Genomic DNA, 138,352 nt, shown 5'->3' on the forward strand with positions numbered 1-138,352 from the left:
CTCTTTCCATCCTTTCTGTTTGGGCACTCGTTCTTCCAGTGCCCTGTCTCCCGGCAGTATGCACATTGGTCTCGGCCCAGGGGCATCCATGGTTGGGGTCCCCTCTTCCGGGGTGGTGCAGGGTTCTGGCTGAAGCCTGTTTTCCCCAGGGCTGCTGCAAGGAGCGCGGCTTTCTGCTTCATTCGCTGGTCTGCTTCTCGTTGGGCTTCCCGTTCTCGGTTTACAAAAACTTTGTTTGCTACTTCCAGCAGCTGTGTAGCGTTCATCCCTGCGAATCCATCCAGTTTTTGGAGTTTCCGGCGTATATCTGGGTATGATTGGGCTACGAAGGCAGCGTTGACCATCCGTTGGTTTTCTTGGGCCTCAGGATCAAAAGGAGTGTAGACTCGGAATGCTTCACACAGTCTCTCATAGAAGTCAGTGGGGGTTTCGTCTGGCCTCTGGGTCACTGTGGTTGTTTTAGACATGTTAGTTGGCTTCTTGGCTCCTGCTTTTAGCCCTTGTAGGATGGCCTCCCGGTACTCACGTAGTGCTTCTCTTCCTTCTTGAGTGTTAAAGTCCCAATCTGGTCTGGTGTCAGGGGCACGTGTCATGGCCCACGCCTCAACATCCATTGTGTCCCCAGGGGCTCGGCCCTGCAGCCATTTTCGTGCTTCAGTGAGAATGCGTCTCCTCTCCTCTGTATTGAAAAGAGTCAGAAGCAGCTGGCGGACATCTTCACAGGTGGGCCGGTGAGAATGGAAGATAGACTCTATGAGGTCAATCATAGCCTGCGGCTTTTCAGAGTAGGAAGGAGTGTGATGGCGCCAATTGAGAAGGTCTGTGGTGCTAAAGGGTTGGTAGTAGAGTACGGGGTGCCCAGGCTGAACAGTCCCGTCTTCCCCAACTTGCTGTGGCCCTTGTGTCTCCCGCAGCGGCATTTGGAGGGCCGGTGGTGCTGGCTTCACGGCTTGTGCTGAGCGGAGTCTCCTTCCTACCGGCTCAGGCTGGGGGCTGAGTTCTGCCTCTGGGTCCTCAGGTTGGGGAGGTGGTGACACAGAGGGTGGTGGTGTCTCCAATGGGACTGGAGGTGTTTGTGCCTTGGGGGCATATGGAGGGGGCAGGCATATCTCGTCTTCTGCGTCTCCCTGGAAAATCGGTTTTTTTCTGTCTGTCTTTTTGGCCTGGACTGGCTGAGCTGCTAATATCTTGCATTGTCCAGGTCCATTTGAGCAAAACCGAATCCATGGGGGTAGAGTCTGGGCGATATTCAGCCAGGAGTCAATGTAAGGGAATTGATCTGGGTGGCCTGGGGTTCCAGTGATTATTTGATAGACTGCTCGCACTGTTGCTAGGTCCAGAGTTCCTCCTGAGGGCCACCCGACTCCAAAGGCAGTCCATTCAAGCTCACACAAAGTGCGCAGCCTGCCAGGGGTCATTCGAATTCCATAGTCTCCTGAGAACCCCTTTTTGAAATTCTTAATCATGCAGTCTAGAGTGGTGGGTTTTGACTTAGAGCCTCCCATTCTTTTAGATATTTAAGGATAATAGTTCTGTTGCTTTAGATGTTTGGGAAGGTAGCCTTTATATCTTTTTCTTCTTCACTCTTCAAAACACCGGAGTTCCCAGAGAGACTGCTCTCTTGCTGGGTCTATGAGATGTTTTAAGGCTAACTTGGTCAGGGACTCTGGGTTCCAGTCTCAGCTGATGTCTCTGGATCTCAAGGCCTCAAGCAGTTTCAGGGACTTTCTTCATTAAATCCTCTCTATATTCTGAACTAACGTATCAGGGGCGTGGGACTGACGGCAGATGGCAAAACAAATGGACTAGAAAAGGGACCTCCAGGGCTGGGCAAGCCCGGTCCTGAAGGAATTCGTCTTCTAAACTTACGTCCTGGGTGTCTGGGGCTAGGCAAAAGGGGCACTACTTGGGTCAGTTCAGTAGGGGAACAATAAGTCTCGGGTGTTCTGTGACAGAGTCAGGTAGGAGACTTTCTCAAAGAAATAGCATCCTAGCCTCCAAGGGCACAGGGGCGTTGACTCATTGGCTATGTCCTTTTCCCTCCCAGTGTAGCCACCCTGTGCCGGTGTCGCAGACAAGACAAGGGAGGGTTTTCGTTGCGTCCGCCTGGCCGCTCCCCTCGCGGGGACGAAGGTGCCTCTTAGCTTTGGCGGGTCAGTATAAGCCGCTGACTCCGATCGGGACCCTGAGGGACCGATACCGCCCTGAGCCGTATGAGGTCACCACGGAACCGCAGGTTGGGACTCACTCGAACTCCGTAGCAGAATGCCGTGGAGCTACAAACTCGAGCCTGATCGCATGCTTCACAGGCCGCTCATTCACTCACACATACACACACACACAGAGGTTAACAACATTCCTCCCACCAATACCAATATCCTATTTCCTGTAGGAGGGGATCAGCCTCCTCTTCTGTCCACTGGGACAGGACCTGATTCCTGACCTGATTCCTGATTTCCCCGTCTGAGTTACCATCAGACGGAGAGCCTGTAGGAGGGGATCAGCCTCCTCTTCTGTCCAATGGGACAGGACCTGATTCCTCCCGGGGGATCCTACCTTGTCCGGACGGCCACCTGGTGAGTCTGTCCGTCCCTCCACGGAGTCTGGCTCTGGTTGTAGCCCAGCCACCCGGGGGGCCGAGTTGCCGTCACGAAAGAGAACCTGGAATACTGTCGGGTGGCGCCTCCTCGTTCGCTGCCGGAGTCCCGTCCCCCGGTCGGCCGGAGCCACCAGTCCAGCGGCTCAAGGGGCCGGCGTGGTTGTATCTCGCTGGGGCCTCCAGAAATGTTATGGAAATGACAGGCCAGCCAAGAAACAAGCACCACTCGGAGGGTTGGAGTACTCAGATTTATTACGCCGGCGGGCTCAGAGGGGCTTCTGCTCCGAAGCTCTGAGCACCTCCAAGACGTGCACATGAGGTTTTATAGGGTTAATTACAAGTATGGGGCTATTAGCCAATAAGGTTCAAACAACAAAAAGCAAGGAATCAGTACACTGGAGCTTATCAATTTGGAACAGATCACGTTACTGACACTTGTTGAGCTTGGATTTACGAGTTAGCTTGTTAGCCCAGTAAACTGACACTAAACTTTAGATTTACAAGTTAGCCCGGCAGAACTTATATCAGTAAACCGACACTTATCACACTTAGATTTGTGACTGAGCTCGTTAGCCCAATAGACTGACACTAAACTTCAGATTTATGAGTTAGCCCAGCAGAACTCAGATCAGTAATCCGACACTTGTTGCACTTAGATTTGTGACTTAGCTTGTTAGCCCAGCTGGGCTTTTCCTTCACACTTGGATAGCTTTCTGTGAATGTTAGAGTGAAGTCAGGGTCAAGCACGCAAGTTTAGCTTAAAAGCAAAAGGTGAAACAGACTCGTTTTCGAAAAGCTATTGTGTCTGGGGAGAAATCGTCCAATCCATGGGTCAAGGGAAGGAAAAAAACCTAGTGACCACGTGACTGTTTCAGGAGCTTGTAGTAAAATGACAGTTGACAATTGTGTAAATTAGATATGATCTTGATGTCCAACTGACCCAATGATCTTTAGTCCATGTGCCAAAAATATATCAAGGAATAAATACTGATCTATGTTTTGTCAGCTCTGTTGTCCCCCCTTCAAGCCTGCATTCTGATTGGGAAACTAAGATCTTCTACTGCAGGGAGGGGGATTTTCAAAAAAGGAGTGTCCCCCAAAGGAGAAAATAAAGAAAAAGTAGACATACATTGTAGAGACACAGGGAGATCTGTTGAGCCAGATGACACTTGCTTTACTGTCGATTAGTAGGAGGTGCAGCTTTTTGATGAGTTGGGTACCATGTTGCTGCCTTTCTCAAGGTATTGCCCAAGGCTCATGAGAAGGGATGAAGTGGGGTCAAGGAATTAGCCTCTGAAAGCCCTTTGCCATGGATGTTGTCTCTATTTTCCACTTTTAAGCTTTAGGTTAGACAAGTTGCTGTGTCTTGCTAAGTGAGCTACAGACAGTAAGTACATCTTGAAGCACACGGCTCTTTCCTCCTCACTGCAGCAGAGAACCTCTGCATTGAAGCTTCCAGAGATGTCATCAGTGGTCATTTTTCATGTTAGGAATCAGTAAGGATGCTATGTCCACATGGATGGGGAGGGTAAGATTTCAGTCTCTAAAGTGGTAATGATGGGTTGACCTTTTCACTTAAAGAGTCTCACATCAACAAATGCGGGTCTGTTCTGGACCAAGAAGAAACAAATGTTTGAAAAAGAATAGCTTGAAAGGTCAGTGGGACATGCCAGGCATCTTCTTCATGTCTTCAACTACGGGTATCAAACATGGGTTTCCTATCCTGAGTGATACTGACAATTTGTCATGCTCTGTGCCTCATGTATACCGAAGGCTTTCCTAAATAAAATATCTAGAAATGGTATCATTCTTGATATCTGTTAAACAGGGGAAGATGAAGGAATTAAAATTAGTCCCTAATGTGCATTGATTGTTTTAAAGACATCAATTTTATAGAAACTTTTGAAGAATTAAAGAGACAGAAAATTGCAAAGCACCTTCTCCTTCTGGTAGAAAACTGTTCTGTTTTCCTTTCTTGAAGAATGTGACATAGAATCAGTACTACTATTGTTTGTATTGTACTTAGTGTTAACAGAGTGATTCACAGATATTGTCCTATTTCTTCTGTGCAATGACCTCTGGGAGAAAAGATTTCCTACTTATGCTTTTAAATGTCTATTTCTTAACTCTTTCTAAAACCAGATTGATTGAGCTCCATTTGCTCAATTTAGAAGGCTGGACTGATTAATTGTGTCAGAACTTTCCAGGAGGAAGAGGAAAGGAAGAGACAGGGGTTCTACACGATGGAAGCCGCTCCTGAAATGATTTGACCAGCAGTGTTATCCATTTTTCCCAAGGCTGGAAACAAAACACAACCCAAGACAAGGAAAACAGGGAGCCCATGTGACTCCAGCCTTGGCACGTAGAGTCACGGCTGTCCTCCTATGCCTTGGAGAAGAGGATGTTTTGGGTCTCTGTTCTACAATCTCTGTTTTGCTTATTCTCCACAGTGTCTTGTTTTACTGGCATATGCTGAAACTTGAATTACATTTCATAGCATTAAAACAAAAATCAAGATCTCTTTATCATTTATTAACTATTTGGTAAATAGTTTTTGGTGAATTTTAACTTTATTATTAGGACTTACCGTGGCAATGTACAATACCTATTTCCCCAGATAACAGCAATGGCTTACGCATGCTAAACTTGAATTTCCCTCTTACATAAAGAAGTCAAGCAATCGGTACTGCAGGGCTGGTTGGCATGAAGGCCCCAGGGTCAGAGAACCAGATGCCTGTTGCTTTCAGCCCATCAACCTGATGGCCCAAAGTGTCTGCCTGAGGGTCAACCATCAGGTCCACATTCCAGGCAGCAGACAGGAGGGAAGAAACTGCTTCAGTTCCCTTTTGGGATGGTTCTGTGCAGTCCAAGGTAGCTTTCCTGCATTTATCTTGCTTTAGACAGAGGGCTGAGAGACAGCTTGCTATGAGGTAAGCTCAGCTCAGGACCGGCCATCCCCCTCGAGGGGAGGGGAGGGAGGGGGCGGGGAGGCAGCACTCATCCTGCACGTGGTGTAAGGCACCTCGATGAGCCGCCGGGGGCCTCCGCAGTCCGTCCGTTGCTTCGGGCTGCACTGAGCGGCTGGTAACCGTTGAGATTTTCACGTAGAGGTGCGTGTATGCTGGAACGACTGCTCGGTTCTTTTAAACTAGTGGCTACCAGAGCACGTTGGAGAACACATTTGTTCTCACCTTCTAGCCAGTGACCCTCCCGCCAGGTTTCTGTCCTGCTGTTCATTTCCACGTTATTTTCCAAGATTTCTGGAGGAAATGTAAGCAGCCTGATGCTCAAATGCTTTTCTGTGTGATTCTCCCCTTGTTCTTTGAAGGAACAACAAATTGCCTAGAGAACAGTGGACGAAATGCCAACTCCCCATTTCTTTAAAGGTCTGAGATTTGGTGTTAGAAAATAGAAGAAAATTCCAGAAACACCCTTAAGAAACATTATTTCTTTCAAATGTGATTTGGAACAACAAAGGACAATATATTTTATAGCACAACCTTTAAGACAACTGAATTGGCGGTAAGTTCACATAATGAAACATCCAACAAGTCTTTTTATTTCTCCTGGAAATTCCTTGGTTCTTGGTGTATATTTTTAATAATTAATATCAGCTTTCTATTCTTTCTCTTCCTGTAGTTGTAGAGTTAACGTGAAAATAGCTTGTTGTGTCACTGAGAAAGCCTCCTGTTCAGCCTTCTAGCTCATGTGCGTTTCGGTGGCAGGCGTGCTAAATAGTAGTTTTCAGGCACTTGAGGGATGCCCATCACACTGGCACTGCGGGAGCCTATTTCTCACCCACGACCAGGTGAGACCCTCCTTTCCTCCGCTGCCTTGCCCAGGCCCCCGCATTCTGGTTCTTTCTCACCACCCATTTTCATCAGATTCAACCCTGCACCAGCAGAGCAAATCTTGGCTTCTCAAAGACCAGGAACTTAGTTCTAGGTTTTCTGTTAAAGGACAGTGTATAAAATCAGGCAAATTGATATGACTTTTGAGGCCTCAGGATCTCTGCATTTAAAACAAGAACTTGAGTTCAATCTTACTCTCCTCCACTTTTGAAATTCTAAAGCTCCACACAATAGTTTTTTTAATTAGCTAAAATTTTTTCTAGAATATATTTTCCTAAGATTCACAAATATCTGTTAATTTATATTTAAAGATGTTATGTTTAAGAAATGGAATGATTATTTACTTTTAAAAAGGAATTTAAGTCAAGAAATACTTGATACTGAATGTTTACTATGAGTTCAAGTATGTAAGCTTAATTTTTGTGGTACTGTCGATAAACCACACAATGTGAGAGATGTGGGTTAAGGTTTATCTGGGGCAAAACGAGGACCAGAGCCCAGGTGACAGCATCGCCGAGAGCTCGGAGAAACTGCTCTGAAGGGGAGGGGGAGCTCAGCATTATATGAGATTTCAGTGAAGGGGGCTGTGCGGTCCAGTACACGTTTAGGCAGAGGCTGCTGCTTGTCGAGGAGCAGGTGTCTCTGTTAATGATTTTAGTGCTTTTCTAGATAGGAGGAGATGCAAGAATTTGGGCTCATAAGATTTCCTGAAAATGTCTAACTATCTGAAGGCTTTTCTGCCCATTTTCCAAGAGCACAAAGCACCCCATTCCTGATCTCCACCCTGAACTATTTTCAGAGGGTGTTGAAGGTCAGCAGCTGCAGTGGCTCATGACAATCAAATCAGAGGCAGATGACAAGTGCCAATTTTTAGTTGACAATATGTATATATTGTAGGAAAAAATGTTACTTTCCAACCCTACCCGTGTTCTAGTTTTAGTTAGAGATCAACGGAAAACTGTGTTAGATGACTTAGGTCAGACGTGGGGGCAAAGGAGTCGTCTCGTGAGCCGGCCAGTGTTCTGTAAGCCCCCTTGAACACATTCAAATTTCTTTCTGTTCAAACAGCATGCATCTGATTTTGTGAAGTTTGGAGCCTGTCCTGAGCACATGGGGTCTGGAGATGGCCCTGTTCCTGTGGTCTTTGTTTATTCTGTGAATTATGGTGTGAATCTTTATGTGCCCAAGCTTCATCATAATTTCAAACTTAAAGGATTTAAATATGGGAGATGGATGCCAAGTTCTGGGAATAGATTTTCAGGATAACAGCCAGGATTGGTAAAAAGTAGGGAGAATGGATACAGCCTTCAAAAAAGAAATGCAATTTTACACTTTCTGGCAGATAAATTAAAGTGCTTGTTGGGATTCTATCAGGAATGTTTAATTGGGAGACTTGCCTCCCATTTTCATGAAACAAAATAATTTTATTATTTGTTTAGTGCCTACTGTCTGGCAATGAAGTAGCCCCTTTGCATATAGTTTTATCATTTAATCTCTACAAAGAGTCCCAGGAGAACATACGTGTCACAGGTGAGGGAACCAAGATCATCCAGGGTAAGTGGCAGGAAGGAAGATGGGCTGGAGAGCTTACCTTCCTTCAGGCTGAGACAAGGACACCAAGGTTTATTGACAAGCGTGTTGCTTAAGTGGTTTATTTAATACTTTGCTTCCTTGATGAAGTGGATCTCTTGAAATTGTTTATGTCTGGCTTATCTTCCCCTGTCTCTTCTGCCTCAGGTCTTCTCCTCGTAAGTAATATGAATTCAGCCTGAACTGAGTCAGGAAAACCAGAAAATTAAAAATTAGCCCACACAAATGTCTGCTTAGTCCTTGTAATTCAGTACTTCCTAAAACTCCTAGAAAAGCAAGGAAGGTGTGTTACCTCGGGGACTGAGAGCATTTGAAGAGTGAGAAATGTAGTGTGATCTGGTAAAGGCACAGGCTCTATAGACAAAGATCCGGGTTTGGATCCTGGCTCCACCAGGTACTGAAAACATGACCACCCATAGCCTCAGTTTCTTCATGTGTTAAATGGGCTGATGGAGCTCACCTACAAGTGGTCAGGTCAAAATGAGATGGTACAGTGACTCTCAGGCAGAATGCTTGGCAAATTGCTGCTTTATAATGTCTTCTTAGGTAATTCCGTTGTCCATTGGCTTGCGAATACCTCCTCATTTGGTTTAAGAAAAATAGCATGCTTTAAGGATTTTAAAAATAAGGAATGAAGATTTACTGATTAATGCTGGGTGTATTTTTATGGGTCATTTATTAAAAAAAAGTAGGAGTTCTCTAAAGAGAATTTATTCAGTGTGCCTAGAATATGATTCAGTTAAAAATGATTTTCCTTTAAATCCTTTTCAGAAATTTTCTGTGATTTTTTATTGAATAGTAGTTGAAGTTTTCTGAGGAGATGTTATATTTTGAAAAGTTTATTCTAGTAAAAATTGATACATTAAATAAATGATTCATATCCCTGGACAGCATAAAGCCTTGTTTTTTTTTATTATATATAATTTTAGGGGTTAGTTCTATGACATTTTATTGGGTAGAAGTATTTAGCATTTCCATTTTACAGGCAGAGAAGTTGAGTCATACGATACTCATTATACAAGGGCAGCAGAGGCTGATTAATTTGGGCAGAGGAGGAAAAGTGTGTGGAGAAAAAATCCTTGATTCTCAAACTGGACAGATTCTGAGGTGCTGTGCAGCTGAAAAGGTTTTGATTTTGCTTCTGGGTTGTCCTAGGTTTCGGCGCATGTGCCTGGACAGGTCTCTCGGGCAAAGATGCTAATTTAAGAAGGTTGTCATTCTAAATGCTCTTAAGAGGATTAAGCAAATTCCACAGCAAATAAATGAACATGTTTGGAAGGTTTTCCACCCTCATGTAATTTCCAGAAAACAGACATGATTCACTTGTTATACCAAACACACAGGTATGTTAATGAGCCTGGCTCACATGACTGGACAGCTCGGAGGGAGCCTCATCTATTGGCGTGGGTTCCGCTGCAGGAACCGCACCTGGAGCTTTAATTAGAATTTATTTCCAGCGAGTGCTGCTCCCGCCTTTTTCTCCCCAAAGTACGGAAGCACCCTCCTTGCCTGGCCGTTAGTGTGCAGAGCCCTGCGGCTAACACACTCCCCTGATCATCAGGAGGGTGATGGAGCCAGTTTGCTTAAAACACTTAGCTACACTTGCAGCGGGGATCATCAGTCACTTCTGTGTGTTCACGTCCACGTGCAGGGGAGAAAATCGACTTTTGCTGCCGACAAACGCTAATTGACCACCAGTTGTTTCAGAGGGACTGTGATGTTGAAAACTGGAGTCCCTTTCATTTTTATATGTTGGATGCAGACAAAGTGCACGGCGACACCCCCACTGTCAGTACACCCACCAGGGAGGGGGTCGGAATTTGGATCTGCATGTTTTAGTATTCAGATCCTGGCACTGGTCAGCTTCCAGTGTTCTCGCTGGGTTTGAGAGACTGTTTCTGTAGTGATTTCTTTGGTTTCCAATAAATTTGCACATCCGTCTCCTTCAGTCGAGTTCTGATGAGTTCAGATGGGAGGGGCATGTGAAATTGGGGCGGGCAGAGAGGTGCAAAGAAGACTAGCCACCATCTGGTTACCTGTCATTTTTTATGGGCCAAAAAATGCTTGTCTTGTTTTCTTTTCTCCTCCATCCACCCCTTCAGGTCAGGGAGTCGTCTTCAAGAATTTCTTCTTAAAATATAAAGTAATGATGAAGGCAGTGTGTCTCTTTGGTTGATTTCATTTGATTTGGGTTCATTGTTAAAGATTTTTCCGGTGAGGTTTTTATGAGCCCTTAAAAGCTGGAAGAGCAGCACAACCAAGGAGAGAAAGTCAGAGAAACGAGTCAGCGGCCCCTGTGAGGTCTAGGGGACGAGGGCAGGAGGTGGGGCAGAGACAGCACCGTGGCCTCCCCTGCAGCCCTGAGGCCAACGTGCGCATGTAAAGCCAGCGTCTCTTGTCGCCATGTGCTCTACCAGGACTCCCACTAAAGGAATGCGTGGAGATTTGGGGAGGCCTTACCTTTTACCTTCTTGTCAAACATCTTTAATGCTGACTGTATTTATTCAAGATGACACAGAGATCACCTGCAGAGCGTGAGGGAGCGGTGCTTGCTTCCTGTCTTGCCCGCCCCAGGCTCACTCATCGGACACCTGATTCTTACAGGCACTGCAGTGCCCGTGGGGGGAGCTCTGCTCTGTGGTTGGAGCTCTGCTCCTCGGGGAGCTGGACACGGGAGTGCTCACATTGGAGCCGGTCGCACCAGCGCTGATTCCACTCCACATGGTGAGCCCTTTGTTTAAGTAGTAGAGGTGGGATCCAGAGTCTTCCTGTGTCTATGGAGTTCTCCAGTAAAGCCAACTTGGAGGAAAGAAAGAAAATGCCTACTGTTCCATGACTGTGTCCTCAGGGTTTAAAGCTCACTGGGGAGCACACGTGAGATCTCATCCAGTAAATACTCTGGGGTCTTGACTCTGACTTATCATGAATTTGGCATTCTCATAATGTTATTTCTCTTAAAATATGTCTAAGCAATCATTTTTGTGTGATGATTATGTGTACATAAGGGTTCTGAAGAAACTGTTGTGGATGAAATTGTGGGTATCACTGGTACCAGAAGGGCTGCTGGCCTTGGGGGCTGCCCGAGCTCCACACAATTTGCAACCAGCAGTCTTTCAGATTGCATCTTATTCCAGAGCTCACCGGGGCTCCCATCTCTCACTATGTGTCTTGAGAGAATATTTGTTCAGAGGGGAGCTGACAGGGTGCTTCCAAGTCTGGGTTCTGGGGTTCCCTGTCTAAAGGTGGCACTAGCACAAATCCTTTATTCATGGAGTAATGAAGGCCCCCAGCCTCGTGGCTAATTGGGCCTCCCTGTCCTTCTTCATGTGAGGAGCCGGAGGCCTTGGGTAAGGCCCCCAAACATGTTTTTGGTGAGCTTTCAGCCCTATCACACCACCTGTGTTGTCCAGTTTCACTCACATGAGTTTGATTTTTTACTGGTAGCTGTGACTCCTGGACAGTGCCTGGGACTTCCAGGTTTCTGCTACAGTAGGAACACTGAAGAAGGTTCACCCCGTAAGGTGTGTTCGGGGGCCTCGGGGGCAAGTAGGGACCCACAGACAGATGTCTGGATGGGTGGCGATCAGGCCCGAGTCTTAGAAGAACAGAGATTCCATTACTGTTGTAACAGTGAACTTAAGGGAGGAATTCGGGAAGGTCTGATGCAATTGAGATTAAAAATATTATCTGGTTTTTATTGTTTGCAGTAGTGGTTTTTAACCCTTAGACCCAGTCCCCGCTTTTTATAAGAAATTATTTGTAACCTTTCTTTTTTGGTGCCCGGAATTGAACATCATAGAAAGTGTAACCTAAGTATAAATATGATAAACAAATAGGTAGTTGGAAAGATGGAGTACCTAAGTCCTTATATTATGGGGTATTTTATATTCTATGCTAATTAGTGACCTCTCAGGACAAAAGGCGCATACAAAGGAAGTCACTTATAATAAACTATTTTTCCAAGCCTTACCTAACTGGGAAACAAGTGGCTTCAAAAGGTTAGAGCACCTTCCAGGCCCCGGGGAAACTCCTTGTCAGAGTTACACTTGCTGATGGTGTCCTGTGCTAAGTGCAAGCAAATGCTGTTCGGAAGCTGCCCGGAGGCCGACTCCGGGGATCCCTTCTCCGTCGCAGCTGTGAGGGAGTCTTGCCTTTCCTGTCCACAACCACAGAGGCTATTTTAAATCTCTGAAAGCTGCCATACCAGTGTATATCACAACCCCCCAAGATATGTTGAATAAAGTAGAAAACTTTAAGTGTCTCCTTTAGGATAGAAATAGGCTATAAAATAAATCATGATTTAAAAATTCTAGTGCCCGAATAAGTGCTACATTACACTGGCTGCATTCATACCACATATTGTAGTTAGATATATTTATGTTTTTTATCTTAAAGAAAAAAAATCATATGATGCATTCTTGTGTCAGAGGTGACGAGAAGAGAGCAAGTGTAAAACCGGGAATCGTGAAGCTGCTCAGTCTAAGATCGGCTCGGTCACCGCACAGATCCTCTTAACTCATTTTACTGCACTTTTTGGAATTATCTTCTCACTTGGAAAAACCCCTGTGTCACTTAGATTTGTTAGTAAAACAATTCTTTTTCTTACCTAGAGCATCAGTGATGTTTTCAGGATGATAAAAAAAACTTGCCCATGGCATTTAAACAGTTGCTTTTTCTCGTAATTCATGGCTCACGGTCTCGTATTTGTCACAACTGGAGAACTGTGCTTTCTGTGTGCAATCTCTCACTGCTTTGGTGACGCAGGGACACGTGTCATTACGGGATGGAGTATGATAGTAGTTGTTTGCATTCTCTCCCTAAATCTGGAGTCCTGTGTTATGTTTTCTGTTAACTTAAAAAATATGAAGCTATTTACCTAAATAGCTAACATCGCACCAGTGATGCATATCAAATTGGTCCAACTAGGAATTCCAATATTAAATGAGATAGTAATTTCACAACCCACTATTCCAAAAATTTGGATTGATGGTTCAATTATACCAGGGACATTAGCTGTTTCAATTGAATCAATCATTGCTTTCTTCAATAAAAGTTTCCATTCCTTCTGCCCTTTTGGTTTATTGTTCTTCAGAGTTTCATTTGCTTTCTTTCCCAAATATATATGATTTTGGCTTTTGTCATTGAAAATCATTGCTGGTTTTGCTACCTCATGCTGGAGAGGAAGCCTTGTGACTGTTTTATAATCACTGATTTCATGCTTGTATGTGCTTAATGCCACCTTGCAGGGGTTTGCAGACCTAATGAAGTGTGTACATAAAAGGCTTATTCTACACTGAGTGCAGGGTTAGTGTGAGCAGCCCACGTCATCAGTATCATAATTAATCCATTACAATCATCCTCTGTTAATCAGTGTTATCCTTCTAACGTCTCCAGGAGAGGAAATGTAGTATTCTCAATGCAAATTTTGCCAAAATTTAGTCAATTCAACACCTTTAAAGCTTTCCTGTCAATAGGACTGTGTGCCTGGTATCCCTACTTTTGCTTCTCCTGATCCAGGACGTGGTCTCCTCGGCTGATGATCCACGAGACACTGGATTCTTGGTCCCATGGCTCTGTGTGTTCTGGGACATCTGGGGACTTCAGCATTGTTTTAGGGGCTTTGTGTCCCACCTCTTCATAGCATTGCTGAGATGAGATCTGTGGGTTCACCCTGATTCTTGAGTGTACGGTGCATTTTTTCTAGAACCAACACAAGCCAGCGTGGCAGCACTGCTTTGACCACGTGCTGGGACAGCGTGTGCTTGTCAGTTCTTGGGTTTAAAATTTTCTGTTCTAATTTCTAAAATGGGGTATACTGACAGATACACCCTATGTAAACAGAAGCTCTGTGGGGTTTTCAGCAACTTCTAAGAGCATAAGTACTCCTGAAGCAGCTAACCTTCCTCCCAAGAAGTGAGGAGCTAGCCGGCAAGTCCTGGGTGCCTGTGGCAGCCAAGCTCTGCAGCCAAGGCTGCTCACTGAGGCGCAAGGAGAAAAACTTAAAAACCTACTTCCATGTTATGTTTCACAGAATCTCAGAACTGAACGTTTTAATATTTAAAGAGAGGTGATTATTTTTTAATAAATTATTTTATTTTTTTCCTTTCTCAGTATTATTAGGTAGAATTATTACAGTTCAACTCCACATACACATATTGCATGTAAATACATGTATAGAGTACACTGCATTTTTTAGTTTACATATATGTACTAATTATTGTTTCTAAGAACAGATTAGAGCTTTAGATTTTTAAACTTACATAGTTACCAGAGGAATAAAGCCAACTACAAAAGAATAATAAACAGAATATGGTAATCCAATCACAAAGGACAGTCAGATGTGCTTACACATATTCAAGAAATCAAAATAATAGTTCATTGGCAGTCTTATTATTATTATTAAATTTAGATTCCTCATAAATGAAATCATATGGCATTATTCTTTCTCTTTCCACCCCACTTCACTTAGAATGACAGTCTTCAGGTCCATCCATGTTGCTGCAAATGGCATCTTTTATGGCTGAGTAGTATTCCATTGTAGATATGTATCACCTCGTCTTTATCCAGTCATGTGCTGATGGACATTTGTGTTGTTTCCATGTTTCTTTTTCAATGTCCCTTCTGGCAGCAATTACTGATTTTAAATATTTTCCACCTTAAAATCCTTCCTGAAGGATATGTGGTAACAGGAATCAAAAACAGTTACAGCACAGGGTTGTGTGTGATGCGCCCTGGGGGCTTGGTAGGAAGGTTTGCCGAAAGGATTTCAGATTCTGGTCCAACGATTCCTCCTATTGTAGCCCTGCTGACCGCCTCTCTCACTGTCTGCCCTACAATTCTGACCAGTCCCTTCTGTGAATCCCACTGTATTGTGCACAAATTTTGTCCAATTGGTGTCATCCCGTAGGGACCTTCGGTGAGGCACCTAAGCTCCTGTGTAGGTTTCTTCCATCAGCCCTTAACTTCCTTGGGAGCCGGGACTGTCTCATTGCCCCAAGAATCCCTAATGCCTAGTGAGAAGCCTGATACAGCTGGTACTTAACGAGCACATGGGTCAAATGGAAAAACGTGATCAAAGAAAAGGCCCTCGTTTTTCAGACATGCCTACTTGAGTACATAGGGTAAAATGACATCTCTTCTGGGATTTGCTGTCTAATACTTCAACAAAGGACAAGGCAAAGAACAAAGGTCTGAATAAAGCAAATACGGAAAAGTCTGTGAATTCCTTAATCTGGGTGACGGGCTTATTGTTCTATTCTTATTGATGTATACTTAAGTTATTTTATAATTTTACTACCATTAGCTGAAGAGCAAGTATTAATACGTATTAACTGAAATCCTTAGAGCTGACCAAACTTACCCCACACAAAATCCTTAATGTCCAAGTAGTCTGTCTTACAGAAATCTTTTCCCACAAAGACAAGGAAAAAGGGAGACAGATCCGTGCAGTATTTCCACGTTGTCAAGAGACCCAAGACCGACACAAATTAAGAGATTCGAAAAAAGATAAAGAGGCTGAAATCAATGTCCTGAAAACCTAGCCAGGAATTCTAAATGGCCCAACTTAACTAACCTCAGCACTGCCGCATCAAGAAAGGGGCAAATAGCACCTAGTGGATTTTTTTTTAAATAAATAAATAATGATCCAGTTCCTACCACAGGCAATTATGATAAGACTGAGTATAAATTCTAACACCAAATAGTGTACAAATTATAATTTCTACTTGATTCAAACTGCTTCTTCTTTTAAATCTGAATCCTTTTATTCTTAAGAGATATTTGTGGCATATGACCTAGTGATAAAATTTTCAACCGGCTTGTATTCAAAAATTTCACCAATGTGAGAGTTTATTACATCAACTATTGCTTTTTAGGAAACCCATGTGCCTTGTCACTCTCTTTCATATGATTTCCTGTGGAAAATTCAATCCCTCATTCGGGAAAGGGCTGAGCAAACGGTCTGATGGAAAACATTCATACACTGCAACACAAGAAAATGAAAATGATGGTGAGCAGCCCGTGAAGCCGGCAGACACACACAGCGCATGGCTGTGTTCCCGCCTCGACTTTCTGTAACCAGCAGGGAAAAGGTGCATCTCAAGAAATAGTCATAAACACTTTTCAGGACCTGAGCACACAATTTCCCTTTCCGGGTTTTGTGGGCTTCCGTTTAATTCTATGAGAAGTGTTTAAAACAACAGAACAACAGCTGAGATAGGGTTTAAAGTAACTTTTATGTCTTAGTGAAAATAAAGCCAGCTGATAGTTATCATTTTTAGTTGATTTGATCTCACTCTTCTACTTTACCTCTCCAACCACCTCCACAAAATGACGGTGAACGTCCCCTCCTGGGTCAGAAGGCTAAGTAGAAAGTATCAATCACATGGAGGTGTGCTTTGTTGTTTTATTTTTCAAAAGAAACATGTTTCATTCATGTGACTTAATAATTAAGATCAAGAAACAAACTCTATTCAATAAATGTTAGCCAATACATGTCATCATAGCTGCTCATCAGGTTTGGCCCCATGTTACACACATTTACATGAACATCTGCCATGTGCTGTCATGGGACATGGTGAGTGGGGACAGGGTCTCTGCTCTCACAGGGCACACAGCCTGGTGGGGGGGAAGTGTTCAATCATTGCCGTTTTTTAATGTACTTACAAATTACGGGAAATGCTATTTAAAAAGAACAAAATGAGTCAATGAAAGAGAAAAATACAAGGACAGTATTTAGGCTGAGGGAAGACAGGGAACCTCTTTGAAGGGCTGACACTCCACTGAGACCCAAAGGACAACGCCGGTGCTGCAGGTGAAGGGCAGGGACACACTGAAAGAGGGCTGATATCCAGAATATACCCAAATCTCTTTAAACTCAACAAGAAGAATGAATAACCTGATTAAAAAATGAGCAAAATGCCTGAACACACACCTCATCATAGAAGGAATCTAGATGCCAAAGAACTCTATGGAAACATGCTCCAGAGCATCTGTCATCAAGGGGCTGCAGACTGAAACAGCGAGGTACCACTGCACACCTGTCAGAACTGCCAAAACGCAGAACACTGACAGCACCGAATGCTGGTGAGGATGTGGAGCGACAGGAATTCCCATGCATTGCTGGTGGGAATGTAAAATGGCCCAGATACTTTGGAAGATGATCTGGCAATATTTTACAAAACTAAACGTACTCCTACCATATGATCCGGCAACTGTGCCCCTTGGTGTTTACTCGACAAAATGGAAACTTATGTCCACACACAAATCTGCATACAGATGTTAATAGCAGCTTTATTCATAATCACCAGAGCTCAGAAGCAACTAAGCTGTTCTTCAGTAGGTGAATGGATAGATAAACTGTGGTCCAGCCAGAAAATGGACTAGTATTTGGTGTTAAAATGGAATGAGTAATCAAGGCATGGAAAGACATGGAGGAACCTTAAATACATATTATTAAGTGAAAGAAGCCAATCTGGGAAGGTTCTGCAACTGTCTGATTCCAACTGTATGGTGTTCTGGGAAAGGCAAAACCACAGAGACTAAAAGATCAGTGGCTGTCAGCGGCAAGAGCGGAAGGAGCAATGAATGAGGTGCAGCACGGAGCATTTTTAGGGTCACTAAGACAGACTACTCTATTTGAGGCTGTGACGGTGCATACATGTCATTGTACATCTGTCCAAACCCACAGAGTGCACACCACCAAGTGTAAATCCTAGTGTCAAGTATGGGCTCTGGGTGATGATGACGTGTAATTGTAGGTTCACCCACTGTCGCAAATGCATGCTCTGGTGCAGGCGTCAATAGTGAGGAGGCTGTGGGGACAAACTGCAGTTCATACACCCAATCCAGCCCCAGGCACCGCTGTGAATAAAGCTCTGTGGGTGTGTGGATTGTTCGGCCGCTCTGGCGTCTGAACAGCAGAGCTGAGCAGCTGCACCAGAGATCAGGAGGCTTGCAGACTCTGAAATACTTACTTCCAAGCCCTTGACAGAGAAAATTCTGCTCAGCCCTGTTCTACACGAATCAGAATTCACCCTGATGAGACAGGACAGCAGGGCCCAAACCAGGCATGGTTAATGTGACTGAAGCAATGTTTTAGTTCCAACACCTTTGCTGAAGTCCTGCAGGTCCAGTGACAGAATGTAGCCAGGAAGCGTCTGCAGGAGGAGTCGGTAGCAGGTCTTCCCGCCAGGCTCTGGGATGCCGGGGGCCGCGCGCTGCACGGGGGCCACCCGCCTGAAGAAGGCGGACTTGCAGTGGAAGCCGATCAACTCATAGAGCTCGGAGAGGATGCTGCACTGCTGAATTCGCTCCTCAGAACGCTGAAGCACAGGGAGAAAAGCAACAAGCATCTGAACGAAACATGTAAGTGAACAAAGACCCAGAATAAAAGTTTTCCCTTAAAACAGAGACCCGATGACACAGGAAGGAAGAGGAAGGCTGACTTCGTGCACTGACGGGACCGGATGCAGAAACGCAGGGAAGCAGCGCAGTGCAGATGCTCCAGACCCCCTCCGGGCCCCACCTCTCCGCGTTCAGCCTGTCCTTTTACTAGAAAGGCCTGTATTCCCTGAAACAGAGGAATCTGATAACCACACATGAGAAACAGAGAAGGGAAAGAGGAAAAGGAAGGGAAAGTAAAGGAACAACAGTTCATCTAGACCCTAGGGTTTGGACGGGACTTTCACCAAACACACAACTTCTCAAAGCACAGAGCACACAGTGAGAGGCTGACAGAGTGACTGCGACTTCTGCTCCTTAAGCAGCAGCTACCTGCCAGCACACTCTGCGCCCCTTACTGAATCATTACAATCATCTCAGAAACGATTATTACCCCGGCTCACAGGCAAGGACATCTGAAACTCGGGGAGGAATTATTATCATCCTGGAAAATGTCCCCTGACCCAGAAGTGTCAGAGCCTCCAGTAGAACCTGGACTAAAATGCTCCGGTTCACCACAGGCCCTGAGGCTCAGGCTGAGGCCATGTCAGGTCTGCACGGGCCCAGAGCATGAGTCTGTGCGACAGGGAATGCTCCCACTTGAAGTGCCAGGCCAAGACACTCAAGAACCTATGAAATGGAACCAAATCCCCAAACTAATTTCCAACCGACTGCCCTGTCCGGGAGGACTGCTCGGCACATCTGCGCTGTCACCTGTGCACAGGCTGAGCAAGGGGCCCAGAGAGTGGCATGACGTCCCAGTGGAAGTGGCTTGGAGACCACTTCATCACAGGAGAGACTCTCCCGGATTCCAACGTTAACTCTCCATTCCATTTCCAACTGGAAAGTAAGTTTAGACTTGTTTTCCTCTCCTAGAAACAAAGAGAGTGGTAACATCAGCAGGAAACTCAAGACAGAGGAAGTCTCCTGGCCATCTGGAAGGATAGGCCGGGGAGGGAACAGAGATAGGGATCAGAAAGACCCGATTTCCAGTCCGAAGTCTGCACGTCACTCGATTTGACAGTTACCGTATTAATACAGGTGATAAAATCTAATTATGATTCTTGGGAAAACTAAATGAAATAACGTATGCCACTAGCATAGGTCTAAAATCCTCCATGAGTATTCCAGAAATGGACGTGATCGTGGTTAGTTACTGTCTGCCAAGTCTTGGGTGCTAAGACCACATCAGCCAGCCAGAGATGTGACGGAGAATGCCTCACGAGCCAGCAGCCTTCTCCAACTTGGAAACTCATAGTATCTGAAGAACAGGCAGTGGTGGATGCTTTGGGACACTCTGGAGGTAGCACTCCAGTGATGACATTAAAAAGCTGTGGAGAATTTAGAGGACCATGCAGTTCAAATACAGAATACACATTCCACGTCTACCCACATTGATCTCTAGCTATGATGATTCAGAGAGGAAATACATATTCAAACTTACAACAATTTCCCACATAAGTGCATCAAAACTATTTGGAAAGAATGTAACTTTCTTTAGATCACAAAGCGGGGATTACAAGGTTTGTTCTAAGAGCCCTACTTGTAAAACATCTGCTAACATAACTGGGTCCACTATCAGTCATCAACATTCGAAGAGAAGGATGGAAAAGAACAAAGCCAAGCTAATATACTCCAGTCTTTTGTTGGGTTACGATGTCACAGAGGAGATGGACAAGTCATCAAGGAGCCACTCTGCCGTGATCACGGAGCCGGGGAACGGGATGGGCGGCAAGATGTATGACGCAGCTGCAGCTGTGCCCACGCTTCTAGGCAGGTACCCAAAGTCACCTCGACAAGGTGTCAAACGCTTGTGCCCACGTCATCATCACCTGACATGTATTAAAGAGAAATGAAAACCTACAAACGGCCAATACCCTTGGTGGGTACACTGTCCAAAGAGCAATGTCACAGTTTGACAACTGACCATCTCAGTTCCCTGGGATTCATTCTTGGAGAACCTTAAAAACCACTCCTCTGTCCTCAAGAAGTGCTGCCTACTTGCCCTATATTTGGCTCAGGGATACAGCACGTTCACGTGGTCTTTAATGTCTGCACAGCTTTGACTGTCTTTCTCCAGGTTCACTTGTCCATTCTGAAGAGGCCTGAGTTAAGTCCATCCTCTGTAAGATCAATTCCCTCCAGTGACAAGTCATCGAGCCTGCAATTAAAAGCCAACTGAACAGGACTGTCCTCAGCTAAAAAGTCCACCCACCCTTCACTGCTTTCTTAATCTCCTCTCCTGGCTAATTGCAACAGACTAACACCTCCCTCCACCCAGCTCCCCAACTATGACAAACAGAAAGTAAGGTCCATCAAAGAGGAGACAACTCCATAGTCACCTCTGAATTCCTAGCATATAGTAATGACAATAAATAGAACTATGATTATGGCTTCTTTCCTTTAAAACCTTTCTGGTTATTTAAATGAGACCTTGGAAGAGAGGTGTTTGGGTCCAGTATCTTGATCCAGAAGACTCTGGAGGTCTTTTTCGGAATGGCTGTTCACTGATTCATTCAAAACACAACTTCTCATTCCTGGAGAAGCTGTGATTTTCGGCCAGGAGTTTGTGGTCACTCTCATGCCAGAACAGCTTTAAACTAAATCCTTACCTTGGATTTGTTATTTTCCCCTGTTCCAAAAAAATTGACTTTCCTTATTTTCTTGCCTTGAGGAATGTTTTTTTTCTTTCTTTCTAATTCACCCTTTAGTAAAGCAGGCTTCTCAGGATGTGCTTGGCCTTACATAGGAACAGCCATCCAACTCCCAGTGTCAGAGGCCTGGGGCTCACCTCCGACCCTCATGTCAGGGCAAGTGAAACTCAGTTCAGGAGCCAACCAGCACCCCGGGGATTCTAAGGCTCGTGTATCTCCGAGAATTTCTGCTTTCTGGTTTGTCTTGGCTTCTGAGGATTTCCCCTCACTTTCTTGACAATTATCTGTGCAGCATGAAAGATGAGGAAGGAAGGTTTTATTTCTTAATCAGCATTTTAAGGAACTTGTGTAATGAAGGTTTTCACAAGTTTCTAGAATCCTCCATTGCCAAGACAGAAAACACACTAGATATTTTCTAAATTTAGGAATCATGTGCATTTTTTCTTTGCTTTAGTTTTCTTAACTGCTAACAGACATTTTTTAATTAAAAAAAATATGGCCGCTAATAGGATAGAACATTGAAGGGGCAAACAAAATTAAAGGGCAAAGACAGAAAAATGATAAGTACTCTACAAAGTTAATAGAATACATACACTATGGATCAGATCAGCAATTCTCAGCAACAGCTAATTGAAACATGACCATGAGGTAAAACTTCTCTCCTGTCAGGAGATGGCCAACAGAAAATTGAATTAAAACAACAAATTAAAATTCTAAGTCTGGCGAGGTATAGAAGGCTACCAGCTACATGTGTCTTCTTCTGGAAAGGAGGGAGGCTCACCAGCCCTTTACTGTGGGGCCTGAGCCCAGGGGAGGGCGGTGAAGTGAGCTCTGTAAGTACCCAATTAGCAAAGTGAGTGATGAATAAAGAGACGTGAGCTTTAATGACAGAGATGATACTACTATTCACTTGTCCTGTAAAGTATGTCTTCACGTTCAGTGATCAATACCTCGGCGTCCTGAGGGATTGAGATTATAGGAAAATGCACAGCCCGGGCCCAGACCTCCTCTTTGAGCTCGTGACACTGCACTTAGATGTCTCAAGGGCACCTCCAACTCTACCTGCACAGAGCTGACTTCACGGATCTCCTCCCATAGCCGTCCTGCCCAGGAACCCTGGTCGGGAGGGGAAGGTCTCACTGCCTCTTCCAGCTCAGGCCCATCACTCACAGATGGGCCTGGACCCCTTCTTCAGGGCCCAGATTTCCTCAGTCACTGAGTCCCACCACCCACACCTGTCCTACCAGGTACTCACTGGCACTCACTCAGCACTGACTCTGTGCTGGGGTCCATGCTGCACACTGTGCACACGTTATCTCACTCAATCTCCACAGCAGTCCTAGGAAGTGGGTACATCACTGCTTCAATTGATTAGATAAATTGTTTCACTTCCTTGAGTGCATCGTTCAAAGTGACACGGCTACTGAGCCAAAAACCTGGGACTGAAAACCACTTGAAAACTGAACACTGCTACACCTCGCAGCCACCCTACTCTGACTCATCACATCACCTCCTGCCGAGCCTACTAAATGTTTGCAAGCATTTTACAAGCACAAAAGTGATCTACGAGAGCACCCCACTCCCCTACTTAAAATCTGTCAATGACGGTCCACTGCCCTTAAGGGAAAGCCCCACCGCGCCTGAGCACAGCCCAATGGCCCGGCGTCCTCGTTCCCTGAGCGGCCGCGCTGCCTCACCCACCACGCAGCTCTACACGTGCCGTGTCCAGGACAAGGATGCTGACTCCGTACAACCTGGGGCTCTTCTCACTCGAACAATGATCACCCTCTTCAGTGGTCACCCTCTTCAGTACTGACTCTCAGAAAAATGTTTTCTCTGGATGAATCAATATCTTTTTCCTTACAATTTCCAGTCATTGATAATGAGCTTCCGCCAAAAGTGAGAAGAACTATTCCTCAGTCTCCTTATCTGAAAAGTGGGAATAACAAGGAAATATGTGAGGTTTTAAGAGAAATAATATTCATGTGAGGCTGAGTGACAATTCCCAACATACACTAAGCACTCAATATGTGCTTACTTAATATTAATAAGAATAGATTCCATTCCAGCAAACTTAAATCAATGTTTTATGGCTTTGTCCAACAGACTACAGACAAACTGTTGGACGAACCCCTTTGAGCAGATCAGCACAAGCGTCCTGGGAGAGGTAAGCGCTGGCCCAGTTTCAGGGGCAGCCAACCAGCACTACGGGGCGGGGGCAGTTTGCTCAAACTCTTACATGTTGCTTCAGCATTTAGTTGTTGTTATTGAATAAAGACAGGTGTTCTTTAGTCAAAGCTCCTGAAACATAAATCTTCAAAGATGATGCAAATTAGGTTTCAAGTACAACATTCTCCCTAGGAATTATTTGAAAATGATAGTCTTAGCTCCTCTGCACATCAAAAGGGCATGTTCTTAATGTATCTGACTATATACACTGAAAGGATTGTTTAAAAGAAATTTAGATGAAGGCATCCTAAATAAGCTCTCAGTATTATCTGCACAAAGCCCCACCCAAGTGTCTCATTTCTCACTTCCACGTAGGTGTTCAGGTTGCTTAACCTGGGTCTTGTTTTCTTATAACACGGGTAAGGGAATAGTTGTGGATAGATTTATGTAGCAAATATATACCTAGTGTATTTGCTGTGTAGGAATCCTAGAAATAAACAAATTGATATATAGTCCCACCCTTAAGAACCTCAGTCTTTCCATTTACAACAGCATTAAAAATAAAATGGGAGATACATTTAACAAAAATTTACAAGGTTTGTACATTGAAAATTTTGAAGTCTCACCGAAAAAAATTTTAAAAGATCTACATATATGGAAGACATCCCATGTTCGAGGAATGGTAGACAATATTGTTAAAAATGTTAAGACTCCCCAAAGTGATCTACAAATTCAATGGAATCCCTATCAAAATTCCAGCTGTCTTCTTTGCAAAAACTGATCCCAAAATTCATATGGAAGTGCAAGGACCAAGGTCAGCCAAAACAATCTGGAAAAAGAAGAGCAAAGTTGGAGGACTCACTTTAAATGTTACTACAAATCTATAGTACTCAAGTCATTATGGTACTGGCATAAGTTTGGATACGTAAATCTATGAGACACAATAAAAACTCCAGGGGGGGAAACTTACATTTACAGTCAGTTTTCCACAAGAGTGCCAACAACACACCATTGAAAGAATAGTCTATTCAACAGATGGAGCAGGGTCACCTGGGTATTTGCAGGCAAAAGAAAGAATCTGGAATCTTGAACCCCTATTGTATACAACAAATAAAAATTAATTCAAAATGGATCACAGAGAGAAACGTAAAAACTAAACCTATAAACTTTCTAAAAGAAGACATAGTATAAATCTTTGTGGTCCTAGGATAGGCTATGCTTTCCTAGATATAATACCAACAGCAGAAGTGATAAAAAAAAACACAGATAAACTGGACTTCATGAAATTTAAAACCATTTGTTACAAAGGACATCATCAAGAAAATGAAATGAAAGGGGAAGGGGGTAGCTCAAGTGATAGAGTGCATGCTTGGTAAAAAAAAATGAATAAATCTAATTACCTCCCCTATAAAGAAATTGTTTTAATGTTTAAAAAAAGTAATATGAAACGACAATCTGCAGACTAGGAGAAAAATTTTGCAAGCATATATCTAATTAGAGACTAGTATCCAGGATATAAAACAAATGCTTACAACTGAACAATACAAAGAAAATCGACCCAATTTTTAAATTTGCCAAGGATTTAAATAGATACACAATTGGCCAATAAGCATATGAAAAGATGCTCAGCATCACTAGCCAAATCGAAATCAAAATGAGATCTCATCTTACACCCACTAGGATGTTTATAATCAAACATGGGCAATAACAAGTGTCCGTCAGGAGGCAGGGAAATGGGAACCCTCATATGCAGCCAGTGGAAAGGGACAACGGTGCAGCTTCTTTGGAAAAGTCTGGTGTTTCCTCAAAAGGCTAGAGTTATCATATGGCTCAGCAATTCCACTCCTACATATAGTGTCATCCATCAGTGTCCTCGGGGGGTTGGTTTCAGGAACCCACCACCCTGGATCCCATAATCCAAGGATGTTCGAGACCCTTTACAATCAGCCATCTGGATCCATGAAGTGGAAACTACAGATATGGCGGGCCAACTTTACAGCCAACAGAATGAAAACATATTCTCACAAAAACTTGCACATCAATATTCATAGCAGTATCATTCAGAGTAGCCAAAAGTTACAAACAATATCCATCCATCAATGAATGGATAAAGAAGATGATCAAGAATAGTCCCACAAACTTTTGGTCATTGAATCTTTGACAAAGGAGCTGAGAAAATACAATGGAGTAAAGATAGCCTCTTCAGCAAATGGTGTAGGGAAAACTGGACAGCTGCATATAAATCAATGAAGTTAGACTACTCCCTCACAGCATACACAAAAATAAACTCAAATGCCTTAAAGATTTAAACATGTAGGGAAGACACTTTAAACCTCTTAGAAGAAAACAGGCAAAACATCTGACATACATCTCAGCAATGTTCTCCTAGAGCAGTCTACACAAGCAATAGAAATACAAGCAAAAATATATGTGGGATCTAATTAAACTTACAAGTTTTGCACAGCAAAGGAAACAGTAAGCAAAACAAAAAGACAACCTATGGAATGGGAGAAAATATTTGCAATGAATGAGACTGACAAGGGCTTAATTCCCAGAATATATAAACAGCTTTTACACTTGATAAGACAGAAAAACAAACCATTCAATCCAAAAATGGGCAGAAGATCTAAACAAACCTTTCTCCAATGAAAACATACAAATGGCCAATAGGCACATGAAAAAATGCTCAATATCACTATCAGAGAAATGCAAATCAAAACTACAATCAAGTATCACCTCACACAAGTCGGAATAGCCATCATTCAGAAGTTCACAAACAATAAATGCTGGAGAGGCTGTGAAGAATATGGAACCCTCTACACTGTGCTGGGAATGCAGTTTGGTGGAGCCATTGTGGAAAATAGTATGGAGATTCCCCAAAAGACAAAAAATTGACTTCCATATGACACAGCAATCCCACTCCTGGGCATATATCCAGAGGGAACCCTAATTCAAAAAGACACCTGCACGCCAATGTTCACAGCAGCACTATTTACAATAGCCAAGACATGGAAACAACCTAAATGTCCAATGACAGATGACTGGATAAAGAGGTTGTAGTATAAATATACCATAGACTACTACTCAGCCATAAAAAATAATAAAATAATGCCATTTGCAGCAACATGAATGGACCTGGAGAATGTCATTCTAAGAGAATTAAGCCAGAAAGAGAAAGAAAATTACCATATGAGATCGCTCTTATGTGGAATCTAAAAGAAAGTAAACAAAACAAAACTAAACAAGACAAACATCTACAGAAAAGAAACAGGCACAGAGACATAGAATGCAAACTATGGTTACCAGAGGGGAGAGGGTGTCGGAAGGGATACATTGGGAGTTCAAGATTTGCAGATACTGACTATGTATAGAATAAACAGCAAGCTTATACTGTATAGCACAGGGAAATATATTTACTAACTTTTAGTAACTTATGTTGAAAAAGATTATGAAAATGAATACATGTATGTTCCTATAGAACTGAAGTGTTGTGCTGTAAACAAGAAACTGATGCAACATTATAAACTGACTAGACTTCAATGAAACTATTTTTAAATACACCAAAAACAAAAAAAAAGAAAAAAGATATTATTAAACCAAAAGAATAAATTAATGTTTCAGGCTACAACATGGATGATCCTTCAAAATGTATGCTAAAATAAGCCAGACACAAACGGACAAATACTGCCCTTTTAGGTGAAGTGTATCTAAGTGTTCATTGTACTACTCCTGTAACTTTTCCGGAAGTTTGGTCTATCAAAATAAAAATAAAGTGTACTATTCATTAAAAACATAAAACGATTCCTCACAGGAGGACTTTAAATAATAAATGAAGAAATGCATGTAAAGGTCCTGGAACAACACTTTGCATGTCCACAGTCACTGCTGTCACTGTTACTCAGAGGGTGGTGCCAGCGCTGATGAGAGCTGCCTCCACTCACTCCCCTGCAGACAAGAGTGAGGGCCTGGGCTCTGACAGGCAGGGGAACCGAGAACCTGGGTCAGATACAGCCACGCCCCAAACTCTGCGGTACCCAACTTTCTTATACAAACTGCTACATGTAACGTAAACACGCTACAGGGATGTATCTTACAACACAGGGAATACAGCCAATGTTTTACAATAACTATAAATGGAGCATCTATTGTACACCAGAAGCTTATATCATATTGTAAATCAGCTATACCGTGATAAAAAACTAAAAAATAATTTAAAAATTGTATCACTTTAGTATTCAATTCAGTTTTTAAGTAACTACTAAACAGCTTAGAATGTATAAATGCATTTAAGTGTGATAAGATTGTTTACATATATATTTACTTTCAGCCTCCTGCTAAAAGACAAATTTAACATTTTTTAAACACAGCTTAACAACAGTAACAACAAAAAGACAAAGGTGAGAGTGAAGAGAAAATGGAGATTCAATACTTAAATGAAACCAGGGGGAGGTAAAGTCATAAAAACGGATGCCATGAAGTCAGGGTAAGTGTTAAAGGCCGACTAGAAATTCAGCTGTAAGATTCCTGGCAGCTAAAGCAAAAAGAAAAAGATGACGGGGCGGGTGGTAGAGCTCAGTGATAGGGCGTGTGCTTAGCGTGCACGGGGTCCTGGGGTCAAGCCCCAGGGCCTTCACTAACAGATAAATACACCTAATTACCTCCCCCCCCCACAAGAGCCTCAACGAAAAGATAAAGAGAAATTTCTTTCCTAAAAAACCTGATATTAAATTTAGAATAAATACTTAAAAAAAAAGAAAAATAGAAAAAGATGAGTGACACAAGCGATAATGCCCGTGAGATATAACTGAGGTGGCTGCTGGAAGGTCCCCATGTCCCACGTGCGAAAATCTGAAACATTCTTCTCACCACACAGAGTCATCCTCAGCCCACCCCACACCTCTCCCTGTTAAATGCAGGAGCACAGGCAGGGTCAGACCTTTGCTCTCTCTGTGTCATCACAGTGAGACAGGATGGAAGGGGGCAAAGCACAGCCATTCAAGGAAGGCCACAGCAATTAACACCAAAATGGTGAATGATTCAACCCCCAATAGGCCTTGAGGCTAAGGATGAAGAGATTTAACTTCTAGCAGATCTTGAGCTTCATTATACACCCATTGTAATAGTAACATGGTGAATAACACGCCCCCAGGCACAATGGCAGTCCCAAGACTAGCCACAAAAGGTCAAAGGGTGGGAAATGGCCAACTCCCTGGGAATTCCATCCCCTTGCCCTTAGGCTGGTCCTTCTACTTAAGAGCATATGAAACCACCAAGCCCAGGAAAACCAGCAACACAGCGCAGCCTCGCGGTCACCCCTGTCTCTCCCTCTTCGGAGAAGGCCCACACACTGTCTGTGGATTGGGTACCTACTTTTAATCTGAGCATCAAACCCCCACACCTCGTGGTGTTTCTCTTGCCTTTCAATGTAGCTCTCTGAATAAATCTACCTTTACCCAACACTGGCTTGCTCTTGAATTCTTTCCTGCACGAAGCCTAGGACCAACATCTGCCGAGGCACATCCCAGGGGCCCAACCAAAGCCTGGGACACAGCCCTTCTCATGCTCCACTTATTTTTTCTTGTATCAACAGGACTGGGTTGTAAAGGGAGCTCTGAGGCCCCAGCTAAGGGACAGAAGCAGCCCCCAGGGCTCGAATTGGTGGGCAGCCTCTCCCCCAGCAGGGGCGCTGGGGTCGGCCCGGTTGTCTGTGGTTCCTTGTTGTGCTGACTCCCCATCCAGAGAGCGTTCTCCCTAGGCCTGTCCCCACAAAACCCTTCTCTCCAAAATACAAGCACATCATGTCACAATCCTCTTGTTCAACCAGGAAATGCTCAGCCCAATTTTTCCTTCCCCAGTAAAGAACCTAACTGTCCTCCCTCCCATCCCACCATTTTTTCTTTGTCAGAACTCTGCACTCTCTTCTCACCATCCTGAACTCAGGTGCCTTGCTGGCTGAGACGGAGATGTTTCAGTCTCACACAGCCTTCGTCCTTTCACTTTCCCCTTTCTACCTTAAAAAGCCTTTCCTAAGTCTCCCACCCCTCTGATTCTGAACATCAAAAAGTGCTGAGGTTACAGTCACTATCTGCATACCTCCCAAGCTTTGGCTAGGTTTCCTTTGCAAGGTCTTCATTAAGGAGCTGCATCAAGAAGTTTAAAGAGGTTATTCTTACATCTGAGCCGAGAAGCCTGCATAAAATTGAAATGGCTTTGAAGAGAGTGTAAACCAGGGACAGAGAGGTCGCAGGTCCTAGTCAATAGTGTCATGAGGCAAAATGTTCTTCAAAGGCTCAGAGTGGCTTCTGAACACGGAGTCGGCAGGGAGGAGGTGCCAGGCAGTGAGGGGGGTGAGTGACACAGGGTACGCTCCCCCAGCTGGGGAAGAATTGGATTTTTTTCAATTTTTCCAAATAATTTCTTACTTCCTTTTTCTCCTATTGTCACATACCATTTCCTACGAATTAAGAGAATCAATGTCAGTCATTTGGGCCACTTGGGAGAAGCTACACGATGCCATTCACAGGGTTGGGGCATGACAGCCAAAACAGTCTAAGTTGAAAGACCAATGGCCGTATTTCCAAGGTAACCACGGGCATGCAACAAACTCCCCAGTTTCAATGACCTCATCTCAAAGGTGGGGCCAATAAAACTACCAAGCAAGGTGCGTGATGATTGTGGCCGACATCTGTTTACTAGATAAGTGCCCGTGACAGCTGCCGTTAATGGGGAATGAGTATGATCAACGAGGCCCAGTCTACCTGGTCACACCTGCCCTGCCTTCCTGCCTTGGTGCAGGAGCGGAGCTTCTTTAGCTGAGATGAACGCCCCCAGAGCAGCCCCGAGGGGAAATCTCCCAGCTCTGCACGGCGAGGCGTGTTCCTTTCCTTCTCAGAGCTGATCACAATTTGCAGTCTTCTGTTTTTATGTTTATCCCTTTTGTAACTGCCTCCCCTCCGGAGTTTTTGCTCAAGCAGCACAGGGCCAGGTGTGTCTTGCTGCCTGCTGGATATTCTGGGCTGGGAGACAGCCGAACCCACATCGCGCTCTGGTGCTGAATGGAGAGGGCAGAAAGCACAGGGGCCCATGCTGAACTGAGGCCCTGCACCCAAAATTATGGTCTGGGTTTAGGCAAATTACACAGTCTTCTTTACCCTGAGATTCCTCATCTGTCCATGAAAAGAACTGCCCATGGCACACAGAGTTACAAGGATTAAAGGAAATCACCAAATTCACAAACTATTCAAGGGGCTACCAGTGCATCCTCAACAGACAAATGCTGCCTTTACGGCTCTGACACACGCCAAGCGGGAAAGCCGCACACAGTGAACACTGCTAAGTGCCAGTGTGTTAAGTGCTTCACGTGTGCTATAATACTCTTTACAACTTACAACAATCCCAGGAAAAAACGAATATTATCATGTCCATTTCACAGATTCACTAACAAGTTAAGAGAGGTTACATACTAGTCCAAGGCCCTATGGTGAGGAAATGGTGATTTAAAAATGAATCTGGGCCCAGGCCTGGGCTCCATCTCTCTCCCATCCACCTGACCACTTGCCTATGAAATCCACCTGTCCAATACACAAGTTTGCAGCCGGCCAGCTCTTAAATGCAATGTGTGCCACCGTTTGTCAATGTTGGTTAATTACCATTAATTGTTCTCAGAAACCACTACAGAAAAGAAAGGTGGACTCACGTCCCTGCCCACAAAGAAGAGGAATTCTGCCATGCCTTCTCCTGTAATGTGCAGAAACCCTTCCCTACACCACTAAATCCAAATGTCTGCTTCCTCCATGTTTATGTTTGCACACGGCTTATTAAAGTAGAAGGAAGCTGCAGTAATTCGGTCTCGGATGCCTTCCAAGGTTGCAGATTATCCATAATCAGTCTGTGAACTAAAATACTACAATGTGAATGAAAATATTGCAACCATGTCAGTAAACAAAGAATGCTGAAACCAAGTCATCAGCGGCTGCCAACACACCCCAGCAAGGACAGGCCTGCAGCCCAGCCTCTGCAGCCACTCACCATGGTGCCCTCTGAGCAGACTCAGAATAAGAAAGGACAGGATACTGGCCCTAGATAGCTAGGTGCTTGTCTAAAGAATGAATTCCGAGTCCAAATGTTTGCTTCCTCCCATACATAGAAAAGCACTAAATTCTTGAACTTGAGATACCTGGCTTTCTTTAGATAAGAAGCAATCTTTTATTGTTCCAACTTCCTGGTCTTTGTTGTAAAGCTCCTATATATCCTAGCTCCTCCTCAACCTCTTGGGAGCAGTCCCTCAGGGCGATCTGAGAAGATGTCATCTGGCCTTCAGTCCTCCTGCCAAATAAAACATAACTCTTAACTTTTAGGCTGCACATGTATTTCAGTCAACAGTTTTGGAAACCATAAAGGGACCCAGAGCAGATTTCTCTCTACCTGAACTCCCCGAGTAACCGGAGCCTTGGTACCAGCAGTGGCCCTTTGTGCCCATCTGCCTCCTCGGGGAGTCTAGATGAACCTGGGTGAGTCTCTCCTGGTTCTAGGATCTCCCATATTGGTTGATGATCCTGAGATTTATTTGGCGGTGTTTCCAGGTACCTGGCCCTCCAGTTGAAAGGTACTGGGGGAATTACCCACCTAGTGGGGACATACTGGGTGGGGCCTGGTTGAAACATAACGGGAAATAGCCACCTTGAATAGACGTCCGAAGTGGGGCTGGTGGAAACATACCAGGAAAATACTCACCCAGTGGAGACGTCCTGAGCGGGTCCAAGTTGAAAGACACTGGCTTCAGGACTGAGTGGTTAGGTAAGAGGCTGGTCTAATGTTTTCCTCACTTTGGTTACCTCCATTGAATTTTTCGGGATAAAAGTAAAACTCTTATGAGGAACCATTCAACTCCAAAAATGGGACCCTCCTCCTGGCTGGTAACAGCTTTCTTCCGTGACAGAGAAACTTGCAGGAATGGTAGGGGCAAAGACTTCATGCCATAGAGTTGTCCCTGTGGGAAATCTTACTAGCAATTTTATTCTGAGAACCCGACCTTACAATGGGGAATAGAATTTAAAAAAAAAAAAAGGTAAAGAAAAGAAAAAGAAATAACAGATTGCCAGCCTCCACCTAATACCCCAGCCAGGTTTATATACGTACAAGACTTACAACATTATTTGGGAATTAGAAAAAAAAATCTCACTCTGAAAGTAACTAACCAGGCCTGATATAAACAGTTTTTGGAATTCTGAAGTTATAAAAACGAAATCCCCTTTAGGGGAAACTTGGATTTCTCTTCCTGTGTCCTTGAATTGTAAACATTTTATCTTTCTCCGAGTGTTTTATATGTGTGTATGTATGTATATATGTGTTTCCTTTTTTTAAAGGAAACCTTGGACTCTGCCATGGAAAAGGTACAAGTATTGTGTACATATGGTGGCCACGCAAATAAATTGCGATTCTCAACAATCCTTTTGTAGTACTAATTTTCAGACATTTTGCCATCTTAACCTTTGTTGCATCAGCCTGGGCCACAAAGGCCTCTAGCTTTTGGAGAGTAAACTTTTGAATTTTATTTAGGCAACACCCCCACTCTCATGTGGAAATGCATCTTCATCTTATTGGTTTAAAATCACGATCTACATATATATAAATTGATGGCCATATGATGGATCCTTTAATTTGGAAAAACTTTTAAATTGGTGAAAGTTGAAAGAGCTCTCATTATAAACAGCTGTTTTATTGGTACCTATTAAAATCAAGTTTAAAGGTAGAAGAATATATTTAATGGTTAACCTAAGAACTTAGTTAAAAAAAAAAACTGGTTTGAAATGCTACATTTGTGTTTTTCCTTTCCTATCAATGGTTTTAGAGATGCTAATAAAAACATAGAATAATTAATGTTAATTAGGCTGATAATTGGAAAAACGATTGTAAAAATGTCGGAAAAAAAGATAAGGGGCTTATCCCAAATGGATAAATATTTTTAAATGGTTATTTTGAATGAGATAAATAAAATGGACATTTTTGGATTTAGATACTAGGTTTTGATACTACACTACGTAAAGTTAAGAAAAAGGGCCAAAGGGATCACCTACTGCCCCCAACATTAAAGTTCAAACAAGTCCGTTTTATTTAACACAGTTTAAAATATATGTATTTATAGGGCTAAAATATAAATATATATATATTTATATATATATAATATATATTTTAGCCCTATAATATATAATATATATATAAATATATATATATATATAGACTGAAATACTTGATCAATGATTGGAACAACAGACCAAATAGTCAAATTAAAAATTGAGAAGGCCCTAAGCCCTTTGGCTCAAACTTGGGGATCCTAGAGACTTTTCTATAAAATTAGATACAATGCACAAACACACACACACACAAAAAAGCATCTGGCACTCCTTCTAGAAATAGGAATTACTGATTAAACCTAATAAATATAAAAATTAAAGGTATAAGATTTAATAAAATTGAGATAAAAGTTTCTAAAATTGGTATATTTAAATGGGCTTTATATAAACTTTCTGCTTAATTGTGTTGTGGGATAGATATGTTTCAATGGAAAAACGCTTCCCTTCTTGGTATTATAAGGCTGGGCCCATATCTGTCCCTCAGAAAATATTAATTGTACAAATAAAGGAAACCAATAGAGTTACATGAGCCGTCCAGTATAACGTAAAACTAAAAACTAATATTCAGTGGCTAGTAAAAACATATAATAAGAGGTTTACCCTGGGTTTAACTTATAACTCAAGGAAAAGAGGCCTTACTAAATGCGTTATGCAAGCTTTGGAAGACATGATAATGTAAACCTTAAAGTTTTAAAACATGGAATTCTTTGTTTACAGCTCTTCTCACTGATACAAAAAAGCAAATTAAGGATATACAATTGGGACTGGGTGACAGAGCAGTTCTCTGGGGAACTGGAAGCGTGTGTCTTTGTCTTGCAGATCAGAAATGTAAATTCACCAAACAGTGACCTAGGACTGAGCCTAATTAGCTCAATGAGATAAAACTTAAGGCCAAGAAATTTTTGGCATTTTAGAACTCAGAACTCTGACGGGTCCTTCAGACTTTGTCAAGAAATCTTAAATGTCTGTTTCATAAATAGTAAGCCTTAGTGATTTGAGCAAGCAAATTCAGCTTACTCCAGCTATTATTATACCTATCTTATAAGTAAGTTTCAAAGTGAAGCTATGAGATCTCTAGCTTTTGTCGTTTTACAAGCCTGCATGCACATTATAGACGTGAGATATTTCTACAGCTAAAAAAAAAAAAAATCAAAGTCAAAGAGCTCTGCTTAATTGGCATAAAAAATAAGAGATTACAAATAAAGTATTTTTAAAATAAAAACTGACCAAATTGAATTTCAGCTTCACGTGAACTGGAAAGTATTCAATATTAAGATAATATTTGATATTGTTCAGTTTAAGTACGTTCTAATTAATATAAACATCTTTAAAGTCATCAATATTAACTATAATACCTTTACTGTACCTAGGTTTAATGAAAGTCAAATAAGATCCTGTTATATCTGTTGCAGATTTGTCAAGAAAAAAATAATAGAAATGTGGTGTGGTAAAATTTTAAGTAAATTAAATGCAAATGAGATGAGAGCTTTGGGTTCATTTTTAAAATATATTTTTAAAATGTATTCTTAAGATAATCTCTAAATGATTGGTATCTTTAAATTCTAGAGATGTGCTAAATTAAGTTAACTGATAGGATTTTACTAAATAGCTATGCCATTTTCAGATAAAATAAGATTGAAATATGAATTACTTAACATGTAACTTCTTCTTACAGAGAAACTAAAGGTGTTTAGAAATATTAATAAATGGTTGGTGCCAACCTGAAATAGTCTCTATTATTAAGGGAATGATCTCAGAATCCTAGGAAAGTAAGAGAAATGTGTAAAGGAAGATATAAGAATGGAATTATATTTTGTTAAGGAAAAATAGTGACTTTCTCCTGAAGCTGGTTACTTCTGAATGGAAGAGAAAATAAGGGACACACTAATATGAGTATAGAAACTGTGGAAGGCTTGTGGAAGAGGAACCCTGAGGAAAGAGTTTTGTACGTGGTCGGAATTGGCTAAGTTTGCAATGAACTTGGGCAAAGTAAATGAATCTTAGAAGCAAGCTGGTACAAGACTAGATTTGGTTTTTTCACTGTTAAGAGGACAAAATTTTCTTAAAATGTTAATCCACTTTCAGTAACAAATTGTAAAACTTCTTATACCACTTAACTGATCTGTTCTGCCTTTACCTTTGAAGTATTTTCTTGTTAATGAATAAGTACTTCTTTACAGTGAACTATAAGTTTATCTGACCAAGTGTTCTCAAATCTTTTAACAAGCTACCCAAATATCAATTTCCAATTAAAGTTCTTTTAGTCTCCAGTTAAGTTTGGGATGCTACAGAGGGCCCCCGAAACATCCCAAAGAGAGATTTTAAACTAGTAAGTTTCATTTGGCATGTTAAATAACATGGTATTGTCAACTGAATAATAAATCTTCCTAGGTAATATTGTATGAGAAAATATTATTAACATAGATATTCTAGAAATTATATGGACTCCCTAAAATTCTGGTATATCTGAAATGTTACCAGTCATAATTCTGGTTGTAGTGATCAGGTTTCTTTATTGATTATAGTGTAACTGTGTTTAACCATGATTTTAAATCTTTTGTCATTTATAGACAGTTAATTGTTTTCTTCTGATGGTTTTGCAAAATGCTTTCTCTTCAAGGAAATTTACTGATTTCTAATAAATTTCAAACTATAACACTGAACTAAACTGGGTATGAAATTTTAAAGGTCTAATGAAAACTCTGATTAAATGAATTAATTACATGGGACTGAGTAAACTGGCGAATATGGTTATAATTTTTGATTTTGTCTGAAATACTCCTGGCTTTTAACCTGTTTCCCAGACATAAAGAAACTATTCTCCTTAAGCTAGTTATGATTCACAGCAATTTGATAAATTATACCTATGTAATCCGACTTGGAACAGTTATCTTTTCTCTCTATCTGATCCCTCAAGAGACTAAAAACTCTTAGGTCCCCAGTGGCTCTATCAGACAAATGAGGAAGATCATCCCCTAACAGATATAGGAATCTCAAGGTATTTTAAGGATTTTAAAGAGAAAAGGATTTACCTAAATCTGTAAGGCAGAAACCCATGACAAGCCCTTGACGTGGCTTTCTTGGCCTTAGGAAATCTTATTAACATTCTACCCTGAGACTCCTTATTAAAAGTTCCAACACAGCCAATTTAAAAAAGCCTATATGATCAAATAATCAGACTTAACTTGTAAACAATTTAATCTTCATTTGGCTATATTTGAGAAAAATGAGGGTAACTTTAGAGAGAAAAAAGATTATATTTTAGTGGATATTAAATTCTAGTTTTGTTAATTGAGGTCTATATTTACTAAGGCACTTCCCAGATCATTATTTGCTGTTATGTCACATTGCTGTAAAGTTTAATTGAATTATGAAAAGGATACTCTAGGTTTGTTTCTGAAGCTCAGTAATATATCCTTGGGTAAAGTTCCAATGCCCCATGACCTGCAGCCAGGGGATTATACATACTGGAACAGGCATGACTTAAAGAACTGTCTCCATCCTGAATGGAAGGACCCTTTATCAGGTACTCTTAACTAGACCATACAAACCAAGGCTGAAGGAAACGGACTTTCAGATTCATTTCCTATCAGAAACAGACCCTACAGTGCACTGGCCTATAGAGCACTGCTCACCTTAATATAATGCCCAAATGGAGTAAAAGCTACCAGGCCAGGATGAGAAGAAGACGACATCTGACGTAGACAGCTGACCCAAGACACCGGACCACGCCTGTATACCAATTACTTTGATAATTTCTCCTACCTTTGATTATGAACTACACCTATTGTTAAGTTTATGGTAAATTACCTATGACTAGTACTTCTGTGTTACTTTGGTGGGTTTCCCTACTCAAAGGCTCTAACTAGATAGCCCTCAGAAACGTTATTCTAAAAAGGAAATTATAGTTCTCTTTAGGCCACTGTTGATCTTACAAGGTGGGTGACCTCACCTGGCCAAATAATACCTGCTCTGACCCTGCCCATAAATATGAAATTTCTCATAAGGTAACTCAAACTCAATTAGAAACACAAGAAAAATTTTAACCCAAAAATATAACTTCTCGGCTATTAAATTCTTACTCGTGACTTTATTAACGTTACTAGCTGTATTACTTATATCCTGTCTATTTTATAAAATTGTTGTCTGTTACATTTCCCTATGTGTAACTAGGCCTACAAGATTGATGATGGCTAAACATCTTGAAGAAATAGATAAAATGTATAGCCCTGCATAAAATAATTGTTATAGTGTGATTCTAGGTATGGGAATGACCAACGAAGGGTGAACATTTCCTGGATCATAATACACTAGTAAGACAGGAGATCCAGAGAACTTTTAGTATGAACAGGGCCTGATAAAAACACCTAACACCTTGAATGGCAGTTCAGAAGATTCTTCACCTGAACTAGGAATGAGCCATCCTAGCACCGTGGGACAAAATAGGTCATGAAATGTCTCTCAAAATATTGGTCGAATTTAGGACCAAGGGGGAGCACTGTGAATGAAAGTACTACAATGTGAATGACAATACTGCAACCATGTCAGTAAACAAAGAATGCTGAAACCAAGTCATCAGCGGCTGCTGCCACCCTCCAGCGAGGACATGCCTGCAGCCCAACCTCTTAGCCACTCACAGTGGTGCCCTCTGAGCGGACTCAGAATAAGAAACGACAGGACACTGGCCCTAGATAGCTAGGTGCTTGTCGAAGGAAGGAATTCAATGACCAAAATGTTTGCTTCCTCCCATACATAGAAAAGCACTAAATTCTTGAGCCTGAGACACCTGGCTTTCTTTAGATAACAAGCAATGTTTTATTGTTCCAACTACCTGGTCTTTGTTGTAAAGCTCCTATATATCCTAGATCCTCCCATACACCTTGGGAGTAGTCCCTCAGAGTGATCTGAGAGGCTGTCATCCCGGCTCGAGTCTTCCCGCCAAATAAAACAACTCTTAACTTTTAGGCTGAACGTTTATTTCAATCAAATCCCAGAATAGACAAAACTCATCAATTCTGTCATGGAACACACGGGTTCAGGAACCAGAAGCGTGTTCTAGTCCCAAAAACTACGGGTTCCTCTTTCTACCTGTCATTATACAATCCCACCAGAACTCATTACTTTGCTGCCTGCTCATCTGGCATCCAAACTCAGAGAAGAGTCAACTCAGCAGAGCACCCTACAGGGGAGAACCCCCCGCAGCAGCACTGCGGGCTGCCTGCCCTCCCGCACGCTCTGCTGACCCCTAGTGTCCTCCGTGGAGACCAGGCCAACAGAGCTGTTCCCAACAGCTGCAAAGTCCCACAAGTTAAATAAATCATTTTGTTTTATACGATATGTTACGTATATACCCATCTCTGAAAACAGCTTTGCCAGAAGCCCAAATCTTCAATATTATTCTGCAAAGGCAAATCCGGTCCCCAAGGGAAAACAAGTCTTAAGGCGACGCTAAGGCCTCCAAAGTCCTCTCCACGACCATCAACCAAACTGCCTGCAGGTCTGCAGCTTCAGCAGGCTACATGTCTGCTTTTAAAGCAGTCCCTTCCTGTCCTCGTGTGCTACAATGTCCCTCTACACCCTCCCATCTCAGGGTAAGTGCAGCCGCTGCAGAACCTTGCAGGGCAGCACTGACAGGACTGGACACAGAGGATCAGAGCTAAACTAAGCCTTCTGATGACACGAGCTGGTCACTCTGTCACTTTACACATCAAGATATATAGAGAGAGAAGTGGGGTGATATTGCTCAAAGTCACACAGCTAATAAGTTGAAAAGTCTATAACTCTGCTACTCCCTCCAGCGAGACGGGCCAGTTGGGACGCCCACAGGGTTCTCTTGTGCCTGCCTGACCAGTCCTTTCCTGTCACTCATAACCCACCACAGGGTCAGACACTAGCCTGCCTTTTTCAGCATCTTTTCCCTCCAGTCTCTCAGGAACAAGGCTGTTCGGGCCACTGTATGACTTCCAGCTCCCCAAACCCTCCGTGCTCAGGCTGGTCTTGCCTATGCATTCGGCCACCTGTACAGAGGATCTTCCTCCCCTGCAGGAGGATGTTTCCACTCTCCGCAGGGACACCAACTCAGGGGAGCCCTCTTCTCCCCCTCAGCATGGCAGGTGTCCCAGGCCACATCACGAGCTGCCCCATTAGGACTGTGGGTGCCAAGGTCTGCTAATCAGACCAGCAGCCTTAGAGCCAGGGATCATGCCCGGGCCACCCTGCAAACCTACTGTCCGCCTCACAGCCCCCAGCCAGCAGGTCACCTGGAAGTCACAGCAAGTGCCCCACCCAATCCAGAAGTCTCTTCATTTGCCAGCACCACTGATGACTGGTTTCCAAACTTTGGTCAGTTTCGCACAAAACAGCAGCTTCCGCTGTGAAGCGGGGGGGCTTTCGCTTCTGCGTCCCATCCTTACTGGAAACGTCAAGGGAAACCAAAAGGCCTTTTTTCAACCATTTTCTGATGACACCCTCCCACCCACAATACTCACATTCTCAACAGTTTGGGTCCACTTGATCTTGTTTCCCTTATGCTAAGGGGCTCAAAACACTGCAGGATTCTTTCTCTTTTGAGGGTATTTGTACTCAGTTTATCGGCTTAATCTGTTTTTGTCTCTCTCTTCAGTATCCCTAACAGTTGCCACTTCTTACTCCTTTCAGCAGCCTCCCTCCCAACATCTAGTCTAGGAAATCAGCTGTGATGAGGGGCCCGGGGGCAGTCACAGAAGATGCAACTAAGGCACAGAAAGCCTACAAAATTTGCCCAAGAAGATCAGCCTCAACCCCCAACATTGTGTGCCCCGTCCCTCTTTTTAACTCTTATGCTAAGCAAGCTAACTTTTTGTAGATTATGTTTATAAACAGATGAGGTATCAAAATACATACAAGGACAAACATCAACTCTTAGATGTTCATTAAATACACTATTTAGTTTCCATTTATTTTATTTCTATTAAAAAAAATTAAGAACCTCTGCAGTCAATATAGCAAAAGTTTACAGGGCTTTAAATCCAGAATATAGAGGTGTTAAGTCTGTCATTACTCATACTTATTTGTATGTTCACAAGACAAAATGATTTGAAAGTCTCTCTCCTCTACCCCTACACACTACTGGCTCTCACCAGAGCTCCCAGATCACACATCGAACAGCCTTTCACTTTACCCAGAGCTGAACTCTTTAGTTCCCCCCCGGAACTCCCTCTGCAGTTTCCCTCCTCAGAGCACAGCATGACAATCATTTACCTCATTAATCCACACAGAAACCTGGGCCTTACTCCATCCTACCTTCACAGACAGCATTCATCCTTTCCTTTTAACCATCTAAACATGTCTTCATTCTGTTCACTTTTACCCACTGACCGTCCCACAGCTCAAGGGGAAGCCACCAACACTGCCCACCTGGACTCACGAGTCTCCCAAGTGGCCCCACAGCCGCTCTCCCCTACTTGAGACAAATGGGATTGTGTCACTCCCGTGCTTTTAGGACTCTTTTCAAACCCACTCTTCTTAGAAGAAACTCCCAGTTCTTCACCTGGTGAAGGTCTTTACCATGAAACTGTCAGCTCAGGGAGGGCAGGACACGCCCTCTCCCCTCGGCCCCGCCCTCTGGCAGAGCATCAGCTTCTGAGGACCTGCTGAGCTACACCAGCCTGTTTTCTAAACCTGGTCTTGAGTTCTTGGCAAACTGCTTCACTTATGTACACAAATCCAAGGAAGATTAGAAAGATTTTAGATGTTGAGCTAGACTATTGATTTGGGGATTTTGCACTAGCAACCTGCAAGTACATGTTCTAATGATTCTGTATGCTTAAAACCATACCCAGATTTAAGTAGTATTTGTGGAATATCTTCGAAGTAAGAGGGACTGTACTTTTACAGGCTTTATATTTTATAACATGAACAACCCGCACAGGGTCACAAATGGAACTGCCTCACAAGTGACAAGACATGTGAGAGGCATATAGAAACAGGTCACAAAGATGGTAAGAGCAAAGTTGTTTCTCCAACCCCCGAAAAAATTCCTCAAAGAACAGAAAACTCTGAATTTTGAAAGTAAAATACTATCATATAAAGAAATAAAATAAATAATCCTCTTCATCAGGGATTCAAGATCTGACTCCAGAATTTTTAGCATGTCATACTGAATCCTAGCACAGGAAAATCAGATGGACTAGTGGTGAGTAAGTTTCAGAAAAACTGCAGTAATTCCTCCACTTGTAAGTGGACATACACTCACCTGTCGAAGGTGAAAGTAAACCGCATTCTGGAGAAATTTGGAAGCTTCCAGGCTCTGCTTCTGGATGGCAAGGACACGGACAGCTTCGAAGCATGCTTCTAACTGAGTCACCAGCATTCTTACGCTGCAGGAGGAAAAGGAGGCCCTCAGTCAAGAGCTTTGGGGCCGTGTCTCACAGGCCGGGCCTCGGGGACTCAATGCCCAGCAGCAGCCCGGCCCCAGGCGAGGACCCGCAGCCTGGCCCACCCAAGCAGGTGGGGCACTGTGCTTGAGAAAGCCCAACCCCGATGTGGGCAAGAGGGGCTGGTGGGGTTGTTTGAACATATAAATGCTCACAGAAATACACCTACACATAATCAATTGATACAATTAACAGGAGCAGGCTATTTAATAAAATTTCAATGGTCAGTGGTAATTTTATCATTCCTTTTCGTTTGTCCCCTGCACTCTGAGACAGGCTTAGGCTCTCTCACACCTGCAGCTCTGATGCAATAGTTGTGAAGTTATTTTACTTTGCTGCAAGTGTCTTCGTTCCCCGTGTCGCTGTGACTGTCGTCTCTTACACAGTCAGATGTCTTCCTGGATCTCTCCCTGAGTTCCTTGATCCTGCTTTTCAGATCCTAAGATAAAGGGCAAGGGAAGACACATGACCAGAAAAGGCACTGTGGACTTGATCAAAGTCCTCAGTGACCCCTATGTGAGTGCTGCCCACCCCTTACATTCGATTCTCATGGTTCTGCCCAGGGTGACATCCAGACAGGAGAGCGTCCTGGGCCAATTAAAAGCTGTGTGGCTTGGGTGCGGGGACGGTGCAGGAGCTGGTTCCAGGGTCGTGCCCCTCCCCACCTCTACTCCTCTCTTTCCTGAGGCCCAGCTGCCTATTCCCCAGGCTCTCTGATCTTCTGTCCCTCTCTTCTACTCTACACCAAGCCCTTTTCCTCTTCCTTTATTCCCTAATTATCCCCAGCTGGAATGATTTTTCAATCACAGTATCTGAAAAAATTTCCTGCAGCTGAAAAAGAGGTCTCCAGAGGTCAATGCCCATATGCTGGTTCCTGAAGGCAGCCCCTGGTTAGGGGGACCCTCACCAACACTTACGGGGCATCAGACATGTTGCAGGTTTGACCACCCCCAACAAGAGTTTGCTGTGACCCCAAGGCCCGAACAGCATCCCTGATCACAAAAATGTAGTTGGCCCACTTATTCGTTATTAAGAACCAAAAATAAAAAATTTGTTCATGTTTCTTACTAAAATTATTTATGAGGTGGAAAAAGAAATTGTAATAGAAAAGAACAAATTTGACTCCATGTTAGAAGTGTTCCTTGGGCTTTAACCGTGTGCCCTGTTTTCTAGGCTCAGACTTGCTAGCTCCGCATCTTTTGTAAAAGAAAGTTGCCTTTAGCCTGAAATATCCAGGAGAGCCTATTCTCCGGGCTCTGATCTTTAAGACTGTTAGCTCTTCTGCACTTATATAGGGATGACAAGTTGTAAAACAGAGAATAAACTTTGGTTTTTTTTGGAGGTTTTTCAGGGGCACCATGATTTGATCCACATGGACAGCTGCAAGAACAAAGGATTCCAAGGACAAACAATTCGTACAGCAAGAAGTTTGCAACAACCAACCACACCACCGCCTCTTTTTAGTATAAAAGGAGCCGGAATTCTGACTTGGGGAAGAGGGTTCCCCAGGATATCAGTATGCCATCTTCTGGGTCTGCCAGCTTTTCAAATAAAGTCACTATTCCCTGCTCCAACAGCTCATCTCCCGATTTATTGGCCTGTCATGCAGTAAGCAGAACGAGATTGGACTTGATAACAAAATGACTGTATTGGAGGTAGTATGTCTCCACTGTTTCCTCATTTCCATTATGTCACAACCTATCAATTTTATTTGCTGTTTAACAACACAACCAAAAAACCTATCTTGGGAATTGATTCCACAGAAATAAAATTATTTCTACTCTTTCAAAACTTTTTTTCTTTTCTATTTTTTTGTTTTGCTTATTGAAAAAATAATCGAATCATTTTATTTCACGTATTTTTGTTATAGCTACATATATTAAATACTACAAAGAGATTTAAATTGCAATAAAAATTGCTCATATATTAGTATAAAGATTTATAAACAATCAATGCGGATTAGGAAAGGAATGGATATTTACTAAAAATCCACTGCACATCCAGTCTTTTACAAGCATATCCTGGAATATAAGCTCTATGATCCAGGGGTCCCCCACCCCTATTCTCACTGCCGAGTTCCTTAGTAATCAACTACCAAGGCACCACCATTGAACCACACGATCAGTATTTTAGGTATAAATGAGGGAATTAGCTCATTCAATTCTATAACAAAAACATTAAAATAAATACTGAACCTATCTACATATAAAGAAAATTGGACACAAATAAGTGCAGTTTCTTTCCCAAGGTCACAAAGCTAGTAACTGGTAAAGGCAAGATTTGAAAGCGTCTGCCTGATTCTAAAAACTAAGGTGGAAATCCCATTCGACTGTGGAGGGTCCAGTAGCACAGCCTAACACCCCATCATTGTTCAAATATAGCCTTAGACAGCCTGAGACAGCACCCCATTCCTATGGAAATCGAGGGCAAGTGATAACAGTAAGGATTTTATATCCGGTAGTTTCTTAGGTCTCATTTATATAAAGTGTCAGCAGGTCAGCAGAAAAACTCTGAGAAATATGAGTGGATCCAGAGCTTTTTGCTGATTAGAAACTCAGTCTATAAGGACAGAGTGACCTTCCCATGAGAGGCCACATGGATATAAACTAAAGGCAGCTGAGCAATGAAAACTAGCAAGACCCTGGAACCCAAGCAAGAAGGATCCCTGCCATCCCACAACCATTCGCCTCTTCATCTGCTTGGACACGATGGCAGAAGACCCAGGTCTTTGTCCAAGTTACACTTTAATGGATTCTCACCCATAAAAAGTTATGACTCTGCTGTCTCAAGCCCATTCCAACTCAAATATGATGACACCAATATCTCAGCAAAATGTCTATGTCTTCACTTACTGTGTTCTATTAGGAGAATATGTCTATGGCCACAAAGCAGAAATCCAATTGAAAACACCATGCACGAAGCCGGGTGAATGTCTACATAAGAGACTTTGTTCTCACGCTCACTGAATGAAAACTCAGAAAAAGTGGTCCTCCTCCCTCAGCAAGTGGGAGGTACCCTGATTGTGTGTGTGTGTGCTTGTGTGTGCGTGCACGCGTGTGTGTGTAAATCAAATACAATGAATTCTGGGATGTGTACAGATTTTTTTTATGTTAGTATCATTTCATGAGGATGAGCCAACCTTTAAAGTGATTTGAATCTAGTGTTCTCAGAGAGTCTCAGGCTCTTTTGGTGGAGGAGGGGAAAGGAGAAAGGAAAGGAGGAAAGAAGTAAATGAAGCTAAGGAGTAAGAATACTGCTAGGGATAGGCAAGACATTAATTTTGTTCCTTCTTGCATCACACACAAATTAGGGACTGGCTTTCTCCCATGCCTTGTCAAGCACTGAGTTGCAGAAGAAGAGGCGACAGCCCATTTCTCACTGAGCTTGTGACTGTACGTGGCATGTTACAGACACAAATCATTTACCCTGATCAAACACTCTAGCAGCAGGCCGTAATTCTCCTATTTTGAGAGACAAGAAAACAGGAGTTCAAAGAGGGTATATAACTTGGCAAAAGTCTGAGGACCAGTAAACAAGAGAGGATGAATTCAAACTCAGATCTGAATGCAGAGTCTGAACTTCCAACTCTCAGGACTGGAAAATCCTTAACGCATAGGCTACCCAGCTTCCCTGCAGTGTTCCTGGCACCAAGCATTTCCCATGGCACTGGTCTCCACTTCTCACAGACACAGTGCTGTGTCCAGCCAATGACCTCCATCGGACCTTGATCATCTACCTGCCACGCGCACCAGGCTTCTCCATAAAGGCAGGAAAGCTGGCTTTCAAGTGCATACAAAGCTATCCCTGGTCTTTCCTGGACTCTTCTGTGGCTTCTCCAGCCTAAAGGCAGCCATGAAACTGCTCACAGTTTGTACATGAACCACACTACCTCTCTCCATCTGTCTCCCCACGTGTACTACTTAGCTATGACCATTTTGATAATCTTGGAAACAAACTTTTAAAAACAGAAAAGAAAGCATTCTGGAACAAGTACTTAATAATTACAATTTTAAATGACAAGTTACAAAGTGAGTATTTACAAACCGAATCTGCCTTCCTAGGTGTCAGTTTAAACAGTTAAAAAATGTAATACCAAAAAATTCTCCCTTAAAAAATTAACAAAATCCTCAACAATAATCTTGAATAAACTCAAAATTAATGCCCATGTTCTACATGGAGAAAACTACAGGACTGTACTGAGGGGTAAATTAAGAGGAGTGAATGTATGGACATCAACATATTGCATGGAGGAAAGCAGTTTTGTAAAGACGTAAGTTCCCCTAAAGATAATTCAAAACTTACTAAAAAATCCCATGAAAACTATTACCTGTTTTTTTTTAACTTGAGCAAATTATTTTAGAATTCTTCAGGAATAGTAAAGTCATAATACTAGCCAAGAAAATTTGGGATGGAAGAAAAGAATGAAAAAACATTGCACTGTCGGATATTAAATAAATTTTTACAATATGTAAGATATAGAGCTGGAATAAGAAAGAAAGATTTACAGAAATATACCATGAGCTCAAAAAGAGACTCTAGTGTTCATAAGTATTTTGTACACATGGGATTTCAAATCAAAGAGCAAAGTATGAATTCAATAATTGTTCTGGGACAGTCAGAGAATCCCCTGCAAAGAACAAATTCTATTCCTGTCATAATGACCACAAGAAAAATTACAGATAGTGATGTAAATATTAAAAAGTACTAATAAGAGCAAATACAACCCTTTGCTCATATTACTTCAACTTCTCTTCACTAGAACAATTACCATTATCATCTCCATCTTAGAGATTTAAAAACCTGCAGAAGAGTTTTGTACCATTATAAGAAAGTATTTCTAAGAATAATACCAAAGTTAAAACCCAAAAGGAAGACATTTAATATCTTAAGAATATGTTGGGCCACAACAAAAATAAACCTACTGAACAAAATGAAAGGCAAGAAATGACAAGAAAAAGCTCTGTGATACATGCTGATGAAGACAAGGGGTTAAAGTTCATGACATACAAAGAGCTGTCACAAAGCAACAAGAAGCTCCCTCACTTAACTGTGTGCAACGGACAAAAGGGATCATTCACTTTTAAAAAGTCAGATGGCTAATGAGTGAAAAATACTGAATACCTCACTGGTCATCAAATGCAAGCTAAAACAATGAAAAAGCACTTTTGCTCATCATATTGGCAAATATTTATAAAAGATATTCTAGCTAGTATCCATCTGTGAGAGAACAAATTTTGAGCGACATTTTGTAGGACGACATGTCAATGGATATATAAACACTGAAAAACGTGTGTACACACAGACTCAACTCAGCTTCAAGGAATCGTTTCGTTTAGAAAAAAAATCAGTTCAAAAAGATGTATTCATCAGGGCATTTACACAGCACTTTTTACAATGCTGGGAAGAAAAGCTGAAGTGAAATTATATCCAGCGATATAGAACTGGTTACAGAAGTTATTCTACATCTATTCATTCCCCACTGGAGAAGGAAATTCTAGAGTCTCTTGAAAGGAGCCTGTGATGAATGTAAATGTCACATCCAGGGACTAAATTTCAGGAAGCCTTAACTAAAGGAATACTCATACAAGATTACAGGAATGTTTGTACAAGAAGGATGCCAGTCAAACATCATTACTGACAGTGGAAAATGGAGAAAACTTAAGCGTCCACCATCAAGAAAATTATGCAGTAAATCACGGCGAGCTGTGGGCTCTGAGGGGGCCGGTGTTTCGGCATGATCCAGGGCCTTGTCCACAGCACTCTCTCACCAAAGGTGTCCTTCCAAAAGAGACCACACCTGCACATCAGGAGACCCCTTCCACTGTATCTGAAAGGACCGGGTGAATCTGGAGTGGGAGGACGTCTATGATATACCCCTGAGTGAATAAAGTGAGCTGTAGAAAACATATAGTATGGCCTTAATTTTCAATAAAGCATATAAACACACACATATATATATAGATTTCTCATATACGTGTATGTATGTACATATGTATGTATGTGTATATATATATGTCCTAGGCATAAAGGTCATGAAATATATACACATTGTCAACAGCTTTTACCTTCAGGAAATAAGGGGAAGGGAGGTAGGGGACTTTCGGTACCACCACGGTTCTCTTTTCAGTATTTCAGTAAAGTATACTTGGAATTTAAAAGTTTATTTTAGTCTGAAGTAAAATGGACGATGCCTCCACAAGACAGAATTCTATACTGGTCATTAAAAATCATGCCAGGGGAGATAGAATATTGCAGAAAAAATATAAAAAGCCGAATGGAAAATGGAGTTCTCCACACAGTAAACAGGCACAGAGTGCTCGCTGGTTTTTATGACAGAGGTGATACACACTGACGAAAAGGACAAAAATAGACGTTAAAGTGTTAATTATTATCTCTGAGTAGTGGGACCAGGATAGCCTCTCTTACCCCTTTTTTCAGACTTATTATATTAAAAACACATTGTTTTTCATCTGAAAAAAAGCATTTTTAGATGTCTAGTACCACACATTGGAGAAAATACACGAGTACTTACAGAAACAAGTAACTAGGGGACACCGCAGTAGCGTCGCACAATGTGGAACGGGCGATCCTGAATAACACCGCGCAGTTACATAAGGACCCACAAAGGGAGAGCACCTGCTGTAACAGGACGCGGTCCCCTTCTATTTGTCAGTTGTGTCTTCAGGGCTGAGGCAGTTCTGAGCACGGCCAGTGTCACTGCTGGTGTCTGGATGGATGCCACTGGAGGTAGGGGCACCTGCAAGCCGAGACGAAGAACAGAAATCATCCTCTGCTTTTTCTGCCTTGTTTCTTTGTTACTTTATAAGAGAGGCATAAATAAGATAAACTGTGAATCTTCCCTACTGAAATTTCAGAAATGAAACCGTTTTTAAAGTCTACACAGCTTATATTCTGCCTATAACTGTCTTTTAAAACAGCATCATATTTATTAAATGTTAATTAACTCAATTAACTCCCTGTTGAAACCTTCTAATAAAGAACATGAAATGCACTACGTAAAAGCACCACGCCTGCAGTGACTACCTTAGCTGTCTTGACGGCAGTGCAGTCAGCACCCACCATCCCGTGGCCCTGAGCTCCTGATGCTGGTAAGAGCACGCTGCCGCCTCAGATGGAGAGAAACTGTGAAAGCATTCTCTGAAATGTACAGCACTGACAAAACATAACTGAGAAATAGCAGGCTCCTTTGAGGCTGTCATTTTCTGTTTCTGGCCAACCCCGGTCAATGAGCAGAACCACCCCATTCCTGAGCCATGGGACTCACGTGGGAAGCAGTTTTGGAGAAATTTCCAGATATAGAATGTAACCAACTATACATAGAACTCTGACAAAGAAACGATGAAATACTCTGATTTTGGAAGACAGTCAAAATATTCTCCTAAGCGTTAGTAGCAGGAAAGACTGGGCTTCTCCTAAGCCACTTATTTATTTCACAGCCAGTGAGCATTTCCCATAAACTCTGTTACCCTGTGTCTGGTGGGAGCCTCAGGCACACTCTTGCTGTCCATCTTATAAATGACTGGGCAGAGGTGTGTGTCTCACGTCTGCAACCCTCAAACAGGCTCGCCTCCTAGCCTCACTGTCTGAACTTGGCCCTATTTTCTCACCTGTTTATTTGGTATCTGTTCTTCTCTAAGCTGCCTGAAATGCTTCTTGGAACAAGTCAGAAGAACGAGTGGGTAGAGAAATGGACAGATGGACAGGTGAGAGATGGGCAGACAGACAGAGAGACTCCAAGAAAAGGGGAACAAAGAAAATTTCCTATGCAAAACCCTCTTCTAGTCTGGGAAGAAAACCACCATGGAGAAGTGTGAAGAGGCAGGTAGCTTAGGACTGTTTCTTGGATTCCATGAAATGTCACACAAAGAGACGAGAGGGTAGAAATATAAATAATAAAAGAAAAAAGCATGCATGCTTGAAAAATATATCTACAATATGTACTTACTAAAGAATACATTCAAATAAGCAGGGCCAAATAACACAATCCTTGGGTATTTACAGAAGTGGGAATCCCACCTCCAAACCACAAGGCATCCCTTTGGAGCACTGAGAGTCTACACGGGGCGGTCATAAAGCCGTCTCCGCAAATCCATTCTATCCTGCACTTATGAGGAACGAGCAGCTGTGATCGGGCTGCCCACGCGCATCATTTACACACCTCAGCACCTCTACGGGGGAGGGACGCCTAGCGAGCCCCGTCTCTGCAGGACAGAAAACAAGTCCGGGAGAGGCTAAGCCGACCTACCAGTTCTCCAACTCACAGGGCTGGTCACTCCAGAGCAGGACTCGAACTCGGACCCACGTTTGTAACCACAGTACTACCGTGATTTATGTGCTTTTTGTGTGTATAATTCATTTGTTTCCGGCATGAAAGGATATTTAATTAATGTTCGGTTGTCTTGTCTATCTCATTAGCTCACAATCAATCTTTATACTGTTCAATTGTACTCTTTTCCCCTGGAGAAAGGAACGGAAAGAGCAGGGGTCAGAATGAGGAGGGGCTCCATTCTTTATCTGGTACCTCATCTCATCCAAGTCCCCAACGAGGGAGAAGGAGCAAATGTTCTCTTCATCTTTTAAAGAGAGGGCTCCACTGAGGGTGACTTTCTCAATTCCAAAACCAAGGCTGGGGGCAGGGCACATGCAGCAACAAGAGCAGTATCACCTGTAGGAAGGCGAAAAGAGCTCACGGGAGGGCTCCGGTGGTGTGACTCATTTAATTTCAATCGATAAAAAAACCACAGTCTAAAAATACTAGCATGCAATGGATTTGCTCTTTCTTGATATCTAGCAAGTTTCCACAGCCCCCATGTAACATTATCATGTACCAGTGAAAGGAAGAGTCTACAGACAGGGAAAATCAATGCCACAGGCAGGCTGAAAACCAGGCTGGAGGAAAGGAAGAGAAAGGGCATAGTTAAGAAGAGGGGAAAGGCTGAGAAAAAGACATCATCACAAGGACTCTCAAGCATCATCCAACAATCATATAATCATTCATTCAAGAGAGAGTTACTGAGGTCTTATTTTGTGGAAGATTTTACAGAGGGCAAAGCAAGAGCGCAGCGTCCATGGTGGCAGCAAGTGGCGGGGCTCAAATACACTTCTGATCCCGGTACCTTGCACACTTGTCCTCAGTATAAAGGCAAAGAAAAACAAGTAAAATAATACTCTGTAAACTCAACGCATTGCTGAAAAAAATTAAAGAAGACCTAAATACCTGGACAGACACACCACGCACATTCCTGGATCAGAAGAAAGCGCTCTTGAAATGGCAGTGCTCCCCAGAGCGATCCATACATTCAACGTGGTCTCGATCACTATCCCAGCAGGCTCCTCTGCAGAAACTGACAGCTTGCTGCTACAATTCATATGGGAATTCGAGGGTCTAAGTGACAAAAACATACTTGAAGAAGAAGAACAACATGAGAGGACCTGTAATTCTCAATATCAAACCTTACAACTGTATCTCCAGGTGAGGTTAGAGGCCATCTTTAAGTTATTATTGATTTTATACTTATTTTCCAAATTCTCTACAATGAATATAACTGTTACAATATGAAAACTAAAAAGTAACGTACCTTTTAAAACATGCACACCGATTCATTCATTGGGAAAAAAATATTTTAACTATAAAGAGTTAAACAAATATCTAGTGAGAAAGGACTACTTAAAAAAAAGTGCGTTTAAATTTTTCATAAATTGAAAACTGAAAAGCACAAACACATCAAGTTTCTAGGGAGACCGATGCAACATATTAATAGTTATTTCCATAATTCTAATTTAACAATGAAAACTCAAGAAAGGGAAAACTGTGATTGACAGCCAACTGCAAACACATGGAGAGCAAAGGCCTAGAAATCACAGTTCCTTTAACTCTGCTACTGACTCAATAGGAGAGGAAATTCCTCACTGAGGGGACAGTGGAATCCCATGCATAAGAGAGGATACACTGTACAAACTGCACTAGAATCGGGGGTGATTTTCTTAGAAGAATTCTAAAGTTACAACATTGCTGAAAAAGTATAAAAACACTGACAGACAGATTAAAACACACAGTCATATATATTATATAGAAACATATGAAGTCTGCTCCCATGTTGCATAGAAATACAAACATATTTGTTCATTTATGGGCACTGATTACTTTATCCCAGATAGAATATTTCAACTAAAACAAATAATCAATAATACACTCTTCTTGTCAAATTTAGTTGATAAGTTACTCTGCTATGTAACCATAATGTGTATAAGATAGATCTATAGTTAGTGAAAAAGAGCTTTGTATGGTTTCTTGAACTCTTCTCAAAATTCCAAGCTTAATTTTAAAATAGAACTGAGCAGTATTTCTATATGCTCTTTTCCCTCGTGAAATGAACAACACAGTCTGTTGTCCAAATACTGTCCTTACAATGATTCACGAGCACCGTATCCTAACAAAACTGCTGGACAGCAAGGCAATATCCAGACACTGTGACCAAACAAATGAAACACAAAGAAGACAGTGACCATATTCTGGAGGGCTTATAATCTGTGTCAACACCGGGGTTTTTATTTGATTGGTTTGATTGGGTAGCAAAATGAAATCAATCAGGTACTTTCTTCTTTGAGCATTCTGTAAGTCATGACTGTTTTTAGTGTCATGAGCAGGAGAGACTTAAGCATGAATTGATTGGGTCAACTAGCAACAATCATCACTCGAGGGTGAGTAATAAAGAAGTTAACTGATAGCAATGCTTCTGCCTACATGAGACCTAAAATAAAGCTACACTGACCTCTGCAAGGAAAATGAGGTGATGAGGTCCCCAATGAGAAAACAAACTAACAAGAAATCAAAAAAGGAAAGACTTTTTCATTAACGATTCCAGGAAGGAGTGGAGCATGGAGGGGAAGAGCACAGATGCTCGGGACAAACATGAGGGTCTGAACTCCCACAACACTGGGTAGCTGTAACACTGATATGTCAGTGAAATTTTCTGCATCTCAGTCTCCTATCCACAGACTGGGAAGAACAACAGCACCCATCTCCTAGAACGGTCCTAAGAATTAAGTTATTTTATATATAAAAGTTTAAATAAAATACCTCGGATTTTAAATATTACCCCAAAAGCACAAGGAACAAAGAAAACAGAGATAAATTGGAGTTCATGAAAATTTAAAACTTTGCTTCAAAGGACACCATACAGAAAGTGAAAAAAAACACACAGGAGAAAATTTTTTCGAATCATTTATCTGATTAGGAATTTGTATCTCCAAATAAGAAAAAAACTCCTACAACTCAACAAAAGAAAGGCAACTCAATTAAAAAATGAATAATGGATCTGAAAAGGTATTTTTCAAGGAAAATATACAAATGGCCAATAAGCACAATCAAACGATGTTCAATATCTTTAGCTTTAAGGGAAATAAAGTCAAAACCACTAGGAGAAACCGCTTCACACTCACTACAATAGGTTATAATTAAAAAAGTGTAACAAGCAGTAATGAAGACACAGACTAATTGGAGCTCGCAGCCCTTGCTGGTGAGGACGTAACACAGCGTGGCCACTTTGGAAAACAGCCTGGCAGGGCCTCAGAGAGTTAAATGTTTGGTTTCTGGATGACCCAGCAATTCTGCTCTCTGGGCACACACATAAGAGAACTGAAAAGAAATGTCCACATAAAAACTCCTACAGGAATATTCACGGCGCCATTATTCATTACAGCCAAAAAGCAGAAACAAAAAAAATGCCTATCACCTGATGAATGGGTAAACAGTGGGTCCCAGCCATACAGTGGAATATAATTCAGCAATGGCAAAGCATAGAGTACTGACCCAGGCCGCAACGTGGACAAAAATTGAAAACGTTACTCAGTGTGAAAGAAGTCAGTCACAATAGACGGTTCCATTTACTTGAAATGACTGGGTTTACATGAAATGTCCAACACAGGCAAATCCACAGAGAGAGAAGAGTGGCTCCTTGGGGCTGGGGGAGGATGGGGAAAATGGGAAAGACTGCTTATGCGTACGGGGCTTCCTGTTGGGGGGATGAAAATGTTCTAAGATTCACTGGGATGCACAATTCTCGGCATAGGGTAAAAACCGCTGTATATGTTAATGGGTGAATTGTATTAAAACTGTTAAGAACAAAAGCCACCTCGGGCCAGTACCTTCCCATAGTAAATGCAAATTGCGAGCTTTTATTACAGGAAGAAAAACTGCCCTCAGCATGAAAGCAGGAGATCAGCAAATGTGAGTTAACCGAAATTGGATAAGAGCATTTCACTTGAAACAGTTGCTGAGTGTACATGAAATATTCACAAATAGGAAAATCAGTTTGACATCACGAAGAAGCATTCTGCTTCAAATGATGATCAAGGATTCGGCAAGCCCAGCTGCTAGAAATGACCAGAGAAGAAACCTGGTTCTTCAAACAAGCACCAGAGCCAACAAGGAAATGGTGGTGAGGAAAGCAGGTGGCCGAAAATCTGGAACAGTTTGCTACAAGTAATTACTCCACTGAAAATTCAAAAGTAAAATGAAAATGATGCAATGCTGTGTTGACCTCGCATGAATGGGCTTCCTCCGGTGCTCCACAGTTCTGTTATCCCGAATGAGAGACTCAGGAGTATCAGCATGGCTCCTGGGAGCCCCAAGTGACTGCCCACCAGCACGCTGACCACCATCACATCTGCCAGGGTTGAATTGTAGAGAAGAGACCAACTTCTGAAAGGCACAGGAAATGTTGACAAGGGAAGAAAAGGCTGTGGTCAGTCCTGGGATAGAGGCCCTGTGAGCAGAGGCCAGAAGGCTGCAGGTGAACTACAAGGAAGCAGATCTCAATTATGTTCTCTCTCTCCCTCCGGTAGAAGAGATAAAACTGCATCCTTCTCACCTGGAACTCTGAGTTCTGACTGGCAGAAATCTTACCGACACGGAATGATTATTCAAGACAGTGGAAAAAGTCCAGAAATCAATAGGGAGTAGGGAGCCTACTCCACGAGCCTCTCAAATTCTCCCATATTTATTGTGTTTAATCAAAGGAAATAGTCATTAACTGTTGTGTGATAGTAAGCAGGAACTTGGGCAAAGTCTGTATGAGACAGAGATTGTAGAATCCACCAGGAGTGCATAGTCTTAGTGTATCTTTAGGGAAGTCATGGGGTGAGAGGAACAAAATACATTCTTTAGATATGTGAATTACAAAGCAGACAACCAGACCAGCCAGGTCCTTGTTGTGGGGGTAACAGACTATCTAACAGCACACAAGCCCAGCTTTTATAGCTGAGGTCCTGGGTCCTTGCTTTGCAATGAGCAGAGTGCTATCTAAAACCTCAACTATGCAAGCAAAGCATTGTCTCTGCTCTTTAAGGCAAGGAGACAGGAGTGAGGATGCACAGGCCCCTGCTTGCAAAGCAGTTACTAAGCATATTTTTTCTTCTTAAAGTTGACAGGCGGCTGGGGTCTGTTACAATTTGTTAACCCAATCAAGGGCTCCCAAATGGAACCATTATGGAGAACACCCTGGGATGACAAATCCTGGTTTTGGGTCATTTCCTGCCAGCTTCAGCCACTCTAGCAGGGTCTAGGCACATCCCTGAATAACGATCCCACAGAACCACCCACATTCTTAACTCCTGGTGCTTGAAACTTAATTTTAGCTCTACACAATTTAAGTAGAAAAGTTTCAGAAATAAAAGATATTATATAATTTTTATAGCTCATCATAGGACTGATTTTTCTTATTGCTCTAAGATGCTGCTACTTGGTAAAGCACCTAACTCTGCAGGTGAATTCAATACTTTCCATTGTTCATAACTAGCCAGTTTGGTCTCGCTAACTTCTATTGGTCAAATACCGATACACTTAATTGATTTCATTTTTCATCAATTTCAACCGGGAGGAGAGGGAGTGTCACTCTTTTCCTCAGCCCACCCTCAATTCTTTTATCATCAGCAACTCAGGCCTCCTGAAAACAAGACAAAGCATTTGTTTCCCTTCTTCTACACTTTCCGCAAACCCAACAGAAAACATCAGCCTGAAGATAGAATTCAACACAAATGTTAAAACAAAAATCTATAAACCTGAAGTATTTCCATCTCCGAATCATGATACACAATGACATGAGAATAAGTGTGTCAGGCACAAAGCATGCGTGAGCCTAACCACCTGATATATATTCTTCAAAGGAAGGAAGGTTTTCGTATGTTTTATTATCACTCTTTGTCATTGTTTCCGATTAAGCCAAAAAATAGTTTATGAAATAATTTAGCACTGCAATAACAGATTTTTGTTGTATCAATTACAGAAGACATTCAGAGGGGATGGGAAAACCCACCTCTGTAAAAAATGCAAAATATCTTCCCCTGTTAAGAACACGTATACAAAATGCAACAGAGAATTCAAATTCTTGTGGAGAGGAGCAAAAGCCACAGAACCAAAGCAAAGTAATACTATGAGTGAATTCAAAATTCACTGGACAAACATGCTCAATGCATTCAATGAATTTTAAAGGCACACTGCAAAACATTCACTTAATGATCTGCAGGCTAGAGGAACAATTTCACTCTTTAACAGACAGCAGAAACCAATAGGGTGCCCCACCAAACTACGACCAAAGAACAATCAGGTTTTTAAAAGTTCTGACAAATCAACATGTTCTAAAGATCAAAATCCAAAAATTTTAAACATTCATAATGTTTCACCATAATGTTCACCACAATGAAACAAGCACTTAAAAAAACAAAAAACCCAAAGAAACTAAGCACATAGATCATGTACCTGGATCAATGAGCACTTCATGTACCACTGGAAGAAAGAACAGGCTATAGCCTTTTACTTGAAAAATAAAACTACTTTCAAAGATAAACGCTAACACACATTTCATCATTCATGTTGTCTTGAAAAACCTGAGGCCCTTGTATCTGATTAGAAAAGCAATTCTGAGTAATAGTATGTTACATTTCAGTGCCAGTTTGCTTTAGAAGAAAAGAGAAAAGAAAAGCTACTGTTTCTCATATCCTGCATAAAGTGTGAAGTGCCTCCTTGCCTCTTTCTCCTCCCGTTTTCTAAGCTCATGCTCCACAACACTTCAGAAACAAGTATGAGAACCACTTATTCCCACCAATATGCCAAATGACAAAAGAAAATCAATTTATTTTTGTAAATATATGCCTATACCTTGAACTGGAGGAGAAAGGTATCAAAGTCTATATGGAAATTATTTCTACCTTCCTGAAATCACACACACAAACGTTCACACAGACACAGACACATACCCCCTGGATTACTGGGCACTTCAAAAGCTTAAGACTTACAACTTCTAGAAGATAACTTTGTAGTTAGTTTAAAATACAAAACTGTCAGCTTTTGAAAGCCTTGATCATCTGCTAAACCATCCAAATATCAAAGAGACCCAATTAGCCTTTTCTGTAGAATGTAATTTCCCATGATGGCAAAACAGACCCTAAGAAGTTCTGGATCCAAGTCTTGTGTTTATCACTAGCTACGATCGTTTTTAAGCACATTAACAGATTCAGAAATGTATGTCCCAACAACATTTATTCTTATTGAAATAGTATACGTGTTCAATTGCCTATACAGAGACTAGGTCCCATGATGGTGTTTAAGAGCTCTTTTGTGTATTGCAATGTGTATTTTTAAGTGCAGACAAGGAGAGTGGCTATTACTCAGTTGTAGAGCACCTGTTTAGCATGCACAATGTCCTGGCTTCAGTCCCCAGTATTTCCAAAAAATAAATAAAAATAAGGGCATATTTAAAAATAAGAATAAAGTTATAAAAAATACAGACTAAAAACCACTGCAATATAAAAGCCACAATTACAATAAAAAAACAAGTGTTTCTATCAAATATTGAATATATGCCAATCACAGAGACAACCAGAAATCACACCTGATAACCATCACGTGTGATTCTCAGCAACCCTACTAAGTAGACATGGATGAGAAACCCGGCCCTGCGGATGAGGAGACGGGGCTCGGAGTAGCCGGGGACGCTGACCGTCCTGCTCCCCGGGACATCGCGTCAGCCCAGGGCAAGCGCTGACGGAGCTGCACAGAGGGGACTCCCAGCTGCATGGAACCTTGGGGCACTGGGGAGTCCCAGAAAACACTAAAAATTGTTCAGTGAAAAACCAGCTCAAATATATTACACTGTGCCACATCCTTTAAACAGGGAACATGACTGAGACCGTTTTGATGCCTCCGTGTCCTTTCTGTCATCATCAGTTACTTGCCCGCTCAGCGCAACCAGTGATAAACTGGACCCCATATGAACTGCACTCAGATGGAAGAGCTTTTAAAGTTGTTTTATGAAGTTTGTAGGACTCTGTCTATGCCTCACACAGGTGGTCATCCATCATTTCTCACCGGTGTGGATGTACCACCTGAAATCACTCCTTTCTGCTTTTTAAAGTCCCTTCATCTACTCCAGACTTTTCAACAGCAAAGAAGAAGCTCAACCACACACAGTGGACAGCTTCTCACCAAATGGACTTGAACAGCCCATCAGACTTCCTGGAAGCCCTTTTCTTCTATTAAACCCACTATCAGGTACTTCATCATTTTCTGATTAGTGGACTTGGCCTCTGACTGGCCTACTCAGAGAGCTCCCAGCCTCACATCCGGGTGTGGGATAGGACCCTGCTGTTGGGGGAAATCAGTGCGGAAGGCGGACATACTCCAGTCAGGACTGCATGGGTAGAAGTGCCACAACGTGCTCAAAAATTATGCAGTCAGCACCCCTGGGCTCCCATGGACTGGTTTCACATTAACCAAACTCATGAGACACTGATGCAAGAAAACCAGAAACTTAACTTATTAATGTAACAGAAGACGTGAAACTATGAACCAGGCTGCAATATCAGAGTTCAACCATGAGTACATTTTCTCCTCAACGGCCTAATCACGGGCAGGCAGTCACATGGCAAGCATGGACAGAAGCAGAGCAGGAAGGGTTTCTAGATTAACTCAATGGACTAAATTTCTGTTATACAAAAAGTTCTACTGCCTGGAAAACAATTAACGCTTATCACGGTGCACACTTCGTGGACAGTGGCCGATACTCAACTGTGAGCACCTGTGTAACTCTCCTTTCTCTGTCTTTCTGGGCTAAATGATGCACAGAGGTACAGAGATCAAGGCATGCAGGTACCTCTAAACAACCAATGCTCATCTCTGTGAGCCTCAAAACCAGACAGCCAGGGTTAAAATATCAGCTCTGCCACTTACTAGTTTTCTGACTTTGGCCAAATTACTTACCCTCTGTGTGCCTCAATTTCCACACTAAAACTGGGATAACAATCAAACCTTCCTTACTCGCTTGTTGAGAAGATTGAAGGATTCATTTCTGTAAAACTCTCAGAAAAGAATGCAGCACATTTTTGGTGCTCAACAAACGTCAACTTAATATTAAAGTGATTTACAAGTCTCCCTTCTAATCATCTTCTGTGTTTCCTGGCTAGACTAAGTCCCAAAGGAAATCCTTATTTCTCCTTTTATAAACTCTTGGGGAGCAGCCTTCTGTTCCATCCCACCACCAGTTTAAACTGAATTAGGGATGCCTCCTCCCCACTCCTCTGGGCCATGGAGAGTGCTTCTCCCTTCACAACCCTGACCCCTGGCCCACAGCTAGCCCTCGTCACACTAACAGAGTGAGTTGTGATTCCGGGGAGACAAGCAAGGCATATGAAACCCTTACTTTCCCTCCAGTGTTGGCCACCATTGGGAAGCAACCGGGATGCTCAGCTCCATGGCAGGACAGCCCTGTGCATGATGGGGCACATCCTCTCAAGGGAAGGCTCGCTGTGGCCCAGAGATACCTGCGACAGGGTGAGTCTCTACTTCTGGGACACAGAATCATGACACGCATTTTCCCAGAGCCCTGAAGTTCATGGAGAACGTGGCTTCATCAGTAACAAAGAACACATTTATCGTCTGCCTAGTCTTTTGTGTCATCTCTCAGTTGGCTGCTGGAGACAACATGTGTATAAGTATTGGATCCCCTTAAGCCCCAACATATATAAAGTAACAAAAAATTCTGTGGCTTAACGTTGGTTCAGGGCGACTGTGTAACAGTTCTAACTCTGCTAAATGCTAAATTATGGGTATAGGAACTATGGAACCTCCTCAAATATCTTTCATCATAAAACCAGCTTTTCTTATTTTCCTGTTTCTTAGTAATTGCCAAAGACCATAAATGATGGCTTCACAGAAAACAGCAGCTAAAGTTTAAGAGCCCTCTTGACATACACACTGTGGGAAACACTTTACATAATTTCTAATTCTCACAATTCTACAAAGCAGATACCAGCGTCCCCATCTCACAGACGAGGGAAAAACTCAGAACGAACTGACTCAGGCTCACGTGGCTCAGTGGCAGCACGTGCACGCAAACCCAATTCAAAACACTACACCCCTTCGTATATGTACCAAATCACCTCCCACCAATTAACAGACAGCGGCGGGGTCAATACTCAGGGAACTCAATACACTTTTCACCTTTAAGGTGTACCAGAGGCCGCTTCTAGCTCTTTTTGAAAATCCTGGCTCACTGGTTTCTAACACTGGAAGCAAAGTCAGATTTTGCCACTGTTTGCACAACAAGTCTGAAATGTTCACAGCGAGATGACAGAATAAAACTAAGATATAAGCAGAGTAATCTTTCCACGTAGAGAGACACAATGGAAATTGTGCTATTCTGAAGCGTTAAGCAAAGATATCAAAATAAAATCACGTTGTTTAAGCCTTCTTTGACAAACAGGAAAATTAAGACTGTAAGAAGGTGCATCTGTGCCACCTATGGCTAAAAAGACCTTCCAGGTTGCCGGGAAAGATGCAACACAAAAATTGCCTGTAGGATCAGAAACGAGAATCAGGTAACTAAAAGCTTACGTACCACATACTACACTTTGATTCGGGGGAAGGGAGGGGTATACAGTATTTAATCTGATATTGCTAATAGTCCTGAATATAAACAGAAGACATAGGCTCATGGAAACTCATCTTAAAAGAGGGAAGAATACAGTCCAGCCACTTCATTTTACAGGAGGGGAGACTGAGACCTGGGATCTGTCCTCCTGGCAATCCGCAGCAAATCTCTCCTAGGCCTCATGTCTTGCACTGTAGCAAAAACCAACAGATCTGTACTACGCCTACATTCATAAAAGTCACGTCTGTATTTTTCCAACAGCAGGTTATCTAAGTATCTTGCAAAATACTTCTCAAAGAGCCAGGAAATCATACAAGTTTGTTGAAATACAAAAACATTTATTTACAAAATAAAACAGCATGAGCTTTATTCTCTCTATTAAAAAAGTGACACGTCAAATCAATGTTTTGATATTTTAAACCTGTTAAGAGTGCAGAAAAAAAATCAAAATTTTCTTTAATCACAAAATAGAGAAGCTTACTCCCTGAAAATGATCAATGTGGACTTTCCTAAACTTAATGGATCTGTTCAGAGTCAGACGAATTTAAATGTCTGAGTGGATGGTTACACGGCAACATGAATTCTGAGTTGTAACAATACATATGCTGAGTAAATAACCTTCAAGGTCATCTGCTTAAGGCAATGTAACTAGTCCCTGTCTCACTGGAATGTTACAGATTTCATTAAAACTTCATACTGCACTAAAAAAAGAATCCTTGTTTCTTTAAACCATATTCATATATATCATATATATACATATTGAATATGCATCAGAAATAAGCCACCCTCTTTAGTATTCAGAGTTGATCCTTCTAAACTATCTGTCATTGTGACAGCATATTTTTATTAAGCACCTCTTGGGTGCTTTGTATACAAGGCGTCTAACTCTCACAGTCAGACAAGGTAAACGATAGTACTCAAATTTCACAAATGACGAAATGTGCTTAAGCCATGAAAACAACTAACATATTCATCATCAGGAAAGAAAAGAGTAAGGATTTTACGTACAATAGTCTCTGACAATCTTTTCTTCCATACTAAGACTACATAAAACCAATTCAGTCTTTGTAAGTATTTCTGACAATAAGGGCCACTAGAGAAAAACAAGTAACATCATTAGCAATGGTTGGATTTTCAAAGCCCACTTCTCTTTTGCACTATAATTACTTTTAATGTTTTGCTGTTAGTGCTTACAGAGCACTAAATTTAAAAAAAAAATACTAAATTTTTAAGTAACTACCTGAAAATAAAACATTTGTGAAAATGTACAATTTTAACTTATGCCACTCTGTCTCACTTTCTCACTGGTGTCTCTCCTTTCAAGGCCTCATCAGGCTGAGATCACAAAAATCGGTCATTTATGGGCTCAGAGGAGTTCGGGAAACAACTCAACGGGAGGATGATTAGAGGAGCAATTAAGAATGCATCCTGTGCAGCCAGGGTTCCAGCACCGAGCTACCCACCGCCAGCTGCGTGTGATTTGGGACAAGCTGGCCCATCTCTCAATCCCTCAGCTGCAAAAAAGGAGACACTGATACCTACCCTCCAACACCTGCTATGAAGTAAAACTTGAGGAAGGTATTTTAGCCTTAGGTAGGTGACCACTTACAGTGAGTTTGGTCATTATGATGATGAGGATGGCTGTTAATAAATTAAGCTAGACCAAAAAGGAGAAATCACCATAAAGGAGAATCATTTTAAGTCAATGAGCATTTCCTTTTGGATGGATTGCAAAATATTCTATTGATTTTTTTATTAAACCAAGTTTTGTCCATTAATTATAGATTTACAGGTTCATGGACAAGTCTCCAGAAAAAGAATTAGAGGCCTCTAACCTCTGAATATTAAGAAAGTAAAGTTTAAAAAAAATCAGGGGGGAGATTATACCTCATTTGGGAGAGTATGTGCTTAGCATGCATGAGGCCCTCAGTTCAGTCCCCAATAACACCATTTTAAAACTTTTTTTTTTAAGAAATGGAGAATTAAAGCAAAAAATGGAGGAATACAGAATTTTGTTAGAGACTCAACTCAGATTTAAGATGGGGAAAAAACATCTATTTCTGAGTGTGAAGGAAAAGCCCAGCTGGGCTAACAAGCTAAGTCACAAATCTAAGTGTGATAAGTGTCGGATTACTGATCTGAGTTCTCCTGGGCTAACTCATAAATCTGAAGTTTAGTGTCAGTCTATTGGTCTAACGAGCTCAGTCACAAATCTAAGTGTGATAAGTGTCGTTTTACTGATATAAGTTCTGCTGGGCTAACTTGTAAATATAAAGTTTAGTGTCAGGTTACTGGGCTAACAAGCTAACTCGTAAATCCAAGCTCAACTAGCGTCAGTAACGTGATCTGTTCCAAATTGATAAGCTCCAGTGTACTGATTCCTTGCTTTTTGTTGTTTCAAGCTTATTGGCTAATAGCCCCATACTTGTAATTAACCCTATAAAACCTCATGTGCACGTCTTGGAGGTGCTCAGAGCTTCGGAGCAGAAGCCCCTCTGAGCCCACCGGCGTAATAAATCTGAGTACTCCAACCCTCCGAGTGGTGCTTGTTTCTTGGCTGGCCTGTCATTTCCGTAACAAGAGGAAATCTTGAGAACTATGTAAACTGGATCTGAGATGTCTAGTCTTTTAACATTATTCGCGAATTCATATTACCAAGTCTTAAAACTACCTGATAACCCACAGTGGTGATAGTGATCGTAACAGCTGCCAACGCGGATCGAGCTCCGGCTAGGGCTGCTGTTCTGACATCTCTGCCCCTGAGGCCTCACCAGGCTGAGAGCACTAACTCCGGTCATTCATGAGCATCTCGTTTGTGCTTCTCACTCCCCCCTCACCAGCCCCTCTGAGGGAAGCACTGTTATCATCTCCCCCACCCGCAGATAAGGCCACTGAGGCACTGAGACTAAACCAGTTCCAAGTCACAGCGACATTAAAGGACGTCTGTATTTCTGCTGTTTTGCTTTTGACAAAGGAATCTGAGATATCAATTCAAGGGAGGCTGTTAAATAATCAAGTCTGTCTGGTCTTCACCTCAAAGAGCAGATACTATAAATTCCTGATGTAGGATGAGGCTGCCGCCACAAACTGACTCAGCTTGGAATTAATATCCAAGATGATGCAGTGGATACACGTAAATATTCACGAGTGTCAACTCCGCTCACGGGTCTGGGCCCTTCACTGTATGAACGGGGGTGAAATCCCCACCCGTGTCAGGGAGGAAAGCGCGCATCTTCCATGTCTCACTCAGGCTTCACGGGCTGTTTCCCCCCACAGACTGTCCTCAACGATTAAAAAGCTCTCAAGATTTTTACACTGTGCAAAACTGAAAGACATTTCTGCAGATGGAGCAATTTCTCAGGCTTAAACCTATTTTGCCTACACTTAGCAAGGGGGAAAAAAGAAACATGACTCTGCAAAGTCTCTGATCCTCACCACTCACAGGAGTAGAAATGCCACAGCACAAGATGACACTTCACATTGCAGGGTGAGAAAAAGATAAAGCCGCCCCAACAACAGGCACTCCCAGAGACAGCACTCAGCAGTCTTCTGCACACTCACGGTTGTGCAGCCCTCACCACCATCTATTTCCAGAACACTCCATCATCCCAAAAGAACCCCTGTCCACTAGTAGTCACTCCCCATGCCCCCTCCACCAAGACCCTTGCAACCAACACCTGCTCTCTGCCTCTGCATGTGCCTATTCTGGGCATTTCAGATCACTGAAATCAACAATATGTGGCCGTTTCTGTCTGGTTCCTTTCACTTAAAATGCTGTTATCAAGGCTCGTCCATTTTGAAGTGGCATCAGCATCTCTCTCTGTTTTTTTTTTTTTGAAAACGTTAAAGTTTATTAGAAGGTGGTAAATACTATCAAAAAGAGTACAGTGGAGCATAAGGGAATGGGTTTAAAAGGGAAAAGGGCGGGTTGAGCAGTCAGGGTGGACTTCCCAGAACAGGTGGCCTTTTTCATCTTCCCCTTTATTTTTTTTTCTTTTTTATTCACTCTTACGTCTGAATAATGTTCCACTACATGGAGATACTACATTCTGTTCATCCATTCAGCAGCTATGTATGGACGAAGTCCAGAAGAATGAATGTAAGAGGTGAGTAGCAGGGATGGCATTTAAGCAAAGGGCAAGATTTTCTTTAAAAAAAAAAGCCAACAAACAGAGGCACAAGGACATTCAGTGAGTTTCTGAGCAAAGTGAATGCTTGCTTCGGCAGGACTACCGTGCAGGGCTGGGGCGGATATTGGCAGGAATCACGGTGAGGAAGTAACCTGAGAAGACGCCCCACTGCAAGCAGCTCAGCCAGTTCTCCTCCCTCATCCTGTATTTTTAGAGCCATGTTTCTGTGTTTCTCTTACTTCAAGTAATAGCACTTTAACTACACATCTGATCATCTACATCAGACCACCTTACCTCCAAGCCACAGAAAATCACTCACTGACCGGAGCAGCTCCAGGACATAACAGTGATGGATCAGGGAGTCCTGTAGCATTCCAGCCTGCAGGCACAAACCCCACAAGTGCCCCGTTGATGTCCAGAAAATAAAATGCATGGAAATTTCTCACTGCTGGTACACGACATCTGCCCCTAAATTGCCCCAAAATCTTGCTGGCAAAGCACTACTCAACCCTCTCACAACAAAACAAACAAACAAACAAAAAGCTAAGAAGGCAAATATAGGCCCTTCCATTGAAAACCAGCAACCATCAATGTCAGTATCTCAGCTGGAATGCTCTTGACTTCAAAAACCACTGCGCAGTTACTTTTTAAACGTGAAAGGCACATATGAATTCCACGTAGATGATATTACAGAAGGATTTTTCTTTTCAAAATTTCCAGTTGCAACATTAGCACAAGAAAGTTTATGTTTCAGCTTTCAAAAAATCAATTATCTTCCACTTTCTTAATGTTGATCCTATTATTATTTTTTAAAGGGAGCTATGCTGCATATTATAAACCAACTCTTTGGTTTCTGTAATCAAGACCTTTATGACCTCACTATTTCAGAGCAAACTAATGATGCTTTGAGAGGTGGGGCCTGGGGCGCTCACTAACAGCTCTTTAAATACTGATAAGGATGTGCTATTAAGTAATGCAAAGGCTGTAACTGCACATTAACTCAGAAACCAAAGAAACTACACCAAAGCCTTACTTTATCATTTTTATATATTCCTATTCTTTTGAATATTAATGTTCTTAAAAGATATGGTTTTTTTTGAGAAAGACAACAGCTGTATTAATTTTCTTCTCACCAAGAACGCAATTTTTATCAAGAATAAAACCCCTATGGAAATCCGAAAGACGGGACGTTTCTAGCTAAGTGAACATGCAGAACAAACCTAAATCCTATCAGATCTCACTCCAACGAGCTCAACAAATTCCTGGGCTACCCTGAAACTTAGCTCTTCTATTCCAAATGTTGGCTGAGCTAAGATAATCACACAAGGCAGGGAAGGAGAGAAGAGTAAAGTCCACCTAGCGGCCTCCATCTTTTTACTTCCAGCCAAAAGGCGCCGCTAGGGCGGCCCCGCTAACAAGCCCTCCCCATAAGGAAATCCGGCATCCACACTGCCCCTGCAGTTCCCAAGCAGCCCCGACGCCCCTCTCCCACGGGTCACCTCCCAGCCTGTGAATGGTCTTCTAATGACCCCCCCCAGTTGGTGGCACCCTCCCCCTCTTCCCTGCTACACACACACACACGCACACACACACACAGAGCCAGGGCAGCCTGCCCAAAGCACAAATTTGATTACATCATCCCCACTTCAAACCCTTCAGAGGCTCCCTGGTGGAGTTCTAGCCGCACCCCCGACACTTCTCGCCCAGCTTCACCTCAGTACCCAGGTCCCCATTGACCTCAGGGGCCCCCTGACCTGCTCCTACTTCCCACTTGCCTCCAGGCTCAATTTGAATGTTTCTCAAGGAAGCCTTCCCTCCCTCCAACCTCCGCACTTTGTTCCTCTCTTCCAAGAACATTCTAGGTTAAGTCAACTTCTGACACTGCTAAGCTCCCAAGAAGCAAATACATTTTGCTTACTAATGTGGGTCCACCCTCTCTCCCCTAGACACTCAGAAGTGCTAGTGTTATGAATAAATGAATGACGGGGTGGGTCTCAAAGGGAGAGACATACCTGCTGTCGCCCGTCCCGACCCTACTTTCTGTAGAATATCAGAAGCAAAACCAGAAGTACCTTTCCTGAGGGTCATTTCCTGCTGACACCCTTCACTGCCTCCTGTGACAGGTCTAGTAAAACCCAAACTCTTCCAAAGCCCTCCACCCTAGGCCATCTCCAGTGTCCTCCCCAGCAAGGCACCCTCCACCCTGGACCACACAAGACACTCTCCCCGAGTCCCCACCCCACAAGCCTCCAGGCCTCTGCCCAGGCTGCACCTGCCACGTGAGCCATCCTCTTGATGCCTTCTCCTGACTGACACTTACTATGTCCTCACAACTGAATGTACAGCCCATTTCTTCCAGGAAGTCCTCTCTGATAATGTCCTTTAGGTCTTGGCTGGGCTCCCTCTACAGCAGCACTGCATGGTGACCAACTGGGTGTTTGCCCTCTCCTTTGAGACCACGGCCTCTTGGGGGCCATGTGGGAAGGAGTGAGATTACAAGATGGGTGGGAAAAGCAAAAAGCATAAATCACAGCCCAAGTCCCAAGTTCAAGGATCCTTTCTCAGAAAAAAAGAATAAAATATTTCACAAGAGTGCAATTTGGCTACTATTTTTGTGGCTTGTGGACAGCAAGAGCTTGGTGTTCTAGTCCAAAACCCAGGTTAAATGCAAAGAAATGTATATATTCATATCCAAATGAAACCAGAGCTGCTCAACAACAGTTTGCAGTTAGAATTGAAAGGATCTTTGATAAAGGCAATCTCTCTCTCTCTCTTCTTTCTTTTCTGGCATCATATAATTTTAGAAGTATTTGCGTGACTAAGAGATGGCTACAGCCCGTGATTCTGCACTGGAGTGTTTGCGGCTGAGGAAGCCCAGATTACATTCACTGTGTAAATGCAATCACACCAACACACCGACAGGCGCCCTGGTGGTGGAGCTGATGTTCCAAAGCAGGCAACCTTATGTTGTAAGAGAACTCTAAATAGAAAGTAAGAAATGCAATGTTCTGTACTCAATTTCATTCGCTACATGGGCCATGAACTGATAGTACATCTTGTCTAATGAAATCCAAAAATAAATTGTCAACGTCGATTTTCTTCATCTGACCGTTTTATGCTAACTTTGGATAAGAAACCCTCACTTCATATGGAAAGCTCAGGCCTAACCTGCAGCACAGTTATATCCCGTGGAAGAAAGTCTATCAAGGGAGAACTGGAGAGTTTCCCTTCAGAAGCTGCTAAGTCTGGTTTTGCACCTGTACGTCATTTGCAACCACGTCATCGTCAAAGGAGTAAGACCTTACCTCTATGGGCCGAAAAGCACTGCGGTGCTTCCAAACCATCAAAGAACACTGAGCTTTGTGAAACAGTCCTGAGGCACATGAATCGCACTTTTTCTGAAAGGCTCCAAAACTGACCCCCTTCACCATTCCAGGTACAACAGGGAGGTACCAGAATTAGTAGAGAAAACATGCCCTTGAAGTCTGACAAGGCCCTGCTTGAATCCTGCTACAGCATTTACTAGCCGCTAAACGGACCAATTCCTTAACCCCTCTGAGAAGGCTTCCCAATCTGCAAAAGGGGGCTGCCACCGACCACCTGGGAGGCATGGATGTGAATGCAACACGCAAGTAGGGCGGCCGACTGGTACCTGACACGGGGCCCTGCTCGTTTCCCTCCACTGCCCTTCTCCCCCTTTAAACTTGCTCTGTTCCCCCTGGTAAGGGTCAAACCAATGGAACAGACTGCCTGATTCTTCTGTGTATCCCCGGATACATGCCTTACCCTTAGGAGGCCAGAAAAAGAACTGTCTCCTCCCCAGTCACTATCAATGTTCTTAAGAGTCTGAGATTTTTTAACTCTAGTTTGCAGGGAGACTATTCCAGAACTGTCCAAGCACCATTCTCCAGGTTGGCTCCTCACCCAGCGCCCATCCCTTTTCACCTCAGATCCTCTGTCTGATTGCCTTCTGTTCATGGGAAAGCAAGTCCGGTAGGTTGGGGACTCCCTAGGCCTCCCTCCCTCCCTCACAGGTGAGTGTGACTACCTTCTCCCCACTCCCCACTCCAACTCCAGCTTCTGAAGAGTCTCCCCTCCAGGACCCTGCACCCTCTGCATCGTCCCAAGATGCACACACGTGGCCACAACCTTCCCTTCAGATTTCTTCCTGGGTGGCCCTCCCCAACCCCTAGCCCCTTAAGGATAAATGGCATTGCTCTGAAAATCGCAAATGTCACTGACTGACACACCAAAGCTGAATGGTCTGGGCTTTCCTCCAACCGAGGCACAGCCTTGTCCCCCCTCAGCCTTAGTCTGCACATCTCAAGATGAGTTCATCCACCTATACGGCTGTGAACACCAGCTGAGAATGACGACTCCCAATGTGTATCTCTAGTCCGGCTCCTTCTATACGGCTGTGAACACAAGCTAAGAATGACGACTCCCAATGTGTATCTCTAGTCCGGCTCCTTCTATACGGCTGTGAACACCAGCTAAGAATGACGACTCCCAATGTGTATCTCTAGTCCGGCTCCTTCACCTGAGCCCCAGGTTCATAGACCCGAGTGCCTCTTTGAAGTCCTAACTTGGATGACAAATGGCATCTTAAATATCCCTCATGTCCACCATTTACTCTGGAATTCGATTCCTGGCAGGTACCTCCCAGGCTCCCCATTTTAGTAACAGCTCCAGAACCCACCTAGGTGTTTGAAGTCACATTAAATTTCCCCTGTTCCCTCCCCCTAGCCCTGCCCTGGAACCTGTCTTGTCATTTCCGTTGCTAAGCCCATCTCAAGACTGGTTCTGCAGGGACCACGGAAAGAACCCCACAAGCTCACAGCATGATGCAGTGAGTCACAATCCTCCAAAGGGTGCTCCCTGGAGGGGGAGGCATCTCCTGGCTCGGGGCACCTCAGAAGGCACTGAATTCTCACAAAGGAGGCCCAGGAGAAGGGACTCAAAGTTCTCCCGTGGTCTGAACTTTGAAGGGCCCGAGGTCTGGGGGAGCTCCTAATTAGCAGACACACTTGCCAGTGAGCAGATGTGGATGGAGGAACCCAGGCAAGGCTGTTCTCACTCCGACCCCTGGGCCCTCGGGAGCCACGGGAAAAGCCTGTGTCCAGGGCACAGCCCAGCCATCAGAGATCCCAGCCTGCATTTGCCAACCCGGACAGCCTAGACTCCTTCTACTTGCGACACTTACTTCTGTTCTGTTCCCCCCAAGAATGTGATGGACTCTTTCAGAAAGTCTGGCCTGTCTCAAGCAAGACCAAGTCAGTGAAGGATGAAGTGCCGACATTTGGACCAGAGCATGAAAGGAGAAACAAGGCCTCATGGTCAGCATGATGATGGTGGCCAAACCCTTCCCCCGGGTGAGATGAAATATGGTGGGGGTGAGAATCCAAGGTCCTAGGTCGGCCAAAGCTTCTTCCTACACGGCTGACTGGGGTGTTGGACACTCACTACCGCAAACTAACGACACGGCCGTCAATGGTGGATGTCAGCTGCAACAGACAACGAGTCAGCTACTTACTGCCAACATGGGTTAAAAGTAAAGGCCGGTGTAGGGAGGCCTGCATGGCTGCTGAGGCAAACCACAGACCCGGCTCTGAATGCCCACTGGCTGAAGCAGAGTGGAACCTACGGTCCCCTTTAGCGGTCCGTTTGTCCACCAGATCCAGGTGAGCCAGCCTCTTCGGAGAAGGCCATGTTGTCCTGATACTCAGAAAAACCAGCCTCATACAGGGAACAAAAGAGTGGCATGGATTTTAGAACCGATACTGCCCCTTTATGAAGGCAAAGTAAAGTAAATGGCACGGGGGAGTTGAATGCAAAAAAAAAAGTGACTGCTTCCTCCAACAGCTGTTCACCCCCGAGACGGCCACTTACTCACCAGTGACCACCGGCCAGGAAGAGCCATCACGCACGTCACACAGCGACAGCCAGGAACCGTGTGCTGAGCACTTTTGTGTAAAAGCAGAAATCGAGCAAGATGCTGCAGACTTTGACTTTCCAAGTTTAAATACTCCATGAAAAGAATCCCTCAGCAGCAGCCTAAATCAATTCGCATCTCACTTCTTCAAAACAAACAAATAAATTTAATAAGGGCGCATTTGTCACCAAATATAAGGAGGACAAAACAGATTCCTCAAAGCAAGGATTTTAACAGGTATCAAACACCAGTGGGTGATGTGCTAACAAAGCAAATATTCCAAAAAATTAGAAAATAAAAAGATGACTAGGATAATACAAGGACCAAGGCAGCTGTTAAGTTTTTGCTTTTTAAAGCGATGGAGACAGCATGGAGGGCGATCTAGCTATTTCCAATGCAGGGTGTGCACAGCCCACCTTTTCAGACGCAACAACATGCTCACAGGGCAGTACAAGAGAAAAAGGAAAAAAGAAAAAGAAAAGGTGACCAAGCGAAAATTAGAAACACACAAGAACAAAAATGACTTTGACAGCCTATACAAGAACTTACGTGAGTGTGATGAGGACAGGGACGTGGGGACGGTGACACCCACACTCACCTCCTGCTCCATTGAAGGCAGGGGCCTGTGGGGAGCGGCGCTGCCGGGGGACACCAACGTGGTCAGAGCCCCAAAGCAAAACTCCACCTACATGTGTCTAGATAGCTTTTGAGCTACAAAATGTGGCCGCATTTCAGGCTGGACACTTTTACTCACTCCCACCAAGAGTAGCACGAGAGAATTAGGCTCTGCTCCTGTACCAAAGTATTGTTTTATAAATTAATGACTGTGGAATAGTAAAAGGAACAATGGAGTAAAAGTGACTGGAGAAGAACGTGCTTGACCCGAGCTCACTGGCCGCGTTATCTCCCTGACGTTCAGATGCTGGCTGGACGCTTATTGTACCAAAACAGACCCACCAGGAGGGAGGTTTAATGCACTGCTATATTTTGATGCCGAGAGCCATGCCTGGTACACGAAGTTCTGGGTAAACAATGGTGACAGTGTCAACCACTATGCTCTAAGCACACATCCAGTTACTCCGCCAAATCCCAAGGACAGACTTCAAAAGGCAAAATCCAGCTGGCATTCTCTGGTGGGTCTGCAGATTCAGAGCCAAGCAGTTGCTGAGCAAAAATGTCACCAGTGACTCCTATGACAAAGAGGAGGCACTGGCCAGCAGGCTGGGGCAAGGCCCCAGGCTTCCACTGCTCACCAACCAGTCTGTCCAGGGGGAGAAGTTGGTCCCTGCTTACGTTTCTCCGATGCACCTACCTTGACTAATGCCTGGGGGCTCAGCAGGAGGTGACAGGTGAGGTGAACGGAGCCAGTCTGGGAGAAGACCGGTGCTGGCAGCTGTGCCTTCAGCAGGGCTCAGGCTCCTAAAACTGCCACCTCATCTCCAAGTAGCAGAAGGGGAGTGCGGACATGTAGATCACAGGGCCCTGTGAGGACAAGTACAGATCATGGCCACGACATGCCTTGCCCCTTCCTTAAGCCATAGAGGAATATACGGGGAGGAACTGAAAATTCAACCAGAGTTCGCCAGGCACCACACACAGGTGGGACTCGGGTCCCCTGTGCCTCTCACTCACAGGGCTGGTCTGGACTTTCTTTTTCTCAATTCTCTGGCATCTTCTCCTCCAACTGATCAACAACCAGAAAGTAGGATCTGATCTTAGCTAAGTTCAAGAATCACAGAACAACACCTCCACAGTGGGCCCGGCAGCACGTGCCAGGTCCTCCGACCGTCACCTGTGGGACCGCCATCAGCGCTCTCCAGACTCAAGGCCCGAGGCTGTAGGCCGGAGGGACACAACTTCCCTCACTCTCCTCAGCAAAGGGGGACCACTTGTTGGCAAAGGCATCACACCCTCTTCTGCCCGAGGGACAGCACGATAGACACACGGGGAAACAGAGCAGAAGGTGGGGCGGTAGGCAGCCCAGAAGAGCTTGTCTGCACTTCCGAGGCAAAGTGAGGCCTTTGACCTGATCACAGGGACAAAGTGAGGAGGAACCTTTCCCTGCTCTGTCCCATACACTGTGACACGACTTTCCCTGTATAAGGAGTTCATTCGGAAGACCCTGGCGGTGTTTCTGATGTCCTAACCTGGCATGGTGGCTGTTGGGCATGAAGAGAGGGCCTGAGCCTTGCAGGTGCTGGGCCTAGGAGTCAGGAGACACCGGCACCACCCCCAGCTCAACCAGAGCCTCGTTATGTGTCTCTGGATTCAGCGTCTCATGTATAAGCAAAGGGATGAGACTGTCCCAGGGCAGGCTGCCCAACAGAAATGGAATGAGATCCATGTAAAGAAAGTTTCTCAGTTGCCATATTTAAAAAGTAAACAAAGAAACAAACAAACAAAAAACAATTGCTAGAAACTGATTTTAAGAACAGATCTCACTTATTCTACTGTATGTAAAATACTATCATTTTGACATGTAATCAATATAGAAAGTAACAAGATAGATTACATTCCTCTTACTAGATAAGTCTCAGCGTCTGATGTGCATTTGACCTAAAGCACATGTCAGCTCAGACCAGCCTCCTCCCCAGCGCTCCTAACATCAGTGGCTGTGCCTACTCTATTGGACAGCAAGTCCAAGGGTCCCACCAGGGGTCCTGGCTGAAACGCGGGAGTAAGTGTCCACACTAACCCTAAAAGGATCTCTCTGAAACAAAGGCAGATTCACTTTTAAATGTCTGTAAACCGGCGGGCTGCACCTCCCTCCACCCTTGGCTACAAGACAGCTCTCTTCTTTGCTGATCCCTTCCTGGATGTCCGGAAGCAATCCGGCTCACAGCCAGGGCAGTCGGGCCTTCAGGTAGACTTACCTGATGTCTGTGTCCAGTCCCATGAAGTCCTCCTTCTCAATCAAGTTGCAGAGGAGGGGGATCTTGTCCCCAGACTTGTTGGGGGCCCTATCCAGCCACTTGGACTTGAGCAAGATGAAGAGTGATTCAGTGAAGTCCTCGATCCTCTTCTCCAACAACCTGCAGCCCTCGTAGATTGAAGGCCACGTCGGTGCGTGTCTGCTCGGCTACATCCCCATGCAGCACAAAGACAAAGTGCTGAGAGTCATTAATGAGGTGCCATACAGCTCCTCTGCACTTGGAGTTTCTCGAAGGCCTTGGCCGAGAGGCAGTCGGTAATGGTGACAAGGCCCACTACTTTGCTGTGGGTCTGGGAGTTTCTCCACCCATTCTTGGGCGCATAGTGGTGCCTGTAGTGGATACAGAATGCCCAATGTGAGCCGCACGGGCTGATCTGGCTCACCAAGTTGATTCGCTTATAGATGCAAAAGAAATTCTCTTCTGAGATGAACCCAACGGCTTGGACCACCACAAGGAGAATCTGGTCGTTCTCAGTGCACTGCACATAGTCAGGGATGCTCATGTTGCAGCCCCTGCCGAGAGGGGAGAGGAGATCGAGATACATACTCTGCTGTGGGCTGTGGTCCCCTCTGGGTTGTGGTGACATGGTGTGTACCAGCCAGAAGGCAAGGGAAGCCCAAGCAAAGCCGGGGGTACAGTTTGTCCTCAGCATCTGCACATGGCTACCGTAGCTCGGATCACATTACCCAGCTTTTGGTCTAGGCTTCCTGCCCCTGCAGAGCAGGGTCATTTCTTGTTTTCTGCTCCAAGCACCTAACCAGACCCTGATGCAAAGTCAGTGCTCAAAACTGCTGAATAAAAAAATGAACAAAGGAACTGCTTTCCACAACCCTTTAAGCAGAATATAAAGAAAAGAACCACAGTGGGATCAAAACATCTGGATTTCAACTCCAATTTATTTGAACTCCTAAGCTGCAGAATAATGGATAAGAAAACTTGCCTTGGCGAGGGGGGTACAGTTCAGTGTTAGAGCACGTGCTTAGCATGTACGAGGTCCTGGGTTCAATCCCCAGTACCTCACTTTAAAAAATGAATCAAATAGACAAACCTAATTACCCTCCTCAAAAAATATTTTTTAATTCAAAATTAAAAAAACACCTTGCAATTGACCCAACACTGTAAACTTGCCTATAATTCAATTAAAAAAAAATTCCTTGCCTTAAAAGAATATATCTAGATTACGGAAGTTTGCAAATGTAAAATGCCTAGGTTACAACCTGCATAAAAAGGGGGGACTGTACAAATTTACTATCCCTCCTTTATGAGCTATATTACCTTTGGGGGCTGGTTATAACCTCTCAGAGCTAATTTTCTCAGATTAAAAAAAAGAAAACATTACCTGATTCTCAGTACTGCTGAAGAATCTGATAACCCTATAAAAGCATCTGACACACTGATTCTAACAATGTATAGAATCTAATCAATTAATGTTGAATGAATGAATAAACAAGCAAAGTGAATGCTGCTCCCTGCCACAGACCATCATAATGGTACTGCCTGGAAATCCCAAGCCCACATTCACCCGACTCTACATTAACCATGTGGGTGACCTGGGCAGGCCTGTGTGCTTCTCTAAGCCCCAGTTTAATCATGAATAGAAATGAGGGCAATAACACAAACCTCAAAGGGTTAGTGAGTCAGTAATGAATTGTACCCGAATTTTGCAAGATGGAACCATTAAGGAAAATTGGGCAAAGTGTCCATAGGCCCTCTCCATATTAGCTCTTACAACTACATGGGAATCTACATTACATCACAAAATTAAAAGTCTAATTTTTTAAAGAGGCTATTGAGATTAAATGAGCTCACTGTCACAAATAAGGAACACACAGCACAAATAGGACAATCCCTAGACCATGAGATACACTCAGTTAAATTTCCCACTGAACCCTCTGGTCCCTCCAACTTCAGAGCACGAGGATGGGTCCTCGTGGCCAGAGACTACTGCACCTGAAGCTAACAAAGCTAATGGTCCCCACTTCCAAGAGCCCCTGTCACGACCCTAGGTCTAACTTTGTATTTGTATTTTTTTTTCTTTTTATTAAATAGAATCCCCCAATTGCATAGCCTTCAGGTCACCAAAACATGACCACAGAGATCATGATGGCAGCCCTTCTTGGTGAAACAATAAAATGAAAAGCCATTTCCACAAGAACTCTGTGTAAATCTACTAGGGAACTTCATCCAGGACTGAGGGGAAGAGGACTGGGGAGGAGGGGGCAATCTGGGGCACAGAGAACCATGGGCCACCTGTCCCACGATGGACTTCAGTTTCAACACTCACCCTCCAGGAACTTCAAAATACACACAGAGTACTATGGATAAGATTTATTTTTTTTTTTAAAGAAATCACTGACTCCCTAGCAGGTCTTGTTTCTACCGAGACACAAAAGGATTATGTGTATGATGTTTCACAAAAACCCTAAAATACCATCACCCCAACTTGACACATGAAGAAACTGATGGAGAGAGGTTTATCACATTGTGCAAAATTAGAGAGAGGCCACATCAGCCACCGTATTTAAACCCAATCCCCTGCTCCATTGCTCACACTAGAAAGTGTGAAATACTGCCCCTTTCCTGCCCTTTCCCTGCAATAAATCTCTGAAGAGTCTTTTCTGTGCCACCTGGAATCACAATCACATCAGTTTTCCACAAAGAGCTATGTCACTCCTTGGAGGACTTATCAAAATCTAAAGGGTTGAAATGGGAGGAGAGATTTGCATTTTCTGTTTCTCAAAGGAAACATGGCTTAAAAAGAAACTGAAAAGGACTTATCTAGTCTACGGTCTCACTGTGCAGAGAAGGAAACGGAGGCTCCAAAGAGATGAGGAAAGGGCCTTATTAACAAATATTGCCTGAGTGCAGAACCAAGCCAGCCCTTGGCACTGCTGTGGGAGGATCTGGGAGGCCCAGGAGAATGAGTGTTAGAAAAAGGAAAGAGAAGAAGCATACAAGTCCCTGTCTCTACACCACCATACCATGGAGTTCCACCAAATTACCCAGTATGGGTGCAGCCCACATTAAGGTGGGCTAGAGAGGTTATACAAACCTGGAAGTCTCAAGCATAGTGGAAATTCCAACAATTTCTATGCTTTTTTCCCAGTTCAAACATCATCTCAGAGGGCGCTCTGTACCAGGGACTACACAAGGCCTGGAGTTCTCCCAAATACAGATCTCTATTACCACGTGTGCAAACCACATACAGATCCACCAGATGAAAAACACCCACAGATAAGATGGAATTACTGAAACTGAAAGCAGCCAAGCACCATATATTAACTAGGAATAACGGTGCTGCTAGAAATGGACTCATGGACATAGAAACAAACTGTGGTTAGCAGGCAGGAAATGGGGGATTAACAGATACACATTAATAAATATAAAATAAATGACAAGGACCTGCTATATAGCACAGGGAACTATATTCAAGTTATTGTAATGAGTTGTACTAAAAGCAATCAAAAATGTATGTATATACATATGCATATGTTTACAACTGAATCTCTGCTGTACACCTGAAACTGACATTGTAAGTTAACTACACTTCAATAAAAAATAATTAGAAAAATAAAAGCAAGTCATTAAAAAAATAAAAGAACACTGTAATCCCTGTAGCTGTAGGTGGTGGAGAATTCTGTCTGCAAGCAGCAAGTTCACTGGATCACTCCAGCACTGACTGTCACCCTTTCTGACCATCAGAGATTCACTTGGTTTCACAGAGGTTACTTTTCTCTTCTGTGAAAGGCTACATTTGCAACTAACAATGTATAGAATCTAATCATTCACAAGCCCAACAATTAGTGAGGACTTCCCATGGGCCAGGCTCTGGACAGATGAAAAGATAGGGTCTCAGATATATTCATGGGTAGAAGAAGTTTACGCCATAAAGACATTAATTCTTCCTGTTTTGATAGACAGATTCAATGCAATTCTGTTAAGAATTTCTACCAGATATTTCATGGAATGTAACAAGTTAATTTATGGTCAGGAACAGCCAAGAAACTTCTTTAGAACCACCACTGGGGAAGGGTGGATAGGTCATTGGTTTCCACTGTTTTTTCTGAAGTGATGAAAACGTTCTGGAATAATAATGGTTGCACCACTGTGAATATGCTAAAAGCTGCTGAATTGTACCATTTAAATGGATGGACTTCATGATGTGTGAACAATATCACAATAAAAGTGTTATATGAAAAAATATTTTTTGACCATGATTTTCCCCTGTATACAACTAGTCTGCCATACAATTAAAGAAAAACAAAAAAACAAAAAAAACCAAACTGTGCCAGGAGCTCTTTAGGACTGCAATGTCCCTGGGTCTCCAACGCCTCTGGTGGTGCTGTTCCTGTTAACACACACTAGCTGGGCTGGTCTAGTTAGGGACTCTAACTATCTTTCTAAAATCGATGGTCACGTTTCACCCTGGGACAGGGAAGCCTGGAAGATGTCACAGACTCATGCCTTCAGCTCATTTTTAACTGAACCTAGCCTTGCTTTCAACACTGTAATCCTCCTCATTATAAAAACACGCGACATCATCAAGCACCGCCATCATAGCACCTGAAAGTGTTCAAGGAACTTACCTGGGGTAGAAACACTGAGGGAGGAGATGGAAGCTCCCATAGCACTGACGCTCCCTTTTCCTGACTTCACCAGGAGAAGCTGGAATTTACAGCCTGAGGCTCTCAGCCCGGGGAGCAGTGCCCAAGCCACTGAGCTGGTCCTGACGGAGCGAGAAAGGGAGAGGAGAGCAGCCCCGGGGTCACAGGGCAGGGAAAGCGGGGGGTTGGGGACGCGGGCTGCAGCCCCGCTCGGAGGCCAGCCCCAGCCCCAGCCGCTCTCTCCCGTCCGGGTCCGCAGACACCGCCGTTCCGGGACACAGCCCACCCAGGGGCGGGGACGGGTAGGCGGCCGAGGAGAGGAAGCCCGTGAGGAGAGGACTCTTGGGCGGGAGAGGGGAAGGGGATGCCAGCCGCGGACTGAGGGGAGTCCGGCTTGGGCGAGAGGCGGCAGGTGCACACCTGGCCCTGGACAGGTGTGGCCGGGGCGCCGGGGCAGGTGGCGCGGGCAGAGGGGCCTGGCCCGAGCAATTTAGCTGAACACACGCTGACTCGCGCCCTGGCGGGCTGTGATACGCGGACCGCCCTCCCGCAGCCGCCTGAACCTTTCCCGTGAGCCCCCCACCTTGCACGTCCACAGCCGGAGGCCCCGGCACCGGGCAGGAGCCAAAGGCCTACCGGGCGACAGAGCTGAGAAGCCTTTGGGGCCGATCCCCGGCTCGGAGCTGGAGCTTCCAACCCGCGGTCCAGCTGGCACCGACTGCGCATGCGCAGGACGGCCAGCGAGCCTCTGGGTTCTGTGAGACAAGCTGGGGAAGTGAGGGAGGGAGATGTTGGGAGGAGGATGAGAGGAGGGGAAAAGTGGAGGGAGACGGACAGGAGGTGCAGAGAGAAGGGAGGGATCTGGAGGGGGGAGGGGAGTAGCCGAGATGGAGAGAAAAAGCTTTACCTCTGGGGGCACCCCGAAAGAGGCGGCAGTACTGCGTCTGTACCCTACTGTAACCCTTCAAGGCCCGCAGCTCAAATTTTACCTCCTTGGTCAAGCCCTCCAGCCAAGGCCTGTGCAGAACCCCTATGGGGATCACACCCGTTGCCCCCATGCAGAGCTGGGTTTCCTGTTGCTCTGGGAAACAAGCACCCGCAAGTGTTGTCGCTCAGAACTACCTTGGGAAGAGTACATATTCCCCTTTTACACGCTGGGAAACAGGCTGGCAGGATCTCTGCCTTAGCTCCAATGTCCCAGGTGTTGGGCTGCCAGGGGGCAGCAGGTAAAAGATCAGAGCCCCAGACAGAGCAGACTGCCTGACTGTTGGTACATAGTCCGCATCCCTCCTGAGTAAACCACAGCCCACCCTAGGGGAACCATCAAGGGCTCACAGTAGGTCCCTGGGTGTGGGAGAGCTGTCCTCAATTCCAGTGCCCAGCTTGCTAGGTAGACAGGAGTGTTACCGAGTCCAAATTTATTCTCCTCAGTGCAGGACAGGCCAATAAGTTCGGAGACCAGGTGTTGGGGCATGGAATAGCAAGTTTCTCTAGACCTTGATGGCAAACTAATGTCCTGGAAAACCATCTCCCCAAGGCAGAATTCAGGCTCCTTTCCTATGTGCTTGGTTGTAGCAAACTTCTTGGTGTAGGAATTCTTTTTTGTTAGAATCCTTTGTTCTTGCAGCTATCTGCCTGGGTCAAATATCTGTAAACCTCCAGCAAAACAAACGTTATTTCCTATTCTGCAACTTGTTATCTTTTTATGAATGAAAAAGTGTTAAATATCCTTAAAGGTCAGAGCCTTCAGAATAGGCTCTCCTGTATATTTCAGGCTCTAGGCAACATTGTTTCACAAGCAAGATGAAGCCTAGGAGGCAGAGCACAGGGTTTAAGTCAAAGGAAAAGGTCTAGTATGGAGTCAGATTTGTTCTTTTCTATTACCCGGGCAGAAGGCACTTGAGGATTTAAACCCCTTTAAGTTAAAAATAAGTAAAAGTTTAAGGAACTTACATTCATAGGTGGGACTGTGCATAGCATATCTGGAAAAGCACACAAAGGAAAATAAACAGTGGCATCTCCAGTTAGGGCTGAAAGAACAGAGGATGAGGGAAAACTTCTTTCACTTGTGTATTTTTGTGCTCTGTTTGAATTTTTTTTAACCATATGCATGTATTTCTTTTTCAGTTAAAAAAACTGTAATGGAGCAAAGGAGTAACTAGCACAGCAAATACAGCAGCCATGGAATCACTGATCCATCACTTTTAATTTAAGCCAGGAAACATTTATTGACTCTCTCCTATGTGCCCAGTGCTGTTTTAAGACTTCTTTTATTATTTTTATTATTTTTTTAATTTTTATTTTTATTTTATGAAATAATAACATGCTTTCCCTCACCCCTGCCCAGGGCTGGTGGAAAACCAACTGAGTTTTTCTTGAGTTGTTTTCCAAGCTGTAGAGATGAGTTATAAACAGAACACATCTTCTGGGCAAAACAGTTGGAGTGGTTTTCCAGCAGGCCAGACAGCTATGAAGGGCTTACAATATAGGCGCCCAGAGGCTGAGAGAGAAAGCCTCCAGGACCCTACAACAAGCTGCCCAAAGTGCCTTCTGCATGGCACTACTGAAATAAGAGAGAAGAAATCTGACTCCGTATTAGATCTGTTCTTTTGACTTTAACCCTGTGCCCTGTTTCCTAGGTTTAGTCTTGTTGGTTCTGCACCTTTTTTAAAACAATGTTGCCTAGAGCCTGAAATATACAGGAGACCCTATTCTCAAGGCTCTGACTTTAAAGGATATTAACACTTTCCCACTCATATAAAGATAACAAGTTACAGAATAGAAAATAACATTTGTCTGTTGGAGGTTTACACGGATCTGACCCTGGTGAAGAGCTGCAAGAACAAAAGATTCTAACAACAAAGAATTCATAAACCAAGTTTGCAACAACCAAGCATTCCTGCTTCCCCTTTTTAATATAAAAAGAGCCTGAATTCTGACTTGGGGAGATGGTTTTCCAGGACATTAGACTTCCATCTTCTCAGCTGGATTTCCAAATTAAAGTCGCTATTTCTTGCCCCAAGTCCTGGTCTCCCGATTTATTGGCCTGTAATGCACGAACAGAACAAGTCTGGACTTGGAAACACAAAAATACATTGAAAGTACCCATTTGGTATATTAAATGACCTGCTTCCACTCGTCTTCCTGACGTTTTCTTCTCTTGACAACTCCTGCTATGTTTATGAAAACCCTGTCATGTGGACACATTTGCATCTCTAGGCACTACCCTTCCAGGTAAGAACTGATGCCAAGAAGTCAATGGAAGTTGCTAGAATGTATTACCTGGCCAGAAAAGAGCAGAAGTGGTTACTGACTGTTGTTCAGGAGCAGGCTGGGACACCTGACAAGATGTCATAAGTACGGATAGACAGCTGGGCACCAAAGGAGAAGCTTCTAAGCCTCCATGAGGGACTTGTTGGATAGGAAGGAAAACTCCCAGCCTATAGCTCTGATCCCACCACGAGCTTCCTGGGCGAGACTGGACAAGTCACTTAAATTCTCTAGGCCCGTGCTGTCCACCATGGGAGCCACCAGCCACATTCAGGATTATGAAGTTATTCTGTAGCCAGACAGAATTATAAATACACATTTTATTGCAAAGGTTCAGCAAGTATAATATTTAAAAACATTATTGGTTATCTTGCCCTAACGAGTTATTTTTGTATGTCTAGCTTTCTGTGGTTTGCAATGCCTGCAACTAATGATTCCCTTACAGTGAGTAATTTTGAAATTATAAGTTACTGGACACAGTAACCTCATATCACACTTGAAATAAATTGATCCACATAAGCAAGGTGATCTGACTTAGTAGTTATGAGCAGGGGCTCTGGGACCAGCCTGCCTGAGTATAAATTCTCACTCTGCCTCCAGGGGTTTCTGTGTGAATCTTGGAAAAATTATTGCTGTTGTTGTTGTTGTTGTTGTTGTTGTTGTTATTTGTGCCTCTTTTTCCTTCCCTTTTAAATAGCGAGGAATATGTAGACTCTATCTCGTACCGTGTTGCCAGGGTTAAATGAGTAAGCGTCTGTGCTGCCCACTTCCCTGGGTTTCAGCATTCTCCAGGCAATCAGTGCCAAACTCAGAGGCATTCTCCACTGTCTTCGTCAGTCTGGGATGCTGTAACAAATTACCATGGGTCGGGTGGCTTAAACAACCAGCATGGTCCTTAAGTTTTGGAGGCTGAGGTCAATGTATCTGGGAGAGGATAGCCTTCATGGCTCGAAGATGGCTGTCTTCCCACTATCTTCATGGGCCAGAGCAGAGGGAAGCAAGCAATCTGGGACCCTTTATAAGGGCACTAATCCCATTCATGAGGACTCTACTCTCATGACCTCATTTTATCCTAGTAATCACCATCCAAAAGCCCCGCCTCCCAATACCATCACCCTGGGAGATGGGGTTTCGACATATGGGTTTTGAGGGGATGCAAACATTCAGTCCACACATTGGCTAACTCTCCCCAACATGCAATCATCAAACCTGTAGCTAATTTCAAAGTAATGTTTATATCTCTCTGCCCATTTCCATTCCTGCATCCACTAATACTGAAGCCCTGTTATATTTTATTCCTTATTTTTCTGGTAGAGATTTAATTGATTCCTCTACTCCAATGCTCTCCTCACACCAAACAGTCCTCTTAACAACCCTACCAGGTAGGTCTTCCTTAAAACACCTTCCCACTGAACCTGGTTGTTTTTTAGGTGTAAATGTCAGAATCCTCTCCACACCCCAGCCTAGAACTTTAATCCCTTACACTACCGCTCACTGTGTTATTTTTCTATTACCACTGTAACAAACTTCCATAAGCTTAACAGCTTAAACCAGCACAGATTTATCACCTTATGGCTGTGGAGGTCAGAGATCCAACACAGTTCTCATTGAGCTAAATTCAAGTTACCAGTAGGGTTCCTTCCTTCCAGAGGATCTAGAAGAGAATATTTCCTTGTTTTTGTTTTTTCTTTCCAGTTTCCAGAGGTCACCCACCTTCCTTAGCTTGTGCCCCTTGACTTCTTCCATTTTCATGGCCAGCAGCCTTTATGAACACTGCTCCATGGCTACACCTCCCTCTGATTTTAAACTCAGCTGGGCTATGTCCTCCATTTTAAGGACCCCTGTGATTACATTCGGCCCACCTGGACAATCCAGGCTACTCACCCTATTGTCTCATCTCAGGATCCCCTTCTCCCCTCGCATTCAGGCATTATGTATGTGGCTGTGACACTCACCTTGTGTGACATTTCCTCTCATGAGCAATTTAAGGTTCAAGGCACTTATGAATGACTTTTTGTTTTTCTTCCTTAGTCTTCATTCAGTATGTGTGGTGAGATTATATGAATCCTTTTTATTTGTGGCCCTCCACTAATCTTTAATAATGTACCATGGGTTTAAAAGGCTAATAGACAATTTAGAAGACAGAAATCCTCTAAGATTTTTCTCCAAATATATCTGTCATCCTTTTTGCCATGTACAGTAACATGTCACAGTTGGCCAACATGTGGCGGGGGAGGAACATGATTCTGCCACCACTCTACCCTCATTCACACCAATTTGATGATCGCCTAATCAAGGATCTATGCTCCCCACTTCACTTACTTCCTCCTCCTTTCCATTGACTATCATGTTCCCACTGCTCCCTTCACTCACCACATCAGGAATTCATGACCACATTCTTCTCCAAATAAAATGGATATCTTGCATCTAATGTCTGATAACTGTTCTTATTGTATATGCACACACTGACCTACACATAACCCCACCCATCTCTTTATTTTCCTAGAATCTTCCAGAGGAATCATTTCCATGATGATGATGATGATACTGACAGTGATGACAGGGGCCTCTCAAGGATTCTGATAAAGAGGGAATCAATAAAGGGAGGGAATCATTGCAAAATTGCCCCAGAAACAGGCTTAAAACTAAATAACTGCTAAAGTGTTTAATGAAATTGACTAATATTTAACTATTTTTAAAACTTTGTAACACTGAATTTAAAATTTTAATGGGAATTTTCATTCACCCCTAACCAAGATTCAACTCTAGCACCAAAATCTAAGGATTTCTGTCTTCTAACCAATTGTCCACTAGCCTTTCAAACACGTGATCCTTTAAAAAGGGTAAGCGCTGGTTTGAAAATAATCAGGACTCATATAATCTCACCAGACACAGTGAATGTGGAAAGACCAAGGAAGAAAAACAAAAAGCCATTCATATGCCTTGAAACTTACGTTGCACACAGGAGAAAATGTTAGCCAAGGTGAGTGTCACATCAACATGACGCCTGAGTGGGATGGGGAAGCTGATCTTCCTCATCAGACATTTATGCTGATTTGTTAGATGCCAACACAGTTCCCTCATTGGATTTGCTTCTAATAAGTATGGAAGACTTTAGGCTCTACTAAGAGCAGACTAAACATTTTCCCCTGCTGTCAGGTCACTGGACTGAATGTCACCACAAGAAGAATATGATTATGTTTCATTGGGAAGTCTTCCTGAGAAGCAACAGGCTTTTCGAGGGCAGAACTGCAGGTCCCCCCATGGAGGGCTGGAGGAGGGCTAGACGGGACACTGGAAATACAGGAGGAGTGAGTTCAGATACTGCTGCTCAGGTCGCCAAAGTCAGCAGTGCTATCTCTAAGGATATGTCATTCTCCCAAAAGTTCCATGAGTGAAGGAGCCTGTGAACACTAAGCAGGTTTTAAGACACAGCAGCTCATAATTTGCATCACAACTCAATTACACTACGTTTTGATATTTGGAAAATAATTAGCCCATTGTTCTTTGAAACTGCAGGAGTAGTAATAGAAATAAAAAAGACTGAGCCATCTTGGAGACAACAATCAATAAACAATTCTAAATCTGCAGGATTCCTTGACAATATGCAAGCAATGAGCTGGATGTGTGCTGCAGATACCTCTTACTACAGGGCTCACTCCTGCAAAGCATAGAACTAGTTTTCTCAGCAGACATAGGGAACCAAGTCAAGATTCCTAATCTTGAGAGGTTTACTATATGGCAGGAAAGAGCAGACAAGTACATACAGCCAAATATGAATAAATGTAATCAAATATTATGAAATGTGAATGGAACACAGATGAAAGAGAAATTCCTTTCACCTGGGATCTAGAGAGACTTCTTCAGAAAATGTGGCTTTGGAGATGGCCAAAGACATGGGTGGAATTTTGGCAGAAAAGGATGTAAGGAATTTAAAAACTGATTCTAAGATTCATATAAAAATGCAAAGGATCCCAAATATCCAAAACAACTTTGAACAAGAAAAACAAAGTTGGAAGACTTACACTATCTGATTTTCAGACTTTTTTTTATAAAGCTACAGTAATCAGAAAGTATGGTGTTGGTGTAAAACAGGAAAATAAAATAATGAAACAGAATAGGAAGTTCAGAACTAAACCAACACTTATATAGACAATTGATTCTCAAAAAGGATGCAGTGGAGAAAAGGATCTTTTCAACAAGTAGTGCTGGAATTGTTAGATAGTGATATGCAAAAAACAAAAATGGACTTTGATCCACACTTCACAAAATATACAATAATTAACTCAAAGTGGATCATAGATCTTAATAGGAAATCTTAAACTATGAAACAGCTAGGAGAAAAAGCATAGGGTTAAGCTTTATGACCTTGGGTTTGGCAAATATTTCTTTGCTATGACACCGGAAGTATAATCTATTTTAAAAATTAACTGATAGAGTGAACTTTACAAAAATGAAGACTCTTCAAAGCTCTTCTAAGCACTGTGAAGCAAATGAAAAGACAAGCCATAGACAGAAGCTATTTGCAGATCATATATCTGGTAAGTGTCTCTCTTTGTGTCTGATCCAGAATAAAAAGGTTTCAAAACTCAATAATAATGCAAACACCTGAATGAATGAATGAGGCCAGAAAACACACTTCAGTAAAGATATCCAGATGGATAATAAGCATATGAAAAGATGCTGATTAAAGATGCCATTAGTCATTAGAGAAATGTTTTTAAAAACCACAGTGAGATACTACTACACATACCTACTAGAATGTATACGATTAGAAAGAACGACCTTACAAAGTGCTGGCAAGGAAATAGAGCAACCAGAACTGATACACACCACGAGGAATTTACAGTAGCACAACCATTTTGGAAAACTGTTTAACAGTTTCTTTTAAAAAGGTAAACACCTATCTACCACATAACCCAGACATTCCTCATCTGATGCTTTAGAAAAGAAAAGCATATGTCCATACAAAGACTTGTAACCAAATATTCACTACAATATCATTTATAACAGCTCAAGTTATAAATAACCCATGCATCCATCAAGAAGTAAATGGAGAAACAAAGGATGGTCTATCCAAACACTGCTCACAATAAACTATTCAGGAAAAACTCAGAACTAAGCAATACTCTGCTAAAAGAAAAATAAGCTATTAATACAGCAACACAGATGACTCTCAAAATAATTACACTAAATGAAAGAAGTCAGACAACATAGAGTAGATACTGCATGAATCCATTCATACAATGATCTTGAAAATGCAATCCTCTATGTTGTGATAGAAACCAGATCAATGGTTTCCAGGGGAATAGATGGGGAGCGAGGGAGGGACAACAAAATGCAGGAGAAGAGTTTTGTGGGTGATGGGTATGTTCACTGTCTTGAATATGGTCATGGTTTCTTGGTGATATACTTATGTTAAAACATATTAAGTTGTACACTTTAAATGTGTGAAAATTATTTTGCCAAGTATACCTCAAAGCTGTCTTTAGAAAAAAGGCACTTCTGTCCTGACACAACTCAGGGCCTGATTGGAGTGAGATGATCAGTCCCTCACCCTGTCTGCCTAACGGGAAGGTAGAAAACCTCTCACGGAAGATAAGATATGGATTTTTCATTTGCAATGTCTGCCATGTAATAAAGAATTTCTAGACATGCAACATGTCAAGACTATATGATAGATAAAATGAGAATAAGGAACGTTAGACAATGGATACAAACCCCCAGGTGATGTAAGCATCAGAGTTACCAATAGAGGCTATAAAATACTTTTAATATATTCAAGAAAATAAGGAAATGTTGGGAGAATAGATAACAGGGTCAAGACTTTCCCCAGAGAAATATAATGGAATGTATTTTTAAGAAAAATCAAACAGATACTCTAGAACTGAAGCTTTCAGCTCTGGAAACAGGTAAACAGAGCTAATTAGGATCCCTTTGAAGTAAAACTTTCAGTAATGCCGGATAAAATACAACAACAAAAGTAACACAGAGCTTACTGTGGAGAGAGAAGTTCCCAGGTGACAATACAAAGAGGACACTTAACGCCAAAATGGTAATCTTGTGAGCTGATGCCACCGCACCCTGGAGGGAAGGGGTTTTCATCTGCACATAAATAGGGATACAATGTCCATTTAGGGAAAAGGGTCCATACCAGATGTAGAAGAGTCTTCCTTTATAGAAACCTCTGCATAAGACGTATTGGAAGACTTGCCTCTTCACTGAAAGGGAGACTCAAAGTTCTCCACATGTGCACACAGGAAAGGGGTGAAACAACCGGTTCTCTAGGGAAAAACAAAGTCTCCCTTAAAAAAATCTAATCTCCACGCCCCTGCTTTATATGAATGTGGAATCCAAATTGATACTCCACTTAAGATTCCGGAATTCCCTAACCAAAAAATACAATAATTCAAGGTTGATCATATCACCTGGAGCCTTAGGATAAGCAACACAAAATTGTTCTCTAGGGAAACTTTAAAAACCAGGATGTAAGGCACAATCATAGGAAAAAAATTGTACTCACTATAGAGAAACTCCCACAACTCTACACACACACAGACACACAACTAAAACCAGAAGGAAATAAGTGCCACAGGGAAGAAAGAGCTAACTGTAAAACACAGGATGATTAATATTCCAGAGCCTAAAATTATGACAAAATATAAGAGAGAGCATAAAATAAGTATGACTGAATCATTTAAAGATAAAATGAATCTTATATAGCGTAATGAACAATCAGGACATCATGAAAAAGAAAACAGATCAATTTTTTAGAGAACTAAACAGAACTTATGGAAACAAAATACAGATATCATTTGGTATATAAAATTCAATGTATGGGTTAAGTAAATTTTAATCTTCAATATCTAGGGTGTTCATTAAAATTCAACAGAAATCTCTAAAGTAATTGTTTAAAAAGAGAATAAAAATAAAGGAGTCAAAATGAAGAATGCAAAATAGGCCGGTCACTATTCTAAGTTCTTCATCTATTTTATCACTTACTGCTCACAGTCTTTGAGGTGGATAGTGCCACTTTTTGTATACGAAGAAAGTGAGTCTCAAACGGATTACATATCCTGGTTACATGGTTAGCAAGGGAGGGAACCAAGCCCGGATAGGCTGTCTCTAGACGCCATGCTCTTAACCATGACTGCAAGGTATATAACAGGCAGGAGAAAAGCAGAGCAAAGCAAATAGAAGTCACAAAACAAGATGCCAGAAATAAAACATCATCACTAATCACAATGTATTTAGATGAAATAAATAATGAGTTAAAAGATTTACAGATTTCATTTGTTTAACTGAGACAAAGCAAAATTAAAACTTAAAACTGGTTGAAAGCTTAGAAGAATAACAGAAAGAGGTCAAAAGTTAGAGCCAGAAAAAGAGACACCTGAGAAATACTAATCAATGGAAATGTTATCACTCAAGCCTCCCTCAGGTTCATAGGTACCTGAAACCCACCTTGGCCTGACACTTACCAGCTCTGTGCCTGAGCGAGACACTCAATCCCGCGGAATCTTCGTTCACTCACCTGTGAATGTAAGGAACGATCCCTCCTTCCATCCGGCCAATTTGTATTGACTGCTGTGCCACGGGTACTGCTCAAGCCACCTGAGGTCCGTCAGTGAGCAAATAAGGATCCTTGTCCCTGTAGGACTGAGGAAGAGCAGAACATAAACTACAGTCGTGACAGTCATGTGAAATATATGGTATTATAGAGGGTGATAGAAATAATATGATCCGGGAGAGGGGGTTTCTGGGGCAGAGACAAGGGGAAGGCAGTTTCCAGTTTAAAATGAAATGGCCAGAGCTGGCCTCACTGAGGACCTTGAGAAGGGGGTGCTAGTTGCTGAGCTCCCTCTAACACAGCACCGCACGCTGGGTGACGTGAACCACAGAGGCTCACGGTCTCACAGCCCTGGGGGCGGGGAGTCTGCAGGCAGGGTGTCAGCAGGGCTGGTTCCTCCTGAGGGCTGGGAGGGAGAGGCTGGTCCAGGCCTCTCTCCTTGGCTTGGAGACGACCGTCTTCTCTCCACATCTCAACCCGTCAACTCCCATGTACACGTGTCTCTGTGTCCACATTGCCCCTTTTTATCAGGACACAAGTCATACTGGATTAAGGCCCACCCTAATGACCTCTTCTTAACCAATGACATCTGCAACAACCCTATTACCAAACGGGGTCATGCTCTGTAGTCCTGGCGGTTAGGACTTCAGCATATGAGTTGGACAGAGACCGACCAGGGCAACGGGCCTGTGGGTGCATGTCTGATGTCCCCAAGGGCCAGCAGGGAGGCCAGTGTGGCTGGAGCGGAGTGAGCCAGGGAGAAAACCGGAGATGAGCTCAGCTTGGGGAGGGGGAGGAAAGCTGTAAGGTCACCATAAGGACTCTCGCTTCTTCACTGAGTGAAATGAGAAGCCATTGCAGGATTTTGAGCAGAGAAGATCACACCCAGGGTCTCAATCATGCCTGACTTAGGCGATGAGGATGAAAATATTTAGGCTTTTGAGCTGATAATAGTTAGACTACATGTTGGACTTTGAGTTGATGGTATAGTAAATGAGACTCTGGAGGGTGCTGGGATGACGTGGGTGCATATTGCATGTGGGATGGACAAGAACCAGTGGGGCCAAAGGGAAGAACTTGGTAGAATAATGGCCCCCAATATGTCCACGGTCTGATCCCTAGAATTCCCTGGGAATATGTCACAGTGCATGGCAGAAGGGACTCTGCAGGTGTGACTGTCAAGGACCTTGGGATAGCAGATCACTGTGGGAAAGCAAACGTCATCACGGAGGTCCTTAGTGGAGAGAGGCACATTGGTCAGAGACAGACATGTGAAGTGGCAGCAGAAGTCACAGTGACACAGGGCCCTGGGCCAAGGAGTGTGAGCACCTCTGCAAGCTGGGAAAGGTAGGAAGATGAATCCCTCCCAAGAGCCTCGGTGTGGAACGCAGCCTTGGCCACATGTTGGTTTTAGCCCACTGACATTGACTTTGCACTTCTGCACCCTAGAACAGTGAGACAATGGATGTGTGTTACTTTAAGACACTGAGTCTGTGGTTCTTTGTTACAACAGCAATAGGAAAGGAACCCAGGAACCAACATGAACATGAACCACAGGCTGCCTGCTGTGCTGGCAGGAAGTCCTTTGTCTCTGATCCTGGGGGAGTGTCCTGTCTTCTGGCAGCATCCACAAACTACCTCATGCGAACTTGGCAGCTTGCAGGTGGTCAAATCTTATCCCTGCACAGTTCTTGATATTTAGTTAATAAAAAAGATGGTGTCATCATGGGTATTTTATCATCTTTTAAGTACACTTCAGTCTTCTAAATGAGAGACTGTGTAAATAGTTTTCAATCTTAATAATAAATAACTGTGGTTTTATTTGGTTACTTAAATTATGAATAATAATATTCACATTAGTAAAATTTATTAAAATCAACATTCTTCAATGAAAATATCAAGTTTCTTTTTGCATGAACATGTATTAACTACAAGAAATGTTCCATGCTTTGTTCTACGATTTAGAGTTAGAGTCTTAAAGAATAATAATTTCCTCAAAAGATATTATGGCGAGGGGATTTCTTTTGGTGTTACAGTTCCTACATAAAATCTGGTGCATGGCTCAGGCCACTGGGAACCTAGAGATGATCAAAATAAGGAGGCATTATAAACACAGAACAATTTTTAAAGGAATTAAAAAACTGGATGTGTGAAAACAAAGAATCAGAGAATATTCTGGTGAAATAAAACTATTTTTCAGCTTAAGCAAGACACTGGGTGAATAAATCTAAAAAGAAAAAAACACCCAGAGATTAGCAGCGAGTCATGCATGCAGTGTGACTGATCAAAAGCAAGTTGTTTCCAAACAGGTGTGCAGGCTTGATGCCTTCATGAATCAAGTCTGTGTGGCACCAGGCCACCTCGAATACATGTTGACGAGGTATGTATAAGCCCTTCAACATCCCAGCTCAAAGCCCACACACGAGCCACACGACCATCACCTACACGTCTGCAAAACACACATCATGGTGAAAAGCACTTTTCTTGCTCAGTAGCCGGTGGCAGAGCACTGTGAGCAGACAGAGATACAGGGACACAGGGACACAGAGGCACCTCCCCTCACTCAGCTGATAACCTTCCGTGCATTCCTGGGGACAGGATTGTCATAAAATGCACCATGCATTGATCCTCCTCCTAGGAAAGAAATGACAGGGTTGTCCTCAGGTTTGAGCAAGAGTGGCCAGGAGATCTCAGAAGAGCTGTTTCAGCACAACCAACAGAAACGATGGCCACCGTGACCACGAGAGACGTCCCCTGCCATCTCGGTAGGCACTTGGGCTCCTGACAAAAGCTGGGCTCAGTAAAGGGTTGAGTAGAAGGCACAGACCTGAGGGATGCCCCAGCAATAGGCAGGAGGTAGGGCCTGGTTTATACTGCTCTGGGTGTATCCCATCCTCATCCGAATACGAAATCAGAAATTTGCAAAACAGCAGAGCTGGGATGGATCACCTACTCCAGACTCCTCTCCTTACAGTTAAAAGGGTGGCAGCCCTGAGAGGCAAAGCAACGTGCTAAAGGCAGAGCGTGGAAGTGGCACCGTGCCAACCCCCGTTCAAGGCCGCTAACAATGAGTATGGGGCCAAGGTCTCCAACTAGGAGAATGAGACAGTGTAAATACTTTGTTCCCCCCAAAACCCCAAATGTTTTTTAAAGGCACAAAAACTCACCTTAACCAGCTCTCTTCTGAAGGGGCTCTCTTCTGTCTCCGTCTTTCTGTCTGTCTCCATTTCTCTCTCTCAGACACAAACACATACAATTTTGTGAAAGGGGAATTCCTGCCATACAAAGACAGACTTCACATCTTCAGAAAGACACTTGACAAAGCACGTTTCTCAATTCAAGTCTTTGTGTGAGGTCTGAGCAACTGGCTTATCTTCTAGAACAATTGGTGGGTCCAAAAACAGGAGATCATCTTCCCCAAAGGAAGAGTTCTGGTCCGTGTTGATGAAGTTGGGGATGTCACATTTCATTAGCCTGTTCGGCTCCTCCTCTGGCCACCTGCTGCATCTGATGGCTTCCTGGAGCTGAAAATCACTGTCAAGGGCAATGGTTGAGATACCAGCTTTGGCCTTGCCCAAGTGGTCCACTTCAATGACGTAGCAGTGAAAGAGGGACCTAGATTCGTCATTGCGCTGCCAGAGAACACCTTGGGCACCAGCGGCCTTCCAAAGACTGACACAAAGCTGTTCAGTCTGAATCTCTTCTTGGGAGACTCTGCATTGCTATAAAGAAAACCAAAATAAAAGATCGCTCACACTCTAGCTCAGTGACCTGAAGAATCATAGTTTTTGCCATCTACTGAGTGCAAGTCCCTGCACAGAGCACGCTTACAAGCACTGGAAGTGAGAGACATCACTTCTGAACACATACAATTAAACCCAAGGCAAAAGTCTCAAGTGAGGGCCCTTGGACCATCCTGAAAAGACATCTTTCCCTGAGAATCTTCAATATTGCTGTACCGCACAACACTGTTTCTCAATGGGACACTCAGATCATCTTCATCAGAATTAGTTAAAGTGCCTCTTAAAATGCAGAATTCTGGGGTACAGACACTCAGCGTCTCCAGAGGTAGGGACCGGTAGTCTGTATTTTCAGAGCCAGCAAGATCACTAAACACGCTCACGTTTAACACCGCCGTCTACATCGGGTCACCTGAGCATCGACAGTGCTGTCTCACGGGGTGGGGGGGTGTCATGTGTGTCAGGGTGCTGATCTACCCACGAGACTCCCCTGATTCTCAGAACTGACAGTGCAGCCCCATTGGGCAAGAAATACCACCACTTCACAATGCATACGCAGGGCACCCGACTGACAGATACAATCAGTGATAGGAGAGGGGACAAAACTCAGGTCCCTGATCCCTTGTTTCACTTACTATGGGACAAATGATCAATTCAAGGGTAATAAATCAGTGAATGAGTGAATAACATGACTCTCGTTAGTCCCACGAGTGCCTGAAGAGGGAGCCTGGGCACACTGAGAACCATAACAGCCCATCTACTTAATTGCCATCCTTCCCAGATTTGTGTAAAGGTTACTTCCACCCAGGCAGTGACTCCTGACGGGCAAGAATCATGTCTGAACACACTCTCAAATCCAGAACAGAACCTGACAACAATTAGGCTCTGGAGTCTGTGTTTAGCGAGTGTGGAATCTCAGTGATTCCAGCTCTTACACCTTGCCTTCCCATCCCACCCCTCACGATATGGCCCTTATGACCAGTTCTCCCAGGGCTGGGGCCACGGAACCCATTTACAGGACTGGAACAATCTGATCATGTAAACCATCCCCCAGAATATCATCAAGAGTCACCTGCATTTCAGGGATCAGTAATCCCAGAAGCTTTGCAGTTCAGGCAGCTGAGGGATTTTTTATATCAGCTCTGTCTTCTACTGTGACTGCCTGGGTGACATCAGACAAGGAAGTCTCAAAAGCCTGAGCTTTTTCTTTCAGGAATAATCTACTTAACAAATCTCATTGACCATTTAACAAATGTGATGTGAAGATCAATGATTTACACAGGAGTACAACATTCACTAGGTCATGGATTTTGAATCCGAGGAAAATCATTTGAGAAAGATTGACAGAATTTAGCTTTAATGCAAATTTAAGTATTGTTACCATTCAGTAAATCATCTTCTTCCCCTACTTATCACTTCACCCAAGTTTAAAAGATGTTTGAGAACAGGGATGAGTGTGCCAGCAATCTGTGACCCAATAACCTAAAATGTCACCTAGGAAAAAGAGGGGAGAAACACATTTTTAAAAAGTATGGTGAGGACAGTGGGGCCATCCCCCAACTCCACACTAAGAACCTCTGAGTAATAGCTTTCCTGCCTACCTTGGGCATCAGCTGATGTGAAAACCCACCTAGAAACCACACTGTCCAGCAGCTCTTCCGTAACACAGGCTACACTTTCTCAGGGTTAAGAATTGGGTCAAGTAACCCCTTCGCTGAAGAATAAAGACAAAGGAGAACAAGAGAGTTCTTCCCCTCCCCAGAGGAGAGCCCAGACCTTGGGCTGCATGCACTGCACCCACCTCCCAGGAGAAGGATAAACTGGAGAAGGACGTCCTGCGAAACTAGGGCAGCAAAGGTAGAGATGGGAACAAATAGACCAGCTGGCCTGGGACAGCACCCTCCGTCGCTGCCTTGGTGGCTGCCTCCGCCCCCTCAGCACATCCTGCCCACCTCCGGTGGCTAAGCTGTCAGGGGAACCGTGCTTTGCGACCTGGGGCAACAGAGGCTGCCCCCAGGCCAAGCTGCTGGGGAGATGGGAGCTAAACCACTAGCTCCCAAGTGGCAGGCTCCATACCCTCGCCATCACCCAGCCGCCCCCGCAACTTAACGCACCCCCGGGGCAATATGACCCTGAGAAGGGTGACCTGGGAACGAGGGGCAGCAGAGGCCGCCCCCACGTCAGGCCTCCAGAGAGAAGGGAGCTTATCCTCCAGCTCCCAATAGGCAGCACCCCTCTCCTCTCCACCCCCTGATCTCACTGCGCCCACCTCCCAGGAGAAACCTGACCTGGTGTGTTGTGTCAGGCGAATCTTGGGCGGGAGAGGCCGTCCCCAGGCCAGGTCAGGGGAAAGGAGAAGAGGCCCCATTAGGCGGGGCAGCCGGCAGTCGCAGCTGCCTCTGCCCCTCGACCTCATCGCGTCCACCTCCCAGGAGCAAGCTGACCTAGAGACGGGCATCCGGCTTCTTGGGCAGCAGAGGACGCCCCCAGGATTGGCCGTAGGGAAGAGGGGAGCTAATTGACAAGCTCCGCGCTGCAGGTCCTCTACCCCCGCCGTCGCCACCCTCGCACCTTAAAGGCACCGCCCAGGGCGCCCCTACCCAGCAGGCTGAATGGGACAGGTGTGTCTGCTGATCTGGGGCAGGAGAGGCCACTCCCACACCAGGCCATCGGGGAGACGGGAGCCAATCCACCAACTCCCCAAGGCATCCCCATCCCCCCGCATCAGCCACCGCTCCTGCCCCCTGACCTCACGGTGGCCTCCTCTAGGGAGCAGGCTGACCTGGAGATGGACGTCCGGCGAACTTGGGGCAACAGGGACCGCCCCCAGGGCAAACCATGAGGGGAAATGGGAGCAAATGGACCGGCTTCATGGGAAAACCCGCCGCTGCTGCCACCACCCACAAAGTACCACGCCCGCCTCCCGGGGTCAGGCTGACTAGGATACACGTGTCCCGTAACCCAGGGCAACAGAGACCGCCCCCAGGACAAGCCGCGGGGAAGATGGGAGCAAATGGGCCCGCTTCCCCGCTGCAGGCCCCCGATCCCCGCCACCCCTGCACCCTGACTACCCTGCCTCCCGCCCCCAGTTGGCTAAGTGGGACAGGGGTGTCCCGGAACCTGGGGCAGCAGAGGCCGCCTGCAGGCAACACGGTGCAGACATGGAGCTAATCCACAAGCTACCCCGGGGCAGCCTCCCTATCCCCGCAGCCACCACCTTACCAGCTCCCTGACCGCACCGCACCCATCTCCCAGGAGCAAGCTCACCTGGAGTCGGACCTCAGGCAAATCTCCGGCGGCAGAGGTCGCCCCCAGGCCAGGCCGCGAGGGAGAGAAGAAATGGAGCAGAGCTCCCTGGAACGGCCCCCCTCCCCCTGGCGCCGCCGCCGCCGCCGCCTCCCAGGAGCAAGCACACCTGGAGGCCGGCGTCCCGCCTCTAGGGCAGCGGAGGCCGCTCCTAGACTCCACCGCGGGGGAGAGCGGAGCGAATTGACCGGCTCCCCCGCGGCAGGCCCCCTACCAACGTGGGCCCCGCACCTTAACGACACCGCCTCCACTCCCCACTCAGCAAGCTGAGTGGGACAGGTGTGTCCGGCGACCTGGGGCAGCAGAGGCCGCTCCCAGGCCCGGCAGCCGGGACAAGGCAGCTATTCCACCAGTTCGCCAGGGGCAGCCGCGCTCCGCCCCTCTGCCGCTGCCGCCGCCCGCTGACCTAACCGCCCCACCTCCCAGGAGCAAGCTTACTTGGAGTCCAACATCTGGCGAATCTCCGGCGGCCAAGGCCCCCCCCCCCAGTCCAGGCTGCAGGGAAGAGAAGAAATCGACCGGCTTGCCCGGGCAGCCTCCCACCTGCCGCCGCCGCCGCCCCAAACCATTGCACTAGCCTCCCGGGGTCAGGCTGACTGCGAGGATGTGCACTTGCCTTCTGATCCTGGCTACGTGCCTGAGCACCTCCCTGCACCTCTACACTCCCTGTACCTCTGCACCCCTGCCACTCTCTGCACTTCTGCACTGCCTGCACCCCCGCATCCCCTGAACTGCCTGCACCCTCCACAGCCCCTGCACCCCTGCCACCACTTACACCTTTGCACTGCGTACACTCCTGCACCCCTGCATGTCCCACACACCACCTCTTGGGCCTGTGGCAGAGTCTCTGCTGTTAGACCAATGCACAGGGACTCACTCTTTGCCAGTATATGATGCATCAGTGGACGTCTGAGGTTGGCTGCAGGAAGGTACATGTTCCCGGTCACTAGCCTGGACCACTAGGGTGATCTCTGGGAGGTCACCCAGGACGGGCTCAGAGATGCTGTTCTCTGGGAAGAGAAGAGTTGAAACTGCTCTTGAGGGCAGAGCTGTGCTCAGCAGGCGGTCCACGCTTCATGTTTTACACAGGGCTTCGGAGAAGTGAAACGGATCCGGCCAAGTAAGACCAGCCTGCTGTGCGCCCACCTCAGTCCTGGGCTCTGAGGCAGACCGACTGGCTCCCACCCTCAGGACCCAGTTTGGGCACCTGAATGTTCCCTTGGAGGCATCCTGTCAGTTCTCAGGAAGAAGTCTGGCTGCTTCCACCCCATGGCCCTCCCTCCCACTGTGCTAGCCTCAGGAAGGTTCCTTATTTGGGGAAGAAGGCAGCCCACCCCCTACCCCACCCCTCACCTTTCTCTAACCCAGGCTGGTGCTTTCTTTGCCCTTCAGAGTCTGGAAAGCCTTTACCCTTCAGTTATGTCCCTTCTGAGATGGACTTGCTTCCACGCAATTCTAGGCGAGGATGCACCATGGAATGCATTGGGTAAGAGAACCAAAATAAATAGTTTCTCCTGTGAGGATTTCTGTTTATCTACTGAGGCTGGGCTGTGTGTAGTTTGCTACAGCTATTCGTGCGAGGGGCTAAAGCCGCCTGTGTGTCCTTGTTTTCATCTCCCCGCTGTCTTTGGGTTTTCCCTAGACACTCCTGAGACATTTACTTCTTTTAATTTTATTCCTGTTATTACACAGGGGCCCTACTGACATGGAGGTAAGGTGTTGGGGGAGCGGGACAGATTAGGGCATCTGTAGTCCTGTGATTAGTTCTCATTGAGCCTGTGCCCTGAGCTGTGACCTCCACAAGTATGTCTCCCTCCCCCACCCCAATTAGGGTGACACAGATGGTATTTCCCTTCTCCCAGGTAGGTTAGGCTCTGTAAAATAACTTCTCATTAAAAAACAAAACAAAACAAAACACAACCCCCCACAATTGAAGAGAATGTTCTGGGTGTATTTCAATAGAGCTATTTTTTTCCTTTCCTGGCAGAAAGCATGAGGAGTTTTCCTATGATCTTCACTCTGAGAACAGGGTACGGTCCTGGAAGTAAAATGCATGAAAAAGAGCAGGGGGATCCTCTGACTGGCCCCCTGGAGTTGTCACACTCAGACTTCCCCACGCTGAGCCTCCAGCTGGCCTCAGGGACCTGCTAAATCTGCCTGCCCCCGGGGATCTTACAAAAGCGGGTTCTGCCCTGGGAGCTGTGACTCTCCAAGCCTGCCCGGCTGCCTCTCTGGGTTGGGAGAAGCTTTCCCCCTCAGTTTTCTTGTGGATCTAAGAAGACCAGTGGGTTTTCAGCTCCCTCAGCTCTGGTATTGTTTTCAGGACAGAAGGAGCAACTTCTGAGCTCCTCACAAGCTGGACCAGAGGCTGGAAGCCTCCCCTCCTCTGCCTCCATGCAGACAATCAGTGGCTGTGGTTCTAGCCGAGTTTCTGAAGATGTGGATTTAAACACACACATCCCAGCCCCCACAGGAGCACACAGTCCCATAAATCCCTACAACTTCCACTGGTAACTACGGAGCTGATGAGGACACGGCTTTCGGGACTGCAGTGGCCTGACTGCATGACTTGCTCCGTGGACAATTTACGTGCTTGTTCTGGGCCTTGTCTGAAGTGGCTTGCTTACTATACCTGGTACATGGGAAATATAAAATAAGTACTAGAACCTCCACTTCTCTCTCTTGGGCCTTCCGACCTAAAAAGTAATAAGTGAACTCAGACGGCCTAGTCACCTCAATGAGGTCAGACCAGCCTGGCTCTCCTGAGTGATGGGCACTGACTTGCACGTTTACTCGGAACAGTAGGGGAACTGCCTTCCTCTAACTGGGCCTCTCCCCACGCCAGGCACGCTCTCAGCTGAGACGGGGCCAACTCCCCCATTGAGGTGTGTGCTGGTGGCTTCGGTGTGACCTGGCCCTGCCAGGACATGAACCTGCAGTGAGGTGGAGTGTCAGGAGCGGGGGTCCCTGCTGGAGCAGCAGGGGGCCCGGTAACACCCTGCCCAGCCTGGTGCCTGGGGCTCCCCAACATCTCCTACGGCCTCCGGGTCGGCTCTGGTCCGGGCCACTCCATGCACCCTCCCAGTATCTTTTCATTAAGTCCCTTTTTTGCTTTTATCAGCCAGAGGTGGCTTCTGTTGCTTGTTCAGTGAAACAGTGCATCAGGAAACCAGACTACTTCTAAGATCAGTAAAATACCAACCTCGGTCAGCTCGCCGGGCAGACCGTGCAGCACAAAGGCCTGCACAGGGCTGTGCGAACGGCTTACGTGAAGGGTCCTCATCATCTGTCTTCAGAGATACAGAAGCTGGTAGTTCAGGTAAAACCACAGGGAGGGATTGAGGAATCCAAAGCTGGTTGGTTTCAAAGACTAACCGGTCGGACCAGACCCCTGAGCTGTGGTCAGAAGCCTGGCTCAGTGTCACGCAGACTCAGCACCCTAAGTGTCCGGTGGGGCTGGTGCTGTTCCCTTTACAGGCTCTCGTTGGGGATTCACTGTAGCCCCTTACACTCAGCAGGGAATCCAGCCCTCTTAGCCCCCACCCTGAGTGTTCCATGACACAAATCTCGGGAGTGTTTAATTTTCATCTTTGTTTAGGAGGATGAAGGTGGGGCAAGAGGAGACATAAATTCAAACTTAGTGACACCAAGTCACAGCCAGTACCTCCTCCTCGGAGAGCTATGTGCTCCCACAGTGGTGGCTGGGGGGCTGGGCAGAGCCCCTCCACTGGTCACAGTGGGACTCACTCCTCTGGCTGCAACTGATGGGTTGGACAACCAATCCAGAGGGGACAGAGCATCTTTCCCGGGAATTTGGAACTGACATACAGAAATTAATTTCACTCATCTGGGGATTGGGAGGAGGGTGGGAATCTAATGAAACCAGAGCAGGAGGGAAAGTTACAAGTGAATGAGAGAGAGACAAAGAGACTGAGCTTGTGAGAGCAAATAGTGGGAAGGAAGGAAAACAATTGGGACAGAGGAATTCCAGCCCCTGGCTGTCTAGTGTGTCCCAGCCCATCAACGAACCTGCGGGATGGTTGACATCATTCCAGTTTTGCAGATTAGGAAACAGGCTGAAAGACACGGGGGTTGGCTTCGGGTGCACAGTTAATTTAAGTGCCACTGGACCCCTCACTTCCCGCTGCCTGAAGGCACCATGATCCTCACATGGACCCTGCTGTGCTGACAGCCCAGCACCCTGATCAAAGGGACCCTGCGGGAGTGGGAACCTCTCTGAGTGTGGAGAGTTCCCTGCACCGAGATTCCATGCATCAGCAGGCTCCCGCTCACCCCAGGTTAACGTCTCCCCAGCTGTGCAGTCTCCCGACCCGCTTCCCTCCCTGCCAGGCACCCCCGGTCTTACCACCGAGTGTACAGCAGGAATTCAGGTACAGGGATGCCCAAAGCAACACGAGCCCACCGGCTGTACAAACAGCAGACTCCCAGCCCCACCTGGGCTCCATGGGGATAGTAGGTGTCCTCAACTTTCATGTATCTAAGGCTAACTGTTTCTTCAGCTGGAGGCTATAGAGAAAAATATAAGGCCCAAAACATGGTTCAGTGAGGAATTCCTCCAAGGACCAGACTCCAGAGTCTACAACCAGTTGTGCTGTCCCTCCTACCCCCTGACTTTGGGTGAGGTGGATTATTGATCAGCACAATTGCCGGTGGCCCAGCTCCTGGGCTTAGCTGCCCAGAGGGGGATGGGGGAATGGGTAAGGCCAGGGCACTCAGGAAGAGCACAGAGGCCCTGCCCTCACACCTCCGCACTTGTAAACCGTTCCCCAAACCTCAAGGCATCGGACAGAGTGCAGCCACCACAATAATGAGATGCTCCCATCTCTTCACTCACTCCTGTCGGTTCACTTACGTGCTGAGCATCCACTGGGTCACAGGACATGACACACAGGATGGCCGATGGGACAGGCTTGGTACTTACCCCTGGATCCTGTTCAGTCTGATGGAAGAATGATCACTCATAAATGGTTTCTCAAAAGGATACATAGACAGAAGACAAACTGCAGAGTGAATCAAATTTTAAAATATAAATGAAGATCCCCCAGTCTCCCCGCCTAAGCTCAACAGCATAAAGAAAATAGATCTTGCCTTTGATCACCAAGGAAGTGGTCATCCCCTCTCAGGAGGAAAGGAGAGTTATTCTTTGAGCAGGACACCGAAGTGCTCCATCGGATTGGACCAGGACCTCTGCATTCATTCAGCAAATCTGTATAAGCTCCTACTACATATGGGAATCTAGTAACTATACCCATTCCCAAGGGTCTTGGGCTTTATTAGTCAACAAAATAGACACGATTCCTCATCACTGGGGACTCAGAGTTTTAGCAGAGGAAACAGGCAGCATGTTGGGGGTAGCAAGAGCTTGGGGAAAAATAAGAGTGATATGAGCAAGCTCAGGTGATGCTGGTGGGGTGGGAGGCAGGCAGGAGGGAAAAAGGCAATCCTGGCAGATCTCACGGAGTAATGAACTTGAAGCAGAATAGATCCGGAGGAAGAAGGAAGAGCCGGAGCCAGAGGCCCCCAGAGTGATGGGGAGAGTGTGGATGGAGAGGCAGAGCATGCCGGATCCTGGAAGACTTTGGGACGACTTTGGCTCCTAAAGAAATGGTGACCCTTTTAGTGAGTTTTGATGGGATGGGTGATGTCCAATTTTTGCTTTTGTTTTGTTTTTTTGGGGGGGAGGGTAATTTATTTTAGTGAAGGTGCTGTGGTTTTAACCCAGGATCTCATGCATGCTAAGCATGCGCTCTATCACTGAGCTACACCCACCACCTCAATGGATGCTTTTATAGGATCCCTCTGACTCTGTGTGGATGAGATTGTAGAAAAGCAAAGATGGAAGAAGGAGGCTATTTGGTGTCCAAGAAGGCGCTGAAGGTGGCTCCTAGGAAGGTGGGGAACAGGGAGTAGGTGGTTAATGAAGACAGAGTAGCCAGAATTAGAAAATTAGAAAAAACAAGCTGGATTTGCTGTGTGTGTGTAAGAGAAAGGGAGAGAAAGAACATGGTTCCAACATCTGGACCTGGAAAATGGGATGGATGTCCTCTCCATCCACAGGGGATGGGACAAGATGGGGCTGAGCAGGTGGAAAGGGGCTGGAATCAGCTCAGTTCTTCAATGTCATGGTTAAGGAGTCTATTAGATATTGCCACAGAAATGCCCAATAGGTAGAGGAGTGTGGTTTTTTGTTTTCTTTCTTTTTAATATTAAAAAATATAATTTAAATGTATTAATTTTATTATGTGAATGAGTTTGGAATTTTATTTCATGCCAAGGTATACATTATAATAGCCAAATGGAAAATATATCAGAAAAGGGGAGGAATGAGTGCTTTCACATAAACTGACTGTCCATAACGTAGGTTAAATTTCAATAAAACCAGTCTTCAGTGCAAAAACCTCATCTTGGTGTTACATAAAATTAAATGAAAAAGGACTATGTTGATGTATCATTATTTCATGTTACATAATAGCCCCAAACCAACACACTGTTTAACTATGAGGCTTGTAGAAATACTATTCACTTTATTGACATAAATACAGAAATGCAGAAAGGTTCTAAGGTAGAATAAGCATCTTAGTGGAAATAATAGAGATCTGAGCATTTTACATGATACGTATGGACTGATTCAAAATTTGGAAAAGTAATTTACACAGTAGAACATATGTATGAATGTGAAAGCAAGATGAACGAAAGAAAAAGAATTTGAGTATCAGGGAGAGAGTTCCAAATGGAAAGGGCAAATCAGGGAGTTTTGGACAAATCGAGAAATTGATGGCATGTCAATTTCCAAGTCTGGTTGCTTCCACCAAAGGTATAGCAGAGAGAGAGAGGAGAGACCCAGGACCCATCTCCGGGGCACATTCACAGTAAATGTTTGGAAAAAAGAGGAGACGTTGGCAAAAGACCAGCCAGTGGATCGAAAGCAGAACGATGGGCTGGAGGCCAAGTAAAGCAGGAACACGGGGGAGGAGAGATGGCAGAGCTGGGTCAAATGCTGCCAAAGGGCCACGCATGATGAAGACTAAAAACTGACCACAATATTTAGCAACGTGCGGTCACTGATGGCCTTGACAGAGCAGTTTCCATAGAGCGAGGGATCAGGGGAAAAGCCAGAGTGGGTGCAAAAGGGGATGGCTCAGGAGAATATGCAGACAGTGAGTTTAAACTACTCATTAAAGATTTGCTGCAAAGACATGGGCTGGCAATCGGTGGGGGTGAATTAGGGTCAAAGAGTGCTGTTTGTTTCTTTTAAGAGGAGGGGCTTTTATATACTGATAGGAGCCAACTAGCCGGAGAACAAAATAGATGAGTTAGTGACAGAGAGGATGGATGTGGGAGTGACAGCCTGGAGAAGATTGGATGGATGGGCCCCCTGGCGACTTTTGGATGATCTGGCTTTCGATGTCACCTGTAATAAGAGGTGGGGCAGCGAGAGTTAGGTCACAGACATCAGAAGGCAAGCGGGTGTGCTGGGAGTTGCTGGTGAAAGTTCTCTTCTGTTGGCTTCAGTTTGCTTGGTCAAAGTAGAAAAGTAAACTTACCAGCTGAGGAACGAGGAGGAAGAGTTACTGGAGTCATGAGCAGAAGTTACGGAAGAGCCTTCAGGGACAATGGGACAGTGAAAAGAGCACAGGGAGACGGGGGGAGTGTGCTCTCAGAAAGTTGCATTTTATCTTTGAGGCCCCCAAGTGTTGGATGTGTGATTGCCCTTCCTGCTGTCTACAAAATAAAAATTGATTATGGTTCAGGGAAAATGCTATTTCATTCTAAGAGGCTGCCTGCTTCTCAGGAATGGTCATCTTAAACTGCAAACATTACAAAAATGTTGAAAAGAAGAACTTGTGTACCCAATGACCCACTATTTTCTATAAATTTGGTTGCTATTTAGTTCCCCTATCAATACCACAGAACCGATACTGCCTAGGATGGAGATACATCGATGCTTACATGGAAATGAAATCTGTATCTTTTTCCTAAACTCCATGGCTTCCTTAACATCCCATTCCCCTTGGAATTTAGGGGTGTCCGGTATAAGAAATGAGAAACAGTTTGAGAAAATCCCGGCTCAGAATTACACAGCACAACCTCAGCTCAGAAATATACAGCCGTAAAAATGCTTAGAAGCAAAACTCCGTAACTACTCAAAGAATTTTGCAAACCTGGGCCTGCCCAGATGTTTCCAAACTGGAAAGGTACTCCAATCACCTGACCGGGAACCAGAGGCTGGTCAGCCTTTTCTGTAAAAGCCAGAGAGTAAATATTTTCAGTTTTGCAGATCATTTTGTTGTAACCATGCAGGTCTGCAATAAGAAAGTGAAGAGCACTGGGAGACAGGAAACAAATGGGCATGCCCACACCCTCCCTTCCACTCAGGGCAGCTTCTCTGTGGTGGGGAGCTTTGCCACAATGACTTGTTTCTTTGTTTCCATTGGTTTCTTTGTTTCCACCTTACTGCTCAAGCTCAGAAATTCAAGTGAGCCTTGTCCTTCAGCATCCATGCAGAGAGAAGGCTGAGCAGGGGCGGGGACCCCACCTGACAGAGAAGAGAGTTGGCTTGTCACCATGACATGAGACAATCACACCTTCCGGGGTGAAAGGGAACAAAGATAAGGGAAGGGAACAGCAGTGGGACCCCTGGGTCACCTGCCAGGCTTGCTCTCCCTCAACGGCCACCCTGGGGGCCTGGGTGGTGTTGGAACTCAGCTACAGTGATTAGGCTGAGGGGACTCAGGATAAAGGTCCCTCCGTCTCCACACCGGGTTCCAAACGCAGCCTCTCTAAGTCTACCCTCTGAGTTTCTGGAACTCAGCTTGAAGAATACATGTTCAGGCCAGACCCAGAGCCCAAGCCAAACACGACAGGGGTCACGTGGGGTTGTAAGCCCGTGCTCAGTGGTCGGGGTCTCCTTGCAAATCTGCAGAAATCCCTGTTCCGCCTCATTCCTGGGAGAAACCCCACATCTCCTCCTGCTCTGTGTGTTCTTCTCTTGAGGCTACTGTCCTGCAGGGATGCAGGGTCCTTGAACCTGGCCCTCCAAACGTACATAAGCAGCCTGTTCGATAAAACAAATTATGCACTTTTTCACATTTGCCAGTTTTTTGATTCCAGAAAGGCTGTGGGACTCTTTCTCACTGTCTCCTGTGCCCCCACCACTTGGTGGCCCTCTCCTCATGGAAACACGATTTCCCACAACTGCACCCTGCCTCCCAGCTTGTCAGAGGGGAGTGGCCCACAAAGACACAGGTGTTTGTGAGGATCCTGTCCCCCAGCAGAAAGCCTACTCCTGGAGCCACGGACAGGGATCTGGCCTCCTGAGCCGCTCAGCTCTAATTGAAAGCCTAAACTGGGGACCCCGAAAATTGCTGAATGACTTTGTGAGTCACCTGTGCTGGAGGGGCCTGATTTTTCTTTCCAGGAATGCATGTAGCGCAGCCTCCATTTTCAGGGCTGACATTCATGATGGATCTAGTTCCCCCAATTGCACCCCAGGAAGGAGAGGCCCTTCCATCCCACTGGTTAGAAACCCAGCCCAGGGGAGTTCCGAAGCACCACATCGCTGTCAGGTCCAGCATCCCTGCAGAGTGGCCCCTGCCCCTGAATGAGCCCCTTCCCTGGGTCTTCCCTGCCCAGACATGACCACACCCCTGGTGGTGCTGGGGAAGGCAGGGAGTGCAGTGAGGGGTGGGGGGAGCAGAGCCCCTTGCTCTGGAGTGAGGGTTCTTGGGGAGACCACAGAGCAAGGCACACACCACCCCCACCCTATACCCCAAACTCTTAGCTCCAACAACACAGGGGCCACTCTGCGCCCTCTCACCGTGGCTCTCCTGTGAGACTGCACCCAACCCGGCATCTGGCACCCCAGCCCTACCTCCCCTCTTATGACAGATCCCGTCTTCTTGGAAACTGCCTAGCAGCGCGTATTCAAGGCCGGCAGCGGGCCTGGCGGATCTGCACTTCAGATGCCCTACCTGGCCAGCCGTGCGTGCCTGGGCTCAGTCCTCTATCTTGCCCACCGGTAGCCTGGGTCCACGTCCAGTGCAAGCGGAGGCCGCGGAGCCCAGGCTGATCCCCACACACAGACAGGTGAGGGTGCCCCCGCCCCGCTGCCCCGCTGCCCCGCCGTCCCGCCCACTGGTGGCAGCACCGCCCCAGCCTCCGGCCGGCGCCACCTGCAGGTCAGGACTTCCGCGCGGCCCCGCCCGCCACGGCCCAGCCCAGCTGTCCCATAAGCCTCCCCCCACCCCCGTCCTGGCCGCGCCCTGCCTCCCATTGGCTCCGCAAGTTCTGCTCTCGCACATCTAGACTCGGGAGGACGCACGACGCAAGCGCTAGGGGAGGGCCCCGCGGCGTTGCCATGGTTACAGGCGCCGCGCTCCGCGCGGACCGGCGTGCGCTTCTGGGGCGGGGAGCGGGCTCCGGAAGTGTGTAGCTGCCAGGGACCATGGCGGTGCTTGCTGCTGGGGATGGCGACTTGCACGGCCGGGCGACTAGTTCTGGCCTGGTCAGTCGGCGGCAGACATCCTGTCTGGGGCGGCGTCCCACAGACGGTAAACGTACGTCCGCGCCATCGGCGGGGCCGTTGGACATGAACCGGGGTGGGATGGGGGTTGGGGTGGTGGCCGGGGAGGGCTGCGGTGCCGGGGAGCGTGTTGGGGCGGAGCGGGGCAGGGCTTGGGCACAGCCTCAAGCTTTCCTCCCCCTCAGGCCCTGGGGCTGGGGCCGCGAGTCTGGGTCGCCCTTGGTGGCCGCGGCCTCCCAGAAACCCCCGGGAAGGGCAGGCGGAGGACCCATCTTAGATGAAGCGGGGCCTTACCCGGGTTTTGAAGAGCCCCAGAATCAGATGTTGGAATGGGGTGGTTTATCAGCCTTGTTTATCTGCAGGGAAATTTCAGTTCCATCCAGATGTTGGTTCCTTCAGTCAACCTCAGGAATAAGACACAAGGGTCAGTGCCGATAAGCAGTTATCTAGGGCTTGACTCAAAATAAACTATGCGGGGTGTAGGGGTGGTAGATGGGACCCTCTCTCTTGAAGTTAGCAGTCTTCTGGGATTAGAGGCCCCAGCTGAGGATTAAATCCTCATCTGCAGTAATGGAGGTTGTGAGAAACACACAGAAGGGAGGGGTGTGGTGGCGGTAACTCATTACAGAATCCAGGACCCTTGCCTGTCTCTTGTGTAGAAGAGTCTCGCCTAGGATAGGGCAGCAGTTTTGAAAGTGTATCCAAGGCCCCGGAGGTGCAAGACCATTTTCATAGAAACGCCGGGATGTCACCTGCCTTTTGCACACTCTTGCTCTCCCGAGTTCCTGTGGGGTTTTCCAGGGAAAACCTGGCCTGTGATATCACAAAACAGGGAATGCAGAGGCAGATAGGAGAATTCAGCTCTCACCAGTCCAAAAGAGATTTGCAGAAATTAAAATCACTGCTTTTCTTCTCACTAATGGTTTTTGTTTTGAAAAATAGAATTATATTTTGTTTAAGAGTATTAATGGTAACATATAGTAGATTGTTATTATTTTTAAGTGAATTCATACACTTTTTCTAACTTCTTATTTAACTTCTAACACAGGAAATATTGATAGATTTAACTCACATAAATAACAGCCTTTTGGAGTTCTCAGTAATTGTTAAGAGTGTATAGGGTTCTGTAGAACAAGAAGTTTGAGAGCCCCTGGAGAACGGGTTCTCAGGTGCTAGTCAGGTGCTTAGTGGTGTTAGACGGATGCCAAGATGTCTTCCGCAACTGCTCCCGGACTTGAAGTAATTGGCCACATGGAGATGGGTGGGCAGTGCCTCCAGTTTACAAACCAGAAGCTGCTGAATGTGTCTGGAGTCTAGGCCATGGGGTGTGCAGGGATTCCCTTTGTATCTGTTCTATCTAAGCCGGGATTCCTGTGCAGAGGCCTGGCCTTGAAGACCCGCCCTCCTTTGCTCCCTGCCAGGTACCTTCTGTGTGACTTCAACCCTCCAGAGGGCTTCAGCCTCCGTAGGAACGTCTGCATCCACATTGCCTTCCTCCTGAAGACCCTGCTGGAGATGGAAGAGCCGGTACTGGTGCTATCCCCTTGGGGCCACCTCTACCACTGGCAGAACCCCGACATCAACCAGGTCTGGATTCCCTGGTCCGACTCCTTTGACCTCCCAAGTCTCAAAAGAAACATCCCTGACACTGAGTACGAGCAGTTCATTGCAGGTGAGGTGGTAGTCATTTAACTGGGGCCAGGTGGTCGTTGTTCTGGTTCCGAATGAACATCGGGCCATCTTACTTTGGGCTTGTCGGTCTGCTTAGGGGCCCTGCTCAAGTTTCCCACACTGCAGGTGAATTTGGTTTTTCCATAGTTTTTTCAGGAAGTCAATTTGAAGTGTAGGAGCTCTATGTCCCCTCACCTCTGAAAAACCTGGCCTCCTAGTGAGATGGAGTAGTGACAAGGAGGACACTGCCACATAGGCCTTGTCCCAGAAGGACTCACTCCCTGTGCAGTCAGGGCTGTTCTTACCTGTAGGAAAACACGATGTGTGTGTAGCATAGGCCACGTGCTGGAGAAGATATGTAACTGCCCAGCCAGTATAATTTGGTCCTGCTCAAACTACCCATTTTAAGTTTTGTAAGAGGGAACAGTTCAAGATTTTCTTTGAATAAAGCTATTTAGAGCTTATCAATTTTTTTAAATTGAAATGTGGTTGATTTACAATGTTTTGTTAGTTTCAGGTATACAGCATAGTGATTCAGTTGTACATATACATAGTCTATTCTTTTTCAGGTTCTTTTCCATTATAGGTTGCAAGATACTGAATATTGTTCCCTGTGTTCTACAGTGAATCCTTGTCGTTTGTCTGTTTTACATATAGTAATTTGTATCTGTTAATCCCAAACTCCTAAGTTTGTTTTATAAGTCTGTGAGTCTGTTTTTGTTTTATAAATAAGTTCATTTGTATCATTTTTTAAAAATTCCCCATATAAATGATATCATATGATACTTGTCTTTGTCTGACTTATTTCACTTAGTGAGATAATCTCCAGTTCCAACTAACTTGCTGTAAATGGCCTTATTTCCTTCTTTGTTACAACTGAGTAATACTCTGTTATATCTAAATACCACATCTTTGTCCAGTCATCTGTCAGTGGACGTTTAGTTTGCTTCTATGTCTTGGCCACTGTAAACAGTGCTTCTGTGAACATTGGGGTGCGGGTATCTTTTGGAATTAAGGTTCCCTCTGGATATATGCCCAGGAGTGGGACTGCTGGATTAGGTGATAAGTCTTTTTCTTTTTTCTTTTTTTTTTTTTGCCTTTTGAGGAATCTCCATACTGTTTTCCACAGTGGCTGCACCAAACTACATTCCCACCAACAGTGTAGGAGGGTTTCCTTTTCTTCACAGCCTCTCCGGCATTTATGGCTTGTGGACTTTTGAATGATGGCCATTCTGACAGGTGTGAGATGATAACATTGTAGTTTGGAGCTGCATTTCTCTGATAATTGAGCGATATTGAGCATTTTTTTATATGCCTATTGGCCATTTGTGTGTCTTCATTGGAGAATTGCTTCTTTAGTTGTTCTGCCCATTTTTGGATTTGGTTGTTTATTTTTTTCTTATTAAGTTGTATGAACTATTTATATAGTCTAGAAATTAAGCCATGGTCAGTCTCATCATTTGCAAATATTTTCTCCCATTCCGTAGTTTGTCTTTTTGTTTTACTTATGGTTTCTATTGCTGTGCAAAAGTTTATAAGTTTAATTAGGTCTCATTTATTTATTTTGGCTTTTATTTCTGTTGCTTGGGTTGCTTAGATTGCCCTCGGAAATCATTGCTGAGATGTATGTCAAATAATGTTTTGCCTATGTTTTCTTGTGAGAAGTTTATACTGTCTTGTCTAATATTTAAGTCTTTAAGCCATTTTGAGTTTGTTTCTTTTTGTTTTTTTTGCGATTCTATTGTATGTTTTTGATTTGTGGTTACCTTATTCTTCAAATATATCAACCCATTACTATATCTATTTCCTTTAGACTGATAATCACGTAGGCTCCAACACATCCTAAGAATAACAAAGAAAAAAAAGAAAGAAAAAAATCTATATTTTCTTGCCCCCCTCTCCCATTCCCACCTTTTTTTATTTTGATGTCCTTTTTCATTTTTACATCTTTATGTTTATTCTCTTGTAACTCGTTATTGCATTTCCAACTGTGGTTTTCCTGTTTCTATAGCATCCTGCTTCCTTTCTGTTTAGAATAGAACCTTTTAATGTCTCTGTTAGGTTCAATATTGCTGAGTTATCTCACCTCCCTCCTCCCCCCCTAGGCCTCTGAATACTCAGTCCAGGAAAGCTAAACCATTCTAGCCTTCATCGGTTCTGGGAAAGCAATCTTCAGAGTGGGAAAAAACATTGAAAAATAATATTCTGTGCGTTTCTTTCTACCCTTGCCCAGAGATGAGAAACATCTGAAGGTAGGGGGAAAAAGTTGGAGGTGGGAACACAAAGTCTTTTCTCCATTTGCTACTGAAGAAATGATTGCTTTTGTAATTAGTGATGATGTCCTTTAGATTGGTGAGATCGAGATTCCACAGCTTCAGCGCCTGTGAATAACCAGCCGGAAGGAAGCCCTTTAGGGCCCCTGCAGTGGGAAAGGCAGCCCCTCTGAGCACCTGTTGTTCTGTATTTTTCCTGCCTCCACACGGGTTCGCTAGGCACCTTGCAGGACAATGCAGTTACCCTAGGTGGAGGACAGGGAGACCCCTGCTGTGTGGCGAGCCACAGGAGCCCACACTTGAAGGACAAAATGTAGAGTAGTGGGGCGGGCGTAGGAACAGAGGATGGATGAGACCCAGGATAGTGTCCTGGAGTCCAGCAGCCAAGGCTGGTGGGGCAGAAGGGGCCCTGGGGCATAGGCAGTCCTTGAGGGATCTGAAGCAAGATAGGAACCAAGAGACTGGATTCATGTGGGGGTACAGCGCCCCCTGGAGTCCGGGGGGCAGCTTAGCGAGCCCAGGGGGAGCGGGCACTTCCCCAAAGCTGGGTTGACAGGTCACAACCAACTCACTGGAGACCGAGAGGCACTGAGTCATTTTTAACTTTTTGTCCCTCTTCCTGGAAAAGAAACTGCTGCCTGTTAAATAGCCTGTGTCGTTAGTGAGAATTAAAGACATGAAGCAAGATTGCCTCAAAAGTCATCCATTGTGTAGTTGTTAGTAAGGGTCAAAGGCAAACTTGAATAGATGAAATGAAACTTTCATCAGAGGATTTTAAAATCCTTTAAAATAAAAATTCTTGCTGCCTTTGTTCTTTATTTCAGGGTTCACTTGGTGATAATAATAGTAACCAAAGCAATAGCAAACCCTACAGAACTCTGTCCTGCTGTTCCAGGAACGCTGTGTTCACGACAACCCAATGAGTTGACACCACTATGAGTTCCACTTTAAAGGTAAGGACATTCATTAATCACACGGCTAATAATGGCAGAGCTGGGACTTGAACCCAAGCTGTCTGGCCCCAGAGCCCTCTCTCAGCCCCTTCACTGCAGCTCATCACTTGGCATGCCTGACACAGGCCAGCATTTAAGAGCAGCGTGACCTTGGCCAAGGCTGCTTCACTGCTTGGTCTCTGATTCCTCATCTGTCAAATGGGGGTGTGGGCAGTGAACTCTGTGAGCTCAGTGGTCACTTCCTCCAGCTCTGCTATTCTACTGCTATGAGTTAGTTTAGTAAGTATCCGAGCCCCTACATGGCTCACGCATGGGCTGGCGCTTTGCTAGGCTCTGGTTTACGGAGAAAAGTAAGATCAGCCTGCTTCTCCAGGGAGCTTGTGTCCCTCCACGGAAAGCAGCTGCGAGGCCCAGGCTCCCTCGCTGGCAGTCGGGGGCTGGGCAGAAAAGTCTGATAAGAGAAGATGGAGGCAGAGGCCCTCCGGGAACAGTGGTGGCCACACAGCTCTCAGGAGCGGGAGAGTCTTTCCTGGCTGCTGAGAGGGGAGTCCTCATGAGGCCAGTAGTCCCCCCAAGCTAAGCCCTCAGGACAAAGATCCAGCCATCCCTTCAGTGTCACCATAGAGCCAGACCATCCTCATCACTGTGCCTCTGTGCTCCTTTGTCCTGGGGCCTCTCTTCCCCATACACCCAGAAGACTTTTCTCCCTCTCTTCTCTGAGTGTCCCCTCACTTCACCCGTGGTCCCTGCTTCCTGGGTAACCATCTCTGGAGTTGACGCTTTGCCCCCTCACACCCCCCCATTTGATCAGGAGCCTGGGTTGACCTCCTTGTGCTCACTTTCCACCTTCAGATCATTGCTCCTCCTCTCTTGGGAGCACCTGGAAAACCCAGATCCTTTCCTAGCAGTGTCTGCCACCCTGGCCTCCCTGCTCATCTGCCTCAGTCAGGAGCCCCTGGACCACCAGCTCTGTATTGCCTCACCTCCTACCATCAAGATGTCAAAGTTCATTCTCCCTCCACCAACCAGTATGGTCATTTTAGGGTCTTCTTCTCCGTCAGCCTGAGCCAGCCACCCCCCATTCATCCTACCCCCGGGCTCATACCCGGGCGTGTCTCCACCCAGGTCCAGCCTGTCTCCTTTAAGTGCCCACCTCTAGCCGTCCAGCTGCTTCTCCACCAGCCTCCCTGGCCCTCCTTCACCCTCACTGGGGCATCAAGCACTGACTCCTCTGCTTTCCTGCCTGTCCACGTTCCTCTTACTTCCACTTCCCCACCTTCCAGCTCTGCATCCACAGTCAGCACTCTCTTTATGACAAACAAAACCCCCTTGACCCTTGATCTTTTCAGTTCCTCACCAGGACGACTTCCATCTCGCTTCACCCAGCTCTATTTGTTCTGAGCCTGCAGGCAGCAGGCTCTCCCAGCACAGATTTCTAAGACTACAAATCAATGCCCACCATGTTGCCACTGCCAGGCAATCCTCCAGGATTTCTCTTGTGAGCACATTTCCCCACTTACCACTCAGTGGTGTCAACATTCTCTGCTCTCTGCACACGTCTAAGCTTCCCTCTGTCTCTTCCCTGACTCCCAGCAGATGGCCTTGCCTCCTGCTTTGGAGAGAATGACATGTTACTGGAAAGAAACTCGCTCACCTGCAGCAAATCTGCTCACCTCACCTTTCATCTGTCCTTCTCCCACCTGCACTCTAGCTGTAGTTGTTCTTAATTTAGTGAGTTTAGTTGACATATATATACAAAGTTAAAAGCATAGCACACTGTAGGCTACCTTCTAGGGCTTACTTTTTCAGTTTAACATAGAGTGTATGATTCATCCATTTCGTTGCATGTACCTGCAGTTCATTTGTTTTAACTGATCTTAAATATTGTGTGTGTGAAAATAACACAAGAGAAGGGTAAGCCAGGATTCAGGATGCTGGTTACTTCCTGTGAGAAGAGGCCAAGTGCAGGATAGGGAAAGAGGACACAGTATGTCACTGTCAATATTCCTGTTATGATGCTGGGTGATATGTTCATAAATGTGTCTTATAATATTAATTTTAATACATAAATACCTCTGACAGGCACCTATGATGAGAATGTGTCATGAACCAAAACATACAATGGGTAATATTACATCATTATTGTTATGTAATCTTGTTATATTATATATTAATCATAGTCTTACATTATTTGTTATGGGTTATATATTATATAGATGCATGAATGATATATTATGTATATAAACACCTACATATGTATTATATACTATCTGCTAATAAACAGAACATAATATGCAAGTATATTTTCTATTATGTATTATTTAATAAATAATAACATACTATATCCTGTTGTATGACATGGCACATAATCTTTAATAAAATAAGAAATCTGTCAATATATATTGGTAATTAATAAAATTAAAAAAAAAAGCCCGCAACTTTTAACGCCGACACCGCTCCAGCTGTCTCTGTCTTGTCTCTTCCCTTTCATGGTCGAGGTCCTCACATTGCTATCCGTTCCCCCTTACATCTCCTTATCTTGAACCTTCCTCCTCCTCCCTTCCCATGCTACCTTCTGCCCCGTGGTCCCTCTAGTCACCAGCGGCCTCTGGGGCGCTGATTTGCGGGCACAGTCTCAGGCCCCAGCTCACCTGCCTGTCCGCCGCCTCTGCCACCGCTGGTGGGGGCGGGGTGGGGGGCAGAGTGCACCTCTTGTCCTGGAAGAGAACACAGCACAGACTCAGTGACCAGCAGCAGGTGTGGCCGGGACCTGCAGGACTTGGGGGAGAGCCAGACTGTCTGCATCCAGACTGGGGGCACTTGGAGTGTGAAGAAACCCAGTCCTCACTGCCCCTGAAGTGAGGAAAACACCCTCAGGGGAGTTAAAGTGCTTATGACCTAGGTCTGTTGGCTGGAAAGGATAAACGGGCCCCTAAGGGGAGCGTAGTTGATGTTCCAGGCCCCACCAAAGCCCTAAGGGCTGGCGGGGAACCAGGCTGGAAGCTCCACTGGACCCAGTGCCCCCTCGGGGATGGGGCCTTCGGGAACAAGCAGAAAGCCCTCGGTCTCTCGGGGGAATGGGGCAGTGTGGGAGCATCCCTGCAGCGAGTCAAGTGACGTCAGGGCCTGTGGGATCCGTTTGTATGGCCACATCGAGCCTCAGCAGAAGCCACAGCAGGAGTGGATTCCTGTCTCTCCAGCTGTCATCCTCCTGTCTGACTGCCAGGCTTCAGACCCGATCCCCTGGGGCGCCAGGACAGTTATAGACAGAGGCGGATCGGGGAGGCCTCAAGAGGGCGGTACTGGCCTTCCTGCCAACACAATTACAAGAAGATCAAACAATCCATCGATGGGAAGAAAATAAGAACCATGGTCACATCTGGACCCCAAGCTTAGACGTGGTGCATGGGTGACATTTATCGACAATCCAGCGAGGTTCTGGCCAGAGTTAGAGGCTAGGGCAGCAAGCCGGGAGTGACACTGAGGAGCATCATTGTGCAGAGGCTGGACTGGGGATCTGCAGGCTCCTCCCAGGAGAAGCCTCAGTGTTTGGGAGGTGGCTAAAATGCCTCCGTGTCACCAGCAAGTGATGCCACCTGTGGAAAATCAGCTGTAATTCTGAGATGGGTCAGCCCCGGGTGATGTGATAAAGGCTCCTACAAGAGGGGGCGCCAGATGGACAGTGAACCAACCGACAAGCTAATGAGATTCCCACCTGTGTTTTTCATGCTTTCGTAGCCAAGAATGAGGAGAGAGTTGAATGGCTCACCATGAATATTTTAACAACTTGAGAAGGTTCCATGACTCACTGCATTTAAGTGTCACCTGGAGGAATTCAGGCAGTGTTTAGACCCAGGGGATGTTAACGGCCTCTCGGTTCCTCATCAACCTGGCAAACCCACCAGCCCTCTATGGCCAGACCTTGGCAAGTGCCTTCCCTTGTTATAACAAAACCCTTCTCACGCACACCTGTGGTAAGCTTTTGTTTTTTTTTAATTAATGTGAATGAAAATACCTTACAGCCTCCTCAGACCTTTCCTTAGGGCTTCTCGCCTTAGACCCCGGCAAGGGGGCCCACTGACCTGGGTCCTGCACTGCAGAGGGTCCCCCTGGCCCTGACACTTCCTCTGGCCACGCCCTCCATCGGGTGGAGTCAGCAGGGCCAAGGGGGCATGGTCATTGGCTCCATCCCGTGCTCTAGAAACCCAGGACCCTGAATGCCCTGCCTCAGCAGCCCCTGACCCATTTCTAGTGCCTGCACCGCCTCTCCCCGGAGTTCAGATTTCCAGGACTCACAGAGAGGCCAAAGGGCAGCTGTTTACCTGGAGGTTATAGGCAGAGCCCGGACGTGAAGTCTGAGTGTCCCCCTGTGCACATCCAAGGCCCCTTATTGCAAGGGATGGACCCAGCATTGGGAAGAAAAGGGTCAGGCTAGTGATCAGAGTCTGGGAATCAGCTCTCCCCACACGCTCACTTTCTTTGCAGGACTCCCCTGAGTCTGGGAATTCTAATTTTGAACCTGGCCTTCCCCCTTATAATGAATGTATATTTGTAAAGGCAGGACTTTAGAACCTACTGCACTTAAAATGTTTAGATATATAGGATGTGAGCTCCCAGGTATGCTCTGGAACTGCACTTCCAAAGGTCCAGAGCATTTATGTTGGCTCTCTGGAGTGGCAAAGACCGTCTCCAGAGAGGAGGGGCTCCTGCTTCACGCTCCGAAGTCAGGATCATCTGAGGGGATAAAACAATGGACACTGAGACCCTCAATTGTAAATTGATTTAGAATAACGCCAAAGGTGTGTATGACGTGTGAGTGTGCACGCACGCACCTGGGGAATTGTGTGGTACATGACTGTGAGTGTGTGTGTGGATGTGCGTGCGCGCGCCTGGGGATGTATGTGGTTGTGTGTATGCTGTGTGTGTGTGCGCCTGAGGACGTGTGTGGTTATGTGTATGGTATGTGTGTGTGTGGTACATGAGTCCATGTACGTGTGTGTGTAGGGATGTATGTAGAGCAGAGTCAGTGTGCCTGCACGTGTGTGTACATGCATGCATTAGTTTTAACAGTAGAAGCTGTCCTTTAGAATTCTGAAGTCGTAAAATTTGTATGATGTCTTTCACTGTATATTTCAATATTAAAAAAATCTTCAGTCACCAGAAACTTATTGCCCCCTGATTCTGAATTATTTTTTCCATATTGATATGTCTTCATTTTACTGATGAGGAAACTTAGCTTAGAGATGTTAACTGATTCAACCAAGGGCATGGAGCTCGCGCGCCCAGGGCCAGGACGCAGTCCAAGCCACGCTGCTCCAGAGGCCTGGAGCCCTGCTCACGATCACGCATGGCCTCTTGGCGGGGGAACAGATTCTAATGGGCTGCGGCCAGCATGCAGGCTGCCCAAGCCGGGGACTCCGGAAGCCGGGCAGAGAGTACCAGACAGCAGACAAGAGTGAAGCCCTGCTCAGAAATCAGATAGGTTCCTGGGTCTTGGATGAGTAAGGAGGCTTACTGCTCATCCTTGATCCCTTTGCTGGTGGCCAAAAGGGACCAAGGCCCACGAGAGCACTTCTGGGAGGTGCCTGCCAAAACCTGGAAAAGGACTGCTCAGGACTGGCCCTGCAGTAGGAGCAGAGGAATGAATTGTCGCCTCTTGGTGGACATTGTTGGTGATGGCAGTAGGAAGCCAAGCAGCCTTGGTATGTGTGGGTGGCAGGACAGGGTCCTAGCGGATGATCGTTTTCACATCTCTTAAAAATCATTGCTTCATGTATTGTATCCATTTTGTGGTTTATTTTAGGATGGTGAATATGGTCTCTGTTACTCCATATTAGCTGGATTGATTAATTTTTTTATTGTTTATTTTCTCTTCAATGATTTGGAAGCTATATTGCCTTTTAATGAAAATTCTCTCTAAATTTTTATAAATCATCTCTAAGTTCATAACTTTACATGTAATTGGACCAGTATTCCTATAACACTATCAAAAATGAAATAATCTATTAGATCCTGTTCCTCAATAATGATAAATTTAGCATATTTTACCTCTGCTGTTCCAGATTGTGTGTGTGTGCGTTTGTGTGTGTGTGTGTGTTTGTGTGTGTCCTCCAGTTACTACTTTTTAGACAGTTGCTTTCAGTTTGTTATATTAACAATGAAAATATAGGTATAAACTTCTTGGATTTCATTGCTCACTACCACTATTTAATACCATGTCTTTCCCACTTTTGAGTTATTTACTTATCGGTATTTTCAAATCAACTGGACACATGATAGGTTAAGTTTTTTCGAACAGTGGAATTGGAACACTTTCATGTCTATATGCAGCTTTATGTTCTCCTCAACAACTCTCAGCCTGTTGTTGATGGCCCAAGCCTTGTTTTAAAATATGGCATTGTTTTTCATCACCAAAAAAGCAAAAAAGTTTTCTTGATTTAAAGTGCTGTCTTTTTATGACTGGCTAGTCTTGTCTGGTGGATAGAGATTTCCTTAACCTTCCTCCTTCTTTTTGCCATAACTCGGATTCATTGAGAAACATGTTTTTACCATTTCTCAGATGGGCTTCCGCTTTGACTTCCACTTTAAACCATCACCCCACTCATTTTCTCCATGCTTATTCCTGAAAAAGTGAGCTCTCTATTGGATTAAAGATGGTTCCCGTCAGAGATGTGTGGCTCCCGGTCCAAAGGTCCAAATGAAGAGAAAAGGAAAGATTCCTGTTTCTGGTTGTTAAACTTTGTCAGCTTTGAGATCTAGTTATCCGTGTGGCTGCGGTGGAATCTGCAATATCTTGGCTCAGAGTTTCCTTTTTCTGGCTTACTGGGGGAGCCGCATTAGCTGGGGTCACGGCGCTGTGGCCGTTGTCAGGATCCCGGGACTGAGGCAGCCCCTCTCCCCCCTTGTAATTTTGATCTTGCAAACTGGGTCCCAGCTATGCGAACCCTGCACATGGTGGCCAGGATTGCCCCCCACGTGACGTGTCTTCAGTTCCTCAGCGTCCCTCACTGTTATCAGCTAGCTCCAGTAAGGGTACGAGCTGGCTTCCAATGCGGTCCTTCCTCCTTCCTCTCCAGGCAGGCCCTCCTTTCCCACTAGTTGTCCCTATACCTTCTCTCCTGAGCTACAAAAGCTGAAGGAATTCCTCAGCGTTTCCAGCAGTTAGATGGCTCTCTTCTATGTTTGGACCCCTTCAGTGTTTGCAGTGGAAATTTAGGAGGTGGAAAGGAAGAGCTTGGGGGTTCTCCGTATCTAGGGGCTCCCTATCCAGCAGATTCAACTAACTGTGGTTTGAAAATATTCGTGAAAAAACAGAAAGTTTCCAAAAGCAACACTTGAATTTGCCATACACTGACAACTACTTACATAGCATTCATGTGGTATTAGATACCGTGAGTAATCTAGAGATGATTTAAAGTACACAGGAGGACACAGCAAAAGAGAATGTGACAACGAATGTACGTGTATATTCATGTATAACTGAAAAATTGTGCTCTAAGCTGGAATTTGATGCAACATTGTAAAATGACTATAACTCAATAAAAAATGTTTGTATATATATATATAAAAAGTACATGGGAGGGTGCACATAAGTTCCATGCAAGTCCTATGCCATTTTATACAAGAGGTGTCAGCATCCATGGATGTTGACGTCTGAGGGGAGTCCTGGAACCAGTGCCCCATAGTTACCAAGGGATGACTGCAAGTCCAGGCTCCTTATCCCAGCCTGTCAGGTCCCCACGTGGTCTGAATCCTACCTCTACCACACTTCCCTTGTCACTCTCCTCCAGCCCTGGCAGACTGCCCTCTGATTCTTGAACAGGCCACACTCACTGCGCTTCATGTCTGGCCCCTAGAAATACCCATTACTTTCTGAGCACGGCTCTGCTTTCACAAAACGGGCTGCATTGTCACTAGAGAAGACAGTGTGGAATTTCCTTTATTTTTTTTTAACATTTTTATTGATTCATAATCATTTTACAGTGTTGTGTCAAATTCCAGCGTTCAGTACAATTTTTCAGTCATACATGGACAAATACACACTCATTGTCACATTTTTTTCTCTGTGATTTATCATAACATTTTGTGTATATTTCCCTGTGCTATACAGTGTAATCTTGTTTATCTGTTCTACAATTTTGAAATCCCAGTCTATCCCTTCCCACCCTCTACCCCGCCCCCCACCCCAGTAACCACAAGTCTGTATTCTCTGTCCATGAGTCCATTTCTGTCCTGTATTTATGCTTTGTTTTTGTTTGTTTGTTTGTTTTTGTTTTTTAGATTCCACATATGAGCGATCTCATATGGTATTTTTCTTTCTCTTTCTGGCTTACTTCACTTAGAATGACATTCTCTAGGAGCATCCATGTTGCTGCAAATGGCATTATGTTGTCGGTTTTTATGGCTGAGTAGTATTCCATTGTATAAATATACCACATCTTCTTTATCCAGTCACCTGTTGATGGACATTTAGGTTGTTTCCATGTTTTGGCTATTGTAAATAGTGCTGCTATGAACATTGGGGTGCAGGTGTCATCCTGAAGTAGATTTCCTTCTGGGTTCAAGCCCAGGAGTGGGATTCCTGGGTCATATGGTAAGTCTATTCCTAGTCTTTTGAGGAATCTCCACAATGTTTTCCATAGTGGCTGCACCAAACTGCATTCCCACCAGCAGTGTAGGAGGGTTCCCCTTTCTCCACAGCCTCTCCAGCATTTGTCATTTTTGGATTTTTGAATGACGGCCATTCTGACTGGTGTGAGGTGATACCTCATTGTAGTTTTGATTTGCATTTCTCTGATAATTAGTGATATTGATCATTTTTTCATGTGTTTTTTGATCATTTGTATGTCTTCCTTGGCGAATTGCTTGTTTAGGTCTTCTGCCCATTTTTGGATTGGGTTGTTTATTTTTTTCTTATTGAGTCGTATGTGCTGCTTATATATTTTGGAGATCAAGCCTTTGTCGGTTTCGCTTGCAAAAATTTTCTCCCATTCCGTAGGTTTTCTTCTTGTTTTATCTCTGGTTTCCTTTGCTCTGCAGAAGCTTGTAAGTTTCATTAGGTCCCATTTGTTTATTCTTGCTTTTATTTCTTCTAGGAGAAAATTTTTGAAATGTATGTCAGATAATGTTTTGCCTATGTTTTCCTCTAGGAGGTTTATTGTATCTTGTCTTATGTTTAAGTCTTTAATCCATTTTGAGTTGATTTTTGTATATGGTGTAAGGGTGTGTTCTAGCTTCATTGTTTTACATGCTGCTGTCCAGTTTTCCCAACACCATTTACTGAAGAGACTGTCTTTATTCCATTGTATATTCTTGCCTCCTTTGTCGAAGATGAGTTGACCAAAGATTTGTGGGTTCATTTCCGGGCTCTCTATTCTGTTCCATTGGTCTATATGTCTGTTTTGCTACCAATACCATGCTGTCTTGATGACTGTAGCTCTATAGTATTGTCTGAAGTCTGGGAGAGTTATTCCTCCAGCCTCATTCTTTCTCTTCAGTAATGCTTTAGCAATTCTAGGTCTTTGATGGTTCCATATAAATTTTATTATGATTTGTTCTAGTTCTGTGAAATATGTCCTGGGTAATTGGATAGGGATTGCATTAAATCTGTAGATTGCCTTGGGCAGTGTGACCATTTTAACAATATTGATTCTTCCAATCCAAGAGTATGGAATATCTTTCCATTTTTTAAAGTCTTCTTTAATTTCCTTCATCAATGGTCTATAGTTTTCTGTGTATAATTCTTTCGCCTCCTTGGTTAGATTTATTCCCAGATATTTTATTACTTTGGGTGCTATTTTAAAGGGGATTGTTTCTTTACTTTCTTTTTCTGTTGATTTATCATTAGTGTAAAGAAAGGCAACTGATTTTTGAACATTAATTTTGTAACCTGCTACCTTGCTGAATTCTTCGATCAGCTCTAGTAGCTTTTTTGTGGACCTTTTAGGGTTTTCTATATATAGTAACATGTCGTCAGCATATAATGACACTTTTACTTCTTCTTTTCCAATTTGGATCCCTTTTATTTCTTTCTCTTGCCTGATTGCTGTGGCTAGGACTTCCATGACTATATTGAATAGGAGTGGTGATAGTGGGCATCCTTGTCTTGTCCCAGATATTAGTGGGAAGCTTTTGAGTTTTTCACCGTTGAGAACTATGCTGGCTATAGGTTTGTCTTATATTACTTTTATTATGTTGAGATATCTTCCCTCTATACCCACTTTGGTGAGAGTTTTTATCATAAATGGGTGTTGAATTTTATCAAATGCTTTTTCTGCATCGATTGAGATGATCATGTGGTTTTTGTCCTTTCTCTTGTTGATGTGATGTATTACATTGATTGATTTGCGTATGTTGAACCAGCCTTGTGTCCCTGGGATGAACCCCGCTTGGTCATGATGTATAATCTTTTTTATGTGTTGTTGGATTCTATTTGCTAAAATTTTGGTGAGGATTTTGGCGTCTATGTTCATCAGTGATATGGGCCTATAATTCTCTTTTTTTGTAGTGTCTTTGCCTGGTTTTGGTATCAGGGTGTTGGTGGCTTCATAGAAAGAGTTTGGGAGTATTCCCTCCTTTTCAATCGTCTGGAAGAGTTTGAGAAGGACTGGTATGAGTTCTTCTTTGTATGTTTGGTAGAATTCCCCGGTGAAGCCGTCCGGTCCTGGACTTTTATTTGTAGGGAGGTTTTTAATTGCTATTTCTATTTCCTTTCTAGTGATCGGGTTGTTCAAGTGTTCAGTTTCTTCTTGATTCAGTTTTGGTGGACAGTATGTTTCCAGAAACTTGTCCATCTCCTCTAGGTTATCCAGTTTGTTTCCATATAGTTTTTCATAATATTCTCGTATGATATTCTGTATTTCTATTTTGTTTGTTGTAATTTCTCCATTTTCCTTTCTTATTTTGCTAATTTGTGCTCTCTCTTTTTTCTTCCTTGTGAGTTTGGCCAGAGGTTTGTCGATTTTATTTGCTTTTTCAAAAAACCAACTTTTGGTTTGGTTGATTTTTTCTGTGGTCTTGTTAATCTCTATTGTATTTAATTCCTCTCTGATCTTTATAATTTCCTTCCTTCTGCTGCTTTTTGGGGCTTTTTGTTCTTCTTTTTCTAATTGATTCAGGTGGTGGGTTATCTTGTTTATTTGATATTTTTCTTCTTTTTAAATTAAGGCCTGTATCGCTATAAACTTCCCTCTTAGCACTGCCTTTGCTGTGTCCCATAGGTTTTGAGTGGTTGTGCTTTCATTATCATTTGTCTCAAGGTATTTTTTAATTTCAGCTTTGATTTCCTCATTGATCCATTGTTTTTTCAATAACATATTGTTTAATCTCCATGCTTTTCTTTTTTTGTCCTTTGTTTCTCTGTTGTTGATTTCCAGTTTCATGGCATTGTGGTCAGTAAAGATGCTTGAGATAATTTCTATCTTCTTAAATTTGTTGAGGTTTCTTTTGTGTCCAACTACATGATCGATCCTGGAAAATGTTCCATGTGCACTTGAAAAGAATGTATATTCTATTTTTGGGGGGTGTAAAGCTCTGAAAATATCCACCAAATCTAGTTTTTCTATTGTAGTATTTAATTTCTCTGTTGCCTTGTTTATTTTCTGTCTGGAAGATCTGTGTAGTGATGTTAATGCAGTGTTAAAATCTCCAACTATGATTGTATTCCCATCAATATCCCCCTTTATCTCTGTTAGTAATTCTTGTATGTACTTAGGTGCTCCTATATTGGGTGCATATATATTAACGAGTGTAATATCTTCATCTTGTATCACTCCTTTAATCATTATAAAATGTCCTTCTTTATCTTTCTTTATGGCCTTTGTTTTAAAGTCTATTTTGTCTGAAATCAGTACGGCAACACCTGCTTTTTTGGCTTTTCCATTTGCATGGAATATCCTTTTCCATCCTTTCACTCTCAATCTATATGTGTCCTTCTCCCTAAAGTGGGTCTCTTGTATGCATCATATTGAAGGTTGTTGCTTTATTATCCACTCTGCCACTCTATGTCTTTTGACTGGAGCATTTAGTCCATTAACATTTACAGTACTTAATGATAGATGTGTGTTTATTGCTATTTTGAACTTATCTTTGCAGTTGAATTGGTATATCCTCTTTGTTCCTTTCTTCTTCCTTTTGTGGTTTGGTAATTTTCCTTTGTATTATCATGGATTTTATTTAATTTTTGTGACTCCCTTGTAAATTTTTGACTTGTGGTTACCCTTTTTTCTAAATCTATTAACCTATACCCGTTTTTAATAAACTGATAATAACATGATCTCAAACCCATCCTACTGTTAAGAAAATTTAAAAAAGAAAGAAAAAAAATTCTATATTTCCCTGCCTCCCTCTCCCACTCTCAGTGATTTGTATGTCTTCTTTTATAATTTCGTGTTTTCTTTATTTGTAATTCATGAGTTATCACCTTTCCAGTTGTACGTTTCTCATTTCTGTAGCATCCTGCTGCTTTTCTATTTGGAATAGCCCTTTCAATATTTCTTTTAGCATGGGTTTAGTGTTGCTAAACTCCTGCAGCTTTTTTTTGTCTGTGAAACTCTTTATTTCTCCTTCTATCCTAAAGGATAGCCTTACTGGATAAAGTATCCTAGGCTGCATCTTTTTTTCATTCAGGGCTTTGTATATATCTTGCCACTCCCTTCTGGCCTGTAGTGTTTGTGTAGAGAAATCAGCTGAGAGCCTTATGGGGGTTCCCTTGTAGTTCACTCTTTGCTTTTCTCTTGCTGCCTTTAGAATCATTTCTTTATCCTTGGCGTTGGCCATCTTGATTATGATATGTCTTGGTGTGGGTCTATTTGAGTTCTTCCTGTTTGGGACCCTCTGAGCTTCCTGTACTTGTATATCTGATTCCTTCTTTAAGTTTGGGAAGTTTTCAGTCATGATTTCTTCAAAAACCTTTTCAATTCCCTTTGATCCTTCTTCCCCTTCTGGGACCCCTATTATGTGAAGATTGGGACGCTTTATATTATCCCATAGGTCCCTTATGCTATTATCATTATTTTTTATTTGCTTATCTTGTAGTTCTTGTGAATGGGTGCTTTCTGTTGCCCTTTCTTCTAGATCACTAATTCGTTCCTCTGCATTAACTAGTCGGCTTTGCACAGCTGTTAGATCATTCCTCATCTCTGTCAGTGAGTTTTCCCATTTTGCTTGGCTCTTCTTTATAGCTTCAATTTCATTTTTGACATATTTTATTTCTCTAAGCATTATCTCTTTTAATTCCTTCAGCAATTTGATCACTCTTTTTTTGAAATCTTGATCTAGTAGGCTATCGATGTCTATTTCATTGAGCTTTCTTTCAGGGGATTCCTCTTGTTCTTTTAATTGGGAAAGGTTTCTCTGCTTCTTCGTCTTGCTCATACCTCTCTGGCACTGTGGTTTATGGAGTATCAGTTGTCTATTTTGGATCTTAAGGATTTTATCTATCTAATGCGTATTTAGGAATAGAACTTAGGAAAAAAAAAGAAAAAACAAAAAACAAAAAAAGAGAAAAAAATAAGAGAGAGAGAAAAAGAGTTTTAAAAGAAGGGAGAAAGAGGGTTTGAAAACAATGTATAATGAATAATAGAAGAGCGAGTTGAAGCAGAGTATTAATCAGGTGGAGACGTCCTTTTAAAACCTTTAAAAAAAAAAGGGGTGGGGAGATGAATATATGTGTTTGAAGCCTGTGTCTAATCAATAACAGGACATCAAAACCTAAGAGAAATAGAAATGAATTAAGAAGTAAAAATTAAGAGAGTAATTGAAAATAGAAGAGGTAAAAACAGATTAAAAAAACAAAAACAAAAACAGAAAACAAAAAAACAAAACAAAGCAAAACAGAAACCAAAAAAAAAAAAAAAGGGGGTTGTCGGTGTCGGTGTTCTCCTGGAGTCTGTGTGCTTTTAATGTGAAGTCCTTCTGTCTTCGTCCTGTTTTGGAAGCTCAGCTTGTTTTCATAGGCCCTCCGTTGGCGCCCTCTTCTGTGCTGCTCCCAGCACCTGTCGGCAAGCTGATCGCGCCTCCTCCTAACACGGGGTCAGATGCAGCTCTCCTCTGCTGCGGGCGGGCGGGTCACTGCCCCTCCGGATGCCGCAGTCAGATGTTGCAGACTGGCCAGGCAGGAGGGCGGGTCGCGCCCCTTCCCAGCACCTTGGTCGGGGTTGTGTTCCTGCCCGACAGGCGGGGGGCCGCTCTCCCCCTGCCCGCGTCGCCGGTAGCTCCGCTGCTCTGTGCGGCTGCGCGCTCTGCGCCGGCGCTCCGCCCTGGTCGCGCTCCGCCCCGTTCGGCACTCCGCCCTGGTCGCGCTCCGCGGGTGGGCTCGGGGAAGACCGAGGGGCAGCCTCGTCCCTGCGCCGAGCCAAGACCCAGCTGCTTGTTTGTCTTTGTGGAGCAAGTTCTCTGGTGTACCAGAATGGAAGGGTCCTATCTGCCCAGGGCTGTAGGCCCGTCTCAGTCTGGCCCTTGAGGCTGCTAAGCCCTTCGGAGCGGACGCAGGTTTCGTCTCTGCCCCTGCCTGGGTGTTAAGCGCCGGGGAATATGGCGGCTCTGCCTGGGCCCCGCCCCTCTTCCCCTGAAAAGTTTCCGCGTGTTTTCAGAGATGGGGGTATGCACCCTTCTCCCGAGAGCACATCAACCTTGCTGTTTTATGGAGGGCCCAGGTTGTTCTGTCCTGTACACCCACAGCCCCGGCGCCCAGCCCCTTGCAGTCCCCCGGAGTTTCCTCCGTGCAGCCGCCCCCATCCTCCGCCCAGATTATGCAGCCTGGCCTTGCCCGCCGCTGCTGGCCCGTGTCTCAGGCTGGGTGTCGGGGGGACGCTCTGTGCCCGTTTAACTTAGTTCTGTCAGACAAGGGCTGCTCTGTACAGATCCGAGCCTCGGAGGCTCCCCCTCCGTCCCGCTGGCCTCTCAGTTGGAGAGGGGAGACCCAGCGAGCAAGCGCCAGGCCTCCTTTGCCGCTCCCTCCCCGCGGGACCCGTCCCGCGCTGCTTTGCCTTTTGTTCTTTCTTTTTTCCTTTTCTCCTACCAGATTTTTGGCGTCTTTGTCTTTTGAAGAGGGCGATGATCTGTTGGAGTTCCGCAGGTGCTCTGGTTGGCTGAGTGGGTCTGTAGATGTGGGTCTTGGTGTATTTGTGGGAGAGGGTGGCTTACAAGCGTCCTTCTACTCCGCCATCTTGCCCGGAAGTCTGGAATTTCCTTTAAAAACTGAAAATAGACTTAACTCATGATCCAGCCTTCCCACTCCCGGGCATGTATCAGAAGAAAACTCTAATTCAAAAAGTCACATGCACCTCAATGCTCAAAGCAGCACTATTTATAATAGCCAGGACATGGCAACAACCCAAATGTCCATTGACAGCTGACTGGATAAAGATGTAGTAGTATATTTATACAAAGGAATACTACTCAGCCATGAAAAAAACAAAATAATGTCATTTGCAGCAACATGGATGGATGTAGAGATAGTCATTCTAAGTGAAGTAAGCCAGAAAAAGAGAAAAATGCCATATGATATCACTTATATGTGGAATCTAAAAAATGACACAGATGAACTTAACTACAAAAGAGAAACTGACCCACAGACATAGAGAAACAAACTTACGGTTACCAGGGAAAGAAGGGGATGGGAAGGGATAAATATGGGAATTGGAAAAGTGTCCCTCTTGGGGAGTTATGGAAATGTTAGCTATCTTGATTGTGGTGATGGTATTCTGGGTGTAGACATCTATCAAATTCATCAAATAGTACATGTGAAATATGTGTAATTTACTGTACAGGAATCATACCACAATAAAGGTGCCTTTAAAAAAAAGAAAAGAAAATATTGGTGGCATTGTGTCCTACGTTTTTATGTGTCTGCAGTGAGTGGGTCTTCAAGTTTCCGGTCTGCCATGTTTTCTGAACCAGAAGTGCCCTCCTTCGCTTTTCTTTGGTAAACTGTCAGTGGGTGGCATTTATTCCCGTGGCTTCAACTTCTCTCTGTCCACTGATTAACTGTCAAATCTTTTCCAGCAAGGACATTTCATTTCAGTCCCAGAAATATACTTATAATTGACAAGTAAACATTCCCACTTGATTAGCCCATAAAAATCTCAAGCTCTGTGTGTTTGAATTTACACCCGCTCAGAACTAAGTTTACTTCTTCAAACAATGGCATCACTATCCCATCTATTTTCCGTGCCATACATCTGGGAGTTTTCCTTTACTTTTCCACTCCCTCACCCCCATCAGTACTAAAATTCTCTTCCTTAATAACCCCCAACTAAGTCCCTTCTTCTTGCTTCCCACTGCATTAATTCACACCCGTCGCTAGTCTCCCCAGTGCTGTTCTTTAGAGTGAACAATCCACTTTTCTCACTTTTAATGACTAATCTGTGTCACTCTCCTCCTTAAAACCCCAAAGAATTCCCCGTTGCGTATGTGAGGAAGTCCACACTCCCTGATTTAACGTCACACCTTCTCATCACCTAATTGTTGCTTTTTTTCAGCCTCAGCTTCCGTTAGTTCCCCACAGCCTCTAGCCTCACTGACCTTCCTTCCCTAAGTGCAAAGGGCTCATAGACACGACCAGACCTCTGCACGAGACACACAAGCTGCGGAGAATCCCGTCCCCACCACGCACTCTCCTGGTCTAGAGATTTGCTGGAATCCTTCAGATGTCAGTGCAGAAAGCTTTTCTCCTCTGACACCTTCCCTACCTTCTAGAACCCTGCCCCAGGCAGTGCAAGAGCCCCTCTGAACATACAATATACATGAAGCCAAGTGACGCTTACCACATTGTTTTGAAAACCTATTTAAATTTGTCTCTTCCACGACACACTGTGATCTCCTTGAAGGATGGGGGGCTGTGTGGTATTTGTCTAGACAGCTAATGTCTGGCACAGATCCCAGGCCATCGGAAACAGTCTGCTGACTCATCAAGAAGAATTGTCGTCTTTGCGACGTAAGAAAGACTACATGATCTCTGATCTTACACCATCCGGCAAGGGTCAAAATAATTTCACATAGAACTACACAGGCAAAATATGTGTATTCTTTTCCTCTTTGTGAGCCCGAGATCATAGGCATCCTGGAACGTAGGTGTCACTCTAAGCTGTCTGTCCCCTAGGCTGTCACATCCAACTTCAACATATTTTTTAGAAGTTGAAGGGATACATGTACATCACCCCGTCTTAGAACAAACGGCGCTTCAGCCTGACCCAGTTTAATGTCCATATGAAAATCAGTAATCTTCCAAACTGAAGCGTGAGGAAAGATTTCCCGTCTCTCCTTCCAGTCTGTCTGCCATCTGCATCCCACATCCCCACTGCTCACCTGCGTCAGACCACCTTCCATCTAGAAACATTTTCGGTGGGACACTTGGATGAGAACTAATTACAGCAGTCATGAAAATAGTCCCATGAACGTAGGCTCTGCACAACAAGGATGCTTTGACCGGAGGCCTCAGCCGTGGCCTGCAGGGTCTGTTCACGTTTTCTGCCTGGCTTCAATGCAGACGTTGTGCAGAAAATCAAGCCTGCCATTAAAGTCGTAGAAGGCCCAAGAAATCCAGAAAAATAGAGTGAGAGTCATCTCCTTGGGAATATTTTGAAAACAATCCACAAATAGGAAGAAGAGCTTTAAGAAGTTCGTTTCAGAGCAGATGATGCCCAACTGCAGGTGGCTCAGTTTTGTTATTGTTGCTCGCTAGTTGGCTTTCTGCTGCTTCTAACACGCCTCTGTTTAGAGAAGTGGCCTGAGTCGGCCCTCAGAGCAGAAAGGTGAGCTGGGCCTGGCGAGAGCCGAGCTCCTCTGCTGTGTAGTAACCCGCTGAGAAGGAAGGGATGGCCCAGGGCTTCCTCTGACTCTCTCTCCCTCCGTTATAAACTCTCTGAAGGGAAAATGGAGTAAAAAATTCTTAATTCAGTATGGTATTGTGAAAGTGAAAAATTAACTGTCTTTGGAGGGGATGGTATAGTTGAAGGGGTAGAGTACGTGCTGGGTTCAATTCCCAGTACCTCAATGTAAAAAAATAATAAGAAAAATTCTTTTTTTTTAAAAAAGGAAAAGGACAAAGAAGAAAAGAGATCTCAAACAACCCAAATTTAAAAGTAAATAAAAACATTTTATACATAGTAATCAGTTCAGTCTTTTGCTAGATTAGGAGTTTGGGATTAACAGGTACACACTACTATGAATAAAATAAATAACCAACTCCCAGGTCCTTAATAACATAGTTCAACCTGAATCCTTTCTTTTTTTTCCCCTAAGCAACCCGTGGAAACCCCTGAAATTCTCACCTTATAAAGAATTCATTTAAAGGTGGTTTGAAAGTTACTGCTTAAAATATTTATTTGTGATTCCGTGAATATAGGTCTAGTAAGAAAGATAGACAATAAACCAGTAAGCAAAAAATATATTATGTACTGCCAAGTACTAATAATTTCCACAAAGAAACATAAAACATATTAGGAGAGAAAATGATTGAATAGGAAATATGTGCGTGCTATTTTAAATAATGTGGTCAGATAAGTCCTCTCTGAGGGTAAAATAATTTGAACAAAGTCCTGAATGAAGCAAAAGAATAAGCCACGTAGGTAACAGACAAGAAAAGCCTCCCAGGCCGGGAGAAGTGTAAGTACGAGACTTGGAGTTACAAACACAGCTGTCCTGGTGGGGACCATCTGGGCGGTGAAGATGGGCTGGAGCAGAACGGTGAGAACTGAGGCTGCAGAGACGGGTGAGGGTCCGGATCACACAGGGCCTTGGTAGGGACTCTGGATATCCTTCTGAGTACAATGGAAAATCACGAGAGTATTTTGCAAAGCGGAACAACTTGATCTTATTCACAGTGTAATGAGACAGCTGTGGGTAACATATGGGGAATAAGCAATGGAAGCAGGGCAAGGTAAGCTGATGGGAAGCCAGTGGGAAGAGTGCTGCTGACCTGGAGAGAGACACCGCGGTTGGGCTGGGATGATGGCGGGAGACGGGCTGAAATGGGGACACGATTTGTCAGTAACGGTCACAGGCCTTAATGCTCGAGTTGGACACAGACACAGAGTGCTTCAGGGTGATGGGTATGTGATATCCGGGGCTGAGCCACAGTTTTTGTGCAGAGACCTGACAGGAGAATAAAGTGGGGACGTTGACGTCGGTAAGAAGAGTTGGTGGGTGTTGAATTCCCCCTAGAGCCGCGTCTCTGTTTCTCTGTAGATGAAGTCAGCAGAGTAGGGTTGGGTGTTCCTACTTCTGCAGAGAATTGCGTGTCCTCCTCATCGACAAATTCGAGAGGCCGACCTGCCCATCCAATTGCAGCATCTTGAATCTGCTTCTTTCTATGCAGGAGGAGATTTCCAACTAAGATGCCAATCAAAAATTCCCGTGTCCAGGGTTAGAGCTGTGTGAGTTTGGGATGACCTCAGAGATGCCTCCACAGAGGCTCAGTGTGCTCTCTCTCCCTCAGAGCACATAGTTCCCTTCAGTCTGCTGGGTCTCAGCAGAGAAGATATCACAAATAGCCCCTCTCAGGCCCTGGAGACCAACCTCCCACTTGGCCAAGCTCTGAAAATGAGTACGAGTTCTGGGCAAAGGGCCTTCTCCAGGGCGCCATCTTGCAGATTACATGGGGACAGTGTACAAAAGAGTGGGAGGGTTGATGGTATAAATGGATTTTAATTTTTGCTCTGAATCTGATTCTGTCCTTCCGTTTTGTTAAGGAAGTGTTCTTAGGCCAGACATGATTCTCCTTTTTTCTTTCTATTTGATCATCCAAGGGGTTTAGATAGGGTATTTGTTTTAGGGTAAGAATCTTTAAAAAAAGAAAACCCTTGCAAATAGCGTCTTGTTAGGCATTTGGACAAGACAACCAGTAAATTCTCCCAGCAGTATTGAACCCCCTTGTTCCTCCAGGGGTTCTCCAAAGTATACATGTTCCAATTCTGACCCAAAACCAATGAGACTTTTCTTTTTTTTAATCACTTCACCACGGACAAAAGATATCACTAAAGAAGGTGAGAAAAGAACAGGTCCCCATCATCCAGAGTCCCTACCAAAGAGCCCACAGAAGTAAAGAGGAGATGAAAGAGAGAAACGTTTTATTTATACACACCGCAGGAGCCAACCAGAAAAGTAACTACCATGTTAAATGGTGAAAGTTAAAAGGCTTTGTTATCAACCTAACTGAATAGGGCAAAGGGAGAGGAGAGAATTGGCTTCCATGACAGGTTTTCTTCTACATCTATTGAATCTCAGGTATCTTCAGCTAAAGGGCTTTTGTATTAACCGTGGGTTCCATCTGACTTTCCATTCCTCGAACTTTGTTCTTCTTTTTCAAGATTCACTCATGTATTCTGAGCCCCTGGATTTTCCACGTGAATTTTAGATTGATTGTCAATTCCTGCAAAACACCACCTGGGATTTGGGTAGGCATACTTTGAATCCTTAGATCTATTCGTGGACTACTGTCATCTTAGTAGAATGAAGCCTTCTGTTCAATGAATATGGGATTAATCTCTGTGAATGTAGGTCTTAATTTCTCTTGACAGAATCTCTCATGTATTGTAGTCTTCAGTGTCCAAGTCTGGGACTTATTCCTCACTTCCTGTGGATGCTGATTCAGAAGATACATGACCTCCTGGAGAACCTCTACTGCCATGGAGCTGACATGGAACTGAGTCCTGAGAAGGCTTTAAATTCTTTTAAAAATAGGATTAATGTACTTTAATTACTCCATAGATGAGTAATAAATGGGTCACATTAACATAGGATTTTATTCCTTTTAGAATTAGTAGAGTAATACACAGTACGAAAAATTGAAATATTGCCTAAAAGAGAAGAGATTAGTAATTCCCACACACAGAGGTGACTGTCATGAATGATTTGGTGCTTATGTCTCAGTCTCTGTGTCTCTCAGTATGTCTCTCTCCATCTCTTTCTCTCACACACTCACAATCAGATCAATTTACATCTATACTGATTTCTCACGTATGTGGTCGTGCAGATGGGACCTTGGATGCAGACTGTGGGTCTGCATACTTCCACCCTGAGGCCTCCCTTGACATTGGGTTGAGACCAGGCACCCGCTTTTCCAACTGCACAGCATTCATTCATCCACATGAACCAGAACGAGTGGACCCCATCCCCTCTCCATCAACATTAGTGTTTCTTTAATTCCGACTGTTTCAACCAGTGCTGTGATGAACACCCTTGAAAAGGCATCTTTGAATAGGTGTGTAAGGATTTTAGTGGGATGAACTGTAAGGATCAGAACTTCTGGGGAAGAGATGCATCTGTGGCCCTTTGATGCATCCTGCACCCTGTTCTCCTGAAGTGGAGCGTCCCTTCACTCTTCCCTCCAGGGGATCTGCTGGAGCCTCTGCCTGCTTACATTGTCACCAGGGCTGGTTGTCACCTGACTAAAGACCCGCCAGTGTGATGGTGACCGGTGCTGTCTCTGCAGTGTTTCCCTCTGCCTGTGTTCTCACCTGAGAGGTCAAGCATCTCTAACACACACTGGCCACCTGCATTGCCTCTCATTGGAATTGCCCATGTCTGCTCTGTTTCTGTTTAGAACACTGGGTTTCAAAAGATTTTTGGACTACAGGGATGGGAAACCTTTCTCCAACCTTGGGTTATGAGGAATGCTTTTTCCAGGTTGCGGTTTGTGTTTCAAGCAGTTTTTCTGGGCTTTTTCTAATTTTTTTGATTTGTTTGGTTTTGTTCTTGCCACAGGAAGAGCTAAGCATCTCCCTTCTGTCTTCTGGCTGTGGTGTCACAGGGGGAACAGCAGTGTCTACCCTGAGATCATGCACAGAGTTACTAAAAGGGCTTCATTTTGTACATCACATCTTTAATCCTCCTGGATATCCCCTTAAAATAATAAAAATGCTGTTTCAAGTGGAAACAAAAAAATCACCAGCCCCAGCTGAGAACATGTGGGCAGGCACAAAAAGCCAACTTTCATAAAGTTTCATTGAAAGGGAACACCCAGGAGAGGTAAAGACAGGCAGAGAGAAAGAGGACTTGGGGTTGTCAGGGGCTGGGTGAGGAGGGAGGGGAGTGCGCTCTCTGGATCCATGGTTTCACTTTGAGGAAAGAAATAGTGTGAAACTAGATGGTAGTGATGGTCGCACAACAGTGTGAATGCCCCTAATGCTCCTGAATTGCACAATTTAAAAGGGGAAAAGTCTATATTTTAGTACATGAAACTCTAAAAAGAAAAATAAAGGATGCCATAAATGATGTGAAACAAACAAAGGAAACTAAAGAAAACCAAACGAAAACATCTCCAGCGGAAGGGACGTCAAGTTTGGGGGGGGGACTGACAGTGGGATATTGGAGATCATTTTGGAGAAGAAGGTGTGGGTGGGTGCAGAGGGGGCTTTGCCCCAGGTGTTGGTGATGCCTGAACTGGTTCTCCGTTGCCCAGCAGTCCAGGTGCAGATGCAGGTTCAGGAGGAGCTGCAGGAGCGGCAGGAGGGAGCTCGGGGTCTCCTGCTGGATCCAGATCGTCCTTTTTTTGGTCTCTGACATCTTCCCCTGCCCCTGCCTCCTCTGTAACTATTGGATGTGGAGAGAGTTTTAAGTCTTGTGGAAGAGCTTATGCTGTGAGAGAGGAAAAATTTATCCACCTGCCTCCTTTTCCATGTGCCTCTTGAAAGACAGAAAACTTCCCAGAGCTTTCCAGACAGCTCCCTCCCAGAAAGTGCCCACAGGATGTGTTCTGTGACTGAATTTTTCCAGACAGGTGGTCTGAGGCCATTCTTTGCTCTGGTCCCAACAGTAGCCTCTGGGGACTCCTCCCTGTGTGGCCCAGCCCTCACCCCTCCCTCACCTACACACATGCACCAGCCCTGCCTTTCTGACCTTCGGGCTCTGCTTCGGGGGCTCCTGGTCCTCCACCTGACTTGCAGCGAGTTGGGCACGGTGCTCTAGGTCAGAGCCGGGTGTGCTGAGCTACCCGTCAGCCCCGAGCAGGTCCCTGGTAGAGCCCTGGGTGATGTCTGGGTCGGAGGCTTGCCCCACTGATTTCTGGGCCATGGTGGTGGGGACTCATCATTATCCAGACCCACCTGGAGCCTGCGCTGGCCCTCAGAAGAGTGGCACACCAGCCCTTCACTTGGGGAGGGGGCGTTGGTGTCCTTATTCATCAGCTTCTGTTCAGTATGTGGTATCTGGCTCTGCAATGACAGTGACCAGCAGCTGACCGGCCTGGAAGTCTCAGAGCCCTGCCCGATCAGGAACACACCTCATTCTGTCCACTCGACCCTCTACTGCCAGATCAGACTGGGATCTTGTTCAGCTCAGACACCCGGGAGGGAAAAGACATACCCAGAGAGCATGGGCTCCACCTCGGGCAGCAGGACCCTTCCCAGGTTCTCCACATCCCAGCCAGCCAGCTTTGACCTGGGCTGTGGATGTGACCGGGCCCCCAGGCCTCTGACTTGCTCTTGCTTGAGGCAGAAACCCATCCCCAACATGACTGCTCCACCTCCACCAGCCAGGAAGGGGCCGTGGTTCTACCTGGGTGGGATCTGAATGGTGGCCCGGCCTGGGCGGGCCTGCCCTGGGCCTCCCTGTGTTTCCTGTGGGTCTCTCTGGCCAAAAGGCTAGAGGCGCCTTGAGTGAGACCTGACCCAGCGCTGGCAGCGTTGGTACAGCCCCTTGCTGCGGGCTTTCCGGGGGCTGCGGCCTCGGGATACTGGGATGCAGCAGAACATGCCTCTGTCTCCAACCAGGTGAGCTGAGTAGGGACTTCTCTACAGAGTGGGTGCCTGGTCGCTTCAGTTCCAAGTTCTGTTGGGCTCTATTTCCAGGGAAGTGAGGTCACTACCTGGGGTCCACTTATCCAAGCTTCCTCCTGACACAAAGCTCCCCAAGCGCCTTTCTGGGCTGCCGATCTCTCATTTCTCACTCCATGCCGTTTTCACACACAGTGACACCAACTCAGCCCCCCCATAGCCCTGGGGAGGCCTGGATGCAACCAGTGCCGCAGCTTTGAAGACACAGCTGGGTTCATACCCGGCTCTCCCCACTCAGCAGTGCTATCCCCTGGACAAGCCACGTGCGTCTCAGGGTCTCCCCAATCCCCCATCGGCACAGTGGGTATCATTCTGGCCCCTGCTTCCTAGAGAAGCCATCCTGTCTCTAGACCTAGAAACACCTACTGCTTCTGTCAACCCCAAGGGCTGGCATCACAGGGAGCTCGTGCACAGACTCAGCAAAGGAAGGACCCCACAGAGGGCTGGCGGAGCGCAGAGCACATGCCACACAGGCCGGGGTCTGCCCTGGGGTCTGGAGAAAGTCACTTTCCTTGCTGCTTGCTTCCCAGCTCCCAGTCGTGAGACTGAAATTAAATACAACTCTGACATCGTCTGCTCTGGCATACAACCTCCTAGGTCATTCTGTCATGTTGACATACAGGTCCAGTGTCTCATCTCGGCCTCTGTGGTGGGCTGCCCCACAGTGGCTACCTATTTTTTGCCTTCTGTTCCCACACAATTGTGTGATCCCCAAACCCTCCCCTGGAGGGTGGATGGACTTTGGGACCAGGTTCTGACATGTAGACTGACTTGTGAAAATGTGCGTGAGTTCCACTCATTTCCAGCTCCAGTGTTTCTTCTCTCTGTCTCTGTCTATCAGTGCCTCTCTCTCTGTCTTGTCTCTCTCTCTGTTTCTCTGTCTCCCCCTGCTTCTCTGTGTTTCAGTCTGTCTGTCTCTTTTCCTGTATGTATGTGTACATATATTTATATGTATATGTGTGTATTTATGTGTGTGTGTTGTTCGGGCCCACGGCATGTCACGTCTGAAAATCCCTTGATGACATATTCATTATTTTGAATTCATGTTACTGAAGAAAAATTATCTTTGAAAATTGTGCAAGAACGTTGGTGGGATCTTCCCTAAGGATCAGCACTGCTAGGGAAGGGATGCACCTGTGGCACTTTGACGTATCCTGCACCTTGTTCTGCCGGAGAGGAGCGTCCATTTGCTCTTCCCTCCAGGGGACCTCCTGGGGCCTCTGCCTGTTCACGTTGCCACCAGGGCTGGTTATCACCGGGCTAAAGACCTACCAGTGTGATGGTGGCCAATGCTGTGTCTGCAGTCTGTCCGTCTGCCTGTGTCCTCACCTGAGAGATCAAACAACTCTAGCAGACACTGGCCACCTGCACTGCCTCTCGTTGGAACTGCCTGTGTGTGTTTTGTTTCTTTTCAGAACACTGGGCTTCAAGAGGTTTTTGGACCACAGGGATGTGAAGCTTTTCTCTGACCTTGGGTCAAGAGGAAAGGTTTTTCCAGGCTGTGGTCTGTCTTTCCGTCTGTCTTTCTTGGCCTTTGTTTTCTGTTTTTGTTTGCTTTTATTTTGCCACAAGAAGAGCTAAGCATCTCCCTTCTGGCTCTGGTTTCACACTTAGGACAGCAGTGCCTACCCCGAGATTATGCCAGAGTTACTAAAAGGGCTTCACTTGGTACGTCTCATCTTTAATCCATCTGGATTTTCCTCTCAAAATACAAAAATGCTGATTCATGTGAAAACAAACAAAAATTCACCCGTCCCTACTTAAAATATGTGGGCAGACAGAAAAAAAAGCCACCTTTTATATGATTTCATTGATAGGGAACCTCCAAGATAGGTAAAGACATAGGGAGAGAAAGGGGATTAGGGCTTGACATGGGCTGGGGGAGGTAGGATGTGGGGTGCGCTTTGTATACAAGCTTTTACTTTGAGGAAGGAAATAGTCTGAAACCAGTGGTGTTGGTCTCACAGCATTGTGAATGCACTTAATGCTCCTGAAAATTGCACAATTTAACATGGGAAAAGGCTAAACTTTATTATTATAAACTTGAAACTAAAATAGAATATACTCTAATAGAAAAGAAAAAAATCTGACTCCATAGAAGATCTGTTTTTTGGCTTTAACCCTGTGCCCTCTTTTCTAGGCTTAGTCCTACTAGCTCTGCACCTTTTGTAAAACAATGTTGCCTTTAGCCTGAAATATAGAGAGCCTATTTTCAAGGCTTTGATCTTTAAGGTTATTAACACTTTTGCAGTTATATAAAGACAACAAGTTTCAGAATAGAAAATAACTTTTGTTTTGTTAGAGGGTTTACAGAGGCATTATGACCTAGTCTACGTAGACAGCTGCAGACCAAGATAATGGCAGACTAATATGTTGGAGAACCATCTTCCCCAAGTCAGACTTCAGGCTCCTTTTCTACTAAAAAGGGGAGGGGCTGTGGTTGGTTGTTGCAAACTTCTTGGTGTAGGATTTCTTTGTTCTTGGAATCCTTTGCAGCTGTCCACGTGGGTCAGATCATGGTGTTCATGTAAAACCTGCAACAAAACATACTTTTTCTATTCTGCAACTTGTTATCTTTATAGGAGTGCAAAAATGTTAATATCCTTAAAGTTCAGAGCCCTGAGAATAGGCTCTCCTGTTTATTTCAGGCTAAAGGCAACATTGTATTACAAAAGGGGCAGAGCTAGCAAGACTAAGCCTAGAAAACACGGCAGAGGGTTAAAGGAAAAGGAACAGATCCAATATGGAGTCAGATTTGTTCTTCTCTATTACAGTGACTTTTGGTGAGAGCTATGATGATGATTCCTGGGTGGGTCCTCCACTGTCCCTGGCTGGAGTTCAGGCAGGATCACTGCC

General features: G+C 44.6%; 1 long non-coding RNA gene and 2 pseudogenes across 1 annotated transcript; 1 reads left to right on the top strand and 2 right to left on the bottom strand.

Moving 5' to 3' along the window:
• Window positions 1-14,148: 14,148 nt before the first annotated feature.
• Window positions 14,149-79,137, bottom strand: LOC140692026 (trafficking protein particle complex subunit 9-like; annotated as a pseudogene).
• LOC140692027 (melanocortin-2 receptor accessory protein 2-like) lies at window positions 74,004-95,392 on the bottom strand (annotated as a pseudogene).
• Window positions 95,393-106,643: 11,251 nt separating this feature from the next.
• Window positions 106,644-114,015, top strand: LOC140691855 (uncharacterized). The gene is made up of 4 exons (XR_012067491.1): window positions 106,644-106,859; window positions 108,247-108,497; window positions 111,594-111,722; window positions 112,575-114,015. It is a non-coding gene; the product is annotated as an uncharacterized lncRNA (long non-coding RNA).
• Window positions 114,016-138,352: the final 24,337 nt, after the last annotated feature.

The sequence above is a fragment of the Vicugna pacos genome, chromosome X (genome assembly GCF_048564905.1).
Source record: "Vicugna pacos chromosome X, VicPac4, whole genome shotgun sequence".
NCBI classification, from domain to species: Eukaryota; Metazoa; Chordata; class Mammalia; order Artiodactyla; family Camelidae; genus Vicugna; species Vicugna pacos.